Here is a 119,381-nt window from a genome sequence, read left to right as displayed (position 1 = left end):
ACAATAACAATAACAATAATAATAATAATAATAATAATAATAATAATAATAATAATAATAATAATAATAATAATAATAATAATAATGCCTTAACGGTCAAGTGACCGTTGAGGCAAAAAAAAAAAAAAAAAAAAAAAAAAAAAAAAAAAAAAAAACAAATAAAACAATCCTTAACGACTAGTCGTTTTGTTTTGTTTGTTTGTTTGTTTTTTTTTCACTAACTGGTGTGTACATGCACACATACACGTTATTGATGCATGCCTACACACACCGCGCACACAAAAAAAATTATTTTTCGAGTAAATACCACCTATGGTCCCTCGAGTTTGGTGGCATCGCCATCAATGGTCCCTAACTTTCGTAATTACCGGGCGTCATCCTCCGAGTTGCGAAAAGTGGCCTTCAAGGGTCCTACCGTTAATTGTTCCCGTCTGAGACGTCAAAATGGAGGGCAAAAGAGTCATTTGACTTTATGCAAACGTTTTAATGCCTTTTACAATTATTTAACCGAGCTCTCATCTGTTTCCAAGCTCTCATCATCCGAACGACCGAACCCTAATCTTCAGAGCAGTTCATCTTCTTCATCTTCTTCATCGCCTTTTTCAAGTAAGTTCATGAGCAACAATGTCATCTTCTTCAAGTACTTCAAGGAGGAGATATAATTTTGGAGATTCCATACACAGTCATGAGTGTCAGTGCGGGAATCAAGTGGTGCTTCGGACGTCTTGGACAGATCGCAATCCGGGTAGGAGGTTTTGGCAATGCTCTGAATCTGGTCAGGTAATCTTAGAATTTGTAATATTTTCCAGATTTGAATTTTATAAATTCAATTTTGTTTTGTTTTTGTTTGTTTTGTTTTGTTTTTTTTTTTTTGTTTTTTGTGGTTTTAGGGAGGCAACGGTTGTGGTTTCTTTGATTGGGCAGATCCTCCAATGTGTTCACGGGCAATCAGTATAATACCCGGACTTTTGAAGAGGATAAATAGAGACAAAGAAGAGATGGAGAAGTTAAAGGCTATGCTAGAAGTTGCTACTAAGACAAATGTATTCCTGTCTATGAAATATAAATATTGCAAATTCCCAATTGTAATCATCTTTGCAATTGCATTCGTAGTTCATGTGTTTAGCAAATGTAGTTCTCAATTAATCGCAGTTGTCAAAATGCTTCCAGGCAATTAATGTTGTAACCTGATTTGGACCATTTAATGAAATGTGTTTGAAGTCTGTTTAGTTAAGCACCATGTTATTGTAGTGTCTTTGTTGTCTGTATAGGTAAGCACAATGGTATTGAAGTGTGTTTGGAGTGTGTTTAGTCAAGAAACCTTAACAATAAGTTAAGCACAATAGGACAATAAAAGCCAATTGAGCAACCATTTCATTTGTGCCAAAGTAACATACAATTGTGCCAAAATAAGAGTTTACTGCTCTAAGACTTAACTGCCAAAGTTACTGCTATACAAAAAAGAGTAACATACAACTGTCTTGTCTAACTGATTCAGCAGTTTTGGCTACCAAAAAAAAAAACATAACTTAAATAGTACTGTTAATCAATGCTTATAGGATCATCATTTGTGTTTTTGAATTTTGATTTCATCTTGCCACGAGTGTTATATTTCCTTCCTTGACTTGCATTGGCTTGCAGCTTCTTCTTTGTTGGTTGACTCACTTGTTGGCTATCTTCTTCTTCTCCAAGAGTTGGTGGCTGACTTGTAATTGGTATTTTCTCAGCATTCACTTGTGGTTGCAATGTTTGGTTTTGAAGCACTTGAGACACCACTGCATCAATATCAATGTTTGCCAACCAATTATCATCTTCATCTTCAAGTGTTGCATCAGGCAATGTAGGAACCACCATTTAGCTTGTTTCTTGTGCAGTTTCAGACTGTGTAGCTTTAGTCTGTGTAGCATCAGTGTTTGTAGGTTTCTTAGCCTTTACCCTAACTCTTTTCTTTGGATTGGCCTATGAAAGAAATATCACAGCAGGATCATAACTAAATTTAAGCTATAAGAAAATTTAAAACAGGTTATAAGCTATAAGAAAATTGAAAGCCATAACACTTACCAATCTCTACGTAACAGCAGGATCTTCAGGTCATTTTCTTTTGTTGTGACCTTCCTTCTTGCATTTGGTACAATGCATCTTCACATGGCTCCTTTTCAAATGGATACCATCATTGGAGACCTCATCACCTGCCTTCTTTTTCCCAGATTTGGATACCTCAGCTGTAACACCCCGTGTTACGACCTTCAATCCCGAATTAATTATTTAATTAATCCTGTTAATAATAATTAAAAAAAAATTAATTTGATTAAGATTCCCTTTAATTAATTAATGTGGTCCACCATGGATTGTGGACCCTTGCCTAAACTAGAGTTTTAAGCCCATTAGAAATAAAGAGGGTAAACCTTTTACTAGTCAGATTCTAATTAGGAATCCTAGACCTATATATCTATTAGGAATAAAGAAAGTAGGCCTATATTATTCAGATTATGATTAGGATTCCTGATTCTATAAATAGGGGATTAGAAAGCAATTAGAAACCTTACCACCCATAGTTATATTACACGAAAATATTCCCGGGAGATTCCCCACCACCGAGCCTAGGGAGATCAAGCAGATGGAAATCTTAGAGAAGAACCTTAATAGCCAAAGGGGGATTAATTAAGGCTAAGAGGTAACCCATGTCTCAACAAAACCTATTTTCCTTGCTATAATCTCCTTCTTTGGCTCCCTCTATATACTTGTGTCTTGATGAATTTCTTTATGATATTTGTGATATAATCTGGATTGATTGATGTGATGATTTTATGAGTGATCTTGAGGATTAAAAAGAGGTTCTTGATATTTATGTGATGATTCTTGATAAATCTTGATGGTTCTTGATAATGAAAATAAAATATGATTTTGATGATTTGGTTGGGATTAGAGCCTTAGGTTGGATTGGGAATTGATATGTGATGTTCTTGATTTATATTTGGGTGGGAATTTGCATGTTCGGGTGTTGCTCGTGTCTAGAAGTCGTGTTAGGATGTGTTCAATGTGATTCTTGCTTTTGATCCATTAATTGCCTATGTGGTGTCGTTAATTGCGTTTAAAAGTGTCTAAGCATGGTTTCGGGTTCCACGAAGGATCCCGGGACACATATTTGATAAAAGAGTCAGTGGGGGGTAGGTGGGGGTAGGGGTACCCGCCACCTACCCGCTGCCCGAAAATCACCGCCTGGCAGTGGGCAGGCGCCGGGCAGGCGTTCGCCCGCCGGCAACCCGCTGCCCGGGCGATGATCTCCGGCGGGCAGCCGGCGGGTGACCCCCACCCACCGGCTACCCGCTGGTCCGTACCCACCCCGGGTCTTCGGCTTCCTCGTTTGATGTTCCCCATTCCCCGTGGTGTCCCAACGGACCCCGTTTGTCGTGCTTGAGTCTAGTTTGATGTTTCGGGTACCGTTCGTAGGATAAAAGAGTCTAGGAATTGCATGCTAGTTGAATCGGTAACCCGTTGGCCTAGGTGGAAGTCGTATGAACCCCTTAGGACTATTCTTAGTATGTGAATGATCACACGTAAGCTCATTTATGTGTCTCCCCCTTCCCAATGTGCTATTATGTGTTATGTGATGCATGATTCCCCAATTTGGTTGCGATCAAATTGGCTATACGGGCAGTTGGATGGGTTGAGAACCATCCTAACTGTTAACCAGGTCGGTTGCGATCGGTCAGGTATATAAATATTATATAGGGTTGGGGTCCACTGTTTGGTTGTACATGAGCTGCGGTTCATTCTCCTGGCTGCGATCAGTGATTCACTTCTTGGGCTACAGCCCATGGGCCTCGTGTGCGGATGGTCCACCGACTGGACGCGCCAGCGGTGTGTAGGGCCACCAGCCTAAGGAAGGCCATAGCCCTCCGACCGAGTGATCGGCGGTGTGTAAGGTTATGGTCGACTGCGACCCACCGACTGAGGGCCAGCGGTGTGTAGGGTCGTAGTCTCCGAGGATCATCGCCCACCGACTAAGATCCTCAGCGGTGTGTAGGGCTTGATTCACTACGATCCACCGACTGTGCTGATCAGCGGTGTGTAGGGTCGTAGTCCCCGTAAGAGGATCACAGTCCACCGATTGAGCGCGTCAGCGGTGTGTAGGGCTGTGATCCGCCGTCAAACTATTGGCGGTTTGTACGGTTGGTTGTGATCAACCCTTTCATGCTGCGGTATGAGGTAGGGTGCTGCGGGGCCATGTTAGTGCTATACGCGCTAACCCGCATGTTCGGGGCATGTGTTTGGTCCCGTGGCGCCACCAAAAGTGTGCTTATGTGATTTGAATGATGATTGAATGATGATGTGGATGACTTGAAAGTAAACTATGACCTTGGATACATGTTCTTTATGATGTTGTCTTTATATAACTGTTTATCTTGACTGAATGTGCTTACCCCTATTTGCTGAGTCTATCCCTGATTTTAAAGCTAGAGTTCCCTAAGTATATATCTTCCTGCTTCAAAATGATTTTCGTATATCTATGTATATATATCTACCTATATTGTATTTCAACGCGTTGGAGTGGGTTACCAGCATCATTCGCTGAACAGATATATTTGGCTTTCAGGCACAGATGAGTAGACACCGGAGCGCGCTAGAGATTCGGAGCGTATAGATTAGTTAGTTTCCTTTTCGGCCTGCGTGCCATGATTATGTAATTGACATTGCTTTGAGGTTGTTTAGTTAGTTTAGCATGTGCATCTGAGTTTTCCAGCTCAGATGTGGCATAGCACCCCGCACTCTTATGTTGATTTTTGGATTTAATGAGAATTCACCTTTATTATATAAGCTTTAAAAGTTTCAAAATTTCGGGGAGTTACATCAGCAACCCCCTTCTTTTTCCCAGATGTGGATATCTCATCAATTCCCTTGTTTCTTGATTTTTTGGGTCTTCTTGGCTTGGCAGTGTATACAGGTGAGGTGGAAGAGGTGGCTTTCTATCAGTTTCAAGCCACTCAGTAGGACCTGCCATAGGCTTGATGCTTCCTCCATAGGACCTCAAGTATGTTTGTGTGAAATAACATTGGTGGACATAGTCATTGACTGGACCCTTACCATGCTTCATCCAAATGGCACTTATAGCATGTCTACAAGGAATACCAGTCAAGTCCCAACTCCTACAAGTACATGTCATTCTACCCAAGTCTACTTCATGCTGCTCAAATTCACTATAAATCACCCCACGTGTCTCAAACAAGTTGTCATCACTCTGTATGACTATATACCCATTGACTTGTTTTTCATACTGAGCTATTTTCTTCACAATCCTAGGGCATATAGGGCCAGTCCATTTCCATGCCTCTTTCCTACACTGATACAGCCTATGCATAATTTTCTTCCTCAATGTTTCAAGGCAGCTAATTAAAGGCTTCTCTCTAGCATCTAAAATAACATAATTATAACACTCACAAATGTTATTTACCAAGATATCACAATGTGCATTTGTATTAAAATGTGACCTGGACCACTCTGAAGTGTGTTTTTCAACTAGCCATTCATATGCCTTGGAGTCAATGGTCTTCATCTTCTTCATTGCAGCTGTGAAGGTGTTAACTGTTGTGGCCCTAGCAGCATCCCATAAACCATATTTAATTGCATTTCCAGTGAAGCCAACTAGTTTCATGTTCCCATGTAAATGTCTCACACAGAATCTGTGAGTCATAGCTCGAAGAACTTCATCAAATGCAGGGAGTAAACCCTTTTGCTTATCTGCAAGACAAATGGTAAACAGTTAGAAATAAATGAATGCAAAACAAATGGTAAGCTTTTAAAACTATAAGATATGAATGTTAATTCCAGTTCACATACCTGAAATAAATGTTAATTCCAGTTCATCAGCAGGAGTTATTGCAAGATCTGACTTAAGATGTTGTAAAAACCAAATCCAACTTTCCTTATTCTCTCCTTCAACATGTGCATACGCAAGAGGAAACACACTATCATTTACATCCACTCCAATAGCTAACAACAACTGACCCCCATGCAATCCCTTCAAATGACACCCATCCACTCCAATAATAGGCCTACAGTACTTATAGCCTATTTTACATGCTTCCCAGCATATGTAAAATCTTTTGAACCTTCTATTGCCATCATCTAGTTTATCACCCAACTTCACATGGTATTTGCTACCTGGATTAGTCCCGTCAATCTCCAAGCAGTAACTCCATAGTTTATTAAAGCATTTTTCTTCTTCACCATAAATGCCAGCCCTTGCTTTCCTCATTGCCCTCCATGCTTGTCTTCTCGATATTGAGATTCCATCAGTAGTTGACACCTTTTTAAAGAATTCAGATGTTGTCCAGTTGGAGTTTGATGCAACCTCATTCTTCCACCTTTTTGCAATAGTAGTTGAGTTAGCCATGTAGTTTATGTTATTCCAAAAACAGCCATCATGCTTGTCATTGATTGCTGTAATCCTCCAGTCATTTTCTAATGCTTGTTTCCTTAGTGTAATCCTCCAAGGACATTCAGTTTCATTGCACTCAACAATGCACCTAACCTTATCATTTTTTATGTACATAATTTCCTTTCCTTTATTCATTGCATAATTATAAATTGCCTCCTTAAATTCTGCCTTAGAACCAAATGTTAATCCAAGACAGAATGTAGGTGTTGTCATCTCAATTTTCCCTTTAAACATTGGCAGTTGATATTCTTTTTCCTCTTCATTATCACTATCTTTCTCACTGCCCTTATCTGAAAATTTTATCTCCAAATCTTCATTAACTTGAACTGCCAAAGCAGTTCCAGCATCATCTAAGCCACCAAACTCAGCAGTTGGATAAACAAATTGCTCAAACTCTATGTCATCTAAATCCACAGAACTTTGATCAGAATCAGCATCCTCCCCACTTTCCCATTCACAATCACTTTCAGGATCAGCATCCTCAACACCCTCAGCACCATCAGCACCCTCATCACTTTCAGCACACTCAGCATCCTCATCACCCTCATGCACAACCCAAATCTCTATTTCATTATGCACCTCTATTACTTTGACTAAATCCCATACTTCACAATCTGAAACTAACTCTATCAACCCATTTGATAGATTCACAAACATCTTCATGTTATCTATTATTTCATAACCCAAACCCTTAACCTTATCTCTAAGTGTGAACAATCCCCACTCATTCACATCAATGTTAGAGAAACTACTAATCTGCCTTCCAACATAACTTGCTTTATGAGTTTTATTTATCCGACCAACATGCCTTAAATTCAAAACAAAACCACCACCAGGAACATTACTTGTACAGCAAAGTAGCCACAAATAGGCTCATTACACACTATTATATAAGCAGGCAGAAATCTGGATTTCAAATGGTTTACTATCCCAAACAAAATGGTCCCTAGATAGAATATAATACACACAGGCCCGGCCCTGGGCAAGGGCGGGCTGGGCTCGTGCCCAGGGCCCATGCTTGGAGGGGGGCCCTTAGTGCCTACACATTTCATATATAGTATATGTGTATATGTAAATATTATACATCTAATTTACACAAAATTGAAGTTGTTCGATTGGTAGATATTTGGATTATAACCTACAGGTCTCAGGGTTGATTCCTTCTGATTACAAATTTTGTGAAACTAAATATATAAGAATGTTGAATACTAATTAGTAAATGGATGTTTTTTTTCCAAGTTAATGGAATAATTATTCCTAAAACACACACACACATGTGTGTGTGTATATATATAACATTTGTGATTTATAATATGTTTTCTATTTAAATTATTTTATCCAAACAATCATTAACTATTCTAAAATCATATGCTTTTTATTCAAATTTTTAGTCATCAAAACCCCCCAAATTTGTAAGACTAGATATAAAAATGTTGAAAACTAAAAAGTAAATTACATTTTTATTTTTAGAATGGAATACTTATTCATAAAAACATATAATTAAATAACATTTGTGATTTATAATATGCTTTATTTTTAAATTATTTTATCCAAACAATCATTAACTATTCTAAAATCTTTTGCTTTTTATTCAAATTTTTTTAATCATCAAAACCCCCTGATTGATGAGATTAGATAAAATAATGCATTTTGAAAATAATACCATAATTTTGAAAAGAAGAAGACTTTTTTTTTTAATAAATATCTCGTTAATGGAAATATATATATATATATATATATATATATATATATATATATAATCAGATTATGATATAATATGCTTTTGATTTAAATTATTTTATCTAAACAATCTTAACTATTTTAAAATAATATATTTTTATTTATACTAGCTTTTAGCTTCACATCTATTTGTAAGTGTTGTTTATAAATTTTTAATAATAATAATAATTTATTTATTTATTATGATAAAAATATTATTGTTTATAATTTTTTTAGTAGTATTGACTTTATTAGTTTATTACAAACAGTAATATATATTATTGTATATAAGCTTTTTTTTTTTTTTTGAATGCTACTAGCTCTATTACATTGTAGTATCTGTTCATATACTATCTCAACCTACTGAAACACAAAGAGCCAATAACGCCTCCACCACTGAGGCTCGAACTCACAACCTTCCAAATGAAAGTCCAATCCGAATACCATTAGACCATATAGTCCTGGTATTGTTTATAAGCTTATTTGAGTTTTAAATTGTTTATTCATTTTTATAAATTATTTCTTCGTAAAAGTACCGAATATTTTCATGATTATTAGTGTGTTATTGCGTATGTAAAATTGCTAATAACTTGTTAATATTATGTCATGTTACTTGATATTAGTTTTTTTTTTTCTTTATGTAATTTAAATTTTAAGTAAGAAATATATATTAACATCCGGTAGGGCCTATTTCTTTTGTCTTGCCCCGGGCCTATAAAATAATAGGACCGACCCTGATTGACTCGAAGGCGGTTGCGCCGCTCTGCACTTCCCCACTAATTTACGCTCCTTACCTCTTCCATATTTACGTAGATACACACACACACTCCTCTCCTGTAGATGTCGGCGTCGCAGAGGATCATTTTCTGTTTCAACGTCGCACGCTTTTCTCGCTATCCTTCTTTTTCTTCTTCTTCTTCTTCACCTGCTTCTCTCCCTTCCAGAACTTTCATCTTCATCCACTCTCGCTCTCTCACTTTCTCCACTTCACTCTTCCGTCCACCGCCTATGTCGCAGAAGCAAGTAATCTTCTTCCGTCTGTATGTTTATTGCGTTGTCTTCATATGTCGTATGAATGTTGCAGAGAATGTTAACCATTATTTGCTCCGATTTGGAAGCTGGTGTGCTCTCTTGAGCTGAAAATTTCTCTATCGGATGGAAATTGAATGATCATATATGTAATTCTGGATGGAATTGACATAGTTATATACGGATTACTGTATTCCTTAATTTAATCATTATGTTTATATTTTGTTTTATCCGATTTAAGTTTATCTGTGTTATGATGATTTAAACGCAGAGTTGCTAACTGTGCTTGATCACTGTGTGTTTTGAACGAGTGAAGCATAACGGCAACTTTTCCAGATTTTCCCTCTCAAATGAATGGGAAGTGTGAGGAAACTGGTGGAAACTTGAGAGAGAAAAATCTCTCTTGTTTTAAATGTGCACTCAGTTTAATAGTAGATATCTTATAGAAGTTTCAAAGCATTATTACTATTTGAGGCTCCTAATTTCTAACAGCCTCCTTTTAGTATGCACTTAGGGTTCATATTCAGAGCTTGCTTTTATTTGGATCTCTACACTGTGAGATCATCGGATGTTTTTTTTTTTTTTTTTGCATATTCTTCAATTCTATAATTTTGAATCTGGTAGATTCTTAAGGGCTCTCTATAATTGAGTATGTCCAATTTCTTTCAGTCATTTTCTTTTGCTTGCAGCGTCCCGGAAAGGGATGGTAATTGGTTTTTATTTACAAATGCAGAAAAGGAGTGGTTTTAGGGAACAAAGATGGCAAGAAAAGCCAAGTTCCAATAGGATACCCAGTTCATCCTAAAAAATGGAACCTGCTACGGCTGCTGCTGTTGAGGATTTCACCAGTGGAATCAATTTGCTGGATATTGCCGACAAAAATGTGCACTCTAGTGTTCCATTGCCACATTTGTTGTTTGGAGGCATTGGAACGATGAATCAGATACCAGCTCATAATCAAAAGGTTGTTTGCGGTGGATAGATCTCGAAAAAATACGCGATTTGAAAAAAAAAAAATTGTCCAAATCGGACAACCGAGTCAAAAGTTATGCCTTCCGAAACTTTTCCGTCATTTTAAAAAAAAAAAACGCCGAACCGCCGAACCTGCCGGTTAGGCGGTCTAGGCGGCCGGCCACGGAGGAGGCCGCCGAGGCCATTCCTTGCGGCGGCCTCCTACCGCCTAGCGCCTAGGCGCCGATTAATCGACGCCTAGGCGCGATTTTTGCAACACTGATGGTAAGTATTAAATTTTTTTTAATTTCTTTAATTTATTTTTTTTAAAATAGTACTCCGTAATTATTAAATATAGTACGGAGTAATTTTTATACTAAATTAATTCAAAAAAATTTAAAAATAAAAATAAAATAAAAGTGGTGAACTAACACGTGAGCACGTTGAGTCAGTCTCACCAGTAACGTAAGCAAACAAAGACCGGGCCTTTCTACTTTCTCCTTTTGGAACCGATTGACTCGAAGGCGGTTGCGCCGCTCTGCACTTCCCCGCTAATGGTAATGGGAATATGAGAAAAAGAATAAATCCGAACAAATGGGGATACGAACTAATAGTCGAACCACCCTGTTATTCATGCATTAACACTTACGTAGAAAAAAAAACAATTAAACTGTTAAAAAAATTTAAAAAGATAAACAAAATTTACCTGTGCGGGGAATTTAGACAGTAAAATTGTCTACGCCAGTCACCTGACCTTTGACACCGTCACCAAAGGAAACTTCACCTTTACTGGTATTTACGTTGTTCAGGAATGTGACATTTCCTGTCATGTGACGGGAACACCCGCTGTCAAAATACCAATTTTCTTCTCGTCCTGCACTTTTAGTATGAAATGAAACAAAAGATATATAATCAGCCTTTTTGACCCAAATCTGTTTTGTGAACGGTTGAATGTTCTTGTGTCTGAACTTTTCAATCCTTTGATCCTTGTAGAAATAGTAGCATTCAGGTCTGGTATGTCCGTGTAGCCTGCAATAGTGGCAAACAGGATTATATAGCTTATAATTCATTTTGTTTACGTTTACTTTACCATAGGAGCGTTTCACAGTGCTGCATTCAGGGATGTCGTTTGGATCAGGTCCAGATGCTTTGACAAATACAGTCTTATCTTTGGAGTTACTGCCAGTGAAGCCCAAACCAAATTTTGCAGCGGTTTCCTGCCGGGATCAAGAATCTTATCTAGTGTTGAAGTGGTATCCATCATTTGGATTTTTCGTTTGTAGGTGCTGAGCTCTTGTTTCAAATTCTGAACTTCTTGTTTCAAATTCTGAACTTCTTGTTGGAGTTTTGCTTCTCGGTCAGCTGCTTCCTTAAGAAGTACATTTCCGGTTTGTACTTCATTTTGTAGTCTTTCCTCTCGACCTGCTGCTTCCTTAAGTAAAACATTCCTATCAGCTACTTGATTTTGATATACTTTATTTGCATTTGTTACAATCTCTATTTCACTAGCTAGTTTGCAGTTCATTTTTCTTAATGCTTCCCATTTGGGATACAACTTGTTAAATTCAGCTTCAAAAGATAAAGCATTTTGTTCCACATCTTCTGCAGAGACATAATCACCACCTTCTGAGTCTTCAACAGGTTCTGAACTGTCAGTAAATCGTGCCGTAAATGCAACAAAATTACCCGAAATTTCTTCGACATCTGACCCAGTTGGTTCAACGTCGGGTTCGTCATCGCTCCAGGTAATGGCTGACATAGACTTTTTGCGTCGAAGATAGGTGGCGCGCTCAGCTTGTACATGTCCAAATTCCTCGCATTCATAACACTTGATGCCTTTGTTGTTGGTCCTTTCTTTGGACTGTCCTGGATGTGAGATAGACTGTTTGGCGTTTGACGTCCCTGTTTTAGGTGCAGTTTTGAACGGCGTTGCTCCCTTTTGTGAATTTTTGTTGCGTGTGTTTTTGGATACATGTTTCAAAATTTTGGAAAACTGTTTAGTTAAGAACGCAACTGTATCATCACAAGTTTCATCTGAATCGGATACAACATTATTTTCTTCAGCGGCAAAAGCTATATTTTTTTGTTTTTTCGTTTTTGTGTGATCAGTTAAAATTTCCATTTCATATGTTTTAAGATTTCCCATTAGCTGAGTAACAGATTTTTTCTCCCAGCCATTATGCTCTTGGATGGCAGTGACTTTCATTCGGAACCTGGGCGGTAAAGATCTCAGTATCTTCTTAACAAGTTTTTCCTGCGAGAATGGTTCACCAAGGACCATTGCGCGATTTGCCAGTTCCTGTATGCGTGTATGAAAGTCGATGACTGTCTCATCCTCGTTCATGCGCAGTTCTTCGAATTCTGATTGGACCAATTGCAGCTTTGACTGTTTTACCGAGGGAGTTCCTTCGTATGTAGACTCAAGAGCCTCCCAAGCACCTTTAGCTGAAGGAATACATTGGTTATTTCTGTTTGAGTCCACTCGGTCTCTGGCTTAGTGACTTCTGTTCCATCAGTGCTGGAACTGGGTTTAGTGGGATGTGTCCAACCTGACACCACAGACCGCCATACGGCTTCACCTTTAGCTTTTAGATGCGTACGGGTGCGAGCCTTCCAATATGCGTAGTTGTCGCCGGTCAACTGGGGAAGGACTTTAGTTCGCTCCATTCTGTAACACTTAACACCCCGTGAGATCAAACAAATAAGTAATAAACAGATAAATAATAAAAGCCGTAGAAGATATGAATTCAAGAGGCACGGAATCGCCAGATCGATAGACTAATAAATAAAGTCTACAGGCTTTGATACCAAATGAAAATGCACCGTGACACTTGAAATATAAACGCTATGTGTTTTTATATGTTAATTAAGTTATGCAACAATTTAGTTAATTAATTAAACTCGTTTATGCAAGTATAAATAATAACTGCAGAAAGCATAAAGTAAATTAAAAACACAAGGAAATTGTTACGCAGTTCGGAGCTCCTTCTCCTACGTCTGCGGGGCAACCCACGTCTGCCCAATCCACTATAGATGTTCACCAAAAGGAGTATTACAAGAGGTAAATGAAGATGGCCTCCAGCCTTTACCACTACCACTCTTTCTAACACCTATCCAGGACTGACACACGAATACCCGAACAATCTTCACAAGTTGCTTCAGCAGTACCACGTACTGATCATGCAGTACAATATAAATATTCTTACGAATTTAATTAGAAATTACAATTAAAATTGAAATTGCTTTGTAAAATCAGGAGAGCTCTCGCAATGTATAATTCTCAAATTGGCAACTTTCTTCTTTGAGTGACTTCCTTTTATAGCACTTCATGAGCTCCCTTTATGATCCCCAAATGTAGCCCTTTTTTCTAGCTCTTCCTTGTTCAAATAAGCCACAACCACACATTCTATATCTTTGAAATCTTCACCTGTAGACTTTATTCACCCATGCATGCTAGCCACTTATTTTGTAATCACATGCTAGCCAATTAATTTGTAATCACATGGTCCATAAAAGAAATAAATCTAACAACACTAATTTAATTTAAAGCTAATGAGACTAATAAATAAAATAGCCAATATTGTGTAAATCATTTTACACTTACAATCTCCCCCTTTGGCATTTTATTTGGGAAAACTTGAGTATCAAATACTTTGGGCAAGAATCAATTTAATTTTATTTATAGCCCTTAGTATAGGTACTTAACAAGACACAAAGATATAAAACCAAAAATAACAACTTAAGTTCTTTTTGGACCATTTGTGAATAAAGTACCTGATTGGAAATCTTCAAGTCTTGGATCACACACAGAAGCATTGAATTCATAGCATGCCACATCATATAATAACTTGTTCATATGAGAGTAGCATAACCCAAAACATCCATTCAACTTGTTTAGATGCACCAAACAAAACTACTACTCCCCCTAACACATATAGTTCTATTATATCCATAATGAAATCCAAAAAACAACCAAACAAATGTAACCACTGCCAAACTACCAAAAATTTCATCATAGTCCTTACCAAAAATTCCATACTGATCCAATACGTCCAAAAGATACCATAATAATCCAAAAGATTCCAAGTCTTGGATCACACACAGAAGCATTCCAAATACTCCAAAGTTACCGTAATACTCCCTCCAAAGTTACCGTAATACTCCCCCTTACTCCTAAACTCCCCATTTTTGCCAAATAAATGACAAAGGAAGGTGAACATCATAATAGTGGATTAAATTTTACCGTGCAGACGGGGTGCCCGATAAGGAGTCGTCATCAGCATCATCAGTAACAGATATCATACACCAAGAAAAGCAATCCCATCCAAAATATTCTTAAGAAATAATCTCATCAAGTAGATAATCCAAGAAGAATCCAAATAAGGTGATAATTATAAAATGAGACCCCAGAGATTATGATAAGCCAAAGAAAACGATAACCCAACGAGATAATCCAAAAACTGATAGAGTCTAGTAAGAAAATCCATATATACCCAAGAAGTCCAATATAACCGAAAATACCCAATAAATACACAACTTGAATTTTTTCATAAGAGATTAAGAAGAACTCCCCCTCAAAATGTACATCGTGATTGTTTCCTTTGCCAAGAATTTCACATTAGCTTGAAGCTATAATTGGGACTCCATAATAAGTTATTTGCTTTGTTTGAACCTGCATAAGATTTTAAAAAAAAAACGAGAGCCCTAGAGCCATGCACATGCAACTTGCAAACAACTCAGCAAAACACATAAAAAAAAAATTCAGAAATTTTCAATTCTCAATTCGAGTCAAACAAATTATCAAATAAAACAGTAAGCACATTCATGTAAAGTAACCCAAAGATTCAAAATAAAACAAATTCAGACAAAGACACATATGAACCAAATTTAGGCACGATTCAGATCGGATATCACGGAAAACACACAAATAAACAATTTAGGCACAGATAACACTGGAAACACATAAATAAACCCAAATAAGGTCATGACCGGACCAAACAAACCACAATCACATAAACATAAAGTAACACAAGAGAATAAACACATTAATCAAATTGCACCAAATTTCACGAACAAAAAGGGACACTTTAATCCATGCAAATTAAACGAGCACTTTAAAGAGTAACCCAGGCAAATTAAATGTAACAAGAACATGTAGTGAAAAAACAGAAACAACTAATAACCAAACATAAAGAGTAACCCAGGCAAATTAAACGAACATTTTAAAGATAAAAATTAAACGAACAAGTAAAGAGAATGAATCCAGAATGATCAAATGTACCTGATGTGTAAATAAATTCAGAGATACACATATGTAGAAGTTGGAATGAATAATTCATGTTCAATTTTAAAGCCACTCACATAAAATAAAATACAAAATTCATCTTAGGCACATTTAAAACAGAGAAAAGAAAAAAAAAATATAAATGGCAAACGAAGACTGCGAAAGAAGGTTGCCAGTAAAAAAATGTAACACATTAGGATTTTCAAACTCAGGTATTGAGGGAATACCAATTAAAGGAGTAGGGTTAGAGTGTGTACCAACTTCCAGAGTGTTTGAAGCATTTAAAGTACTAAGGAATCGTTCTTCGTTAAAGTCTTCTTCCTTCATAAGTTTTGCGGAACCCCTTTGTTTTTTTTTATCCGGATGGGACTGGTACAATTGAAGATTCTGTAAGTGTTCGTGACCGAGTACCGTTGATGTTTACGGTCAGATTGAATTTCTACATCATCCAAATGAGGCAAACTCCTCTTTTCTGCAGTACCTGAAACAAACATTTTCTCCTTTCCCTTTCGGGAAGTTTTAAATGTGCACTCAGTTTAATAGTAGATATCTTATAGAAGTTTCAAAGCATTATTACTATTTGAGGCTCCTAATTTCTAACAGCCTCCTTTTAGTATGCACTTAGGGTTCATATTCAGAGCTTGCTTTTATTTGGATCTCTACACTGTGAGATCATCGGATGTTTTTTTTTTTTTTTTTTTTTTGCATATTCTTCAATTCTATAATTTTGAATCTGGTAGATTCTTAAGGGCTCTCTATAATTGAGTATGTCCAATTTCTTTCAGTCATTTTCTTTTGATGGCAGCATCCCGGAAAGGGATGGTAATTGGTTTTTATTTACAAATGCAGAAAAGGGGTGGTTTTAGGGAACAAAGATGGCAAGAAAAGCCAAGTTCCAATAGGATACCCAGTTCATCCTCAAAAATGGAACCTGCAACTGCTGCTGCTGTTGAAGATGTCACCAGTGGAATCAATTTGCTGGATATTGCCGACAAAAATGTGCACTCTAGTGTTCCATTGCCACATTTGCAGTTTGGAGGCATTGGAACTATGAATCAGATACCAGCTCATAATCAAAAGGTTGTTTGCGGTGGATAGATCTCGAAAAAATACGTGATTTGAAAAAAAAATTGTCCAAATCGGACAACCGAGTCAAAAGTTATGTCTTCCGAAACTTTTCCGTCATTTTCAAAAAAAAAAAATAGAAAAAAAATAACGCCGAACCGCCGAACTGGCCGGTTAGGCGGTCTAGGCGGCCGCCTAGACGGCCGCCTAGGCAGTCGGCCTATGCCGTTATGAATGTACAGTTATGTCGTTATGAATGTACAGTTATGCAATTATGAAATTATGAACACAGAGCTCTAACATTATGAACTTACAATTATGAACATATAGTGATAAAATTATGACCATGGAGCTTTAAAATTGTGAATATAGAGCTTCGAAGATTATGAATGTACAGTTATGGAGTTTTGAATGTACAGTTATGGAGTTATGAATCTACAGTTATGGAGTTATGAATCTACAGTTATGAGATTATGAATCTACAGTTATGGAATTATGAATGTACAGTTATTGATCGAATTATGAACAAAGAGCTATGACATTATGAACTTATAATTATGAACATATAGTGATAAAATTATGAACATAGAGCTCTAAAATTGTGAACATAGAGCTTCGAAAATTTCGAATGTACAATTATGGAGTTATGAATGTACAGTTATGGAGTTATGAATGTACAGTTATGGAGTTATGAACATACAGTTATGGAGTTATGAATGTACAGTTATTAACATATAGTAATAAAATTATGAACATATACTCTTATAACGAAGCGGTGTGAAATTAAAAAAGAAAAAAAAAAAGAAAAAAAGAAAAAAAAAAAAAAAAAGAGGAGATAACAGTGTCTAACGGCACTGTTACCCATGTCCAGCATGCATGTTGGACACGGGTCCATAGCATAACGATTGCCGGTTTATGACCTATAATAGTAGGTCATTAGGGTTCCGGTGACCCTCCGACCAACTCCGGCGAATTTCTGACCAAACTCGGACAACAACCGACAAAATTCCGGCAAACCAGCGAGATGTCGACGACCAGAAGGAGACCACGCCTGGGGTTGCCTTCTCCGGCGGAGCAGAAGGCCACCAAAAATGGCCGCCTTCTGGTCTGCCTGAGAAGGCGACGATTTCTCTGATGCAGCAGCTTCGTTTTCGATTTCCTCACCTCAAATTAATTCCGACGGAGGCAGCTTCTCTTTGGGCAGCAACTAAATAAGATTTTCTGATTCGAAACGCTCAAGTGCAACAACCGATTATGGGTGGCTGTAATTAATTTGTTCGGCGTCGACGTCGGCGAAGTTCCACGACAGCAGCAAACATCTCACGACAACATCCTTTCCTTTAGTGTTTATTATTGTTAGTTTAGTTTACTTTGAAGGATAGTGCTTTCACTGCTTTCTGGTCTTTTGGTCACAATTTTTGAAGACCATTTTTGAAGTTCCAAAAATGGTCGCCTTCATCAGAATTTGGTCGGTTGTAGTAGGAAAATCGGAATTTGGTCGGTTGTAGTCAGAAAATCGCCGGAGTTGGTCTAAGGATCAAACCCCAATGACCTGCTATTATAGGACATAAACTGATTTATGGGCTTCAATGCACTAAAATGACTTGTTTATGGGTTTAATTGTCACTTCTAAAAGTTTAATGACTTAATTGACTTCTTGAGTAAAGTTTAAGGGCCTATTTGACCCTTTTCCCTAAAAAAAATTACATAATTGTATAAAATAATGTACATAATTGTATACCAGAATGTACATAATTATATAACATAATGTACAGAATTATATAACATAATACACATACACTCTGTCGCGTTGACTCCCCATACAACTTAACAAAACAACGTCGTTTTGGGAGGTGCAGGGTATAACGATTGCAGCCAAGCAAATTTTACTATGAACCATGGTCCATATAATAGCATGAAGCATGAAATTAAGCAATGTCGTTTGATATTAATTTTTTTTAAAAAAATTGTTAATGATTTCTTAATTCGTTATCTTTGTTTTTTAGTTTCATTTTTCACACAAACTAGTTTATTATACTAACACTGAAACAACACCCATTGAACCACAGTAATTATAGTGTGGACCGCGGTCCAAAAAGCGGTGTCATTTCGATCTTTAAGTAAAGAAACGGTGCACCGTTATAGTTAACGGAGCGTGCATTTTTTGGTGTGTTAATTACCAACTGAAACTACAGTGTATCTAAACTGATTTATATTATCAAATGAAACTGCAATTGAATTGAAATGAAACTGTAGTTGTGTTGAAATGAAACTGCCGTATATACAAAATGAAATTGAATAACAATTTCACATATTTGAGTGAATATTGTCCAGCGAAACTGTAATTATATCAGAATGATATATGCAATTGTATTGAAATGAAACTGCAGTGTATATAAAAGGAAACTGAATAACATTTCACATATTTGAGTGTATATTGTGCAATGAACCTGTAGTTATACCAAAATGATAATGTAGTTATTTTTTAATGAAACTATAGTATATATAAAATGAAACTATATAACATTTTCACATATTCGAGTGTATAATATCAAATGAAACTGTAGTTATATCAAAATGAAACTGTAATTGTGTCGAAATGAAACTGCAATGTAAAAAAAAAAAAAAAAAAAAAAAAAAAAAAAAAAAAGAATAACAAAGTTACTTTTTTTGCGAAACGACGCCAATGAACCATTGTCCACACAATACCAATTGTCACAACCATAAGCCCAAACTAGCAAAGCCTAATGATTATATCCTGAAGTAGGGTCCACGATATAATTTGCCAATAAAGCATGTATAATTACAGGAAGAGTTCTACTACATAGATTCCCAAATTGTACTCCCTCATTTGTATTTTCTGAGGTGGCAAATCAGGATTGGTTATTTTCAACATGTGGATCCACAGAAAAATGTCTACATCAAGAACATGTGAGATAGATTACAACTTGGGAGTATAAAATGGGAGTAAACCAAGTATTTTCCTTACAGGAATGAAGCCCAATAATAGAAAAAGACTTGTTGAGTAATACTATCCGTACTTAATTGTATTTTGTATTTTATATTCAATTGCTTATTCATAACTTACATGACACGTTTTATTCATCTCTAAGAAGAAACGAACTACATTTTTGTTTTCTTTACTTGTGTTCTTCAATCAATAGTATCATGATACTTAACTGAAGTTTTATTCTATAAGTGTTCATACATCATTTTTCTTTAGGAAATTGTTAGTATGTCCTACTCCATTAATTAAGTATGAAGTTAAAGGAATATTCAGTATTGTATAGGTTGGAGTTGAATTGAATAGGCTGACTTTATAAAAAGTTGTATATTAACTTTCTTGGTTTGAATCACATTAGTTATAAATAATCTAGACTGATTTATCTTTTTATGATCCATCGGTTAGTATCACAAAATAAACTTCACCCAATTTTCACGTACATTCAAATAATAACTATGAGCCTTCTCTTAAATCAAAGGAGTACATTGAACCGGCTGGCCAACTTTGGGGTAACAAATTATTGTGTGGACCATGATCCACACAGTGTTGTGTGGACCATAACAAAAAATACATTTTTAATATACTAAAAGTATATTATTTTTGTACTGATTAATATACATTATCCAAAATAATGTACTTTCTGTACTCAAATAATGCACTTTCTCTTAATACAATGTGATAACGCAAAATACAGTATGAAGTACGTATTATTAATGTTAATACGAGCAGTGGTTACATGATCCGATACGTCTAGACTCCGTCGTATATGCCTTTTGGGAAGGGAGAGAGCTCGGCGAGCCTTGAAAGTGGGTCATAGGTCCCACGGGCTCTTTAGACTGTCTTTTTTTCCTTAATAGCCAAAAAGTCCCTTTCTGCCGCATTTAATGCTGTATTTATAGAGATCATGGGGGACAACGCTCGGTCCTTCGGCATGTTGGCCGCGTGACATACATGCATAGGTTACCAGCTTGGCCTGATCAGAGGGTGCCACGGGGCATTGTGTGCCAGAGCTACCCCTTCACCAATCTTGTCACGACCGCCCGGTACCGTTTACTGCTGATCGGGAAGGACGGTGACACCCTAAGAGATCGACCGTTCTGCCTCAAAGGTCACCGCTATAGGCCGGGTAAAGGATCCAGTCTATCTCACTGACCGGTCAAAGTCATGGAAAACCGGTCGATACCGCCCCAGAGAGCGGTCTGGAGACCACTGGGGTTAATCCCCATCACAATGTACATTTTTAATATATTAAAAATACATTATTTGTGTACTAAATGTAAATTATTTGATAGTATAGTCCACATAGTTGTGTGGACCATAATGACTGCTTTGGGGTAGCGAGACATGGTCTTAATAAGAGCAGGTGCAGTGTCGGCAGCCGTCGTGGATTCCCCTCCGACATCTTCTGCCGAGTACGCCGTGTTCGATCTCCATTTGTGTTTGAGGCAGCCGAACATGAATCTTTCTTTATGCTTCTTAGCTAATAAGAATAAGCAACGGGGATAGTGGATTTTATTGAGTTTGAAAATCGGATTGTAACAATGTTTATGAAAAGATGTTTGATATTATTAACTATTTAAATTAGTGTAAAATAATCTATAAAGGTATACATATATATATTGAAGGAGTATATAGTTACGCCTTAGGGTATCTAGATTGCGTTACGCCCGTTCGGCGATATGCGAGGTCGGACCTCATACCGCCCCTAAGACGTTTTAGCGATTCTTGGGATGGAGTCTCATGACTTGCGTCCCGAACCCTTCCGTTCGGCGATATTAGACTAGTTGATACTTTATTGATTCACGATAAAGATAACCATTTTTTAATTAATTAAAAGAAATGGTGCGGTATTAGACTAGTTGTTATATCATAGGGGCGGTAAAAAACGGCGCCGTTTCTTTAAGTAAAGAAACGGCCCGTCGTTATAGTTAACGGAGTCCGCTTGTTTGGTGTATTAAATACCAACTGACACTACAGTGTATCTAAACCGACACTGCAGATATATCAAAATGATACTGTAGTTATAGTGAAATAAAACTGCAGTGTATATAAAATGAAACTGAATAACATTTCACATATTTGAGTGTATATTATACAATGGAGCTGTAATTATATCAAAATAATCATGTAGTTGTGTTTTAATGAAACTATAGTGTATATAAAATAAAATTAAATAACATTTTCACATATTTGAGTCTATAAATATCGAATGAAACTATAGTTATATCGAAATGAAACTATAGTTGTGTTGAACTGAAACTGCAGTGTATACAAAATGACACTGAATAACAGAGTTACTTTTTGCAAAAGGGTGCGAAACGGCGGAAAACAAACACCATTTCTTTTCATTTAAAAAAATGACGCGCACTGCATGATTGATCAGGCACCGTGGTGCATGATATAATTTGCCGTATTAGACATTGTCTACATAACTCTGTGGATCATGATTTAGCGTATACCAATTTTCACAATCATAAGCCCAAACAAAGTAAAGCCTAATGATTATATCCTGAAGTAGGGCCCACCATATAATTTGCCAATAAAGCTACAATTACAGGAATTAAGCCTAATAATAGAAAAGGGCAAATTATATCGTGCACCATGGTGTATAATTGATTATGCACTGCGCATCAAAACGACACCGTTTTATTTAATAGAAAAGAAACGGAATTCGCAAAAAAATAACTCTGTTCTTTAGTTTCATTTTGTATACACTGTAGTTTCAGTTCAACACAACTACAGTTTCATTTCGATATAATTATAGTTTCATTCAATATTTATACACTCAAATGTGTGAAAATGTTATTTAATTTTATTTTATATACATTATATTTTCATTAAAACACAACTACATGACCATTTCGATATAATTACAGCTTCATTGTACAATATACACTCAAATATGTGAAATGTTATTCAGTTTCATTTTATATATACTGCAGTTTCATTTCACCACAACTACAGTATCATTTTGATATAACTGCAGTTTCATTTGATAAAAATAAAAATAATATGTGAGACAGTGTCAGTTTAAATACAATATAATATCACTATGTTAACACTGCGCGGTGCATAATCGATTATGCACCGCAGTGCACAATATAACTAAAAAGACTAGTTTTAAGCATTTAGTAAAGATTAATACTATCCGTACTTAATTGTAATTTATATTCAATTGGTTGTTCATTACTTGACATGTTTTGTTCATCTCTAAGAAGAAATGAACTCCAATGTTTTATTTTTTTTACTTGTTCTTCAATCAATAATATCATGATACCTAACTGAAGTTTTACTTTATAAGTGTTCATACATCATTTTTCTTTAGCAAATTGTTAGTATGCCCTACTCCATTAAGTATGAAGTTAAAAGGAATATTCAATATTATATAGGTTGGAGTTGAATTGAATAGGCTGACTCCATATTCAATTCGTAAAAGTTGTATATTGAGTTTGACAAAGTAATAACAAATTAAAATTTGACACTAGACTAGGTGAACATTTTACCACCATGCCTATGCTAAATCTTTGGGATTATCTCATATACCTAGTGGGATGTACAACTATTAATCAGTACCCCATTCAGCAAGTTGAAGTAGTTTTGGGGGTCTTGAAGTGAACTATATTGAGCTTGAAGAGAATTATTGAAGGTTAGATCAATGCGCAAAATTTTCTGTCTTTGTGTTGTGTTCCATTCAGCATGTCACTCCTATTTATACTTAGATTCACATTTATTAAAAAAAAAAAGTAAATAAAATATACAACTAATAATATAATATTATATTTTACCTTGATTCAACACGACGCTCGTAAATTTTTAGCCCATCGTTGTTTATAATGATAAGGAAGAAAAGCAAATTGAGGAAACAAAATATTTCATAGGAAGAAGGGAAACAAATATCACTACATAAAATCAAGGAAATATTGAAATGAATCATTATGATATCTTGCCTTTTTAATTCTCTCTTCTCCTGGTATATAAGTCTGTCCTATCTTATGAAATATGCAGAATCATATACAATAATATTAAGTTTATAAGAGTTTTTCATGTTTTCAGAGCCTTGAAACTCGCAAGCATTAAGAGCCCGGTTCCTCCATTTTCTTATTATTCAGTCATGGAAGAACCCAAGCTTACATTACAATCATTCCATCAGTGTGCCAGTTTGATTTCAATCAGACTAGGCTCCAATAACTATCTCATGTGGCGATCACAAATCATTCATCTGGCTCGTAGTCTTGGCGTGCTTCTGTTGGGTAATATGGTTGGAAATTCCCCAAAAATAATAATCCTACGAAAAGATTAATATTATATGGGAAAGCAGGAAAAATTGGGAAGGAAAAGGTTGAGTGTTTGGGTATAGGTTTAGCACGAGTTCGAACACGGAGTTCTTTTCCTTAAAACCTTATTTGCTACCTCCCACAAGTGCTAGGAGCGTTGTAGTCTAGGTTTCCCAGGATAAAACGTGCTACGATTCCTTGTTTAAGCACCTAAACAAGGAACCCGGCAAACAAAGCAAAGCAATGAACACTAGTTGGTAAAGAAGAGAGTAGAAGCAGAGTTTTGAGAAGCTGAAAGCTACCGGAATTCCTTTCGTTTTGTACTGTGTAAAAACTTCTGTCCTACCTCTCTTTATATAGGGCTGTTGGAAGGGATAGCATTCAACATGGCCATTAAATTGGTGTTAAAACCAATTGTGTAACACCTGTAACGGTCACCCACTAAGTAGGATTAAACTCAGATTTAAAATTGGAATTAAAACAGTATTAATTCCGTAAGGTTAATCTTCTGAACTTTCAGGTTTCAGACCGGTGGGGTGCACGAGAGTATACCGAAGTTTGACATAACTTAGCCCGCAAGGCCTCGGGCCTAGTTGGATTTTGATTTGCAACAGCTTGACATAAGCTAATTTTCCAACAACTTCATCATTTGGAAAATAATGATGACAAACCTGAACGTTTGCTAAAAGATGGGGTTGTGAATCCAACATATACCTTGTGGTTAACAAATGATGGTCTTCTTATTTCATGGTTGCTTGGCACAATAAAAGAAGAAGCTCAACCATCCATTGTAGAAGATGCTACTGCTTATGATTTGTGGAGTTCTTTAGAAGAACAATTGCTGCCAATCACAATTGAAAAGGAAGGTATTTTGAAAAATATGTTGATGACCATCAAGAAAGGATCGCGATCCGTAGATGACTACAAAAGAATTTAAATCGATCTGCGACAACCTAGCAGCTATCAAGAAACATGTGGATGATCTTGATAAAGTTTTTCAATTTGCACGTGGACTAGGAGAAAAATATGAAAGCTTCCACCTAGCTATGGTAACTAAACCTCCTTATCCTAAATTTAATCAATTTTTACTTGCTCTTCAGTGGTATGAGCAGACCCTAGCCTCTCAAAAAGAAGAAGAGAAAAATTATATTGAATATAATCAAGCACTCTTTAGCCAACGTGGACGTGGACGTGGACGTCGCGGGAGTTTTAATTCAAGAGGTAGAGGATTTACTCCGGCAGGACGTTACAACAATACTGGTTCCAATAGCTTCAATTCAAAAGGATCGAACAAATGAAATTGTTCAGCAATCAAAAGGTGACAAACCAACATGTCAAATATGTGGTAAGCTGAATCACATTGCTCTTGATTGTTGGTATAGATTTGACTATTCCTATCAATCAGAAGATCTACCACAAGCATTGGTAGCACTCACCTTAAACAACAATGATCATTCTTTTTACATGGACTCGGGAGCTACAGCTCACATGACCAACAACGCAGGTATGTTGTCTTATACAAAACCATATAAAGGAAATGATGTTATCTATGTTGGAAACGGAAACAAACTTGATATAACACATACTGGAAATGCATGTGTTGGGGAATTAAATTTAAAAGATGTTCTTGTTGTTCCGGAACTGAAAAAGAATTTAATTTCAGTAAGCAAAATCACTAGTGATAATTTTTGTACTGTTGAATTCACACCATCTGATTTTGTTATTAAGGATCAAAACAAGAGAACAATCGGGAAGGGGCATAGACAAGCACAAGTCTATGCTTTGGAACCTGGTTTTCAAGAAGCTTTATTTGCAATAAAAGGGTACAACTCTTTTTCTTTGTGGCACCAACGCCTTGGACATCGAAGTGAAAAGATTTTATCTATGTTAAAAGGAAAGAAAGTCATTGATGTCACTAATTGGCAAACTAAGTCATCTATTTGTGCTAGTTGCCAATCTGGAAAGAGTTGTAAATTACTTTTTAATTTGAATAATGATATATCTAGTTATCCTTTACAGAAAGTTCATTGTGATCATTGGGGACCAGCTCCTACTGTTTCAAATCAAGGATTTCGGTTTTATGTTATATTTATAGATTTATAGATGATTTTTCAAGGTTTTCTTGGTTGTATCCTTTAAAGAAAAAGTCAGATTTTTTTTCTTTGTTTTCAAAAATTTCAAAAATTAGTAGAAAATCAATTTGATATATAGAAAAATAAAAAAATTTCAATGTGATGGTGGTGGAGAATTTAACTCCTTTGATTTTCTCAGTCATATTAGTAATTGTGGTATTCAGCTCCAGGTTTCATGCCCTAGAACACCTGAGCAAAACGGAGTGGCCGAGAGAAAGCATCGGCACATTGTTGAGACAGGTTTAACTATGTTATTTCATGCTAACTTACCTTTATTTTTATGGGTTGAAGCTTTTATTGCAGCTGTCTATTTAATCAACAGAATGCCAACTTCAGTTTTACACAATCAATCTCCATACTCTAAACTATATCACAAAGAACCAAATTACAAAAGTTTGCGAATGTTTGGATTCTTATGCTTTCCTTCTCTAAGACATCAAGGAGGTAATAAATTTGTTAAGAAAACTTATCGTTGTGTATTTATTGGTTATAGTCCTATTCACAAGGGTTATAGGTGATATGAACCTCGAACAAAAGAGTATATATATCCAGACGCATTGTCTTCGATGAAGGTAAATTCATCTATAAACCCTCTCCTCAAGAAGCAATTCCTGTGCCATTATATTTTGTTGAATTTCCAGCACATGATGAATGGTTTAAAGTCACTCTTGAAGCTGAACCTCCAAAGGTGGGAACAAATGCAGAGTCAGCAACTCAAACATCTATTATAACTACTACTGATTGTTGTGATGAAAATAATGATCATGACAGATATTATAATGATAATAATGTTGAATCTCCTGACAATGATGGAGTTTTGCCTGATGTTAATGTGTGTTATGCAGATGAAACCTTAGTTGCAGCTGAACCGGTAGATACACAAACTCTCACTTTGCTAAATGACTTGCCTGGGCATATTGTTGATACACATATTGGCAATAATGAAAGTGAAAATTATGTTCATCCTCAACGCCATAGGCAACCTCCAAAACATCTACAAGATTATGAATGCTATCTATCTCAAGTCGAGTTACCTGTTGAACCTCGTAATTATCATGTTGCTCCTAAAGATCCTCGATGGGTTATGGCTATGGAAGAGGAACTACATGCCCTTCACTCTAACCAAACCTGGTCACTAGTTCCTCGACCCAAAAATGTAAATGTGGTTGGGTCAAAATGGATTTATCGTATAAAGCAACGAGAGGATGGATCTATTGAGCGCTTCAAGGCTTGTCTGGTTGCCCGTGGTTTTACACAAGTCTCAGGTATTGATTTTGATGAGACTTACGGTCCAGTTATTCGTCATACTACTATTCGTCTTGTGATAGCACTTTCAACTTCTCTAAATTGGCACATGAAACAACTGGATGTGAAGAACGCCTTTTTGCATGGAAATTTAAAGGAGATTGTGTATATCGAACAACCCCCTGGTTTTGTGGATCCACACAAACCTAATCATGTGTGCCTTCTTCACAAGTCCCTTTATGGGCGAAAGCAAGCTCCTCGAGCTTAATTGGTTTGATCGCTTATCTCGATTTCTTCTTCATCTTGGGTTTTATTGTAGTAAGGCTGATTCTTCTTTATTTATTTATCGTCAAAATTCTGTTACAATATTGCTTCTCATCTATGTAGATGACATATTGGTGACTAGAAATAATGACTCCTTCATCTCTAACTTAATTCATCAATTAAGTGAAGAATTTGCTATACAGGATCTTGGATGTCTAACATTTTTTTTTAGGTGTGGAAATTAAATACTTCAATGGAGGAGTCATTCTCTCTCAAGGCAAATATATCAAGGATCTTCTCAACCATACAAGGATGACAAATTGTACTCCTAATGCTACTCCTATGGTTCTCAAAGAAAAAGAAAATATGTCAAAACAAAATGGTGTAGATGCTACTTATTATAGAAATATTATTGGTGCTCTTCAATACCTCACATTCACTTGGCCAGACATTCAACATGCTGTCAATAAAGTTTGTCAATTCTTCAACTCCCCCACAGAACTACATCTTAAAGCAGTCAAGCGAATTCTTCGCTACCTTAAAGGTACACAAGACTATGACTTACGATTCATTTCTAAAAGTCCTCTCTCTTTGTATCCCTTTCAATTCACATGAGACGGTCTCGCACAAGTTTTTGCCTTAATGTTTAACCCTTTCTTTAGCATTATTACTAGTGTTTTACCGGAAAAATTATGTTATTATGAATTTTTTAAAAAAAATGAAAAGATGTTAAAATGTACAATATAATAATATAGTTGGACTTCCCATATATTTGGTCAACTATCTATTTTCATATCATACAAAATTAAAATAAAAATAATTTTGTATGGTTAATACTTAATATAGTTCCTGATCATGAACAAATTTAGATAAATTTATAAACAAAGTTTACCTAATTAAATTGATTTATTCGTAATTGTAATTTCATATATATTATAATTCCAACAATAGAAATAGGAATTAAAAATAAAAATGATGTGAAAATAAAAAATAAAAAAAAAAAAAAACAAATTAGCTATAATTGTTTTTTTTTTTAATTTTTAATTTTTTTTTATAGAAATTAGCTATAATTGTAGAAACCTAATATAATTTTGGTATATGTAGTTTCGTATAATTATTTTGTAGTAAAAGAAATTCGAATAAAAATAAATCAATAATTAATTATTAATTAATAAGTATAATAAAAGCATATATGTGAGGATAATTTTTTCCCAGTAAAGTTGTGGAACAAGTTAAATTGACTAAGGAGTAAAATTATTGGCCACACTAAAGCATATGATATAAGGTAATCAGACTAGAACAAGAATTAAAGTATATGTGATTATAATAACCTAATCAGACTACAACACGAATTACAGGATTCCTACTACAATATGTTATATGTGTAATTGTAATAACCTAATCAGACTACAACAATAATTACTACAATATGTCTACTGAATCTTAATACTATAAATACACCCCCAACCTGCCTTCTAGCTCATTCATACTTCCCTCCACTGCACATACAATTGTAGCTACAATTCATTTTTTCTTTGTTTTCAAAGATGGCGAGATTGTTGTTACTGTTATTGGTGCTTAGCACTGTAAGTAGTTTAGTTGAATGCAACAGCAGTGGGCTGAGCAGAAAGAGCTTTCCGCAGGGGTTTGTTTTCGGCACCGCCACCTCGGCTTACCAAGTGGAAGGTGCCACTGACGTTCATAAGTGTGGTCGTGGACCTAGTATTTGGGACAGCTTCATTAAAACTCCTGCTAATAAATACACTACATTCTTTAATTTGTTCTCTCATCTGATATGTTTTTATTAATGCAATTTATTGATTTCTGATTAGATTGTAGTAATTTCAATGAAACTGAAGCATGTGATTTGATTTTGTACAGGACTTGAGCCTAATAATGCCACTGGAGATGTGGCTGTGGACCAGTACCATCACTACAAAGTACTTATGACATATAATAAGTTTTATTTTTGAATGTTTTGTGGTTAATGTTTATAGGCAAATTCAGACTGGCTGTACATGGTGCCATGGGGATTGTACAAGCTAGGCAGTAACCTATGTAAAAGAACAATACGGCAATCCTCGTATGTTTATTGCTGAAAATGGTAAGATTCAAACTCTGAATGCAAACCTATATATATATATATATATATATATATATATATATATATATATATATATATCATGGTTTTGGAGTTAGCATTTAAAGAAATTTCTGGGTTTACTGTAGGGATGGATTATGTTGGCAATCTCAGCTTAGCTGAATCATTGAACGACACAAAAAGAATCAGTTACTACAAGAGCTATTTAGGTGAAGTGAAGAGGACAGTAGATGAAGGAGCCAACTTGTTTGCGTACTTTGCATGGTCATTGGTCGACAACTTTGAATGGAGATTGGGATACACTTCAAGGTTCGGAATTGTGTATATTGATTTCAACACACTCGAGAGAAAGAGATATCCTAAGATGTCGGCTCACTGGTTCCAACATTTCCTTCGTCGTTGAGACAAGTATTGAGTTTTATTCATATGACCATCACAATTCACAAATGTAAATTTATAATATATTTAGAATTATAGATATATGTATTAGTATTATAGATTTAGTTTGTATTAGTGTTAGAATCATATATAATTATTTATGTTTACACATTATCACTCGTGTAATTAAGAATGTTATTGAATTATAGATTAATCATTCTTATTATCTCTGTCCTTTCTTCTTTCTTAATTTTTCTACCTTCGTATGATCTCAATACTTTGTAGTTTTTTTTCTTCTTTAATTTTTTTATAGAGTTTACACCTACTTGAAATGTTACATAACCTTTTTAATATCTAGTAAGATTAATTTTGAGGGAGTAATTAGATACAATTGATATGTGGAATTTATTCTAATTAGCTACAATTAAAAAATAAAATATATTAAAAATAGGAAAAAAATATACATATACAATATAGTAATACAATTAGATTTTTTTAAAATATATTTGAATAATAATTATAAGAGAATTATAATCTAAAATTTTGTATGAGCAGATTTAGACCATTGTTAATCACAATTATTCATAATTTTTGAACTTTATATTCACAGTTATTGAATCTCTATATTCATAATTGCAGAACTATATGTTCATAATTATGTTCACAACTCTATATTCATAATTATAGAACTATATGTTCATAATTTTTGAACTATATTCAAAATTATGAACAGTTTTGTAATTGTGTTCACCTTACAAGGTGGACACGGTTCCACAACATAATTTGGGGTGAGTAGTTATGCTGTTCATGGTGCACACGGTTGTAAAAATGACGTCGTTTTGACGTCCAACTTTAAAAAAAAAAAATCAGTTTCGATTGCTGTTAACGGCGTTATGTTATGCATAATTTGAACTATACATCCATAACTTCATAACTATACATTCAGAATTGCATAACTAAACATCCATAACTTCATAACTATACATTCAGAATTGCATAACTACACATCCATTAACTTCATAACTATACATTCAGAATTGCATATATACACACACATCCATAACTTCATTACTATACATTCAGAATTGCATAACTAAGCATCCATAACTTCATAACTATACATTCGAAATTGCATAACTACACATCCATTAACTTCATAACTATACATTCAGAATTGCATAACTACACATCCATAACTTCATTACTATACATTCAGAATTGCATAACTATACATCCATAACTTCATAACTATACATTCAGAATTGCATGCATAACTACACATCCATAACTTCATAACTATATATTCAGAATTGCATAATTACAATCCATAACTTCATAACTATATATTCAGAATTACATGCATAACTACACATCCATAACTATACATCCAGAATTGCATAACTACATATTCATAACTTCATAACTATACATTCATAATTAGTACAGAAATTATGAATCTACAGTAGAGAAATTATGAATGTGCAGTATAGAAATTATGAATCTACAGTACATAAATTATGAATGTGCAGTATAGAAATTATGAATCTACATTATAAATTTTATGAATCTACAGTATAGAAATTATGAATCTACAGTATCATAAAATTTATAATGTAGATTCATACAATGCAGAAATTATGAATGTGCAGTATAGAAATTATGAATCTACAGTATAGATTTTATAAATCTACAGTATAGAAATTATGGATCTACAATTTAAAAATTATAAATCTACAATATAAAAATTATGAATCTACAGTATAAAAATTATGAATGTACAATGTGTTCACCATGCACATGATAAACACGGGACCATAGCATGATTTGTCAATTTTAGAACCATGTCCACCTTACAATAATTTGCCCCAATAATCCACTAAGCTCAATGAAGTTAAAATATCCAAAGAATGAACCCCCACTTTCAAAACAGCCATCCTTTTGAGCCCAAGCCTGCAATTAAACTCAGCCCAACATCAATTCTCAAACCCACCTCCCAGAACTATAAGACCCAACTAGTAAAGCCCATTCTTATATCATGAACCCTAGTCCATGATATAATTTGCGAGTTGTTATACAATGCACTATGGTACACCTTGCCCAGTGGATCCTAATTCTAAATGATGTATAAATTGTGTTTTTTAAGTATTGGAGTTATGAATTTTTAGAATATAAATTATGTTTTATAAGTCAAAACACATAACAGTTAGGAATGACAACGGGGCGTGGACGGTGAGTATACTACCCGTCCCCATCCCCACTAGAAAATTAAAAATAGTCCACATCCCTATCCTTGCGGAGAATTAGGTGGGAACAGGGAATCCCATTCTCGGTCAATTCTAATTAGACAAAATCTTTAAAAAAAAATAGTATAATTTTTAATTTTAAAAATTAAAAACCTAATTCTTAACTTTTTTTAAAAAAAATTCTGATTGGTGCAGAAAAACAATGCCACTAACCACATCGTTACTGTAAAATTACCAAACAACATCGTATTGGAACCATGTCCACCTTGCAAGATAGACATGATTTCACGGCATAACAATTGCATTGACCATTGTCCACACAACTCTATACACCATAGTCGACCACAATCATTAGCCCAAACTAGTAAAGCGTAATGATTATATATATCTTCAACTAGGGTCCACGATATAATTTGCCAATAAAGCATGCACAATTGCAGGAATGAAGCCCAATAATAGAAAAAGCAATCGTGCACTACGATACATATAGCACTGTGCGTCCCGCGCCTCCCAAAATGATGTTGTTTTGTTAAGTTGTTAAAAAAAGTCTTATGTTTCGAATGCACATAAACTCACAACAGAATACACATAATCTAACATAATACATAATACACATAAACTTTTAACTGAATACACATAATGGGGTTTGGTTAACATAATACACATAAACTCTTAACTGAATACACATAACTTCATAACACAGTACACATAAACTTTTAACTGAATACACATAATGGGGTTTGGTTAACATAATACACATAAACTCTTAACTGAATACACATAAACTCATAATACAATACACATGAAATTTTAACTGAATACATATAATGGGATTTGGTCTGTTCGGACGGACATAGTGACATCAGCAAAAAACGCGCACGTTTTGTGTCTGGACGCACATTGCGATGTGCGCCGTGATGCACGATATAAATTGCCTAGAAAAAGACTAGTTTTATGCATTTAGTAAAGATTAATATTATCCGTACCTAATTGTAATTTATATTCAATTGTTAATTCATTTTACTTGTTCTTCAATCAATAATATCATGATACCTAACTCAAGTTCTATTCTATAAGTGTTCATACATCATTTTTCTTCAGGAAATTGTTAGTATGTCCTACTACATTAAGTATGAAGTTAAAGGAATATTCAGCTAGTATTGTATATATAGGTTGGAGTTGAGTATGAACAGGCTGACTTCATGTTCTTAAAAGTTATCTATTAATTTTTTTTTTAATTTGAATCAATTAACTATAAATAATCTAGACTAATTTATCTTTTTATGATCATTTATCATTTAGACTTACAATGTAAACTTTACCCAATTTTTACTTTCAAATAATGACGACTATGAGCTTTCTCTTAAATCAAACGAGTTGAACCGGCTGGCCAAACTTTGGGATAGCGAGAAATGGTCTTAATAAGAGCAGATGCAGTGTCGGCAGCCGTCGTGGATTCCCGTCCGACATCTTCTGCCGATCGAGTACGCTGTGTTCGATCTCCATTTGTTTCACATTGTGTTTGAGGTAGCCGAACATGAATCTTTCTTAGCTAATAAGAATAAGCAAAATCTGTATTAATTATTTGGTCAAACCTTCATCTCCTTACCTAATTTTAATTAATAATTTGTGGACTTTTCATTGGGATTGATTTGGTGTACATGTTGAGAGTATTCTACGAGATAATGTGTACATGTTATAATTAATAAGGGAAGTTGGTGAGGGTCTAGTCAAGTGTTTCAGCAAGGTGGGGGCGTGGGCTGAAGAAATGGCGGCGGCCGGCGGTGGTTGACAGATTGGATGGTGAATTTTTAGTTGCATGCCTTGCTTAGGATGAAGATGGAGAAGGGTAGAATTGGGACAAGAAAGTGATGAAATGTGGTGAATTTGACTTGGAGCATTGAATTGTAGGTGCGTGGAATAGTACTCCGTACATTTTAACTTTTTAATTCATGTACATAGTGTCAAATAAATTCAATGAAAGGAGATTTTCATAAAACTCAACATATTTGTATTAAGAGGTTGAATCTCCATCCCCAAAGGCAGTTGAAGATCAATAGAAGCTTAATTCACTTTTTGATCCAATGTCTTCTTTCATGGTATTCGGTTGCCGCCTACCATACGTTCGACTCTCAGCAATAACATATGAACTAAAATTCCAGAATCGATAAACTATAATTCCATAATCGATGAACTATAATTCCATAATCGATGAACTATAATTCCAGAATCTAATCTATGAACTAAAAATTTCAGAATGAATGAACTAAAATTCCAGAATCTATGAATTAAAATTTCAGAATCGATGAATTACAATTCAAGAATCGATGAACTATAATTCCAGAATCAATGAACTAAAATTCCATAATCTATGAACAACATAATGCTGTTGCGGGGAATCGAACCTGAATTTTTTTTTTTTTTTTAAAGGGAGACGCGCGTTTTTAATAAAACGACGTCGTTTTTTATGGTGCATACGGATGCACAGCATAACGACTCGAGGCTTTATTACATATTTCTGAGCTTGATTATACTATCTATGTGGACAACCGGATACCAGTGGACCATAAGCTTGAGGCTTTATTACAAGGTAGTATCTGCTGTATACTTTCTCTAACTAATGCAGCTATCCTACCACCGGAGTTCGATCCTGTGACCTTTTCTCAAGGGGAGCCACAGAGATGCCATCTAAGCACAAGGTAATTGGTCTAATACTATTTTTTTTTCTTTTCTAATACTTAATACTCTACAATCATCCCGAATTAAGCCTCAAAGTGCTACAAATTAAAGTTGTATATTAATACGCCCAATTCTCACTATAAAGTCAATAATCCACCTCCCTTCATTTAAAATCCATCACTTTAAAAGTGTTTGAAAGTTTATAAAAGTCTTAATTGAATACCCAACTTAATTTAGAACTACTTCTCCACACTAGTCATTCTTAATTAGACTCTTATCTTTTCCTCCTATTGATATTGAGTTTCAGGTTTTATACACTAATAGACTAATATATGAGTCCAACTAATCCGCCTCAGAATTAGTCCACGATGATGACTTTCTTAGCAAATTTGGTCCTTCCGATGTATTTTTCGTTCATTTTTGTCGGAAAATTTTACTCTCCATTTTAACATTGGTAATATTGTCTTTTCCATCTCACAAACTAATGCCATAAATAAATAAATAAATAAATAATTAATTAAACACAACCAGTAGTATGGTGATTGAAATTAAAAGTCACCTAATTCCAATTCCACTTTCAGTTTCACCCTCCTCGCTAAACGCTAAAATTTTTTAGCTGTTTATTTATTTATTTATTTATGTCATTAGTTTATGAGATGGAAAAGACAATTGATGGTTTTTGGGTTTTCGGGCCCAAGGAGGTCCAACACAACCTTTGGCTGGAGGATACACCTTTCAATAAAATGTATGTCTATATTGGAAATAATGCTAATGCTCGGAATCTCTTTGGTATTCTCCCCTCTCCGGGTATTCAATCGCCTGTCCTTCCACAAGAGTGGAGGAGCCTTTATATAGCGACTCCTCCTCTACCGACTTGAAGGCCCTTAATGGCCGTCTTCAAGACTAATTAAGGTATGGAGCCGTTGGACGCCATTACTAGGTCGGCCAACGGCTCTTCCAGGCTTGTAACAGCCTGACCGAGTCCTGCTTTCAATGCCCTAATGGCTCCCTTTTAAACGAGCCTCTTCAATGCTCTCAACGACTCCTTGAACCGAGTCCTTTCCTGGGCTTGGGCCTCGGTCGACTCCTCGTCTCGGCCTAAAGCTCTTACTGGGCTCCTCTTAGCAGCTCTGAACTGGACCCCGTACTTGGGCCTGGGCCGACTCCAGGACTCGGCCCAATTGCTCTTCGGGCTCCTCTCGGCGCTGGCCCACTTCTCCTATCTCGAACCATTTTCTTTGGGCTCCTATCTCTTGGGCCGGGGTCCGTACCCCATCAACTAGTCCCTCACTTTTCCATACCCGGTCCGCTAGCCTGGGTTTGGAAAAGTAGTAACTGTCCATCTCCTTCAATCACCGTGTCCATGCCTTTAATAGCCTTTGGAAATGTCAGGATCATCAGCCATTCTCTCCGGATCCCGCGGGGCCGTTTGGATTCTCCTGTCTAGACTTGGCACCTATAAATGGCTTCCTCCCTTCTTTCTTTCTTTCACAAGTCCATCATGGGTCGTTCTCCTCTGAAAGGAAAACGAATTGACTTTGGGTCTCCTTGGCGTCCGCTTCCTTCCAAGCGGACTCGGCCTTAAAGGGAACACAAAAAGAAGACTCCTCGCCCGGCTTCTCAGAGGTCTCCTGTCGGCGCTACTCCTTCAGCTCCTCAGCCGCCGACTCCTCCTCGTCGTGAGGTCGCTCCATCCTCACACCATCCGCCTACTCCCACAACTGCCCGAGTGACTTCTCAAGACGGGTCCTTTGTTGAAGTGGCGGTTCCAGAGCAACTTACTTTCAGAATGACCTTCTCAATCCCGCTGGACGACCTGGACGGGCCAGTTACGGGCCTAATGAATGATGAGGATTACGCCCGCTACCTGGAGGCGTATCCGGATGATGAGGAACCAATTGCGCCACCGCTCATGCCAGCTTTCTGGGACTCGTTCTGTCCATCCCCACCTGGACCATCGGGGGGATTCTTTGGGAGCGACTCTTCCTCGCCCGGCGAGTGATCATATGTACCGGAGTCGGCCATAGTTCGGAGGAATCTTTTTTAGGAGCTTTTTCATATTCCTTATTGTAATAAGCTCTTTGCTACTTGTACCCTCCTTTTTTATAATAAAAAATGCTATTTTCGCCTTGCCTTATGTTTTGTCGTGTACCTCTCCGGATGACTGGTCAAGGAATCGGTCACATCATCAGGCCTTTTTCAGTCTGACCCCTGCAAGATTCCCCGTATCTCGGGCGAATCTAATCTTCTCTGCGTGACGTGCGAATCTTGTTCTTCCTGGGTGGATTCGATGGAACTAATCTCTGACAGAGATTCGCGTCATCCGTCTAATCTGGCTCAGTTATGTCAGTTATAATCTCCTCCGTAATTATTGCCTAGATATTCGCCTTCACTGGGCTATATAAGGACCCTTCATAGTTGATGCAAATCGCAACCCTCTTCATTTTGCGAAAGCACGGCGCTATGAGTTACAGAGATGGTGATCGCCGCTGGTCCATTCGCAACAAGGAGCATGCTCGACTGGAGCAGTTGAGGCAGAAGAGGCTGGCTAATGGGGGTCGTTTGGTGGGCAACTCGGCTTCAGACCCCATTGTGGTGCCCCCAAACATGCTGGACCTGATGTGTAAGGAGCCTATCGATGTGGAGATGGAGCCTGTGGTGGAAGATCCAGAACCAATGGTGGAAGAGAAATGGGAAGCTCCTCCCCTCTTTGGCGTCGCCATGTCGCCGAGCGCTCTGGAGAGGCCCTTGCAAATGATCGATGACGGGAAGCCAGCCGTGTATCTGGACGAAATGCCGGAGCCTGAGCCGAGTCCGTTGCCTTTCCGCTCTCAGTACTTCCTGGAAGGCCCTCCGACTGCTCGCCCATCGACAGAGAAAGAAGCCAAGCCTTAACTCGTTTTTCTCTTGTAACTTGTATCGGCCGAGTTCTGGGCCTTGTAATCTTCGTGCTTATTAAATAAACTGTGTGGTTCTTGGCTTGTCTTCTGCTTTTTATTCGTTCTTTGACCGACTCCTAGCTCAGTCTTGCGAGACTTGTTCTCACCAAGGGATCGTTAAATCCGGCTGCCCGACCTCGTTCTGAGAATGCCTGTTGACCGACTTCTGGTCCCTGTGACCGATTCCTGTTCTTTTCTCGGCGAGACCTCCATGGCAAGGGAGTCGCCGAGTCCGGCTGCCGACCTCATGGCTAAAGTCTCTTCACGAACTTGTCTAACATAGTCTGTTGGGCCGGGTTCTACCGGGTCTTTCTAGAAGCTTCTGGTTCATACCCGGTGGGCCCAGAGGCCGTGGCCTACGATGGGCTTCCGGCTTAGCAGGCCGGGTCACTGACGCCCGACCCTAACTTACGGCAGACGCGCCGTTCACAGGCTAACCCTAGGCCTGAACCGTCGCCCCGCCTTTTGAGGCATTAAATGCGACGTCCCTTCACATCCCGTCACCTCCACTTCCTCCAACGAGAAGGTGGCACGTGGCCGTCCTTTGGAATTCCTCCCCCTTTAAATAGCCACTTCGTCTCTCTTTCCCTTCTCTTCTCCAGTCTTTCCTTTCAACCTCAACTTCGAGCTTCTCTGGCCACTCTGCATTTTCTCCGATCTCTCATCTGACTTAGGTAATGTCTTCCTCTTCTCATTCTTCTTCTTCTCGTTGTCGCTCGGTCGATAACCCAGCGGCGACCTCCCCGTCTTCTTCTTCTCCTTCTTCGTCTTCTTCTTCTCCTCCCCGTCGCATGGAACTTCCGGCAGACGTTCCATCGACGTCTTCTCTTCCTCCGACCCCCTCTTCCTCGGGGGCGGTTACTCCGATGAGCCCCACTCCTCTAACGACGATGGCAGCTCTGTCGAGCGGCGCCGGACGGCCGCGAGGCAAGTTCGATTTGATTGTCCGGCCTTCCGGGTCACCGTCCGTCGTTACTGCGACGGACCTGGAAATGGCCCAATTTCTCCTTGGGCCTTCGGCCGTAGTTCTCGCTCCTGAAGGCCGGCAAATTTACGACCCGCCTGAGGGTTGCGTGGGCATTCATTTGCACTCGGTTGCCTTTGCCTTCCGAGTTCCTCCGTTTCCTTTCCTCTCCCTTTTCTATCGTCATTACAACGTAGTTCCGGGCCAACTGGTGCCCAATTCTCACCGACTTCTCACCTGCTTCATAAACCTCTGCCACTGGTGGTTGTGTGAGCCGGATTTAGACCTGTTCTGGTATCTTTTTACCGTGAACAAGGTCGGCTCGCACTCGCCGGGTTTCGTCCAAGTTGCCGCTCGTCCGGGGCGACAGCTTTTCGAGGGGTTGTCCGACTCCATCAAGGACTAGAAACTCCTCTATTTCTTCGTCCGACCTGCTTTCTCCTCTTTCACCTTTCCGACCCTGTGGCCGGCTGCTCTATTCAAGCCTTGCTCTCGGCGTGCCGTCTTTACTAACGATGCGGTCCAGGGCGGCAAGTTCTTGAAGGGCTTTGGACCGTACTCCGTCAAGTACTGGTCCCGAGTCAGGGCCATGGCCAAGCGTGGCTTGCTGCCGGAGGGTGCGGCCACCGTAGGTAGTTTTCATTGCCAGTGATGGTTTTTGGGTTTTCGGGCCCAAGGAGGTCCAACACAACCTTTGGCTGGAGGATACACCTTTCAATAAAATGTATGTCTATATTGGAAATAATGCTAATGCTCGGAATCTCTTTGGTATTCTCCCCTCTCCGGGTATTCAATCGCCTGTCCTTCCACAAGAGTGGAGGAGCCTTTATATAGCGGCTCCTCCTCTACCGACTTGAAGGCCCTTAATGGCCGTCTTCAAAACTAATTAAGGTATGGAGCCGTTGGACGCCATTACTAGGTCGGCCAACGGCTCTTCCAGGCTTGTAACAGCCTGACCGAGTCCTGCTTTCAATGCCCTAATGGCTCCCTTTTAAACGAGCCTCTTCAATGCTCTCAACGACTCCTTGAACCGAGTCCTTTCCTGGGCTTGGGCCTCGGTCGACTCCTCGTCTCGGCCTAAAGCTCTTACTGGGCTCCTCTTAGCAGCTCTGAACTGGACCCCGTACTTGGGCCTGGGCCGACTCCAGGACTCGGCCCAATTGCTCTTCGGGCTCCTCTCGGCGTTGGCCCACTTCTCCTATCTCGAACCATTTTCTTTGAGCCCCTATCTCTTGGGCCGGGGTCCCTACCCCATCAACAATATTACCCATGTCAAAATGGAGAGTAAAATTTTTCGACAAAAATTGAACGGAAAATACACCGGAAAAACCAAATTTGCTAAGAAATTCATAGTTATGGACTAATTCTATAAGTTTTAAAAGTCGTGGATCAAAATTGTTAATGACACTATAATAGTGAAACCAAAAGTGCAAAAAACTCTACATGCATAGACACAATGACTAATCCATTGAAAATATAATCCATTCATTATTATGTGCTGCTCTACAAATCTCTCGTAACTCCTTTAAGGCCATAACATGCATGTATACAAACTTGACGCCCCATAACGTCTTATCTTTAGAGGACGTTTGGTACTTTTCCATCAATTGAATTCTCAACAAAATGTTTTCAAGAAATATATTTGATGGGGATAACTTTACTAAAAAAATTAATTAGCATGTTTAGTGTTATCCTATAAACATAACAATTAAATTACTGGAAAATTAATTAACACGTTTGGTTCGTTTAAACTTTTCAAGAATTTTTTTTATAAGAGATTTTTAACATGACAATATGACACAAAAATAAATAAATTCGTTGATATCATGGAAAATGATTCTCAGAAAAGTACTATATTACAATGTAGTATCTATTCATAACTATTTTTTCAACCTACTGAAGCATAAAGAGTCAATAACACCTCCACGAGACTTGAACTCACAATCTCCCATTTAGGAGTCCAACTTAGATGTCATTAGACCACAAGGTCTTGGCATATTGATTATTTGTAAACAAATCAATTATTTCGATCACCACTAAAAATTACCTTTTCATCTTTTCTTCATTCACTAAATTTCCCAAAGATAGTATTTGCATAGGCCGGCTCCCGGCTATATAATCTTTGAAATTTAGTATGATATAATTATTATGTTACACTGTATTATGCAAAAGTCATTTTCCCAAAAGACAATTTTTACCTAGGCCGGTTATATAAGGTCTGATTATTTTACTGAGTAGTAGAATGGTACTTTTGTTCTAGAACACATTGAAATTAAAGATAATGAAAGTGACTAATTTCATTTCTCCAATATCCTTATATGGTTTGTTGGTATTAGCTTAACCACTTAAACCTTATGCAAGCCGGGCGGATCTAAATTTTTTTTTGAGTGAGGACAAAATTAAAATAATTTAAAACGTGATAAAAATATTTATGAAAAAATATGAAACGTTAGTAATTAAATAAAAATAATTTTAATACAAAATATAATGCCTACGACAAATTATGAGATAATATTTTTTTACGTTCTCAACTAAGTAGAAATACGAAATTTAAATATCAATTACAAATTAACCTTCATTATAAATCTCAAAATTTTATATCAATCATAAACTAATACATATTATAATTTTAACAAATGCACAATTCTTAATTCACAGTTCGATTGTCAATCAACTATATATGAATAAACCTCACAAAGTGATTCACAATTCATAATTACTATTAAACAATTAATCAATTATGAACAAATCTTACATATTAATTTTACAAATTTAACCGAGGGTATATGAAGTTTGTGATTGGTTTTATGATTTTGACGTTGAAAAGTGCATCTCATTTATCAGTTATTACACATGTGTGCTCTTACTCTCATTATCTCAAATCTTTGTAGCTAGCCCACCGTTCACATGGGACAAAACCAATGTGCCGACTATCTTGCTAACATGGGACAAAACAACCAGTGGGGAACATCGATTCTAACTCACCCTCCTGACGGCGTGAGAGACACTCTAAAGCTAGATGCTCTAAACATCACTACGAGAAGAGTTTATTAGTTTTTCCTGGGACCTTTCGGTCCCTTTGTGCACCAAAAAAAAATAGAATATTATTGGCATGAAGTTGTGATTTTTTGAAACGTGTGGGCACAATTGAAGGCAGGGGCAAAAGCAATGACAGATAATTGAAATTATTTGAGTGATAAATAAAAAATTTTATGAATATTATTAAAATTATGACCGTTTATTCTTATTTTAACATTTATGAGTTTTGACATTCAATCCATAAATATGATAAATTTAAGACCGAGTTAAAAAAAAAAAAAAAAAATATTATTATTCCTTGCTGTAAATATATACTCCGGCAGGTTTGAACTCAAAGGTACAATTATTATTCTCTTATATTTTAAAAGAAGAAGAGTAGTATATATAGATAGGAAACTTGTTCCACTTCCTTGATCCAACGTTTCCAAACCCTGTAATAATATAATCCTTTCTCCATTAATGATACTCAGAATGCTAGATCTCCACCATTCTCTCATCTTCCCTCTCTTCATCATTCTTCTGCTCTTCTCCCCTCCTTCATGTGCTGATATAGGGACTACAAGCCAGTATAGCCCACCTTACACTCGTAAGTTAATCGGATTATATTATTCTTTTTAGACATCTCCAAATATCAAAGTGTTCTTAGGGAATTCATCGCCGGTCATGTCGCCGGCGCCGTCATTTGAAGAAACTGCAGTGCTCATCAGATTAAAACATGCAAAGCATACATTAGCATGGAATAGTATCGGACTTCTGTCCAAAGTGGACAGATTCCTTGCAAGCACCGACATTTGGCATGTCTACGGAGTCATTAAGTTATCGTGATTTACATAATTCCAAATGTACTATTGAGCTGGAGTGTGCCCATTGAATCGTGATTTACATCCTTTTAAATACTCTGACAAGGCAGAGTGTACCTGGGAGATCCTTGAGGTTTGGAATTCAACCTTTTTGGTAGAAGTATTGGAATTCTGATCAAGTCAAGACAGCCACAGTGTAGGAGTTATACTAATGTAGTAGGCTCTGGCCTTCTGAGTACCAGACACTGATTTTCTATTTAACTAGCTGCTAAGTCATTGTAATTTATCACCTCCACAAATTTTGTGGAGTCTAAGTGTGGCCCTAGAAATAAAAGATTTTGCTTTTTGTGGATAAGTATTGGTCTGATTTTTTTTTTTTTCTGTTTTTTGATTAATGTGCAGCGACGGCTTGTTTTGGAAGCGGGGCGGCGCAGTTTCCGTCGAGCAACTATTTCGCGGCGGCCGGCGACGGCATTTGGGACAACGGGGCATCTTGTGGGAGGCAGTACTTGGTGAGCTGCATAAGCTCCGTTTTGCCCAAAGCTTGTAAGGCGGGTCAGACCATTCAGATTCGGATCGTGGATCGGGCGCAATCGTCGGTTTCCAAGTCAACTCGGCCGGGAACCACCATGGTTCTTTCTAACGCTGCCTTCGCCGCCATCGCCGACCCCTCGGCCCCGTCGTTAAATATAGAATTTCAACAGTAAGTGCTCCTCCCGTCGTCGATCTCATTGTTTGGTCAACGGCTCATTTCAGTTAGTTTAATTAGTTTATCTGTCGCCGAATTTTTACATTGTATTTTTTATTATTTATTTAAAGTGTTCAAATTTTAAGTTTTTAGTCAACTGGTGGATGGGGAATCTTCTTCTTATTATTATTATTATCCAAAATATTAAATATTTGAAGAAGGGGAAATGATATTTTTGATATGTTCATAACTACTTTCGTAACCTACCCCTTTCACTGGAGATCAATCTATAGCCACCTACTTTTTTAGTTAGAAATTGAAGTATAAAATATTTATGAAATAGAAAGATTCTTGAATTTTTTTAGCTGGGAATAAAGTGAATCAACAAAAACATTAAATTTCGCCAATTTAGGTTTACATATTTTAGCATTAATAGTTAACAATTTCAATTATGTGGAACTAAAAACACCCCTTAGGCGAAATATTGAGAGACTACTTTTACACTACTTCTTATAACTTAGGAATTTATTCTACCTCACAAGTATAACACTATAACTTATGATTCAAAATGTTATTTCCCCCTTCCAAGAATAATACCATATATGTTAACATTTATTTCTTAAAAGAGTAAATACCAATTTTAGTCCCACGAGTATTAGTCAAATGACGGTTTTAGTCCACATATTTAATTCCTACCAATATTCATCCACGACTATTGTTTTTGTACCGATTTTAATCCACGACTATTGTTTTTGTACCGATTTTAATCCACGACTATTATTTTAGTACCAAAATTCATCACGTTGATCACCCAGCTATTTAAAACATCCCGAAATCTAAAAATTTTAAGGGCATTTTCGTCCTTTTTAACTTAATATTCCAATTTGAGCATAAATAAATGAATTTAAGCCCAAAGATTGATCCCAATTCGCTGTTCTCCTCCTCATCCTACATTAATTTGAGGAGGAAAACTGCGAATTAGGATAGATCTTATGGCTTAAATCCCTTTATTCATGCTCAAATATGAATCCTAATTTGAAAAACACGAAACTACCCTTAATAATTTCATATTCCGGCATGTCTTAAACGAAGGGGTGACCGGCGTGATGAATTTTGGCACTAAAGCAATAGTTGTGGATGAAAATTGGTACTAAAACAATAGTCGTGGATGAAAATTGGTATGAATTAAACATGTGGACCAAAATTGTCATTTTGTTAATACTCGTGGGACCAAAATTGGTATTTGCTCTTTCTTAAAAATAGCATCACTATTTTGAATAATGTACATTATATATACTCACAAATTTACACGCACTAACATTATACCATTTAATTAATTATTAATGAATTCTACAAATTATAAACACTTGCATGACTAATGAATATAGAAAGTTGTGAAGTCATGTCTACAATATACATGTAAATAATATATTTTTGTTAAATATAAATATTTTATATTGAAACGGGCTGGGATTTGCTCAATACATGTTCTTGTATAGTTGCAGGGTTTTTTTTGTGATCCAAAATTAAAATGTCAACGTAATATTGAAGTTCTAGTAACATTTGCTTACATAATGGATAAGCAAAGCATGAAATCATGCATGATTAATGCATGGATGTAGAACCTATCAAACTTTGCCATTTTCTAATATGACTTAATTTCTTAGTTGACATTTTATCATTTTGATAATAACAAAGTTTATTATTTCCAGGGTGTAATAAGAGAGTGGACCTTCCATATGGACCATATGCCATGCTAGTCTCGGTCTCATCTGCCGCTCGCCACATTTGCAATTCATTGAAGAAATCGACTTTTGGCTTTATTCTTAATTTGTTTTTATTTTTGTACTTTACATATTATTATAATATATTTTTATACTTTGTTGTATCGCGTAAAATGGCCAAATGGGTAGAGTTGAATCAGTTGTGTAATTTTCTAGAATGGAAATTTTGAATTATGTGCCGTCATGCATGTGATAACTTCTTAATAGATTTTTTTTTTTAAACAACTTCTTAATAGATTAGTCATTGACTTATTATATAGATGCATGTGATAACTTCTTAATCAATACATAATTTTAAAACCGTTGTAATATGGCAAGAAATTGATTGGGTGAAGGATGAAGTAACTTGATTTGCTCCTAGTTATATATAGGTGTCAAAGTGGGCCTACAAATTAGCCCTAAATCATCTCGTGAAGGGACGGATGAGTATGGCAAATTATTGTGTGGACCATGGTTTACACAATGTTATGTAAACCATAAAAAAAGTATATTTTTAATATATTAAATGTACATTATTTTTGTACTGAATGTACATTATACAATATAATGTACACCCAGAACAAAAATAATGTGCATCCCCTGAATATAATGTACATTATTTTTATACTGAATGTACATTATTTTTGTACTAAATGTACATTATTTTATAGTAGACAAAATATGGTCCACACAACTTGTGTGGACCATGGTCTACACAATAATGATTGGATTAGTAGAGCTTATAATTTTTAAATTGCGGAGATGAAGGCTTTGTGAACTTGGTCCGCGCGGATTGGTGGACTACTATACGCGAGTTAGCCCGTGATCTGCGTGGATCACGAGGGATCCTGAGCCCGCATAAGATGGGCTAGAATTGCATAATCCTAGCTTACGACTTTCGAGGGTTAACCTGTCAAAAAAAGTCCTCGGTTGGGCTGGCCTAATGGGGTAGGCCGCCGACCCGCATTAACACCCCTACTCCTAGTGATTTGTGAGTTTAAATATATTCAGTATTAGAAATGAAAATAATACTTCGACTAGAAAGTTCTACTCCTTACTTTTACTCACTCACACAAAAATTTGATGTTAACACTTTACTTGTGACCCATGGAATGAAGATAACATATCATATCTTGCCACGTAGTGAGTAAAAGTGAGGGAGTAGAGAATGAGAATCCATGTAGTAAAACTCATTAGAAAATGTGAATCTCTTATATGCCGATAGTCATTATTCAAAAATGTATATTGAGAAATTTAATCATGTGTAATAGTTCTCAAATCACATAGAAAAAATAAATTATATTAGGAAGATTTTATGAAACGAGCTTGATCAAGAGGGGTGTTGACAAGGATAGTGATCTTGACCGAAAGTTTGAATTCGGATAAACTCAACACTATTGGATAACTAGAGGTACGTAATTCATCCTATATTTTAAAGAACCAAATGACTCAAATGTTGGAAGTGACGAATACTGAATGACATTTACAGGGCGTTTGGTTGGAAGGAAGGAATTAAAGAGAAAAAGAATTGTAATTCGGCAGGAAAAGAATAAGGTGGATGTGAATAAAGTATGAATTACTATACAATTACAGTATTTGGTAAGGAGAAATAATGGAAATGAGAGAAGTGATATAAAAACTAAAATACCCTTATGTAATAATACTAATAAGGAATAAGGGTCAAATAGGCCATCGAACTGCACTCAATAATGCAATTAGGCCACCGAACTTCAAAAAGTTACAATTGGGTCCCTGAACTAACGAATTCTATTCAATTAGTCTAATTTGTAGGTTTCCAAGTTGTTAGCAGGTTACCCCTTTTCAAAAAAAAAATAATTATTATTATTTAAAATAATTATTTAATATTAATAATTTAAAAAAAAAAAAAAACAGATTGACACGCCGGAGATGAAGAAGGTTTGTTCGTCTCCGGCCATGGAGACGGAGAAACCTTCTTCGTCTCTGGCTGGAGACGAAGAATATCTTCGTCTCCATAGCCGGAGACGAAGAATATCTTCGTCTCCATGGCCGGAGACGAAGAATATCTTCGTCTCCATGGCCGGAGACGAAGAATATCTTCGTCTCCATGGCCGGAGACGAAGAGACTCTTCGTCTCCGGCCATGGAGACGAAGAGTTTCTTCGTCTCCGGCCATGGAGACGGAGTTAACTTCTTCGTCTCTGGCCGGAGACGAGGGAACCTTCTTCGTCTCCGGCCAGAGACGAAGAAATTAACTCCGTCTCCATGGCCGGAGACGAAGAAGGTTTCTTCGTCTCCGGCAGATACGGTATCTTTTTTTTTTTTTTTTTTTTTTTAATAAATAATTATTTTAAATAATAATTTTTTTAAAAATATTATAAATTAGGGGTGACCTGCTAACAACCTCCAAAACCTACAAATTGGACTAATTGAATAGAATTAGTTAGTTCAGGGAGCTAATTGTTGCTTTTTAAAGTTTGATGGCCTAATTGCATTATTAGATGCAGTTCGATGGCCTATTTGACCCCTATTCCTATTAATAATAGCATTCAAAGGGCAAATATGTCATTTCCTTCCTTTTCCCTTTTCATTGTATGGATGAATTCATTGAATTACAATTTATAGGGGGACCTATGAATTGCAATTCAATGAATTGAGGGAATTGCAATTCCCTTCAACCAGACAATATACTTCATCATTTTATTGAATTACAATTCAATGCCAATGCAATTAATGCCAACCAAACATCCCATAATCTCTAATGATTGGATGTACCAAAATTTATTGGGTCATCATCAAATTTAATAAAACATGAGTATACTAACTTTAACAATTAGAATTCGTCCATAATATATTTTTCTAGAAAGGAAATTTTGAAAAAGTATATATAGCCATAATTATCCATTGACTTATTATAATGTCCGTAATAACTTCTTAACCAATACATAATATTAAAGTCGTAGACTAGTGGCAAAGGAAATTAAATCTCTGATATATGTTGTATGGATTCATTGATTAGTCTGGTGTAGACTCATCGTTATCACAATCTTACCATTCAACGGGGTGCTTAAAAAAAAAAAAACTGTAGTAGTCAGTTAGAGCTCACCTTTAATGCGTCCAACAGACATTGTTGGTGTACGAAACATGCATCAACTTAGGGAGAAGAGCCAAATAGGTCCATGTACTATTGTCAAGTGCTCAATTCTCCCAAACTAAAGTAAAGGCTAATTAACCACACTTACCTACTAAATGTGTTCAATTAACTTTTTTTTTTTGCAGGTAATTGACTTTTTTTTTGCAGGTTACCAATTCAATTATTAAAAAAATAATTTCAAAATAATTTAAAAATTATTAAAAAAAAAAAAAAAGAATAGCCACCGGCTGTATTTTTTTTTAATATTTTATTTTATTTTATTTTATTTATTTATTTTAATAATTAACTAGGTAACTTGTTATTAACCTGTAAAAAAAGTTAATTGAACAAATTTAACTCGTAGATGGATCTATTTGACACTTAATTTAGTTCGTGGTGAAAATTGAGCACTTCGAAGTAGTAGATGGGCCTATTTGACACTTGTACCTTTTTTTATTATTTTTATTTTATCAGTGAGATCTAAAAAACCTCAAACGGTAATTCTTTGTAAATACAACTAATAATTAAAATGAAGTTTATTTTTATTATTTACAAACCTATTTTAAAAAATTTAGTTGGTGGAGAAATAAAATCAAACTGTAATGCCAACTATCATGTAGTGTGATGGCATCTCGGTTACTATTATAAATAAATGATTGTTGGTTTGAACCCCAATACTACTTGTAAAAAAATTATGAGTATTTTTAAAAAAGTAATCGAATTTCAATTTCTTATTTTACCTCATAATGCACTTTTCACCTATTACTTGACTGTTGTTATAAATATTATACTTATTGGACATTATTATCAATGTTGTAACAGTTATGTTGTAACTGATGTACTAATTTCTATTTAGTACATATTTATGCTTACCTTGTATATATATATATCTTGCCATAAGAAACTTCACTCTCCATTCTCTGGTCTTCCTTCTTCTCCGATTCTTACTTGTCTTTTCTTGATTTAACACGTTATCAACACGAATATACATTATTGTTATCTCTATAACTTTCTTTGAGGGAGGTCGCAACATCGAATCCCCAATAATAGAATATTAATTCTTTGAGATAGAGAAAATATATTAAAATCGATATTAATAAAATTGATAGTACTAAAAAATAAAATATATATTATTATCATTTAAAAAAATTAGTGGATTTCTGAACTGAGAAATGGAAGGGGGAAAGAGAAAAGGCAAGGCTGTGGTGGTAGGGGGAAGCATAGCAGGGATATCCTGCGCGCACGCGCTCATCGGAGCAGGCTGGGACGTGGTGGTGCTAGAGAAAACCTCCGCGCCGCCGACCGGCAGTCCCACCGGCGCCGGACTCGGTCTCGACCCTCTGGCCCGGAAACTCATCCAATCTTGGCTCCCTCAGCCCGATCTTCTTCATCTCTCCACTCTGCCACTCACAATCGACCAAGTAAGTCCTGCAAAAACAAAGCTTAAAACTATCATCCGTTTGCTTTCGTTGCTCTTGTTTAACTCTTCTGTAATACCTTTTGGTAAATTGTGTGAATTTATGCATATTTTTTCTAATAAATTCATTTGCTGATTTTAATTTTTAGCACTGTAAATGATGTACTGGTCGAATGAATAAGATTATGGCATGTTTGGTAATATAGTTAGCGGCCAATTTTAGCTTATTTCACTGCTATTAACTGCTTGACTTGATTAAATAATCAATATTAGTGTTTGATTAATTAATTTTTTTGTAATAATTTATTGTTTTAAAATGCTAAAATTCAAAAAACTGCTTTTTCAACAAGCTTTTTGAGAAAGTCATTTTGCATGTAATAAGCTATCAGTTAACAACTAATTTACCAAACACGTTTCTACAATCAGCTAATGCCATCAACAAGTCAAACTCACTAACCCAATCAGCTAACAACTATTTACCAAACACCCCCTATGTGTTTGGACTAATGGTCAAAATGATGGATTATCCAAAATCTTGAACCAATCAGGGTAGAATTGGCCAGAGTCATTTATCCTGCATTCATCATTATAAAGATAAATGTAACTTTCTGGTAATGGTAGCAGTTTGGATGAGTTTATACTATAGGATAATTATTTTAACTAGATGCCAGTCAAACACATATTCTAAGTAGTTGATTACAAAGTATTGTATACAAGATGTGATCTGATTAACTTAGGGGGAAATATTCATTTTAACAATACATCAAAATCTACAATGGTGCCAATCAGGAAGACTAAGGACTTTCTCTTGAAATAATGGTCGCTGGACTAGGGGCATCGTAAGGACTTGACCGAACAAATTCCTCTTGAAATTGATGTTTTTTGACAGAACAAGGCAACAGATGCAGAAAAGAAAATCAGCTGGACATTAACAAGGGATGAAGATTTCAACTTTAGAGCAGCTTATTGGGCTGATCTCTATAGCCTTCTGTATAATGCTCTGCCCCAAAATATTGTCTTCTGGGGTCATTCATTTCTCTCCTTTTCAGTGTCGGATGACAAATCTTATGTCAGTGTCGAAACGAAAGTCCTTAATACTGGGGACACAATCTCCATAGTTGGTGATTTGCTCGTTGCTGCTGATGGCTGTTTATCGTCAATCAGGCGAAGTTTCCTTCCTGACTTCAAACTAAGGTTCGTGTAAGAATCAGAGATGAACTTTCCTTCCGAATTCAAGAAATACGAAACCTTGTGTTTGATAATGTAGTTTCCTGTTAGGTATTCAGGTTATTGTGCATGGAGAGGGGTTCTTGATTTTTCAAATAATGAGAGTTCAGAAGCCATAATCGGCATAAAGACTGCATATCCAGATCTTGGTAGGTGCCTTTACTTTGACATGGGGTCAGGAACTCATAGCGTGCTTTATGAGCTATTGGACAAAAGGATGAACTGGATTTGGTACATTAATCAGCCTGAACCAGAACTTAAGGTAATTTTCACCTCACAAACTTTACTATTAATATTACATGGTGAAGTTAGGATAGATTACTGGTTTGAATCTAACTGAAATTCATTGATCATAAACCGGCATCATCTCCAAATATCTAAATGCAGTCAAATGCTCGGTGATCTTGAGTCTGTTTCTTTTCTCAAGGTTATATAGCAACCTAAATTCTCAAAAATCATGCATTCCTTGTGATTTAAAAATTAGTACACTTGGGGGCAATCCCGTCCAAGTTGGTCAGGCTATTGGCTTGGTAACTATAAGGTTTCAAGTTCGACTCCTATGGGAGCGGCCTATTGGCCTTCTTGGTTTGAGCAGATCAGTTATGGGCAACCTAGGCTAGTTTACCTCTTTGTGGTCTTTTGCCGGCTAGGGTCACAAATTCGGGTTTACCTAGTACACACCGTCGGGTAGTAGCTGCGTGTTTTCCTGATCACCAAAAAAAAAAGTTAGTACACTTGTTTGTTTCTTCTCATTATGTTCTTCTGCACCCACTCCCTACTCCTCCCAAGGGATCGGGACCTGAATCTTTTGGTAAATGTTGGCTAATTTCAATGCTCTATCTTCTTGATTCTTACCACTCTTTGATGATCATATCCAGGGAACTTCAGTTACTATGAAAGTGAGTAATGACATGGTCAGGAACTTGCACAAAGAAGCAGAGAAGGTTTGGTCTCCTGAGTTGGCGAGGCTGATAAGAGAAACAAAGGATCCTTTCTTGAATGTAATATACGATGCTGATCCTTTACAGCAAATTTTCTGGGATAACGTAGTGTTGATTGGGGATGCAGCTCATCCCACGACTCCCCACGGGCTAAGAAGTACAAACATGTCGGTTTTGGATGCTGCAGTTTTAGGTAAATGCGTCGAGAAGTGGGGGTTGGAGAATCTGACTTCCGCGCTTGAGGAGTATCAGTCTATTCGGTTGCCAGTTGCATCGGAGCAAGTTCTACATTCAAGGCGACTAGGCCGCATCAAACAAGGTTTGCCCTTACCTGATCGCCGTACTTTTGATCCAAAAATTGCAACTGCAGATGAATGTGAAGAGCTTCAGCAGAAGATAATGCCTTATTTTAGTTATGTACCTTCACTACTGTCAATGTGAGGTAGCCTCAAGCAGGACTTATGGAGTTCCATGAAATGTTTACCTTAAATGGACATGAAGTATTGAAATGTTTACCTTCAACAATATTTACATTAAATGAACTAAATATTCATTTTAAATGACTTAATGTTACACTTTGCATCTTAGTGTTACTCATTAAGATTAATAAGTTATGGTTGTCAAGGCTTGATCATGTGTTCATGTCCACAATTTATCACTACGGAACAAATCGAGTTGTCCGTATGAGCAGTTATTATAATTATTTATGAAAAAATATGCAATTGTTACCTGAAAGTGCAAAAATCACAAGTAGGTAAACTAGTCTAGATTGTCTATAATTGACCGAATTTAAACTAAAAATGCCAATCCACATGGAATTAAACTCGGAACCTTGTTAGCAAACTAATTATTGTCTGATCTCAGCTAGGATTGCTTCTAATAAGTTAGAGCTAATAGCCTAACACCAATTTTGGTCCCACGAGTATTAGCAAAATGATGGTTTTGGTCCACATGTTTAATTTCTACCAATTTTCATCAACGATTATTGTGTTAGTACCAATTTTTATCCACGACTATTGTTTTAATACCAAAATTCATCATGTCGGTCATTCATTCGTTTTAAGACATGCCGAAATCTAACATTTTAAGTGTATTTTCGTCCTTTTCAACTTAAGATCCCAATTTGGGCATAAATAGTGAGATTTATGCCCTAAGATCGATCCCAATTCGCAGTTCTCATCATCATCTTACCTTAATTTAAGGAGGAGAACTGTGAATTGAGATCGATCTTGGGCTTAAATCCATTTATTCATGCTCAAATTAGGATTTTAATTTGAAAAAAGACGAAATACCCATAATAATTTCATATTTCGACATATCTTAAATGGATGAGTGACCGGTGTGATGAATTTTGGCACTAAAACAATAGTCGTGGATGAAAATTGGTAGTAAAACAATAGTCGTAGATGAAAATTAGTATGAGTTAAACATGTGGACCAAAATTGTCATTTTGCTTACTCGTGATACCAAAATTGGTATTTGCTCAATAAGTTATTACTATCTACTATCATAAGTGTCATTATGTTACTAGCTTCAAATTTTTAGATATATTTATTTGTTGTATAAACAAAATTTAAATGTCAAAGTAATATTGAAATTCTATTAACCTTAGCTTACATAATGAATAAGCTAAGCATGAAGTCATTCATGGTTAATGCATGGATGCAGAACCTATCAAACGTTGCCGCTGGTATGACTTCAATTTCTTAGTTGACATTTTATCATATATTGGATTATTGATAATAACCATGTTTCAAATTTCCAGGGTGTCAGAGAATTGCCCTTCGATTTGAGCCATATATTATATATTTGCTTCTTCTATATATTCTAGAAAGACAAGGAAATTAGGGTGGAGAATGAAGTAGTTTGAATTATTAAGGTGATTCGAGAGTTTAAATATATTAAATATTGATGAAATGTGAGTTAGGGAGTCTTGACAATAGTGAAAATGTGAGCAAATTATGATTTTTTGTTAAACAGAAAAAGACAGAGAGGAGAGAGAGAAAGATCAGGATCATCTTATTCCTTCTTCTTTATTATAGTACAATGATCTATATATACAAGATACGATGAAGAGATATAATAATAGAGAATAATTACATCCGTTACAGACGTTACAAAGTTATTATTAATGTCCACCATAAATCTTATTTACAACACTCCCCTTGGACATTATTTGACAATGATCTTGCCTCATTAAAAACTTGCTAGGAAAACCCTGTGGGAAAAACCTAGACAAGAAAAGAGTACAATAGAAAATATTCATGCCTCATTAAAAACTTCACTAGGAAAACCACGTGAGAAAAACCTAGTTGAAGAAAAGAATACGTGATATATGTAAAAAATATATTGTATTAGTCGCCTTATTAAAAACCTTTAACTTAAGAAAACCCTGTGGGAAAAACTTAGTTAAGGGAAAAAGAGTACAACCATAAGCCTTTCCGGGCGCAAACTGCATAATCTTCAAAATTTTGGGGTTTGTCCATTTAAGCACTTATTTTGCAATATTTTCCCATTTACATCATTATATCATACTCATGCCTCATTAAAAATCACACTAGAAAAACCCAATGGGAGAAAACTAGTGAGGAAAATAGTACATGATGTGTTGCAAATAGTGCGCAACTGTTAGTCTTTTATGACTTAATCTTTAGAATTTTACGTCCAATCTTCCGGATTGATTCGAGTAAATCTACTTCCTGTCTCCCCCTGAAGATAACGATCTTCAAGTTCTACACATATTTCATTGATGTTTACACCATAAAAATTGACTGAGATAATAAGTATGTCCATTATCAACTCTTTATTGAGCACATAATGATACATATTATTCCTTCTATGTGAGGATAATAACCCCATTCGCAACTCTTTAAAAAGTAAATAATGACACATAATGATATTTAAGTAAATCCTCATTTCGGAAATTATAAATCCATTAGGGATTTTTTAAGATAAATTAGAGGATATATTTAGGATATTTTCAAGAGGAAACGATATTTGAGTTTCCCAATCACATATAACATTACTAGGCATGTTTATGATAATATATTTTCATACTTTGTTATGGGGGAGAAAATACCTTTAGTCAATTTATTGACTATAAGAAAGATCATAGTTAGTAACTTACTAACTTTTATACTTCTTATTTTGTGATTTTCATTCATCACATTTTGAGAAAATTCATCAAGGATTTTAAATATAAGTAACAAGTTACCCATATAAATATGTGATAACTATAACTATTAGCTACATATCTAATTTATTTACTGCTAGTTTTAATTTATTGAATAGCGGAATATAAAGCCATGACTAATATTGGGTCTCTTCGAAAACCCTCAACTCGCATTTTATTAACGAGTTTTGATTTGTATGCCTAAATTGCTCTTTTCTATCAAAACAGTTAGCACGCTGCAGACATTATGCTACTGTTTTCATTTCTGGATCCAGATTTAAGCATTTATGAGCAATAGAGGCAAAAAAATGTTGTCGACAACTATAACAGCTTTGTAAATATCTTTTATACACATGGCAATTTTGTATCAACCAAATATATGACATTTCCCAAGATTATTTGAATTTGGTTGTTCCGCTTCCCCAATATTTTAGTTGTTTGGTGCACCTACAGTTTTACTGGGGGTTAAAATTTCTATATTTCTGGAGTGACGAAATTTCTTCACTAGATCTAGATTTGCAAATTCTTAAACCAATATATGCTTCTGGCATAATGGTAGAGATGTTTAGTCCTAGTTGGGGATTTCAACTCTTAAAATATTTTTTATGGACTTAGTCACTCATTGGGATTTCTAGCAGATAATTTGTTCAATGTCCGAACTTCTGGTTCTATAAGGCTAGTACATGGGTTTGAATATTTTTATCAATTTCTCGGCATTTAATTAATTAGAAATTTCAAATCTCCCCCTAATGCCGAGAAAATATCTTATAATGCAACCAACATCACGGTTGATTTCTCATAATAGGATATAGCTAGAAGGGTTGCATACTAAAAAAAATTGAACGCAGATTGGGAAATGCATCATGTACTAGCGTATGTGATATGTAGTGGATCAAGATATTGGTTATTCAATTTTTGAAGGTCCCCAAAAAACATATTTCCTCCAAAATTGCATAATTTGTTTTCCAAACAAAGCTCTATTAAGATTTAGAGCTATAGTTTAAAAAAATATGATATTGTGTATCTTAAATAAGTGTTTCATGACAATTAGAGAAACAAGTAGAGTACTCAACATACAATGGAGTGAACTCATCAAGATAACATATCATAATTTTCGTCTATTTTATCATGCTTTCTAAAAAACAATTAAGCATCAATTTGGATGCATGGCATGGGTGATACTAAACATGTTTTCTTGTGAATTAACAATATGCATACTTCACAGATAAATTATACGCATGCATTCAGATTGCAATTGTGAATCCACAAAATGCATACTTCACAGTTAAATTTCACACATGCATTCAGATTGCAAAATTTGTAGGAAAAAAAACCTTAACACATTTTTACACCAAATTTTGCAGATATGAAATTCAGCAAGTCTTGAAAGTACATAAAAAATTTTCATTTCAATCCAAGACGTGGAAGTATTTTTTCCAACATTGCTCCAGGCAGAAAAATAATTAGCAGCACATTGTCAAAACTTTACAAATTTTTTTGGAATAACCAAAACATATTTTTAAGAAAATATTTTCACAGACATCAAATACCACAAGTCTAGGTTCTCCAGAAAAAAATTTCATGCCAAAAGGAGTTCAACAAGTATTTTTCATGAATTTAGTTTTCAAACTGCACCGATCTGAATTTTCAGGCATGCAGTGATCAAAATTTTCATGCTCATATATAACTAAATGGTGATTTCAGTTTTGCATGGCTCAGATGTAACTATCAAATATTGAATAAACATCAATTTTCATTTCCAGACAAAATTACAATCAAAACCAGGAGCATCAGCTTCAATAACTGGTAAAGATGGTGTAGAAGAGTAGTATCATACTCTCACAAGCATAAAAAAAGAACACCACCATTTGTCCATCTGTGGGGACTCTAAGTGGGAATTACATTATGATGTATTCAATTGGAAAGCATCTTCACATGTTACCTTATCCAAGGAAACGCAAGCTGCAGAATCATGATTGCAGGGCATTGCACTAGAGTAATCCCCAAAAATATCCTTTCCAGTAGGAATTTTACCAGCTTTAGATGTCAAATTAGGCGAGAGGCTATCAGCATACTTAGCTATGACTTCAGACATAGCATCCTCTATTACCTTGGTCTCCAAATAAGAGATTAGATCCAACTGTTTTCTTGTTTGACAATCTAAATCACTTTCAGATTCAGACTCAATGGTGTTAAGGGCATCCACAAAATTGTTAGTTTCACTATCAATGTCATCAAATGGGACATTTGAAAATTTTGAACATTTAGCATCAAATTAGACCAGATAGCACTTGACCAGCATGTTGATCCTTAGTACTCAGTACATATAACCTTGACAACATTCAGCATTTCATAACAAAAGTCTCCCCTATTTCACACCTAAATTACATGTCTAATTTGTCTACTAATGGCTACATTTCAAGATGATTAATTCATTCATCTGAAGCATATCACTAATTACTCTCCTCAACAGGCTTCTTTTAGACTGCTTTGCCTCCAAAAAGTTCTTTACTGTAATTTTTATGTAATGCAGAAAAGCTAGGCATCAAGCTGGTGTTTGTATATACAATTAGAGCAATAAAAAAACTTTAAACACCATAAAGTCCATATATACCAAATTAGACTCGTTTTTACACAAGTGACTCAAACATGACAATTTTAGTCTATAAACAGATATTGCAATCCAGTTAAAAATAATCATATGTAATTGCCTTTAGACTTGCATGTATATGTGATAGATTTTCATTTTACAAAGATTATGATTTATAATGACAGATAACGCATTAAACATTAAACCACAACCTAACAGAACATGTATATATGATAGCTTTAACTTTCTTGTCAAAGAGTTAATGGAGATTCAACCCAAAAAAGTTATTAAGAAAGTTAAGGCACTTAATAAATACTTAGCTGTTGATGGAGTTGTTTTACTCATTTTCTGATCATTCGATTCCCTACTCTCTGCCGCAGGGATGATAGTTCGCAGCTCTTCCATGGGAGCCGCAAATGTTCTGGCGATTCCTTCGTCAATGGCGCCATCGCCGGTGATCCGACCGTCGGATCAGGGAGTGGGTGATGGCCCTGGGCTCGCCTCATCGTCGCGATCACCTTCCGCTTGTCTGATCGTTGATCAACCGGCTGGATTGCGAGAAGTCTCCACCGCGGCAGGCCTCAGGATTTCCGATCGGTGATGGCTGCGAAGATCGATTGGCGCGACGGCTGAGGCGACTGGATCGGAAACGGACAAAGAAGCACACAATTCGCTCCAATTCCTTGTGCTTATCTTATGGGTTTGCTTACGTTTGTTTTTTCTCTTCCGACGGTGTTTTTTTTTTATTTTTTTTTTATTTTTTTTTTAACGCAGCAGTTGCCGGATTCAGTATAGGCTGTTCACCGGGAATGTAGAGCGAAGTGAAGAAAAATCCTAATTCACGCAAACCACTCTTAGTAGAACACTCGTGCTGATAACGTGTTAAACAGTAGAACACTCGTGCTGATAACGTGTTAAACAGAAAAAGACAGAGAGGAGAGAGGGAAAGGTCAGGATTATCTTATTCCTTCTTCTTCGTCATAGTACAATGATCTATATATACAAGATACAATGAAGAGATATAATAATAGAGAATAATTACATCCGTTACAGACGTTACAAAGTTATTATTAATGTCCACCATAAATCTTATTTACAACAATTTTGATATAATGTTCATGAACTTATTCAATATACCTCCTCTTTAATAGTTTAATTTAAACTTTCTACATTATCTATCTATTATAATAAGAGCCAATAATGTATTGTTAGGCCCTTAACTGGAATAAAAAAGTGTCGGTACTACTTATTTCTTAAAATGAATGGTTCATAGTATTTTGATTTTAGTATTTTTAATGATTTTTCTTATTTACCCTTTATTATATTATTTTCTTTCCTTAAATAACCTTAAATTCCGTTAGTATAAACTTTATTAACGGAATATTCCGTTAACTATTTATTATTCTTAACTTACTCATTAATTTCTATAAGAAAGGTCTTAGGTTCGAACATCATTCCAATTAGAGTTAGCATAATTGTTAAACATATACTACGAATATGTTAAAATGTATTAAAAAATAAAATATAAAATTTAATATAAACTTTGGTCAAATAATTAGCCCGACTAAATACATAGTATTCAATGATTATAAATCAGGAACTTTGATAATCATTTGATTTTCTTTCATTAAAAAATAATAAATTTAAGTTTCATTTTTTTTTCATTTAATTAATCTTCTTTTGATTATTGAGAACAAAACTTAATATTTCAATTATGCTTTTATCAATGCAGGAAAACTTCTAAAGAAATTTGTAAGTTAATTTTTACTATATTATTATAACAATATCTATTGTAACCTTATATTTTGAATTATTTATTATCATAATCTATTGACAGCAATTGTCATTAACAAACTCTCAAAACAATTTGTCTCAACAATGAATGGAATTTTTTTTTTAAAAAAAATCAATGATTTCATTATTGTGAATGAAAAGTATGTACGCTACTTTATTCAATCATTATGCCGTGGAACTGTGTCCACCTTGCAATGTGGACATAGTTCTATGTTCATAATTACTGAACTATATGTTCATAATTATAAAGCTATATATTCATAATTTTTTAATTTCATATTCATAATTATTGAACTCTATATTCACAATTACAGAACTCTATGTTCATAATTATTGAACTATATGTTCATAATTATATAGCTATATATTCATAATTTTTTAATTTCATATTCACAATTATTGAATCTCTATATTCATAATTACAGAACTATATGTTCATAATTATGTTCACAACTTTATGTTCATAATTTTTAAACTATATATTCATAATTATGAACAATTTTGGAATCGTGTCCACCTTTGTCCACATCATAATTTTCTCACTTTATTGCTCTTATTACTTAAATTAAAAAATAAATTAGTAACTACAACAAAAAATAATATATATGTATTTAATTAATTTAGAATTAGATGTCTCACAACACATGAAACATGTAGGGAAAACTACCACTACCAAATATCAACATGTGCTTGTAAGATAAAGAGTTCATAGCACAACTAAGATCTCAGTCATATACACAACAAGACAAATCTAAAACTTCATACACCATAATCTCATTGCATGATGAATCCCTCTATGATACTACCAATAAACCAATTGCACATGACACAGTGACACACTACCAATAACAAAACAAAAAAAGAAAAAAAAAAACATGTACTGAAAATTAAAACAATAACAATGCTACCTAAAAGAGAATTAGAAACATTTAAACCAAAAATAGTATTTATTTAGACTATCACTTTTAGACTTAGTACTTAGATTAACGTTATTACAAAGTTGAAAACATTTATTAATCAATCTCTCATATATTATCTTGCATTTATATACTTTAAATTATCGATTTAAATAAACAAATTCAACATTTATTTACCTATGCATGAACATCTTCTATATAATATTGCGCTGATATACTTTGAAATACTTATTTAAAAGTAAGTATTGAGCATTATCCTATTCGCGCAAAGTGCGAAGAAAAACTAGTTTAATATATAAGTACAAATATAATATGTGTGGTATTAACTATAAAATATAAAATATTCAATAAAGAAAAATACAATTCACTATTTCACTTAAAAAGTAATGATGTTTTTCACACATTTAGATATTTAACTATTCGCCAAAGCTTCGATATGTAATACTTGAATTTTTCGGCCACGTGGGTTACACAATGTATTGTGCGCCTTGACCTAAAACGATATCATTTTTATAAATTGGTGAGGAGTTGATGCAATGGTGCGACGGACACTATTCCGTCCGTCCAATCTCGTTACTTTTTTTTTTTATGTGTATTATGTTAGGTTTATGTGTATTCTACTTTACAATTCTGTACATACGAAACAGAGAAATTTTTTAAGGCGCACAATGCATTATGCACCCTGATGCACGATACAACAATTGGTAATCAAGGCCATTGCATAGCGCAAATTATGCTGTGGACTCGTGTCCACAATGCATTGTGGACACGAGTCCAAAACGACATCGTTTTCAGGGAAAACGTGACATTCCAGTTAAAAAAAATTTGATTTTGTCTCGTCGTTAACGACGTTATTCGTTTGTGGCATTATGAATGTACGGTTATGGAATTATGAATGTAAGTTATTGAATTATGAACACAAAGCTCTGACATTATGAACATAGAGCTCTAAATTTGTGAACATAGAGTTTCGAAAATTATGAATTTACAGTTATTGAATTATGAATGTACAGTTACGGAATTATGAATATATAGTTATGCAATTATGAATGTATAGTTATGGAATTATGAACATAGAGCTCTGACATTATGAACATATAGTATCAAAATTATGAACATATGCTCCTATAACAAAGCGGTCTGAAATTTTTTAAAAAAATGGTGGAAGATAACTATGCCACTAACGGCACCGTTACCGTGTCCACAATGCATGCTGGACACGGGTCCATAGCATAACGATTGATTGCATAGGGCAGCCCATTTAACACACACATGACACACCCTTAATCTTCTGTTAGCAAATGTGTGAACGTGATATTAAATTGAAGGGTAAACTAAGGGTGTGTTTGGTTTGCACATGTGAATCAGAATCGGAATGAGTATCAAATACTTGGTAATGCTAATGAATTTTGGTGAAAGTATTTAACATGTTTGGTACTAGGGTAGAATGTGAATGATTACTAATAGTAGTGTTTGAGAATGAATAAGAGAATGAAATCTTTATTTTATTTGGGTATAGATTTTTCAATTGATGGGGTATTCGAAATCCATAGTAGTGTTCTAAAAACCTATCAACCAAACAATAACAATCACTTTCATACACATTCTTATGAGCAAAACCTATCAACCAAACACACCCTAAGTGTACCCAACTGTTAATACCACTTTCATGTCTTTACTAACGGAAAACCACATATGGGTGGTGTGGTCATGTTTTTATATTTTAGGAGGATATTTGCTGGTCACTTTTTGATACTAAAAGAACGTTTATTCGGAGAAAGTTTGATAATAATAGCACAATACTTCTTCTAAGAGGGAATCTGCCCATTTTAGATATAATTCCTACATTGCCGCCGTCGATGTTCGAACCTTGGCCTCTTCTCTCCAATACTGCCCACTAAACCATTGAGCTAAACTCGTGCGAGTATAATAGCACAATACTCGATGGACAATTGGAGGTATTAACTCATTTGTAAAAAGTAAAAATTAATAATTTGTGTTAGACTGACAAGTGAGAAATGGAAGAAGGAAAGAGAAAAGGCAAGGCCGTGGTGGTAGGGGGAAGCATAGCAGGGATATCCTGCGCGCACGCGCTCATCGGAGCTGGCTGGGAAGTGGTGGTGCTGGAGAAAACCTCCGCGCTGCCAACCGGCAGTCCCACCGGCGCCGGACTCGGACTCGACCCTTTGGCCCGGAAACTCATCGAGTCTTGGCTCCCTCAGCCCGACCTTCTTCATCAGTCCACCCTGCCACTCACAATCCACGAAGTAAGCTTAAAACTATCATCTTTTTGCTTTTGTTGCTCTTGTAAAATTTTTTTAAAGTAACTTTTGGTAGATTCTGTGAATTTATGTATATTCTTTCAAATAAAATCATTTACTGATTTTAGTTTTTACCTCTGTAATTGATGGTAATTAAGCTAAGATTATGTGTTTGGGCAAATGGTGAAAATGATGGATTATCCAGAATCTTGAACCAATCAGTATAGAGTTGGCCAAAGCCATTTGTCCTGTATGGTATTCATCATTATAAAGAAAATTTTAACTTTCTTGTAAAGGTTTCAATTTGGATGACTTTATTCTTCAGGATATTAGATGTTAACAAAAACCCAGAAAATATCCCAGGATCAAGAAACACGCTTAGGACTTTTATCAAACAGTTTATGGGCACATAGAAAGAAGAGATGGAGGCCAATGACCATGTAGGAGGTACAGAAAAATAGGACAACACATGACGACCATATATCCTAAGTAAAGTTCATAACATATTATAATGCTCTGAATTGAGCCCTCTTGAAATTGATTGTTTTGACAATTGACAGCACAAGGCAACAGATGCAGAAAAGAAAATCAGCTGGAAATTAACAAGGGATGAAGATTTCAACTTTAGAGCAGCTTATTGGGCTGATCTCTATACCCTTCTGTATAATGCTCTGCCCCAAAGTATTGTATTCTGGGCTCATTCATTTCTTTCCTTTTCTTTATCTGATGACAAATCTCGTGTCACTGTCAAAACGAAGGTCCTTACTACTGGGGACACGATCTCCATTGTTGGCGATTTGCTTGTTGCTGCTGACGGCTGTTTATCTTCAATCAGGCAAAGTTTCCTTCCTGACTTCAAACTAAGGTTCGTGTATGAATCAGGTGATGATGAACTTTCTTTCGTAAACTCTGAATTCAAGCAATATGAAGCCTTGTGTTTGAAATGTAGTTTCCTGTTAGGTATTCGGGTAATTGTGCATGGAGAGGGGTTCTTGATTTTTCAAATAATGAGAATTCAGAAGCCATAATTGGCATAAAGGCAGCATATCCAGATCTTGGTAGGTGCCTTTACTTTCACCTGGGATCAAGAACTCATAGTGCGCTTTATGAGCTATTGAACAAAAGGATAAACTGGATTTGGTACATTAATCATCCTGAACCAGAACTTAAGGTAATTTTCACCTCATAAACTTTAGCACTATTAATATTACACGGGAAAAAGGAAACAACCATTATCTACGGTGAAGTTAGGATAGCTTGGTTTGGATCTAACTCCAAATATCTAAACACAGTCTATGTATCTTTTCTCAACCTAAATCCTCAAAAATCATACATTTGTTATGAATTAAAAATCGGTACACTTGTTTTGGTTCTTCTCATTAGGCGGGATTGTTATGAATCTTTTGGTAACTTTAATGCTCTATCTTCTTGAATCTTGCTGCTCTCTGATGATTGTATATGCAGGGAACTTCAGTTACTATGAAAGTAAGCAATGAAATGGTCAAGAAAATGCACGAATTAGCAGAGAAGGTTTGGCCTCGTGAGTTCGCGAGGTTGATAAGAGAAACAAAGGATCCATTTATAAACGTAATATACGATGCTGATCCCTTGGAGAAACTTTGTTGGGATAATGTGGTGTTGGTTGGGGATGCAGCTCATCCCACGACTCCCCACGGGCTGAGAAGTACAAACATGTCAGTTTTGGATGCTGCGGTTTTAGGTAAATGCCTCGAGAAGTGGGGATTGGAGAATCTAACTTCTGCGCTCGAAGAGTATCAGTGTGTTCGGTTGCCAGTTGCATCAGAGCAAGTTCTACATTCAAGACGACTAGGCCGCATCAAACAAGGTTTGCCCTTACCTGATCGCCATGCTTTTGATCCAAAAAATGCTACTGCAGATGAATGTGAAGAGCTTCAGCTGAAGAAAATTCCTTATTTTAGTGATGCACCTTCACTATTGTCGATATGAGGTAGCCTCGAACATTATTTTTGTATATTTAATGTACATTATTTGATAGTATGGTTCATACAGCTGTGTGGACAATCGTTATATCCTACACCACGGCGCACATAGCACTGTGCGCCGCGCGCCTCCCAAAACGACGTCGTTTTGGGGTAGTGTTGGGAGGCGCGGTAGGAAGTTGCTGAGATTATGTGTATTTGTTCACAATGTTATGTGTATTTGTTCACAACGTTATGTGTATTGGTTCATACAGTTATGTGTATTTTTTATACAATTATGTACATTCTTTTTATACAATTATGTACATCCGAATCAGAAAATTTGTGTGTATTATGTTAAGAGTTGATGTGTATTATGTTAAAAGTTTATGTTTATTATGTATTATGTTAGATTATGTGTATTATCTTTTAAAAAGAGTATGTATATTTTGTTATATAATTATGTACATTCATGTATAACATTATGTGTATTCTAGTATAACATTATGTACATTCTTGAACAGCGGGTTTTTTTTTTAAAGAAAAAACTACTGCCATTCACTGGGACGGGAAATTTCAAAAAAAATAATAATTAAAACGACATCGTTTTGCATCTGGGCGCATAGTGCAACGTGCGCCGTGGTGTAGGATATAAATTGCCCTGTGTGGATCATTGTCCACACAATAATGATTGGTTTTTTGGATCGTTCTGCTGTGCATCCGTATTCACCATGCATGGTGCATACGGATGCAAAAATGACGTCTTTTTATTAAAAACGCGCATCCCACTTAAAAAAAAAAATTCAGTTTCGATTCTGGAATTTTAGTTCATAGATTCTGGAATTTTAGTTCATTGATTATGGATATTTAGACGTGAATCGAAACTGATTTTTTTTTCATTCATGCTGGATATTTAGTTCATTCATTATGGATATTTAGTTCATTCATTATGGATTTTTAGTTCATTCATTATGGAATTTTAGTTCATAGATTCTGGAGTTTTAGTTCATAGATTCTGGAATTTTAGTTCATCGATTCTGGAATTTTAGTTCATTGATTTTGGAAATATAGTTCAAATTATGCACAATATAATGTTGTTGGTGGGAATCGAAACTGATTTTTTTTTTTTTTTTTTTTTTTAAGTGAGACACGCGTTTTTAATAAAACGATGTCGTTTTTGCATCTGTATGCACCATGCATGGTGCATATAGATGCACAACATAATTTGCCTGGTTTTTTAGCATAACATATTGGGCCTACTCCTTAGATTATTGAACTAATTGAATTGCATTATAACCTTATTAAGTTCTTGACATAAATAAACAATCAATATTTACCAATAATAATCTAATTCGAGTCTCATCCCAATTAAATATGTTGACATTATTACGTTGAACAGATACTAAAGTTAGGGTTAAATTGTAGTCACAAAAAAAAAAAAAATCTAATTCAAGTATGTATAGTTTTTAATTTGTATAAAATATACTATTTCTATAAAGTGTGGTTAATTTATCGTATTAAAAGTTTAGAAAGTGATTATTATTATGTTACAAATTGATCAATTAGTTTTTTTTTTTTTTTTTTTTTTTTTTTTTTGGTGACAAAACAAAGACTTAATTTTCATTATCGGCATGCAAAACATCCAAAATAAACAATGGCGGAATAGAAAGCCAATAGCAATCCGCCTCTCTAGCTAGCAATCAAATGGGCAGCACTGTTCGCTGATCGCTTAACGGAATAGAAACACAGCTCATCAATAGAGGCTGCGACATCGTTAATATCATCTATAATCAAATCAAAACCCGAATCTCTAGCAGTACTTCCCCTGCAAAGCATAAAAAACCTCCTGGGCATCCATCTCCACATCCACGCTTGCCATCTCCATCTCCTTCAGCCAACTCAACGCCTTCCGGACACCCATCGCCTCCGCCTCTCTAGCCGATCCCGTATTAAAAGTTTAAAAAGTGATTATTATTGTGTTACATATTGATCAATTAGTTAATTGTTCTAAAAATAATAGTCATTCGATAATGGTCATGAAATTATATACATGCCAAAATATATAATACAAGATGTGCCACCTTTTATATGTTGTCCAATAGTAGCTCTTTAAAATGGAATTGCTCTCCAAGTGTTGATCATATATGCAAAATTGCCAACTCGTTAATGCTTAATGACACGTTCGACATCTCCACTAGATTGGTGGGGAGAAGTAGCAAAGTGATTGCCCAACTTATAGAGTGCACTTAAACTAACAACACTATATTTGATAACACAGGTTCTCAGTTTTGCCAGATTATATCCTGAACCAATGAACCCGCTCCCAAGTTCATGAGGAAGTAAATAGAATCTGATCGTTACTCAACTTAATTAATCTCATTTTTAGAAATGTAATACAATTGCAGTGTTAAAAACAAAATAAATCTAAAATAGTTGTAAGCTGTTGGGAGAACTACCCCCAAATGAGGTCTAATCGAAACTTGACATTGGAAAATGTAGACACTAGTGAAATATAAAGTAGCTAGTTTAATTAAATAATAAACTTAATTCCCCAAACATATATCACCAATGCATTTAAATTTCACCATGTTTTGTGCAAATATCACTTAAACCAAGGTTCCCATAGTGCAATATGGGGATAAATGTGACAACCCCAACTAAGTTAGTCAGGTTATTGGTTTGGTAACTTCAAAGTTAAGTTTGATTCCAGTAAAAGTGACTTATTTGACCTTTTTGATTTAAATCGATCGAGCAACCTTGATTAGTTTACTTCTTTGTGACTTTTTACTATTAAGATCACAAGACAGAGTTTATTTAGTTTACACTTTTAGTAGTGGCTACAAGTTTCAATTTTCTCGTCATTTAAAAAAAGGAGAATGAACAAAAATAATATATGTTGGTAGTGCAGCAAGCATTATGTTATGGTGCATTAAGGCCACGATGTATGTTGTGCATATGAGAAGATAACAATTTTTGCCGTCTCATCTGTTGCTTTGCCCAAATCCTACAACTTTTAGTGCTAAGGTAATCATATCTTTAATTACCACATTCAAGTCGTAAGCTATAAGCCATTATAACATTACCATTTTACTCGAATTGATTGGAGAAGCATTTTCTCCTTGTCTGTCTTTTTATATGTATGTATACATACACAACACACACCATAGTAACATATATAGTATATAATGAATTTGTAAGACTTTTAAAAAGTTATAGATGGTGGACTATAAAATTAAATTGTAAATGGAGAATCCTAGTCAAGTTGGTCAGACAGATATACGTTAGCTTGGTATTTATAATAATGTTGTTTCAAGTTCAACTCTCTTTGGGAGCTTTGTATTAGTTTTTTTGATATGAGTCAGTCAACTATAAACAACCTAAGCTGATATTTTTTTGACTTGGGTCAACAAAATTTATATTCTCTGAGTATTAATTATATATATAAGTAGTTTTAATATCTTTATATAAATCTTATGAATTAGGGAATATGATAACATATTCAGTTAGTTTAAGAAAATAACTATCAACACCATTATTGTTAAATTGCGGCCTAGGCACTAGGCGACCCTAGTCTGAGGCGATTTCAGTCTTAGGCGGCTTTTAGTCAGCCGATCGACTAACCAATCGACTAGGCGACCTAGGCGCCGAGTTGGACGTCTAACTCGGTCGAGTTGGACGCCTAACTCGACTGAGTCGGTGCCCAACTCACCCGAGTTGGCATTCAACTCGATCAAGTGGTTTTTTTGTCTGCTGGTCTACCCCTCTTTTATATTTCTCCAACTATGTACTCAACTAACCATCTAACATATGCATTTGACTAGTTTGGGATTATAACAGTCTAACAACTCCTAGTCCTGAATGGAAAAGTGAAAGACAACATACTCGAATTATTCAGCTGCCTAGGCGCTCTAGGTGCTAGGCGCCCCGGAGCCCCCGAGTAGGACCTGACACCTTCTGCATCATTCAATACTAATTAATTATGAATTCATAAGCCAGCCCTATTGCCCTAACCCAAAAACTAATGGGAAATGATATCCGATCCATAATCATCTCCACAGGCTACACACATATATATCAGCATGAGTATATATGTATATGTATCATCCTCAACTAAGCTTACCTACTCCACAAAGTCTGGTATATAAATACCTTCTTGAGCTCTCCATCAAAACACCTCTCATTACAAGAAGCCAAATTCATATTACATCAATACATACATATATATAATGGCTACACAATACAAGCTAGCATGTGCAGCAGTTCTTCTCTGCATGGTGGCGATTGCGCCCTACGCGGAGGCCGGCATCTCTTGCAGCACCGTGTACGGCAGCCTGATGCCCTGCCTGGGCTACATCATGGGGAGCGGCAAGCAGGTGCCGGCGGCCTGCTGCAGCGGCATCAATTCACTCTACAACGCCGCCGCCGCCACCGCCGACCGCCAGGCCGTCTGCTCCTGCATAAAATCGGCCGCCAAGGGTGTCAGTCTGGACGTCAACAGGGCGGCCGGCGTCCTCAGCAAGTGCGGCATTAGCGTGCCGTATAAGATCAGCGCCGACATGGACTGCTCCAAGGTGGAATAAGCCGCCATTGATGGTGCAGGGAGTACTTGCGTGGGCGTGTGTGTATGGGATCAATCAAAAAATAATAAATAATATGATGAGCTCCTCCCTATCGTTTGGGAGAATGGGAGCTCTATGCCTCTATGTTAAATGTTAATCCCTTGTTTATATATTAAAGTTCTATATATGAAAAGGTATTGAAGAAGCTTGCTCTTATATAATATTATTTTTAATATTAATTATCTACTTTAAAATTATTGGATGGCACCTTTAATTTTTAACTTTAAAAAAAAATTATAGAAGGATTATTTAATTTGCAGATAAATTAAAATTATAATACAGATCCAATTCTTATATTGTCATAGAGAGTCAAATTAAACTCAAACCTTTTATTTTTTTAAAGAAATATTAATCAAATCAATCTACTAGGATAGAATTACTTGTTTATTTTTTTTATTATTATTTTTAAAAGTTTTGATTATGATGAAAACCTACTATCACTATTTGAAAGTGTGTAACATTGAAATTATGCTCTTGTCTAATAATTTACAAGCCACACAAGAAAAGTAAACATCACTAGAAAAATCATATATGATGAACCCAATTGAGTATTGTTGCCATGAATCATGTTAGTACGATTCATATTATTATTATTATTATTATTATTATTATTATTATTGTTGTTGTTGTTGTTGTTGTTGTTGTTGTTGTTGTTGTTGTTGTTATGTCTATAGTATATTAGTTTGTGGTAGGAGATTAAGTCTAACTCTACTAGCATAATAGTTAGGAGTCTTTAGTGGTAGACTACTGATATACTATTCTGTAATCCTATCTGTTACGATTGATTAATCTAATCGCATTCATCTGGTATCAGCCTAACTAACAGTCCTCTCTCTCTCTCTCTAAATCTTCCGCAACCCACCATATCTTCCAACTCCTCGGAAAGAACCCCTTCCGCCGCCGGTGGCTCTTCCCCGGCCGGCATCAACCCCCTCGCCGGAGCTCACCATTTTATTTCAATGAAGCTTACGCAACGCAATTTTCTCTTCTGGCGTACCCAGCTGCTCCATTTCTTGCGTAGCCATGATCTTGTCGGATTCATTGACGGGAGCCACCCCTGTCCGGCGGCCATGATTGCTTCCTCCGTCGGCGAATCTAGTTCGGGAACCACCACAGTCGAGCCTACCCCGAATCCACACAAGGCATGGGTGCAACAGGATCAGTCGATCCTCTCCCTCCTAATCTCCTCAATGTCGGATGAGGTGTTCCATTTGGCGGTTGGCCGGAATACGGCGGCAGAGGTGTGGAAGTCCATCTCCACGGCACTCGGCTCCAATACTCAGGCGAGATGCCTGAATTTGCTTGGTCAATTCCAAGCGCTCCGGCAGGGCAACGCATCTCCGGCGGACTACCACGGGCGTGCGGAGATTCTAGTCGAAGCTCTTGCACAAGCCGGCTCACCACTCTCACTGGCCGAGCAGAACTTATACGTTCTGCGCGGTCTACGCTCGGAGTACAGGTCATATGTTGCATCGCTCACGGCCAACGCACCAGTTGGTCTGCCCACGCTCTCGGATTATCTGCAGGCGGCAGATTTTATCCTCGGCGAGGACTTTGCTCCTCCGGCAGATGCAGGCAGTGGCAGCAACCACACTGCCATGTACGCAGGTCGTGGGCGCGACAACGGGAATTCGCATGCAGATGGTGGCCGTCGTGGTCGTAATGGTGGCCGGAACAACAACCGTGGCGGACGCAATGGTGGCCAGGGATCTCCGAGATGTCAGATTTGTAGATCCCATGGCCACTAGGCGATTTATTGCTACAAGCGTTACAACACGCAGCCGCCCGCCCAGGCCAACGTAGGCGTCTCCGGTGACACTACGGCAGCCGCACCACCTCCGGATGCGTGGTACCCGACATTGAGGCCTAGGCACATGCGACTCCTGACGCGAGCATGCTGACAAACTCTGACGAATATGGTGGCCCCGACACCCTGCGCGTTGGAAATGGTACAGGTTTGGTTATCTCGCGGGTTGGCCATGTATCCATTCAATCCGTGTCAAAACCCTTGCATATGTCTAATGTCTTATATGTTCCGAAATTAACCGTACCATTATTGTCTGTTCAGAAATTTGCTAAGGAAAATCGAGTATTTTTTGAGTTTCATGACAATTGCTTTTTTGTGAAGGATTCCAAAACCAGGGTAGTTCTGCTTAAGGGTCCCACCTCGGGAGGTGTGTATGCACTTTCTGTTTCCCGGAGTCCGTTTGCTTTTGTCTCATCTTGAGCTACACCGGTCGTGTGGCACTGCAGGCTTGGTCATCCTCACAATGTGGTGCAAAATAAAATCCTGTCACATGTTTCGGTCACTCCAAATAGTCACGCAGTCGGGTCGTGTTCAGCTTGTCGCCTCGGCAAATCATCGCGTTTCAAGTTAGATAGAGTAAATAATAGTAGTGAAAATGTACTAGATCTATTATATACAGATATCTGGGGGCCTGCCCTGATAATCTCGTATAGTGGTTTTCGGTACTTTCTATTATTTGTTGATGATTTCTCCTGTTATTGCTGGTTTTATCCATTAAGGGTAAAATCTGACATTTATAAAACGTTTGATTCCTTTCGTGTCTTGGTAGAGCGGCAGTTTTCGCGCTCTATCAAATCTATACAGTCGGACCTAGGGGGTGAATACAGAAAATTGCATACCACGTTTCAAAACTTGGGAATTAATCACCGGCAGTCATGTGCCTACACGCTTGAACAAAACGGGAGAGTTGATGGCCGCAACAGACATATTGTTGAAATGGGCTTGGCTCTCCTCGCTCAAGGGTCCGTCCCACAACAATATTGAGACTACGCTTTTGAAGCTGCCACGTGTTTAATAAATTATCTCCCATCCTCAGTCCTAAATTATGAAAGTCCCTACTCTCGTCTCTATAAAAAGCCCCCTCCATATCAATTTCTTCGGGTGTTTGGGTGTGAATGTTTCCCCCATCTACGGCCATATAATCAGCATAAGATGGAATACCGCTCAACACCTTGTGTCTTCCTAGGTTACCCACCTTCTTATAGGGGATACATGTGCATGGACCTAACTAGCGGGAAAACCTATATCTGTCGCCATGTGCGGTTTAACGAATCTATTTTCCCTTTTGCTACAGGTTCTCAACAAACGGTTGCTACACCGATATCTATACCGTGGGCTTCTAGTCCCATTATACCTACAGGGTCTGTGTCCCCAGTAGCTGAGCCTATTCCCTTGGCTCGAGAAGCACCACTGTTAGCCATTGAGCCCGCAGCACCACCTGTCTGGCCTCGTAAACGAGCTAAACGGACACAACCTCAAGATAGGGGGCATGTCATGCGCCTTCGTCACATGACAAAAGGAACCACCGAAGAGTTCCAGGCCCTAACTGCAACGACTGATCCGACGTGCTACTCCCAAGCAGTTGGGCACCCACAGTGGCGTGACGCTATGGACCAAGAGTTCAATGCTCTGCTCACAACAGGACTTGGCGTCTAGTTCCACCGGATCCGACTATGAACATCATTGGGTGCAAGTGGGTCTTCCGCACTAAGCGGACTGCAGATGGCTTGGTCGAGCGCTACAAAGCTCGACTCGTAGCCAAAGGGTTCAATCAGGTAGCTGGTAAAGATTTTTTTGATACCTTCAGCCCGGTTGTCAAACCAACCACGGTTCGTATCCTTTTTTCTATGGCTGTAACGAACAACTGGACATTACGACAGCTGGATGTTCATAACGCCTTTCTAAACGGGCATCTAGCTAAAACAGTATATATGAAGCAGCCCCCAGGGTATGAAGATCTAGCACACCCAGGTCATGTTTGTCTCTTACAGCGCTCTCTATATAGCCTTAAACAGGCTCCGAGGGCTTGGTTTAAACGGCTGCATGACTACCTGATTTCGGCTGGTTTTTCTTCATCCAAGACCGATGTCTCGTTTTTCTGCTGCACCTCGGTTAAGTCACAGGTTTATCTGTTAGTGTATGTTGATGACATATTCATGATGGGAAGTGACGCTACCTTGGTCAACTCCTTACTCCAGCGTCTGGCCTCTACCTTCAAGATTCGGGACCTCGGAAGACCAGGTTTTTTCTTGGGGATTGAAACAGTACAGTCAGGCTCGGGCATGGTTTTGTCACAGCGGCACTATATGAATGACTTATTAAATCGCTCTGGGATGTTGGATTGCAAGCCACTAGCAACACCAGCTTCTGTGACACACGCTGTATCTTCGTCAGATCAACCGTTTGATAATCCGACACAGTATCGGCGTATAGTAGGGGCGCTACAGTATCTCACTATCACACGTCCTGATCTTTCTTATGCGGTAAACCGCCTCTGTCAGTTTATGCATTCACTCACTACGGATCACTGGACTATGGTCAAACGTGTGTTACGGTACATCAAGGGAACTATTGATTATGGGTTACGGCTATCACCGTCCTCGACTACAGCAATTCATGCTTATTCAGACTCGGATTGGGCCGGTTGCCCAATTGACAGGAAGAGTACAAGTGGGTTTGCTGTTTTTCTGGGGTCTAATCTTGTTTCCTGGCTCTCTCGGAAGCAACACACAGTGGCCCGCTCCTCTACTGAAGCCGAGTATAAAGCTCTAGCCGATGTTGCAGCTGAAGTCACGTGGATTGTATCTCTACTCCGTGAGCTATGGCTGCACTCTAGACAGCCGTCTACTTTGTGGTGTGATAACTTGGGGGCTACATATCTGTGTGCCAATCCGGTATTCCATGCTCAGACGAAACATGTGGAGATTGACTACCATTTCGTTCGTGACAAGGTAGCTTCTGGGGACTTCCTGGTTAACTTTATTTCTACCAAAGTTCAACTAGCGGACGTTCTCACCAAACCGCTACCTGGGCCGAGGTTCGCTCTACTACGGGACAAGCTCAATGTTGTGCTTCACCCACCTTGTGCTTGAGGGGTGTGTTAGTACGGTTCATATTATTATTATTATTATTATTATTATTATTATTATTATTATTATTATTATTATTATTATTATTATTATTATTGTTGTTGTTGTTGTTGTTGTTATTGTTGTTGTTGTTATTGTTGTTGTTGTTGTTGTTATTGTTGTTGTTGTTGTTGTTGTTGTTGTTGTTGTTATGTCTATAGTATATTAGTTTGTGGTAGGAGATTAAGTCTAACTCTACTAGCCTAATAGTTAGGAGTCTTTAGTGGTAGACTACTGATATATTATTCTGTAATCCTATCTGTTACGATTGATCAATTTAATTGCATTCATCAATCAAACTCATGACCTTAATACCAGAATCATGGATATATTCTTTGTTTGATTTGTTAATTTTCATGCATGTTATTGCAACAATTTCTAAACGAATGGGTAAAATAGCTACTTCTAGAGATCTATTAGGAATTTATTATTATTTTTCATTATCCTCTTGTTGTCGGACTTGAATTTTTTTTAGCACTACTGACTCTGTTACAAATGCTTCATAGACTCTGTTACAAATGCTTCATAGCTACTTTTTCAATCTATTGAAACACAAAAGTTAATAGGACTTTAATTAATTATTAACACTTAGCTTCTATAATTTCTCGTTTCTTTTTATGACATTAAAATCATTAGAACGATAAATTTTCATTCTTGCATATATTTTGAATAGTAAAAAAGGTTTTTATAATTTTTACGTTATGAGATAAGCTATCCATAAGTAATTATAACATAATACTTATTTAGATGATGGAATAATTGCATATGGACCCGGAACGGAATAATATGAAGCGGATAAAGCCAGAAGCATCGGACCCAGACCATGGTCGAGGTAGGCCATGGTGTAGTCGGCTACCCTGAGGTCGCCCACCCCGGGGTCGGCCACTTGGCCGAGCTCCGTGCTCGCCAAGCGGTTGGGTCTCCGCGTTGTCCGAGTCTCGCGGCGTGTGTTGCGGTCCAAGGCGGTTGAGATGACTTCCCACCATTTCCTCCAGGGTTGTTATGGCGAAGTTGGGTATAAAAACCTTCATCCTTGTCCTATTGAGACACAATCTGTCCTAATCCACAATTTGTCTTGTTATTACATTATCTGAATCTTTGTAATAGCATTTCATAGGCAATTAATACAATATTTGTCCCCGTGACTTATATTGGTACACATTTCGTCCCTTTATTTCGTTACATCATCTTCTATTCATTTAATCCGTACTTGTCATAATTCGTTCATTTAATCAGGTTAATTAACTCGGACCCCCGGGTTAATATAATCCATCATTGGTGCTCTCATTGACAGCTCGACGTCAGGCTCGAGCGTGCTATTTATCCCTAGCTACGACAAGATCGGATCAAACACCCACAATTCCCATGATTCACGCAACACCCGTAACCTCTCCCATACCAACAACCCCAATAGGGCCGCGGCTAGTCGACAAACCCTACCCATGGGGTCGGATGGGACCTCAGGAATCGAATCAACGGGAACCGGCAAGGGTCGGAGGACCTCAAGGATTGGATCAACAACAACCACCAGCTTTTTCTAATACGCACAAGAAAATCATTGCATCTCCAACTTTTTCTAATAGGCTTCTAACATCTAGCTTGGTTCTAGACAAATTAAAAGTTTAGAGAATAAAGGGGTAAATAGACTTATAAACTTTTTTCCCTCTAGTTTTTAATAAATTAGCACAAGAATGTGTAATAGAAGTATTTTGATTGTCTTGTTTGTGAAAAAAATAAAATTAGCTTAAGATTTAAAGATTTATAGAAAGTGTGTCCGTGTGTGATATGGTATGGATCGTAAGAATAATATAAACCCAAAATAAAGGAGTAGAAAGTAGTTTTCAAAAAAAAAAAAAAAAAAACGAGTAGAAAGTAGAGATTTTTATAATGATTTATTGGGTCGTATAATCCTCTAATAATAACTAGTTTTTTATATGTGCGATGCGCAAAAATATATGCCCAATATTTATATTTTTTAAAAATAACTAACAAATCCCTACTAATTAAAACTTATATGAAATCAAATTTATTTGTTATAATAATTCAATATATAATGTCTACAAATATTATTATCATTAAAAAATATAAGAGAATATATGGTGGATGCATGTGCATGGTAACAATGATGGAAAAGATAACGGAAGTTATAACGGTAGTGGTATTTTTCTCCAAAAAATTATATAGTACAACTCTAAAAGCACAATGTACAAAATGATTAGCATTAAAAATATGGACATAAATGAGGGATATAACTTTAATTGAGACTTATTATGTTTTTAGATTTACTCCTCTTTATTCCCTAAGATAAGATGAAACCACTAAGTATTTTTATTACAAAAATGCTGTGTAGTGGTACCGATTGTTATACTGTAAACCATGGTCCACAGAGCTTTTGTAGACCATGGTTCAAAAATGGTGCTGTTTGTTTAAGTAAAGAAATGATAATCATTACATTTTAACAGATCTCGTATTTTTTTGTGTGTTCATAACAAAATGAAAATACAGTGTATTTAAAATGAATGAAACGGTCTCGCATATTGTGTTTATATTATTAAATGAAACTGTAATTGAATTGAAATGAAATTTCAGTTGTGTTGAAATGAAACTGCAGTATGTATAAAATGAAAATGAATAATATGTCGCACATATTGAGTGTATATTGTCAAATAGAATTGTAGTTGAATAGAAATGATATTGTAGTTGTGTTGTAATGAAACTACAGTGTATATAAAATAAAACTGAATAACAGTTTCACATATTTGAGTGTATATTGTCCAATGAAACTGTAGTTATATCAAAATGAAACGGTAGTTGTGTTGTAAAGAAACTATAGTACAGTGTATATAATTAAAATGAAAGTGAATAACAGTTTCACATATTTGGAATTATACTGTCCAATGAAACTGTAGTTGAATTAGAACTATAATTTAATAGTGTTGTAATAAGACTACAATGTGTATAAAATGAAATTCAATAACATGTCTCATTGTAATAAGACTATTGTATGTATAATGTTGAATGAAAGTGTAGTTGTACTGAAATGAAACTACAATGTATATAGAATGAAACTAAATATGTTATACAAATAGAACTACTTACGCGGAACGGGTACCGTTATTTTTTTTATTTTTATTTTTATTTTTTTCAATAAAAAAGGGCACCGTTTTGGACCATGGTCCACAATACTCTGTGGACCATATATGTTTCACAGTATAATTTACCAAGTGGTACAGCAAAAAATTATGTTGTGGACCCATGTTCACCTTGCAAGGTGGACCCGTGTTATATTCACAATTTTTGAACTCTATATTCACAATATTAGAATTGAATATTCACAATTTTAGATCTCAATACACAAAATTCAAGAATTCAATATTCACAATTGCATAACTCTATTCACAATTTTTGAACTCTATATATTCACAATTTCATAATTCTATATTCACAATTTCATAACTCTATATCCACAATTACAGCACCTTTGGTTCACAGAATGAATTTTGAGGTAATAGGAATGCTATTCCAAAAGGAATAGAATAGGCAAGGAATAGAATAGGATTTGTATTCTATTGTTTGGTTCGCGGGAGGAATAGACTTTAGGAATTATATTACAGTGTTTGGTTGATTTAAGGAATAGAAATGAAATATGTTTTAAAAGACATAAATACCCTTATAAAAATATGTGATGGTGGCGATGGTGACGGTGGTGGTGGCGGTGGTGACGATGTGTGGTGGTTCTGGTGGCGGTGGTGGCGATGGTGACGATGGTGGTGGCGGCGGTTGCGGTGGTGGTAGTGGTGGTGGCGGCGGTGACAGTGGTGGGGGCGGTGACGGTGACTGTTGTGGCGATGGTGGTGGTGGCGGTGGTGACGATGTGTGGTGGTTCTGGTGGCGGCGGCGATGGTGGTGGTGGTGGTGGTGGTGGCGGCGGCGGCGATGGTGGTGGTGGCGGCGGCGGTGATGGTGGCGGCGGCGACGATGGTGGTAGTGGCGACGGCGACGATGGTGGTGGTGGCGGCGGCGGTGATGGTGGTGGCGGCGACGACGGTGGTGAAATAGGATAAATTTATATATATGATAAAAAAAATTAGGTTAAAGAAAGGGATAAAAAAGGAAATAAATTCTAAAATCTATTCCTGAGCGCTCAGTAATAGGCTAATACCAGGGGGGGCCCTAGTAATAGCTATTACCTTATTTGAGGTAATAGGCTATTACCAGGAATATTATTCCTGGTAATAGAAATGGTTACCAAACAACGGAATAGGCCTATTACTGGGAATGTTATGTCATTCTCGGCCTATTCCGTGAACCAAACGGGCCATTAAAGAACTCTATATGCATAATTATAGAACTGAATATCTACTCGCTGAATTGTTTTCAATAATATAATATTTTTGGTTGTGGTACCCGAGTTGGACTTCCATTTGGAAGATTGTGAGTTCGAGCGAGTAGCATTCAAAAAGATTTTTGGTTGTGAATATTCAGTTCTAAAATTGTGAATATAAAGTTCAAAGATTGTTAATATAACCTGAATCCACCTCTTAAGGTAGACCCCAATCCATGTCATAACTATCCAGGCACAGCCCTTTCACAAAACTTGATCAATGATCACAAAACTAGTTACTTCATTACTCATCCGTTCTCCTCTTCCCATAGTCCTTCACAACATAGTACTTAGCTTCCATCAAGTCCTTTTGTTCTTCATTGCTAACTTTTCTCTTCGATGATTTCCAACAGTGTTCGCTAAAAACATGCAAACCAAACTATATATAGATGCTCATATGTCATAATAGATAACTATCTAATGGACACATTAATTAGATAGATTCCCTGTATACAAATATATATAATAACCTTGCAATCCCTATCTTGATAAGGACTTTATGTTGGTACCGTTGGTAGAAAACACAAATAATAATTAAAAAATAAGATTATTATTTTTTGAAAAGAAGGAAAGAAAAGATGAAGAAAAGTGGCTAGTGTTTGGTGTTGGGTTTTTGCAAGAGTCAAGTGAGCACTCTTTCCTTAAAACCTTATTTGCCACCTCCCAAAGATGCTAGGATCGTTGTGGCCTAGGCTTCCCAGGATAAAACTTGCTAATGATTCAATGTTTGAGCACTCAAACAAGGAATCCGGCGAGCAAGACAATGGCTATGAACACAGTAGGCCAAGAAAGAGTAGAAGCAGAGAGGTTTTGAAGCTGAAAAAACGAACTTTCGTGTTCTATGTTTTCTGTGTGTGTAAAACTCTACTGCCTCTACCCTCTCTTATATAGGGTTGAAGGAGCCAATAGCCTTTATTATGGCAATTAAAAATGACATTAAAGCTGCCTTCCAACAGCTATAACAGCAGGCCACTACCTGGGAATTGAATTCAGAATTCAAAATTGGAATTAATAGACAATTAATTCCGTAACAGATGAATTCAGTCCCCTCAACAGTCAAAACTTTCGGGTTCCTGACCGTTTATAGCGTACAGGGTTCGGTCTCACCTCTCGTGGACTCTGTTGCACGAGAGTTGTCCCCGCAAGGCCAGCCAATTTCTGGACGACATTCGTGCCCCCAACCTCTCGTGGACTCTGTTGCACGAGAGTTGTCCCCGCAAGGCCAGCCAATTTCTGGACGACATTCGTGCCCCCAAGTGCCGGCGCTCGGGCTTGAATCAAGCCTTTTCCAATCTCTGCTAGTTGGAATTTGATTTGCACCCCCCATCCCCCCGCGCGAGAGAGCCTCTATGCTATACAATTCTACAAGCTTCAAAAGAGCTCTTGTATATAAGGGGGGAAAATCTTCATTCCAAAGCAATGTGGGACAAAAGCACACTTTTTCCCTTCATTTTCCAACTCAAATGGGTCTACTTTGAGAATCAATATCTCATTCACCCATTATCCGTTTTGAGCGTACAATATATCGATCTCTTCGTCTCACTACGAAGAATCCGAATCCACTTTAACCCGACCCAAATCGAAAGTGGACCCCACTTATAATTGTACCACAAAATAGCCACTTAACATGCCATTTTATGCCATTTTAAACTATTTTTTACAACACTTTAATCACATACAGAATAGTACACTTTAATTTGCCTTAATATATTATTATTATATAGATATTTATAGAAATATTAGGTGGTAGTGTGGCGTTTACTGTCGTAGATTTAGCCAAATCGATTAAAAAGGGTGTATTGGTTATACCGTGGGATATGCAGTGAACAAATTAAACAATAATAATAAGGTTCTCTTGCTGGAAGTGGAGGGGCCGAGGGAGAAGATCATTCTCCGTACGGCAAAGAATATAAGGTTCTCTTGCTATCTTCCTTTGCAAACAAAGTTAATTATTGGCAAAGATTTGTTATATTTGATAACATATAGCTGCATGATTCTAATTGCAGGTTTGAGACATTGTGCATAGATTCCGTAATAATATAATGATCAAATCCTGGATAGAAGTCATAGAACCCCACTATACCAATTGTTGTACCATGAACTAGGGTCAACGTTATATTATGTGTCTGCACTTAATATATTAATTATGTGTATTTAGTTAATAAATTATGTACTTAATATATTAATTATGTGTATTTAGTTAATAAATTTTTTTTTTTTTGTGATACTATCCTAATCAGCAAAGGATCACATGGAAGTAAACCAACCTAAGTTGTCTATTATTGATTTGAACTCATCATGACCTTGTGATTACAATTCTATATCCTTGAACATCTTGAGTGGAGTTACCACGACAGAATCCATATTGTAAGATGGATTCAGTGTCTATAATATTTTGCTCATCCATATAGTGCAGTGAAAAATTATATATATGGTCCCAAAGTATTGGTTTACTGAATGAGAAGTCCCATTCTTGATTCTTGCCACATGCATTGAAGGTTTAGTTTGAGTTTGGATTTAAATTTGGGTTAGACTCTTTAATTATACTTAAAAATGTACAATTTAATGTTGAATCTCGAATCAACAAAAATTAGATTTATGGATTATATATATATATATATATATATATATATATATATATATATATATATATATATATATATATATATATATAACATGGACAAACAGACAGACATGTATTAAACTGATGGAAAAAACAATACACACATGTATACGTGCACATACGGACAGAATGGCGAAGTATTATAAATAATTGGTAGCTTCACTGAAGAAAAACACCTACACAAACACACAAGTAGCCAATAATACACCGCCATGGCCATATCTGCAAAACTGTACCTAACCGTGTTGGTCCTCCTCTTCGTCGCCGGAGGAAGTGTGGAGGCGCAGGTCACGTGCGACACCGTGAACTCCGACCTGGGCCCATGCGTCCCCTACGTCATCGCCGGCATCGGCAATGGGCCGTCGTCCGACTGCTGCGACGGCCTGAATTCGCTGCTCAGCGCCGCCGCGACCCAGCCAGATCGCCAGACCGCCTGCTCCTGTTTGAAGTCCCTTGCCACCTTCATCAGCGACGAGCAACTCGCCCGCGCCGCCAGCATTCCCGACCAGTGCGGCGCCAACATTCCGTTCACCATCAGCCGTGATGTGGATTGTTCCGCTGTCCCGCGATTATTTCACTGAACTGCACACCCTCGAGTCGTGACGATAAACTTTCCTCGTCACTAAAAGACATGTTACATGTCCTTATGAATATACGATAAAAATATAATTCTCCTGATGTAACAATAAAAGTAGAACAAAAATAAGACATGTGTTGCTAACATGTCACTCCACTTGGCTTGAGGTACAAGGCATTTGATTATCCTCGATCTTATGGAGTTACATATATAGTATTTTATCCGATCCCTCATCTACAGACCAGAGGTCGGGTTCTTTCAATTTGAGGTTTCTTTTCTATTGTATCTTCTGGTTTATAAAAAATATAATTATAAGAATTTTTATTTTGTATTGACTACTAACATAGCACTTTTTCTGTTTATATCTAGTTAAATGAGGATTAATCTTGTGGCTTCGTATAAAAAGTTTGAGACTGAACCATTAAATTGAAAGGTTTTAAGTACTTATGATCGATCATGTATATTTGATACTTCTATCTAAACTATAAGTTTTGAGACGAATACACATTAATTTAGACTTATACTGTTATATATATATATTATATTATAAACACTTGTATGTAAAGTTATTAATATTATACTAGGTGTACCAGCAATAAAATTGTGGTATTTTATTATTATTTTGTTAAGCATCGGTTTGGTACGGTCAGGGCCGGATTTTAGACTGTGCAAGCTGGGCTACCGCACAGGGCCCCAAATTTTAGAGGGGCCCCAAATTGGCTGCGGTATTGATTTTAAAGATTGTGATTTTAGTGGGGCCTCATTTATTTACAAGAACAGGGCCACAAAAATTTAAACACCGGCCCTGGGTACGGTGTGCTGAGTCTAGCAATTCTAGCTAGCATCCAACCATGGTTGAAATTTGGCGTTGATTATTACGCAAGCATAAAAAAAAAATTTAAAATTGTGCCTTCATTACTAGTTATAAATTTTGACGTAGTGGTAAATATTTGATTTGACAATATGTACCAGATCAGGTCCTGGCATGCGTAGTAGGTGTTGGGAGGAGGACGGTTCGACATTGATAGAATCTAGCATCTTGCCATCAAAATGTGCTTTTGATATTAAAGTTACACATTCGCTACAAGTTATAATTTTTGATATAGTGGTAATTAATTAAGTGCTTGATTTGACAATTAATATTAAAGCATATCACAGGTAGTAGGTGTTGGGAGGGGAATGTTGAGCGTCGATCAAGTTCATCAGCATCTTGTTATTGAAACGTTACGCTCACTGCTTGTTAGTATAAGAAAATAAAGTTACAAATTCGCTACAAGCTAAAACGTTTGGCACAATATATTATTTTATTTAGAATTATGAATCACATACTGCTTTTTAGTATCCATTAATCTCTTTATTATGCTGTGAGAATCTAAAATCAAGTTGCCTTAAGATTCAACTGAAATGCAAAATAAGTTAATAAATACCAATGAAATACCATTTTTCATGCATAGATTTACGTTAATAACTAACCAAAAACTGAGCTCAACTAGGTTAATTGCCAGCTTATAACAAACGTGACGACATAGATACTACTTTACGTTCCGACAGCCGATTGAATCTTTCGAAAGACAAACGAATATAGGGAAGTAACAAACAGTCGACACAAATTCCATATAACAAAAATAATAATAATAATAATAATAATAATACCTCACAATGTTTGTCATAATCTCATATGTCTTAATAAGACAATAATAATTTATATTCTCGATAATAGATTCAACTTGTAACGTAAGTAGAACACAACATATAGTATACTATTGTCCAAATATTATACATAAGTAACCATTTGTAATTTTTGTAACTTGCGGTTTCTTGAATTAGCTTAGTGAAATTCAAATTGTCAAGAATAATGGTTTTGAAGTTAGGAATGTTGTATCACATATTATTATAATAGGTTGTATGTGATGGTATTACAAAATGTAAAGTAGAAGAGTAAACAATAATGAAACAAGTATCTGTTTATGTAGTTTGGAAATGAACCTCTTACAACGCCTACCGGACCCACAACCCAGTGATGCTCAATCTATTAGCCACCAACATTTTAAAAAGAGTATAAGATGATGATGATACTCACAAATCAAAAAAAAAAAAAAAGTAATCATGTTTTTCTAGTAACGACCCAATCTTGACCTAGCTCTGTGAATTGAGAACAAAAGCTCTACAAACATCTCAAGGATCCACCTTGACTTCATTGTTGCAATCGCCTTGCATGGATTGCTACAAATTAAACGCTCCAAAAAATTGTTGAAAACCATTTAGTTTAATTTTCTGAAGATCTTTAGAGACCGGGTATATATTATGGTCAAGATCTACTGGTTATACATTAATTAGGAAGTCTATGCATGCCTTGTTTTGACGGTTACGCATTAATCTAATAGAATAAGAATTACAATAGAATTTTGGGGTTCTAATGTCCCTAACTTAGCTTGTATATTATTGATGGCATTATCAAAATCTAAATTAAGTACATTATTTTTAATAGCTTTTTATTTTTTGGAAGAGATTAATAGCTTTCAGTGATTTGATGCGTTTATTAATTTGAGTTGATCAAACAAGTAAAGTTGGTATTTGATAACTAAATTTTTCTTAGCATTTTTGTTCATCCATGATGAAATTGAAAGCAGTGCGGTGAGTTGCATTTTTCAATCAAAGTTTTGGAATTCTGTTTTTTATTTTAAAGTTGTCAAGTCAAAACATTCTTATACATAATTTTTTTTTAAGGTTCAATGGCTTATCAGTAGTGATGAGAAAATCTTCTCTCTAGAATCCTCTCGATCGTTGCCCCTGTTTTGGTAAGTTGACGTGATCCGAGGTTCCCACTGTTTCCTTTTCCATGCAAAGCCCGACTGGGTAACTGCCGACGGCTGGCCGACCGCCGGAGGGAGAGTCCTCACGCACGTTCAAGAAGTTTTGTACCTCCAAACATTCATTCGCAAAAGCTATCTCGTCGGCTTCGTGCTTCTGCAAAGTCCGTATGGATGAGGTTGTAAGTGACGATTGGTTCAATAAAGAGATAAGGGTCGACTACGACAACTACGAAGGGATGATAGAGAACCCCCTACGGCTCCCCATCGTCATGTTTTCAAAAGAGCTTCATAAAAGGTTTGTGCAACCATATCCTTTGTATTAGATAGACCTTTTGATGTTTTTCATAGTTGGATTAATGTACCTTGTAATTGGATTGTAGATAGAACCTTGTAGCCTAAGCATTGTGTTTTGGTTGGCCCAAATGTGGCATAAAACCCCGTGCTGACGGTTTAGCTTCCGCATTTTTGAGAAATATTTTCCTTTACTCTCTAGTTTTCTGTAATTAGAATTTGGAGCGTTACAGTTGGTATCAAAGCCTTGTCGAGCCTAGGATGAATCTAGGTTGAGCTTGTGTCGAGCCTTGTTGAACCTAGGATGAGCTTAAGTTAGAATCCTAAGATTCTCTTTCTATTATTTTTTAGATGTAGCATTTGTTTAGATTGCTCATCCTTAAGTAACATATATTCAAAATGTGAAGCTGAAAATCAAAGGATCGCTACCTCATCTCTATGGAGGCTTAATCCTTTCTTAACCTTTGTTAATAATGTTATGTTATTAGTCATTTAATAATGTTATTATTTGGAGTTAATTTCACTTTTGGTCCTATGACTATTGGGGTATTGTCAATTTGAGTCCACAACTTTCAAAATTAACAATTTAGTACCCTAACTATTTAATTTTTATCAATTTTAGTTAGTCTTACGAAATTGTCGTCATAATCTTTTACTTGAGTGTTAAAATTGAAGCTAATTTGTGAACCATTGTTTGAATTAATACATAGACAAGTGGGATGTTGATAAAAATTGGTGACAATTAGTCAAAAATTAGTCGGCAATTTGACCGTAATGACTAAAATTGATAAAATTTGAATAGTTAGGATACTAAATTATTAATTTTGAAAGTTGCTGACTCAAATTGACAACACCCCTATAATCATAGGACCAAAACTGAAATTAACTCTTATTATTTGTATGGTTCTAGTTTAGTGGTTTAGTCAAGCCTAATAGTTAGGAGAGGTTTACGTTGTTTACACCTCTTTTAATATTGTAATAGTTATCTGATTAATTGAATTTTGAATCACTCTTCTCATCTGGTATCAGTTACGCCTTACGTTCGATCCTCCTATTTTCTCTATCCTCACCCCAAAAATGTCGACAAATTCGTCGGAAAGAACCATCACCACCTCCAACCCGAGTTCCACCACCACTTCGAATCCCTTGTCATCGGCACATCACTTTGTGTCGATTAAACTTACATCCCGCAATTTCTTGTTCTGGCGCACTCAATTGGTCCCATTTCTCCGGAGCCAGGAATTACTTGGATTTGTCACCGGAGAAACACCCTGTCCATCTCCGACAGTCGCAAGTCCGGCCGCCGCTGCCTCTTCCTCCGGCTGCCTCCTCCTCCAGCGTGGCCACTTCCACTGATGTGCCGAATCCAGACTACAAGAATTGGGTAAGACAAGATGCTTCGATTCTTTCCTTGCCGGTTTCCTCCATGGCTGACGAGGTCCTTCACCTCGCTGTCGGTCGGAACACGTCCAAAGAGGTTTGGGATTCAATCACTGCTGCTCTGGGTTCCAGCTCGCGAGCCCGGTGCTTAAATCTCCTCGGACAATTTCAATCCTTGCGACAAGGGAACCTGTCTCCGGCCGAGTACATCGGCCAGGCGCAAATCATCGTGGAAGCGCTCTCATTAGCCGGCCGGCCGCTATCGTTGGACGAGCAAAACCTATGGGTTTTTCGAGGCCTCCGCCCCGAGTTCAGAAGTATGGCGGCGTCGCTGACTGTTTCTGGAAATCCAGTGTCACTGCCCCAGCTCGCCGATTTCTTGCAGGCCCAGGAATTCATCGCTGCTGATGATCTATCGCCTGGCCTCAATGGAGTTGGTTTGCCCGCAGCACTCTATGTCGCACAAGGCAGCCACTAGTCAGGGGGTGGCTCCGGTGGACGGCGCGGCAACTCAGGGCGTGGCAACAGAGGGAACCGCGGTGGCCAGTGGCGTGGTGGACGCGGCGGTGGACGTGGAGGTGGGCAGATTAGGTGCCAAATTTGCAGAGCTCATGGACACTCTGCACTCACATGTAACAAACGCTATAACCCGCAGCCGGCGCCCCAGGCCAATCTGACGGTTTTCGGCGATGATGTAGCCTCGGCTGCCGGATCGTGGTTCCCGGACACCGGAGCATCCGCCTACGCAACACCGGATGCCTCCATGCTCTCGCAATCGTCGGAGTATAACGGAGGAGATGTCCTGCGCGTCGGTAACGGCACAGGTTTGCTTATTTCACGAGTTGGGTCCGCGTCTATTCCTTTTGTGTCAAAACCATTAAATATGTCCAATGTGTTACATGTACCCAATTTGTCCGTTCCATTATTGTCAGTTCAAAGATTTACTAATGAAAATGATGTTTTCTTTGAATTTCATAAACACTGTTTCGTTGTGAAGGATTCGATAACTCAGGAAATCCTACTTAAAGGACCCACCTCGGGCGGACTCTACAGGCTTCCATTGTCCCGGTCTCATTTCGCGTTCCTTAGTTCCCGGACCACTCCAGTGATGTGGCACCGTCGGTTGGGCCATCCTCACAGTCAAGTCCTGAATAAAGTGTTGCAAGCTTGTCCTGTCATTTGCAATAAATCCGAGTCATTGGGGTCGTGCACTGCTTGTCATATGGGAAATGTATCACGATTTCCTTTAGATAGGGTAGAAAATTCTAGCCAAAATGTACTCGATTTATTATATACGGATATTTGGGGACCAGCCCCGGTCCTCTCGAGTAGTGGTTTTAAATATTTCGTACTCTTTGTAGATGATTGTACTCGGTTTTGCTGGTTTTATCTCTTACGGGTAAAATCAGACATTTATACAATATTTGAGTCGTTTCGAGTCATGGTAGAACGCCAATTCATGCGTTCTATCAAGTCCACTCAGTCAGACTTAGGTGGGGAATATCAAAAACTATACAAAACGTTTCAAACTCTCGGTATTAATCACAGACAGTCATGCGCCTACACGCATGAACAAAATGGCAAAGTTGAGCGCTGGAATAGGCATATTGTCGAAACTGGATTAGCTCTACTAGCCGAAGGTTCTGTACCCATTCAATATTGGGATTATGCCTTCGAAACAACTACATGTCTCATAAATTACCTCCCCTCATCAGCCTTAAATTTTGAGAGTCCTTATTATCGTCTACACAAAGCGTCTCCCCTATACACGTTTCTACGAGTCTTTGGATGTCGGTGTTACCCGTATCTTCGCCCGTATAACAGGCACAAGATAGAGTACCGCTCAAGTCCCTGTGTTTTCCTAGGTTATCCACCCAGCTATAGGGGTTATAGATGTCTGGACCTAACAAGTGGAAAAGTATACATCTGTCGTCATGTCCGATTTGACGAAACTACCTTTCCCTTTGCAGATTCTACACTGCAGGATAAAGTGGATCTAACTGTTCCAACAGCTCCGTGGGCAACCGGACCTATAGTCACACAAACATCACCGGCACTGCCCATAGCAGTTGCCCCGCCCGCGTCAAGGCCCTTGGCCCCTACTTCGGACACAGCGCCCTTAGCTATTGAGGGTCCTTCCAGGACTGCCCCAGCTAAATCACGAAAGTCTAAACGTCAGGCTACTCCAGTTCAGGAGCATGTGATGCGCCTACGGCACATGACTCGGGGCACAAATGAGCAGTTTCAGGCGCTGACTACGACAACTGACCCGACATGTTATTCACAGGCCGTAGGGCATCCTCAATGGCGGGATGCTATGGACCAGGAGTTTAATGCTTTACTGCATAATGGTACCTGGCGGCTTGTACCACCTAAAGCTGACATGAATATCATAGGGTGCAAATGGGTGTTTCGCACCAAACGCACTGCAGATGGCTCGGTAGAGCGCTACAAAGCTCGCCTAGTTGCCAAGGGTTTCAACCAGGTGGCCGGTGAAGATTTCTTCGACACCTTCAGCCCCGTAGTCAAGCCGACCACGGTGCGACTGCTCCTATCTCTAGCGGTGTCCAACAGTTGGACTCTTTGACAGTTAGATGTGCACAACGCATTTCTAAATGGTCATCTAGCTGAGACTGTGTACATGAAACAGCCACCAGGGTACGAGGATTCCTCACATCCCGACTATGTCTTCCATCTTCAGCGCTCATTATATGGTCTCAAACAAGCTCCTCGGGCTTGGTTCAAGAGACTGCATGATTTTTTGGTTTCTACAGGTTTTCAGCCATCCAAAACTGACGTATCACTCTTTCACTATACGGTCGGAGCGTCACGGATTTTTCTGCTCGTCTACGTCGACGACATTATTATGATGGGGAATGATACACCACTACTCGACATGATGCTACGTTGTCTCTCCACCGCCTTCAAAATTAGGGATCTCGGGACTCCGGGGTTCTTCCTTGGCATCGAAACATTGGCTCTAGACGGTGGGTACCTTCTCTCACAGAAGCGATACATGGTTGATATCCTAAACCGGCCCGGAATGTCAGATTGAAAACCGCTCACAACACCAGCTGCGGTTTCCCATGCTACCAGTTCCACTGCGAAACCGTATGACAACCCGACTCAGTACCGGCGCATTGTAGGGGCCCTACAGTATCTTACTATCACACGTCCCGATCTGTCATTTGCTGTTAACCGGCTTTGTCAGTTTATGCACTCTACTACAGACGATCACTGGGGTCTTGTGAAGCGGGTCCTGCGGTATGTCAAGGGGACTCTGCACTATGGCTTACGTCTGGCTTCGTCTTCGTCTTCGGCAATTCATGCGTTTTCCGACTCCGACTGGGCGGGCTGCCCACTTGATAGGAAAAGCACTAGCGGCTATGCTGTCTTCTTAGGTGGTAATCTTGTTTCCTGGCTCTCTCGGAAACAGCGTACATTTGCTCGCTCGTCAACTGAAGCGGAATATAAAGCGTTAGCCGATGTTTCAGCAGAGGTTACATGGGTCGTTTCTCTTCTTCGGGAGCTTGGGTTGCACTCTGGCCAGCCACCGACTCTATGGTGTGACAATCTCGGCGCCACCTACCTCTGTGCCAACCCAGTCTTTCACGCCAGAACCAAACACGTCGAGATCGATTTTCACTTTGTTCGGGACAAGGTTGCTTCTGGTGAGTTTATTGTCAACTTTGTGTCCACCAAGGACCAGCTTGCAGATATTTTCACCAAACCACTTCCGGGGCCACGTTTTACAGCTCTGCGTACCAAGCTCAATGTAGTTGCACGCCCACCTTGAGCTTGAGGGTGTGTGTTAATAATGTTATGTTATTAGTCATTTAATAATGTTATTATTTGTATGGTTCTAGTTTAGTGGTTTAGTCAAGCCTAATAGTTAGGAGAGGTTTACGTTGTTTACACCTCTTTTAATATTGTAATAGTTATCTGATTAATTGAATTTTGAATCACTCTTCTCATCGTCCTCTCTCAACACACAACTATAGAAAAGAGCTACGAAGGCGGTTATTTTTACACATACACGGCAGTTTTTGAAGCGCAGTGTAAGTGACTGTAGTTGTATATAAATACTTTCTACGGCGGTTTTTAGAACCGTCGTGTATACTATATATATACGGCGGTTTTTAACCGCCGTCTAATCTTAAAATATATGTCATATAATCTTAAAAAATAAAATGTATAGACGGCGGTTTTCATGTGGAGCCGCCGTCTATACATGTATTTCAACGTTAAAAAGATATATATAGACGACGTTTCTTTCATATAGAACCGGCGTTTATACATATAATTTTAACGTTTAAAATATACGTTATACGGTGGTTTACTCATGAACCACCGTATAAAGTATACTTTAAAGGTTCAAATTACATGTATAGACGGCGGTTCCACGAAAGAACCGCTGTCTATACATATATGTTTACATTTTAAAGTCTAATATTACATGTATAGACGGCGGTTCTATAAACCACCGTCGTCGATACATATATTTAACGTTAAAATACATGTATAGACGTCGGTTTCACATGAAAACCGTCGTCTATACATGTATATTTTAATATTTAATTTTTTAAAATTTTCAATTTGTAAATTTTCAATTCAAATATAATAAAAAGCTGCTCAATTGCATCAAAATGCATACAATAAATCAAGTTCTACAAATTTGTAAATCTCAAATATCAAATTCAATAAAAAATTGTTCAATTGCATCAAAATGCATACAATACATCAAAATGATATAATCCATCACAACCATATATCAAATACAATATGGGACCAATACTAATAATTAAATAATAATTCATTGTCATAATGTAGATGAAATCCAAAAATCAACAAAACTTTTGCACTATAAATTTCTCATTATATCAATTTCTTCTTGTGAATAGCTTTGAGTATTATCGAACATCTACAAATTTAAACTCAAGTTAGAAAGTTAGTATAATGAAAATAATTAAATCTAATAAATTGAAAAAATATATATTGAAGTGATCATTACTTACCTTGTCTAATCTATCATCCAATTTCATTTGTAAAATATCAAACATATATTTCATCACATAATATCCACACTCAAACGATCCGGGTTGTTTAGGGCAATACAACAAATTTAGAATATTAAATTAATACAATATTATAAACTATACTAAACATGCATTTTTTATAAAATATCAAGTACTTACTTTGCATGAATCCATGTCAACGATTTGACTCTATTTGCCTTCAGTTTATGTTTGACAACGGGTAATTCTTTTACTGCACTATCAAAATAAAAAAACATATATTTAAATAAATGACATATCATAACATACTAATTTACAACATATAAATACATATGATTTATACACTTGTCAATTACTTTCTTAATATCTGCACGTTATTTATTCCCTTAAATATAATCAAAGGAATACACTTTCAATTTTTCAGGACAAATAACATACAACATCCAATGATCACTGCATACAAATTTATTATTTCATTTAAATTCAAAACAACAATATTGTATAAACTAAAAAAATATGTATAACATATATATATTTGTAAACATATGGTGCAAAAAAAATGTACACTTGGCATTAGAGCTCAATACTTGGTAATCAAAGTTCAATACTTGGTATCAGAGCCCAATACTTGGCTCTGATACCAAGTATTGGACTCTGATACCAAGCATTGGGCTCTGATACCAAGTATTAGCTTGTAAGATAAGACCGAGAGATGGAAGAGTTTAAGTCTGGAACTTTTGGACGAGGCAGAATTTATAGACGTAATCCCCAGTTTGTGCCCTTTCAAACAGATTCAGAAGAATTAGATTGTAATGGTCAACAAGAAATGGAAGGATTGACATGTAGTGATCAACGAGCATTACCACCTTTTCCTACTGTTAAAGGTCAAAGACACACTGAAGTCCAACATATGCCGCTTGAAGGAGTGAAGGTGTGTTCTTCATTCTATGATGTTTTTGTTTAATTTTATTCAAACTACTTTCAGTTTTATTAGTGTATAATTATAACACACATTAGGTTTTACCATCACCAACATAATATTTCATGTGCAAGCAAGTTAAGTTTCTATTTGACGCACATTATGTGATAATCGTATGCACATTTATTCTTACAACAGGAATACTGCACTGGTTATGCACAGTCTCTACAAAGGTTTTCTGATGAGATGGTAAACCTAATTGAGTACTCAAAAAAAATCACCAGCCATGGTTGAAAAAATGAGAATATAAAAAACTTGCGTTCAATGGCTATAAAAGCACTCAGTCATATAATTCAAGGCGTGCAATCATCTCTCTCCCAGGAAGAGCGAGAAGCATTTAGCAGCCAAGACTCCTTTTGGGGCGATCCACAAACATATATTGCAATTGACCTTGCAATACAAAGAGTAAATACCAGCCAAGGTCCCTCGAGTTTGGTGGTTTCACCACCTATAGTCCCTAACTTCCGTAATAATCATCCGTGGTCCTTCGAGTTACGAAAATTGACCTGCTACCATCCTTCTGTTAGTTTCTGTCGTCTAAGCCGTCAAAAGCGTGGGTAGAAAAGTCATTTGGCATATATAATTCTTTGGTGGTCATTTTCAGCCATGGGATCCCTCCCCTCGCCGTCTGATCAACGGAAAAACTTCGAAGGTTGTGTTACTAATATCTACCCTGAGTTTTTTTTTTTTTTTTTTTTTTTTTTTTTTTTTAATTCTGCAATCTTCCAATTCCATCCATATCAAGAACCCAAAAACAAGTCATGGAATCATACACAAATATAATAGAACTCCAACACAGTTTTCAAAGCCCACGACCATTGCGATGTCATCTGCATACCACTGCTCAAGCCCTCTTCTTATCCTTCAATGGCCCTCGAGGAATTTTACTCAAAATTTTTGCATCAAACACTGCATATTGCTTCTTGATCTCCACCATTGCTTTCTCAACAATTGGATCACTTTTGTCTTCATATTTCTCGTAAATGACTGGAACAATATGCAGTAGTACAAATATTATGTAAAACAATGTCAAAAAATTGCACCAACTGCCAACAATTGAGTGGACCCATATACCAAAAATTACAGCAAGAAACATCTTGAGATCTCTTCCAGATGCAATTTCTCACAGCAACGCCAAACCGCGGTTAATTCTCAATTCTCAGGGCAGCAGCAACCTGAAGGAAGGGATCCTCTGGAATGTGAACTTCTAGGATGCGGGGAGGAGACTTATTGATGAAGGATGATACATTGGACGACAAGAACGAGATTGCAAGAGCAATTATCAAAACATGGCAAACTAGTGTTAGTATGTGGTAATCGAGCAATTCAAACAGAACCCAGACAGCAGTAGCTCCACCAAGCACTCCCCCACATATCTTCTTGTTCTTCCACAAAAAACACATCTGCAGGTTTGCCTCCACCGAAAACCTTGTGCACAGGTTGTTCTCGACCGAAAAGCCGCCAAATCTTAGCCTTTACAGACGACGGTGACACATCAGCCTTCGGATGCTCTTTCTCAGATTCAGAATCAGAGGAAGACGAGTTGTCGGCCTGGTGAATCTTCTCAGCTATCTTCTCCATCAAGGATTCTTCGTAAGGATCCAAATGTTCTGCGTGCTCCACCATTTCCGATTAGGAGCTCCGATCCGATTTGCAAAAAGCACCCAAAATCCGATTGAAAAATTAGCAGCAACGGGGAGTGTGAAAAAAGAATTATATAGGCCAAATGACCTTTCTGCCCCCTCTTTTGACGGCTTAGATGGAAGAAACTAACGGGAGGATGGTAGCAGGTCAGTTTTTGCAGCTCGGAGGACCACAGATGATAATTACGGAAGTTAGGGACTATAAATGGTGAAACCACCAAACTCGGGGGACCTTAGCTGGTATTTACTCCAATACAAAAAAGGAAAGAGTATTTGGAAGAACAAGTGTTTGAATTTCTCAGTTTTGACCTTATAAAAACCCCAATACCAAGCCCCATTTGCAGCAATGCTAATAGTGTTTCCTTTTTTGGGGTTGGGGTTTTTATAAGGTCGAAACTGAGAAATTCAAACACTTGTTCTTCACAGAGAGAAAGAAGTATTTCGGACGAGGTTTTAAATATTGCTGCTTGCTATGTTGTTGATGATCATCAGCAGACTACTTTGAATGAGAACAAGAATGACCAAGTTATGTCTCATGACGAAGAGTACCATGATGACGCACCATGATGACAGTACAAATAAAGTAGATGTTGAAAAACATACTCTTGCCACAGAAATTGAAACACATAAGGTTCAGAATACAAACAAAACAAATGTTGAAGAAGCTGCAAAAGAAACAGAAACACCTGCTGAGGGGAGACTACAGAGAGACTATATGGAAAGCAAAATGATATATGCAATGGACTCTCCATGCTTTACAAGAAAACTGAACTTCACTGCACCGCACACTCCGAATGAAATCACTCTCAACAACTGGGTTTATAACGCCAATGATACAAATATGTAAGTTACAGTTGAAATTCCTATCTACAAAATAAGTTATATAGCAAGTTAGTGTTTCCTGTGTGGTATTAGAGGCGACTAATGTGTGTGAGTCTTATACTCAGTGTGCCTGAGATTTCTGCTTAATGTGCGTGACTGCTTGACTTGATGTGTGTGAGTCTTGTGCCTAATGTGCGTGAGTTTTATGCTTAATGTGCATCAGTATCTACTTAATGTGAGTTTTTGTGTGAGTTGTTAAAACTTTAAAGTGCATGATTTGTGTGCTTAATGTGCGTGAGTTTTGTGCTTAAGGTGCGTGAGTCTTGTGCCTAATATGTGTGAGTTTTGTTCTTAATTTGCGTGAGTGTTTATTTAATGTGAGTTGTTGTTAAAAGAATTTTTTTTTTTTTTGGTGAGTACTAAATCACACATGTGTATGCATACACATAATTGACAATCCTTCTGCTAATGGTGCTAGTATTGCCAAATATGGTGATATACTATTTCTTTTGGTGAGTACTAAATCACACATTTTAAATCATTTTATGAAGCGTAGTTTATTTATTTATTTATTTTTTAATGCTTTTCTATTTAATTGCAGAGAGACTACTTTGTGAGATATTTGAACCAAAAGGATTTATACAGTGCTACAAACATACTTAAAAAGATTACACCCGAAAGAATGCTGATGGAGGGATAACGAGAACAAAGATGATTGTGGTGTATTTACAATGCGCCACATGGAAACATACATGGGGACTGGAGTGACTAGTTTTCAAAGTGACATCAGTAAAAAAAAAACCATCAGATCTTGCAAACCTCATGGTGAAATACATTACAACAATTTTAACTGCTGAAATTAATGAACTGTCTGAAAAAAAAACATGGAAAAGGGTGGTATTAAGACAAAAAATAATGAATATTTTTTAATCTTAATGGTTTTATTACATTACAGTAGTTCAGAATCTTGATATAAACTCCTTTGGTTTTGAAGCACATTAATATATATTTTCACGCCACCTTATATGTTGGATAAACGCATATTAAGAATCACCTTATTAGTTCATACAATTGATAATCATAATATGCGTCCACTTAACCTTGAACGTGCTTTTTAAAAAATTTATTGTGCGTTCATTTTCGTGCTAAATAAGTAATTGAAAGAAAAAAAAATAATCAAAAAAATCAAATGTGCGTCAATATACACTTACACATGCGTATTATTTAATACATCAAGTGCCTGAAAATAAGTCTTAGAGTGCATGAGTTTATTTATTAAAAAAAAATGAATCAAAATTTAAAACAATAAATATGCGTTGATATTCGGTATTACATACGACTAATTACAGTACAACTTGCGTGAGTGCATATCTTAATGTGCGTTCATTTGCATACTAAAATAACATGGAAAATAATAATTATTAAAAATAAACATAAAAAAAGAATACAAATTCAAACCAATTAATGTGCGTTCATATTCACAATTACGTGCGAGTTATTAAAGTACAACGTGCGTGAACACAATTCTTGATGTGCGTTCATTTGAGTACCAATTAAGATAAGTCAATTTACTCTCATATCTCTTTAATATGCGTCTCATATCTCTTTAATGTGCGTCCATCCGTCTAATACTTACTATGCATGCATGTATTACACAGTGTGTTTCAAAATATAACTTAATGTGCTCCATTTTCATAACCAAATAAACTGGATCAATTTTCTGAGATAAAAAAAAAAAACAAATGCAGATCCACGAGAAATAAATACTAGATAACGAGAGAGAACGAAAAGAGCTTTGAAAAACAAAAACAATGGCAACCGCAATGCCAAACGAACGAGTGACGATAGACAACTGAACGATTCTTTGAAAAACAAAAAAAAAAAAACGGCGACGGCAATGCGAACGACGAGAGAGAACAACGATGAAGGTTAATTTATTCAAAATTACTAATTTGTCTCTCAGTACGCGAATACGAGTTAAAATAAGCGAACTTCACTTTTTAAGATCAACGGTGAAGATATTTTAATGCATTAAAAACCAACGGCAACCATACAACCGCACACTCGCACCTAACAGTGCCAACCGCACCAGAACCCGCACCTATATATATATATATATATATATATATATATATATATATATAGGGTTCAGGTGCGGGTATAGCTTCCCGTGCGGTTAGTTCTAAGCCGTTGATCAAATCTAGATCAACAGCTCAAATGAATGAACCTCACATTAAGTACAAAACCCACGCACATTAAGCACAACCTCACGCACATTAAGCACAAAACCCATGCACTTTAAGTATTAACTCACAAACCTTAAGTTTCAACAACTACTGACATTAAGCACAAACTCATGCATATTAAGTACAAAATCCACGCACATTAAGCATAACCTCACGCACATTAAGCACAAAACTCATGCACTTTAAGTATTAACTCACAAACCTTAAGTTTCAACAACTACTGACATTAATCATTAACAACCTCACACACATTAAGCACAAACCTTACGCACATTAAACACAAACTCCACTCACATTAAGAACAAATCTCACGCACCTTAAGCACAAAAGCCCACACTTTAAGTTTTAACAACTACTCACATTAAGAACAACCTCACGCACATTAAGTACAAAACTAACGCACCTTACGCACAAGACTCACGCATCTTATATACAAAACTCACGCACATTAATCACAGAATCGCTCACCTTAATTTTGACCTAGATGCAAAACTTACAAAATTGCCACCGCGTTTTTTTTTTTTAAATTTTGGTAATCTTGAACGTTGGTTTAAGCGAGATGAATGACCCAGATTAAACTGCACAACTGCACCTGGACACCCTAACCGCACCAGAACCTAATTATATATATATATATATATATATATATATATATATATATATATATATATATATATATATATATAGGGAAGGGTTCAGGTGCGGGTATAGCTTCCCGTGCGGTTGTACGGTTAAATCTGAGCAGTTGATCAAATTTAGATCAACGACTCAAATCAATGAAAATTAAAAAAAAAAAACGCTTGCCAAAGCCCAGTGTGCGAATACCAGGAAGGCGAGGAGGAGACTCGTTCAACTCATCAACTCTATACCTTGAATTTGGATTTCTCCTTTTATCTTGCTTAGGAGTAGCGCAGCTTTGCTGGAGGATTTTGCCAAAGCCCAGGGCAAGTCGGAGGCTTGGTGCACCTTAAGTGTTAGATCTTAATCACAAACTCACGCACTTTAAGTACAAAACCCACACACATTAAGCACAACCTCACGCACATTAAGTACAAAACCCACGCACTTTAAATATTAACTCACAGACTTTAAGTTTCAACAACCAAGTACAAAACTCACGCACATTAAGTACAAAACCCACGCACATTAAGCACAAAACTCACGCACTTTAAGTATTCACTCACAGACTTTAACTTTTAACAACTATTCACGTTAAGCACATCCCCACGCACATTAAGCACAAACCTCACGCACATTAAACACAAAACACACGCACATTAAGCACAAAATTCACGCACATTAATCACAGATCTGCTCACCTTAATTTTGACCTAGATGAAAAAATTATAAAATTGCCACTGCGTTTTTTTTTTAAACTTTGATAATCCTGGACGTTGATTAAAGCGAGATGGATGGCTCAGATTAAACCGCACAACCGCACCTGAAGCCCTCACTCGCACGAGAACCTATTTAATTTACACACACACACACACACACATATTTAATTTAATTACAATATAAATTACAATTCTTGGCTTCAACATAATTACCCATGCAGTCATGAATGATAATTCCATAGCTGGCATGGCCAGAGGCCGGAAATACCGTAGCATCCACGTACACCGCAACTCCATCGTTTGGAATAATAGTCATAACTTCTGGAGTAGCCATATGTTGAGTATCACTGGGCGCCACTGTCTCATCTAGATCGTGCCATTCATTAAGGAGCCTGTACACTTCCATGAGGATAACTGATGAATGCTAAGGCTTATGATTCCACACTATTGCATTTCTTTCACACCAAATACATCAAATTCTGGCGGCACATTGAATCACCATCGACTTGTCACTATCCAACAGACGATTTGAGAGCCAACAACCAAATTCTTCATCGACACCTGGTAAGGGACAATTCAACATATTCTGCCAGAGATTAATAACACGGCGAACATTCATACATGATATGTTTCAAGGACTCCGGATATTGTCGACAGAGAGGACAAACAGTATCTACCTCCACCCGACGTTTAGGTAACCCTACTAACGTAGGTACAACACCATGAAGATATCGCCACAAGAAATTCCGAATATTTGGAGGGATTTTCAATCGCCATATGGCCTGCCATGCTCCATTACGATTTCCTCCAGCGACTTCCCCGGACAAAAGACGATATCCTCGACTGACAAAGTATAAACCACGTAGGTCTCCCTTCCAACACCAATGATCTTCAAAGTTGCAAGAAACCGGAATCTTCATAATGAGTTCAACATCACGGTTGTCAAACAAACTGTTGAGCAACTCCACGTTATAGTCATGTGTATCATTTAGAATCAGATCATTGACATTCATATTCTCACCGTGATTCTGGATAGGGGTTTGGATGAATGAGTTCTCATCATTTGGTAACCATGGCTGATTCCAAACATTCATATCAGCTCCATTCCCTATCCTTTTAAAGTAACCGCACTGGAAAACTTCCTGTCCTGCAAGGATAGAACGCCACAGTAACTAGGATTCGGTCCGAGTTTAGCGTTCATAAAATCAGACTGTAGGAAATCTATCACTTTGAACAATCGAGCAACCAGGGAATGAGGATTCGTAAGAAAGCGCCAGCCCTGTTTGACAAGTCGCGCTACATTGAATCTGCTTAACTTCTTGAAACCCAGCCCGCCGTTCATCTTTCGCTCGCACATGCGACTCCAAGACATCCACCTTATACCCCCTTCGCGCCTGCCACGGGAAGTGATTATTTTTTTAAATTTATATATACCATTAGTCTTATATTAATTAAATTAAAAGATAATATTTGCTTAAAACACTATAACAGATTTAATTTTGTATTAGATAGACCTTTTGATGTTTTTCATTGTTGGATTAATATACCTTGTAATTGGATTGTAGATAGAAACTTGTAGCATTAGCATTTGTGTTTTGGTTGGCCCAAATGTGGCATAACACCCCGTGCTGACGGTTTAGCTTCCGCATTTTTGAGAAATATTTTCCTTTACTCTCTAGTTTTCTGTAATTAGAATTTGAGGGTGTTACAGTTGGTATCAGAGCCTTGTGGCATTTGTTTAGATTGCTCATCCGTAAGTAAGACATCTTTGAATATATTGAAATTGTGAAGCTAAACAAATCAAAGGATCGTTACCTCACCTCTGCGGAGGCTTTATCCTTCCTTAACATTTCTCCTCTCTCAACACTTGGCATCAAAGCTCAATACTTGGTATCAGAGCCCAATACTTGGTATCAAAGCCAAACGATAGTGATGAGTCTCACCCCAGCCAGACAGCCCCTAACAGCTGGAGTGGTCACTAGATGAGATACCTTCCTTCAAAGAACTACTACAACTGAATTTCTCTCCTCGGTGAACTTCCAGAACTATTTTCCTTTGAACTTTCACCAGCACTACTAGGATTGGGTTTTCCTCTAAACTTCCAGAACTATTCTCCTTTGAAGAACTTTCGCCAGAATTAGTATTTGTAAAACTACTAGAGCAGGATTTTTCCTTTGGAATTTCACCTTCATCAAGAAACGTACTAATAGTCACTTAAAACACTATAACTGATTTAATTTTGTAAAATATTTTAATAGTTTTCATTGCTGAGCATATAATATATATAAACATAAATGTGCAATTCAACTATCAGCTTAGGTTTTTAGTTGAGATAGAGCACATGCTTCAATTTGGTATCAGAGTCATGTCAAAGGTTATGGGTTCGAATCTCTATGTCACCCGATAATAAAGAGATTATAGTCTACGTGTTGCTTGGAGCCCATTTTTCTCTACTAACCTCTAAGGAGGCATACTTTAACAATAATTGACATCAGAGCCCATTACGTTTCTAGGAAATTTTTGTATAATCTTAAAGTATTGGACTCTGATACCAAGTATTAGCCTGTAATATAAGACCGAGAGATAGAAGAGTTTAAGTCTGGAACTTTTGGACGAGGCAGAATTCATAGACGTAATCCCCAGTTTGTGCCCTCTCAAACAGATTCAGAAGAATTAGATTGTAATGATCAACAAGAAATGGAAGGATTGACATGTAGTGATCAACGAGCATTACCACCTTTTCCTACTGTTAAAGGTCAAAGACACACTGAAGTCCAACATATGCCGCTTGAAGGAGTGAAGGTGTGTTCTTCATTCTATGATGTTTTTGTTTAATTTTATTCAGACTACTTTCAGTTTTATTAGTGTATAATTATAACGCACATTAGGTTTTACCATCACACACACAATATTTCATGTGCAAGCAAGTTAAGTTTCTATTTGACGCACTTTGAACAATCGAGCAACCAGGGAATGAGGATTGGTAAGAAAGCGCCAGCCCTGTTTGGCAAGTCGCGCTACATTGAATCTGCTTAACTTCTTGAAACCCAGCCCGCCGTTCATCTTTCGCTCGCACATGCGACTCCAAGACATCCACCTTATACCCCCTTCGCGCCTGCCACTGGCTTCCCACCAGAACTTGTTCATGGTTCTCTCTAACCACTCACATAAAGTAACCGGGTAAAAAGTATATGCTCATAGTATAGGTTGGTAGCGCTTGGGCAACGCTTTTAAGAAGAACTTCTTTCCCAGCACGAGAAAGAATCTTCTTACGCCATCCTCCTAAGTGTTGATTCAGCTTAGTTTCAATGATGGAAAACACCTCTCTTTTATTGCGTCTTATCCCAATTGGCAAACCAAGATATTTCCAGATATTACCAGCCTGCTCAACATTAGAAACAACCACTACATCATTTCTTCTTACCGTTTCAGTATTCTTGCTGTAAATAATACAAGATTTACCATAATTTACTACTTGGCACGAAATACGCTCGTAACACGTTAAGCAGCTCTTTATTGCATTTGTCTCCGCCACCGTAGCTTTAAAGCAGAGAAGACTGTTGTCAACGAAAAACAAATGTGAAATTCTGGGTGCCCTTCTTACTACAATATATGGCGAAATAACACCACGCTGCATTGCGCTGGATAATAAATGGGATAGGCCTTCTGCGCATAAAATGAACAAGTATGGGGACAAGGGATCCCCTTGTCTTAGACCACAGGATGGAACAATAAAGTCGGATAGTTCACCATTAACACTAACTCTGTATCTAACCGTGGTAACACACCAGAGAATGAGATCGATTCACTGTTGGTCAAAACCCATTCTTGTCATCATTTCTTCCAAAAAGGGCCACTCCGTCTAGTCATACGCTTTAGCAATGTCCAACTTGAGAGCGCACCATCCATCTCTACCTCCTCTCTTGCGATTCAAATAGTGAATAACCTCCGAGGCAACAAACACATTATCGGTAATAAGACTTCCCGATAAAAAAACACTCTGAGATGGTGATATAATTTTCTCTAGAATCTCCTTTAGTCTATTTGCCAACATTTTTGAAAGGATCTTATAAATAACGTTGCATAGTGCGATTGGACGCAACTCACCCATAGTAGTAGGCACTGTCCTCTTAAGAATTAAAGTGATTATTGCATCGTTCATCCCTTCTGGAAACTGACTCCCTTTCGTACAATCAATAATAAACCGGGCCACATCATCACCAATTTCACTCCAAAAATATTGGAAGAATGCTGGACTAAAACCATCAGGACCCGGTGATTTATCCGGGTCCATACTGAATAATGCATCCTTAACGTCACCAACAATAAAAGGCCATAGGAGATTGTTGTTATCCGCAACAGATATTTTAGGAACAAAGTCACGTAGCATATTATCCATGCAGACCCCTTTAGCTGTGAAAATAGAAGAAAAGTATCTCTTAGCCAACTGCAACAAATCAGAACCTCCGATTCATTGTCTGGCTTCATCTTTAAGTTTTACAATCGTATTTTTCCTTTTTCGAGCCGTAGCATATAGATGAAAAAACCTTGTGTTACTATCCCCTTTCATTAACCAGTATGTTTTTGCCCTTTGACGCCAGAAAATATTTAGTTGGTCGTAAAGCTCATGCAATCTACCATAAACATCACGGAATAAATTAAGAGAGTTTGCATCACACTTTTCCCTCAAATCATTCAGTCGTGATTGAAGATGAGCAATCTCCTTTTCGGTCCTTTTTGTGAAGCTACCACCCCAACTCTTAAGAGAAGCCCCACAAATATTTAGACGGGAAGGAACAATATCACCAACAGATGCATTCCACGCTCCCAATACAATATCTTTGCACCCTGTTTCTTTCAACCATGCATTTTCAAACATGAACTTGCGACGCTGTCTCGCAATACTTGGTCCTTTGATTTCGATGTGTATAGCCGAATGGTCATACGTGATGACATCTTTATTAAAAATGGTAACTTGAGGAAACAAACTACACCAATCAGCCCCGGCAACAGCTCTATCTAGTCGTTCTTCAACCCAATTCTCCGTTCCTCTACCGCATTCCCATGTAAATTTTCATCCTGTCATACCAAGATCAATAAAGCCACAATCCTCTAACATATAATTAAACCCACTAATAAGTGACGTAGGTTGGGGGTGCTGACCACGCTTCTCATTGGGGGTTGCAATATCATTAAAATCATCGGCCACTTGCCACGGCAAATCAGATTTAGATTGAAGAGATCTCAATAGGTCCCAAGATTGTTGACGGCGGCTTCTTTCCGGGAATCCATAAAAGCATGTTAATTTCCATGGGTCGCTGCCAGGCAGCGGCACATGGACATCAATGTGATTTTTGGAATAGCTTATAAGACTTGCAACTCCCATTTCGCGCCAAAATAATGCTAAACCACCTCCCAGACCACCTACATCCACATAGAAGAGCCCATCAAAATTAAGTTTCATTCTCAATCTTTCTGCAGGATCACGACGCACCTTAGTTTCCATTAAAAATATGAACATCGGCTTGACCTTCATTTCTAAGGCCAAAACTTCACGAACTGTCTGTGGGTCACCAAGTCCACGGAAGTTCCAGCAAATTGAACTCATTGGGACGGGCAGGATTGGGTAGCATCAATTCCCGCCATCAACAAGTTTTTTGAAACAACTAAGGGACTCGTTGTTTGGTTCAAATCTCTCTTTTATCTATTGTCTTTTAATTCATTTACTTGTTATCATTATTGATTATTTGAACATGCAATACTCAAATATCTATTCGTTAGCTTTCAAACACTATATGAACGGGTTCTTAACCCCTTATTACTTAAATTCCTTTTAAGCCATTCCTTGAGGACGATACTCTTATTTTTCCATCACCACTAAAACCAACTTTCAAAAGTCATGTCACTATTTTGTGTTATGAAACCCAAGAATTAGTTATCATACACTGTGCTCTTATCAAAAGTTTTTAAAAGCTCACTTCAGGTTGTAGCTATTTATTTATAAGATGTGAGATAAATCTCAACATCTATGACTTATAGCGAATAACTAATTGCTAACAACAAGAATACAACAAATTCTCATTTATGAGTTATCTAAGTTAAGAAAATGTTTATGCTCAGCTTAGTACAATAAGAAGAAACAAAATTTTCAATTTGGTTTCGCTGGGAATAATAGAGCAAGATATTTCATAGGAAGGAAATGGCGCACATGATACAAACACTTAGGATTATGCATTATATTTGTCTTTAATTTCCGGTCTCAAAACTAAACTCATTTGAGTCATGCACGCACATACATTATAAATAAGGAGTACGTAGCATGTACGATACTCAAAATGCAACAAGACAAGGTATATCTCATTAAACCATAAATTATAATAGAATATGAGAAAAAAGTATCGTTATCCTTTAACGAGCAAATGTTCACCGGCCACAATGGTGTTTATTTGTGAATGGTAATATCCTTCTTCTCCGGGTTTTCCATCCAGATGGAAGACCTATTGACCCAGTGGCTGAAAGTTAGCACTATATGATCTTTAGCCTCTCCACTAGCAATATGTTGTGCACGCAATTCCTCAATTTCTTGTTGCTGTTTCTTCTCTTTTTGAGAACCATTGTTTATATTAAACCATCAAAGAAACGCGAAATACAACTCGGTGGGTTAACAACCCAAACCCGAAGATCAGAAGAAGAACCAGTTGCCCGTGCTAGCACATGAGCTACGTGGTTTGCTGTTTCTTCTCTAATATTTCATGTTCAGCGCAATTCCACAATTTAAGCCATCACAATTATTCTAAACTATGTTCAGCTCAAATTAATCATGTTTTTCTTATGAATTCAAAAACTATAATTTACCCCGCATGCAATTCAATCATCTGACTGTTCCTAAATTGAATTAAGTAAGCACATGCTTATAATGCAAAATTCATACTTAAATATCACAGAAAATAAAATACAATTTGATGATTTTATTGTACCAAAATCATCATATAAATGTATAATCATATAAATTGAAGCAGGACAATTAACTGAATATAGTTTATAATAATTTTTCTTTTGTGCATCTAGGATTTTCATCGTCGGATACAGTGACTAATCATCTTGTTAAATTGTAATCACCTCTAATATAATATAGATTGATTAGTTGGCCTGAAGATTTAAAGTTGCTCCATACCCAAAATCAAGAATCAACCTATTGACGCTTGGTATAATTTACCTAATTATTAGTTATATTTTCAAATAATTTGTCCGTAGAACTCATATCTACTCGGAAATAATTTTAGATTATAACCCGTTAGAATGTAAAAATTATTATTTTTAGCATCACCGTGTTTTAGTATCCATTAATCACATTGTGCTGCGATGAATCTAAGATCAATTTATCCTAGCTAAGATCAAACTGGAATACAAAAATAGTTGGCTGGCTTCAAATAAAATACCATTTTCCAATTTCCATGCATAGATTTACGTTAATAACTAACTAAACTGATGAACTTAACTAGGTTTCCAGCTTATAACAAACGTGACAACATAATTCCGACAGCCGATTGAATCTTCTAAAGACAAACGAAAACAATGAAGTATAAAAACGGTCGACACAAAGTCCATATAACCAAAAAAAAAAAAAAAAAAATACCTCACAATATTTGTCATGATCTCATATGTCTCAATAAGACAATAATAATTTATATTCTCGATAATTCATTCAATGTGTGTATATATTGGGGTTGCAAGGTATACTTAATTAGCTCATCCTATATACTCACATACAATCAAAACATTATTAGTGATCTAAGCACTAAAAATCAATTAAGGCAATGGTTATCACCGGAAAACAAAAACTCGCTCTCTTGCTGCTCTTTTGCACGGTGGCACCCGCGGCCATCATGCCTCGTGCTGGTGCGGTGATCACATGCGGCGAGATGTACTCTATCTTGTACCCATGTGTGGACTATATAATGAACGGCGGGAAGGTGCCCGGAGAATGTTGTAGCGGGCTGGCATCGCTGGTGACCAGTCTCAAGACCAGGCCGGACCGGCGAGCAGCTTGCACGTGTGCAAAAGCAGCGGCGGGGAGTGCTAACCCAGAGCAACTCGGCCGTGCGATGGGCCTCCCCGGCAAGTGTGGTGTCCATATGCCGTTCAAGATTAGCCCCAACGTTGACTGCTCCAAGATCAAGTAACTAAAAGATTATGCTAACAAAAAGAAGAAAAAAAATAGTTGCTTATGGAATAATGTTACTAGCTAGTTACTACATACGATGCATGGTAGTTTTCATGTTATAAAAATAAAAGTTTCTAGTGGCCTGGAGATTGGAGTAGAAACAAATCATGAGATATGTTTCAATTAGTCTACAAACCTCTAAATACTTGTATACTATCCAAATATTATACTCCTTACATTTTATGTAATAAGCAAACATTTGTAATATTTGTACCTCGAGGTTTCTTGAATTAGCTTAGTGAAATTCAAATTGTCAGGAATAATGGTTTTGAAGTTAGGAATGTTACGTTGTATCACATACTATTATAATAGGTATAGTAGTATGATGGATTGATGGTATTACAAAATGTAAAGCAGAAAAGTTGTAAATAATAATGAAACAAGTAGTTGTTTATGTAGTTTGGAAATAAACTTTCTACAATGCCTACTGATACGCCATGAAATAGCTTTATATTTGTGCTCATTTATGTTTGTGTTTTTGGCTCAATGTTAGGTAAAAGAAGGCGGAATATGTTGTGCAGAGATTGTTTTTGGTTGTGTTTATGGGTATGATATTAAGAGAAGGTTATTTGTTTTGTTTCTATGACGTGTGTGTAGACACTGCCTTAAAAGCTATTGCCGGAGAGCGTGCAAGTCTTCCGGGGCTTTCGACCAGCTAACACAGAATAACTCACGTATAGCTTTGCACTAAGTATACGTATTTGCACAGGAATTATTCTTGTGAATGCGGTATGGAAGGCAGGGTATTTATATGGGTTTGTACCAACTGCCTTCCCCACTACATCCACAAAGATAAGCGAGAAGTAAGGAGAAGCTGCGCACAAAGGTAGCCATACGCAGCTCGCGTTTCTCCTGGCCACAATATCGCTTCAGAAGCGGAAAATTCGGACAAGAAAGACTAATTCAAAAGCAAAAATATCGAACCACACCGCATCCGAGCCGGGCGGCGACGCATGCGAGACTCCCCCTTTCCTCTCTCTTTAAAACATTTCAAAGGACCCATTTGGAGTGGTATTTAAAAGGTGGGATATTTCCTCTTATGAATTGAAACCAATGTGGGACAAGTCTCTCTATTAAATCACACTCTTTTGAATGTCTTTTTCCAACAGAATAATGCTTAAATTGGTTTACTTTTGATTGAAGGGAGAAAAGATCAAGTAATGGAGCAAGCAAGAATGAAATTAAAGAATGTTAATCATGGAGAAAAAGAGGCATTTGGGCACAAGGAAAGCATCCGAGGGCACATCAGGGAACTGATTGCACAACGAGGCATTTAACCCCAACGTTGACTGCTCTAAGATCAAGTAACTAAAAGATTAAGCCAACAAAAAGAAAAAAAGTTGCTTATGGAATAATGGTACTAGTTACACTACCATGCATGATAGTTTTCATGTTATAAAAATAAAAGTTTCTAGTTGGTTGGGACATTTTTCATGTATAGTGCATGTATTGTACAAGGCATCATCAGTTAAAACAAATTAATGGACTAAAAGTACACATAACATTGTTGCCTTAATTCTTGGCGTGTGATTCGAGATGCCACAAAATTCAAACTCATAAATAAATCGGTATTTTTAGTAGTGCAAACACAATGTAGAACAAAAGCTATATAAAACTTTTCTCAAATTCTATTTTTCTCAATAAGATAAGTAGAGTTTGACAATCAATTCTGCATTAGTCATTATCTATATATTTTGATTATTAGTCAGTACCAAGCTAGCTACTCCGGGCAGTGGCAGTGGCGTCAAATTTATAGAAGAAATTTATCATGTTAGTCGACGCATTAGTACCAACCATACAATATCATTATAAATACCATGCATGATTGTGTCGATTATTATTGGTACTTATTTTTATTTATACTATGTGCAATAATATATGAAATATATAATTATATGAGTACGATTGTTAAGGTTATCAAACATTAATTTCAAATTTTTACAAAAATAACAATATATATATATATATATATATATATATATATATATATATATATATATATATATATATATATATATATATATAAAATAGTAAAAAGTAAGGAAAATTATAATTTTTATCACTAAGTTATAGAGTAATTGTAGAATTCGTCTCTAATTGTTGGTCGTTCTCACTTTTCGTCCTTAAGATATACTCCATAATTGATGTTGCAAATTTTGTTCATTTACTAACAAAACATTAGGGACGAAATTTGCAATGTTAGTATAGGTTAGGGACGAAGATTGAGCACAACCTGTTATTAAAAGGATGAAATTTGCAACGTAAATTATAACATAGGAACAAAAAGTGAGCACGACCAATAATTATGGACGAATTCTACAATTACCATTTAACTTAGGGACGAAAATTGTATTTTTTTTTAAATATTTACATTTATTTAAATATACATTGTCACTCTTTTATCAAATAAAAATTGAAGTTGTCAATTTTTGGTCAACAACAACTTTTTTTGATAATAAATTGATATTTATTTTACTAATTAATTGAATATATATTTCAAAATTTAAGGGATGAAGACCAAAACCAAAATCACGAAATAAAGAATCATTATTAATTTTTGTAAATTTTCAAGCTAATCATTTAACCTAGCAAATTTACATCCTAAAACTGTAAATAAATAATAAAAACGCAAAATAAGTTATTAATTAATTAATCAACTAATGTCAAAGACCTTGTGATCAAGCAGTAAGTGACTCTTCTAGATGAGAGGTCATTGGGTAGAGTCTCAGTGAAGAGGTCATTGGTTAGAGCCTCCAGGTTAGAGCCTCAGTGGAGTCTATATTGACTGTTGGGCTTCAGTTGGTTGAGAAAAGATAACAATCGTTATGCCATGGAAACGTGTTCACCATCCATGGTGAACACGGTCCCAACGGTGTTAGTGCACCGGTTTTTTTTTTTTTTTTTTTTTTTTTTTTTTTTTTTTTAAATCGCGTGACTTTTCTTATTCATTTTCACATTTCGCGGTTTCACTTTAATTTGAGGTGAGCAATGATTTCGGACATTCATAAATTATGAATCCATGCCTGCACATTCACTTTGGACCCGTGCCTACACATTCCCGTCCGAAACCATGACTGCTCCTCTGTAGCGCAAGCTTCTTCAACATTCATAAATTATGAATTTTCTGTTATGAAATTATGAATTTTCTGTTATGAGATTGTGAATTTTTTGTTATGAGATTATGAATTTTCTGTTATGAGATTATGAATTTACAGTAAATTCATAATCTCATAACAGAAAATTCATATAATTTAATGAATGTTTTTCTTTTATGCGATTATGAATTTTCTGTTATGAGATTATGAATTTACAGTACATTCATAATCTCATAACAGAAAATTCATAATCTGACCAAACGCGCGCCGTTAACACCACATCCGCGAATTTTTTTTTTTTTTTTTTTACGTAAAAACGGCGCCGGGCATAATTTTCCGAAAAGATAATAGGGTCAATAGTATTCAAAAAAAAAAATTAATCAATCAATTAATAAAACTAAAACATATATATATATATATATATATATATATATATATATATATATATATATATCAAATTTAAAGAGTAATGAAATTAAATTAGATATGTAATGCCCTCCATTATTGAAATATTGACAAAAGAAATCAACTAATTAATAAAGACAAATGGTAAATTTGATTATTTGATTTATTTACTTTCACTTAATGAATTTGAACTTTAATATATATTTTTCGAGTTTATTTAATATATACATAATAGATTTTTAAAAAATTAGGAGGGATCAAAATTATAATTTATCCATATTATAATTAAAATTATATATATAATTAATGTGCGTGAGTTTTGTAATTAATGTGCGTGAGTCTTGTGCTTAAGGTGCGTGAGGTATGTGCTTAATGTGTGTGAGTGTGTAGTGCTTAATATGCGTGAGTTTTGTACTTAAGGTGCATGAGTCTTGTGACTAAGGTGCGTGAGTTGTGTGCTTAATGTGCGTGAGTGTGTACTTAATGTGACTATTGTTTAATCTACTTTTCTCGGAAACTGCTTCACCATTTGAGTAGCTGGTGGCGGCGGCGGCAGCAGCAGCTCAATTATCATCAAACACAGACCCATCAAATGTTTCAAGCACAGGAACCTATACAAATGTCGCCAAAAACATCAAAATTTGTGAATGAAAATTCATTTTTCCAACAGGGGATGGATACTGAGTTGCCTGGTAAGTTTTGAAATAAGAGAAGATTGTTTCTGAATGCGTTCCCTCCTGTGTTTTACATTATGATCCTCCTGGAGCAGCTCTTCAAGTACTTCACGGAAGTTGTTCATTAGTTGAGTCTGAAGGGTGTTCTTCATCGGTGATTAATGTGCATCACGCACATTAAGCACAAACCTCACGCACATTAAGCAAAATACTCACACACACTAAGTACAAAATCCACACACATTAATCACCTGCACAACCGCACGGGAAGCTATACCAGCACCTGAACCCTTCCATATATATATATATATATATATATATATATATATATATATATATATATATATATATATATAATACAATATAATGGGGGTGGGGGCAGGTGTGACAACCCAAAATATTAATTCCAAATTTTTATTTTATAAAGTTTCAAAATAAAATTATTTTATTCAGACGATGATTTATTTCCTAAAATTTTGAGCCAGCAGTCCATTCGAGACGAGCTCGTAATTACTCTTATCAGTTTTCTATCCTAAGTGATTTAATTCTTGAGCCCAAGTGTGTTTAATCTAGTCCAAATGTATTTTTTTTAGCCCAAATGATTTGATTAAGCCCAAATGATTTGATTAAGCCCAAATTCATCTCAAGCCCAACTAGGGCTGTGCAATACCCGAAGGATCCAAACAACCCGCCCGACCCGATCTCTGAATCACCGAATGTTGAGGGAATCCGAAAACTTCGGATTATATCCGAACCGGCGAGTAATGGGTTATATATAAAGGACGAACGGGTAGGGTTAGGATTTATCCCAACCGAACCCGTCCGAGATCCGAAGTATATGCTTAGTATAAAACCCTTCTTAGACCTAGGGTTTGCCAGTTGCCACTTTGCCATTTCCATTCTCCTCCACTCCTCACCTCAGACTCTCTCTGAGCTTCTTCTCGATTTCTCCTTGACTCCTTCCCATCTGATCTTCCCATCTGATCTTTAGTCCTTCTCATGATCTGATCTAATCTTCTTCCATAAGTTTCGTTTTCCGTAGTCCCGTGAATCGGCGAGTAATGGGTTAAATTTGTAATTTCAAAATGTATGTTGGTGGTGGAAGCCTATTGAAATTTTAATTTATATTATGAATTTATGATGTCCAATTGTCCTTGTTGAATGCTGAATTGTTGATGGTTGACTGTTGGAAATTGGAATGAATCTGTTATATGACTTATTCACTTATATCAGTTATATGTATGTTGTTAAGCACTTATGGTGCCATTGCGGAAGTACTAAGTATGGCTGTATGGTTAATTGGTTATGTTAGTTGTTGGATGACTGTGGAACTGTAAAAGTGTTAAGCTTTAATTTGTGGGCATTTCCATAAAATGATGAGTTCATGATTCATGATTCATGACTCGTGATTATGGAATGAATTTATTAATGTGTTATATGTAATTATGTATGTCAATAGTCAGTATTGAGTAGTGAGTACTTACTACTTACTGAGTGTGGCTATATGGTTAAATGGTTAATTGGTTAAATTTTGATCCCTTGATGGTTGAATGTGGTCTGTGGAAGTGTTCAGCCCTAATTTGTGGGCATTTCCATAAAATGATGAGTTCATGAATCATGAATTCTGATTATGGAATATGTATCAGTGTATGTCCTTATGTGTGCTTATGTGAAATGTGAATCACTGATTCCTAAGTTTGTAAGTTTTGTGAACCCAATTTGCTCATCCTTAATTCCTTATAGATGGAGAGCAATCAAAATATAAGTGGAAGTGGAACTGGACCTCTTCCATCTTCAACAGTGGATGAACAAGGAGTACAAACCCCAGGGCCAGGCATTGAGACAAATGCTCAACAGCCTAATACCACTCCTAATGTTCCTGCTGTTAAGAAGAGGAAGAAATTAGATTCTAGATCCATAGTGTGGGAGCACTTTGAAAAGATCAAAGATGCTGATAATAAAGTGATTAAAGGCAAATGCCTTTACTGTGCAAAACAGTATTTTTGTGAAACTAAAAAACATGGCACATCATCATTAAGAAATCATATGGTGAGTTTTCTTAAAAATGCCCATGCAAAGGATACAAGGCAGTTTCTGCTCACATTCAACACTCTGTCCACTTCTGAGGGTGGAACAGAGGCTCCAGATGGTGTTTTGGGGACATGGGTATTTAATCAAGATGCCATTAGGAGGACCCTTTGTGAGATGATAATCATAGATGAGCTCCCTTTTAGGTTTGTAGAGGGCCAAGGGTTCAAGAGGTTTATTCTGGTTGCTTGTCATGTGTTTCTTATCCCTTCTAGGTGGACCATTTCTAGGGACATCTACCAAATTTTCCTTGATGAGAGGCTAAACCTTAAGAAATTGTTTAGAGTGGGCACTCAAAGGGTTAGTCTAAGCACTGATAGATGGACTTCTGTCCAGAGAATCAATTGTATGTGTATTACTGCACATTTTTTAGATAACCAGTGGAAGCTTCATAATAAAATTATATCATTTGTCCCAGTTTCTTCTCATAAGGGGGAGTACATTGCAAAGGCCCTAGAGAGTTGTTTATTAGAGTGGGGAATTAAGAATGTGTTTACTGTAACAGTGGACAATGCTTCCTCTAATGACACAGCTATGGGGTTTTTTAAGAGTAAACTATTATCTTGGTGTTCTTCTTCTGTTAAGGTCCAGTACATGCACATGAGGTGCATAGCCCATATCCTGAATTTAGTGGTCCAAGATGGGTTGAAGTTTGCAGATGAGTCGGTCAAGAGGGTGAGGGATACAGTGAGATGTGTTAGGAACTCACCAGCTAGGCTGGCAAAGTTCAGAGAGTTTGCTGAACTATTTGGTGTGGAAGCTAAATCAGCTTTGCATCTTGATGTTCCTACGAGGTGGAACATCACCTACATTATGCTCAACACTGCAGTTCAATATCAAGTAGTGTTTGATGCATATGAGAGAAATGACCCCTCTTATTCTACTGACTTGGGAAGTGCTCCTTCCTTCTTGGATTGGTGTTCTGTGGAAAGCTTAGTGAAGCTGTTGAAAGCATTTTATGATATGACAGTGAGGATCTCTGGTTCACTTTATGTCACATCCAACACATTCTTCTCTGTGATCTCTGATCTCAGTTACATGCTTGAAGCTATGGTGAACTCTGATCATGAGACTGAAAAGGTATTGGCCCTGTTTGGTAAAATGGTTGTTAGCTGATTGTGTTAATTAGAGGGTATAAATAGTTGATAACATTAGGTGATTGTAGAAAGTGTTTGGTAAATTAGTTGTTAGCTGATAGTTGTTCGGTATAATTTCTTTTCTCAAAAAGCTAATTGAAAAAGTTGCTAGGAGTAGCTTTTTTAATTTTAGCCTTTTGTAGTTGCAAAAAGATAATTAACCAAACATTTATATTGATATTTTAACTAAATCAAACAATTAATAGTGGTCAAATAAGCCAAAATTGGCATATAGGCCAATTTTTTACCAAACAGGGCCATTATCATTTATCTTTAAATTTGTTTGCTTTATTACTTTTCGTAAGTTGTAAACTTGTAACTTGTTTATTTTTTTTTTTCTGATTTAGGCAATGGGGACACAAATGAGGAACAAGTTTGACAAATATTGGGGGGATCCAGAAAAAAATGAACTCTATCATTTTTTTTGTCAATATTCTGGACCCTAGAGATAAGGAGGAGTACATGCCTCATCAATTTGCCCAGTTGTATGGAGAAGTGGAAGGCAAAACTTGTTTTACCAAGGTCCAATCTGCAATGGCTGCTTTGTATGATGACTATGATGACTATGCAGCTACATACTCTGTCAGTTCTACCCAGACTGCATCCTCTACTCAACCAATCCAGTCTGAGGCTAACCAGGCTACTACTTGTACAGTTGGCAGGCCTCAGGCATCTTTGAAGAGCCAACTTAAAAAAAAAAAGATTGGAAAGTAGTGGAAACAGTAAGCAAACTGAGCTGCAAGTGTACTTAAGTGAAAGTCTTATGGAGGATGATGAGTCTGTTGCTTTTGATGTGTTAAAGTGGTGGAAGAGCCATAGTGAGAGATTTCCTATTCTCTCCAAAATGGCTAGAGATGTGCTTGCAGTTCCTATCTCCACAGTTGCATCTGAGAGCTGTTTTAGTACATCTGGAAGAGTACTTGATCCATTTAGGAGTTTATTAACTCCTAAAATAGTGGAAGCACTACTATGTACACAAGATTGGTTGAGGGAACCTAATCAGCCAATCCAAGTTGAGGAGAACCTGGAGGATGTTGAAAGATTAGAGAAATGTAAGACTTATTACTTTCTTAGTTACTTTTTTTATTCTTTATTTCTTAGTTTACTAACTTATTCTGTTTTTCACTTTTACAGAATTTCCCACTGGAGCTTCATCTACTATACCATCAATGTTGCCAACAATTACTGTAATGTGTTTAATATTTGTTTACACTGTGTTCATTTCTTTAATCTGTTTGATATTTTGTTATGTTGTTGCAAGTGGTGTTTAGCCTCTAAATGACTTGGCAACTTTCTGTTAGTGAAATGTTGCTGCCATTAGATGAGTTGAGCCCAATTTGTCCATTTCTCTGGAGTCTGGAATTCTGGTATAACTCTTCTTTGCTCACTTTTCAGTTTGAATGTGTTTGTTTTATTTCCTGGCTATGATGAAGCTTCCACTTTTGTCTGAATAAATGGAATGGAGTTGGTATGTTGCCAATGTGCTAATATAACACATTCTGAGCAATTTGCCCACATTCTTACTTGATATGGAAAATTGCACTCTGAGCCAGTTAGCCTAATGAATAATTGCCTAGTATTGTTAGTGTAACTATCTAATAGTCTGTTCTTTTTTTCTCTAAACTCTAAACACTAATATTGTTTTAAGTTTGAATACTATCAGGAAGAAGAATAGATTACTATATTAGTGTTGATTTTGCCGACTGTTGATAGTCTGATTTTGCTGACTGCTAAGCGCTGAACTGATGATTTTGGTAATGTTTATATTTTACTATGTGTATCCATCTGTCCCTTTTTCATGGCAATGATGAAACTTCCATCTTTAATCTGAAAAGGATTCAGTTGATAAGTTGCTCTAAACTTATTGTTTATTGTAGCAATTTGCCCTTAATCCAAAATTGATATGGAAAAATGCTTACTGAGCCAACTATATAAATATATATTAATCCATTTTTCTGTGTTTAATTTAGAATTCTAATCTATTCACTAACTTGTTACTTATCACAATTCACAGGAAGAAGAGTAGCTGAATGCTGATCTGCTTGACACTTCACACTTCATTATTTCACTGTTGTAGTGTTGTGTATTTTGTAATAGACTAATGACTATTGACTAATCTGTATTTTGTGTAATCCATCCTTTTGCTGATAGATTACTTGGTAATACTAATTACTAAGTTAGTATTACAATCTTAGTCTATTAGAGATTTAGAGGCTTAGAGCTTTAGAGTTTAGAGTTTAGACTATCAGTTCTTACTTATTAATTGCTATTTTACTTTTAGTTTTGGTTTATTTATTTATTTATTGTTTTTTTAAAACCGAATTACAGTCCGATATCCGACCGGTCCGAACCGATCCGATTAGCATATTAACCGAACGGATAAATATCATTAATACAACGGGTAAGGTATTCAAAACATCAATCCATATCCGTTCGGATTTGCTCATCCGCAATTCGATTTGATCCGAACCGTCCGCTGCACAGCCCTAGTTGTTATACCATTGACCAGGATCCACCTTGTAAAGTGGACTTTGATATTAAATTTTGTACTTTTAGTGTTGAAATTATGAATATCTAAAATATAAGTTGTGTTTCTAAATTTTGAGAATTTGTGAATACAATATAGAGTCATCACAAATTGTGAATTTTTAAAAGGTAAATTGTGAACATTTAGCTCACTTGAACTTCACGGTCTATTAGAGAAAATCAGCCCAGCTCCAATCAGTTGTTATATCGTGGACCACAGTGCATAATTGATTATGCACCGCGCATCAAAACAGCGTCGTTTGTTTAAGTAAAGAAACGGCGCGCTGTTAGTGTTAATGGAGTGACACTACAATGTATCTAAACCGACACTGCCTCACGTATTATTTTTATATTATCAAATGAAACTGCAGTTATATCAAAATGATACTGTAGTTGTGGTGAAATGAAACTGCAGTATATATAAAATGAAACTGAATAACATTTCACATATTTGAATGTATATTGTACAATGAATCTGTAATTATATCGAAATGATCATGTAGTTGTGTTTTAATGAAACTAAAAGTGTATATAAAATAAAATTAAATAACATTTTCACATATTTGAGTGTATAAATATTGAATGAAACTGTAGTTATATCGAAATGAAACTGTAGTTGTGTTGAACTGAAAGTGCAATGTATACAAAACGAAATTGAAGAACAGTGTTATTTTTTACGGAACGGTGTGAAACAAATTTCGTTTCTTTTCATTAAATAAAACGATGTCGTTTCGATGCGCGGTGCACGATATAATTTGCCAGCTCCAATAAACCAAGCCCAAGAAAAATAATTTTATCCCAAGCAGCCTAAATCTCAAAGCCCAAAACTAGAATGGAGCCCAACTTGAATCTCATCGCAAATTATGCCCTGGAAACGTGTTCACCGTGAATGGTGAACACAAGTCCAAACGACGTCGTTTTTACGCAAAAAAAAAAAAAAAAAAAAAAAATCGCGGATGTGGAGTTAACGACGCGCGTTTAATCAAATTATGAATTTTCTGTTATGAGATTATGAATGTAATGAAAATTCATAATCTCATAACAGAAAATTCATAATCGCATAAAAGTAAAATATTTATTAAATTATGAATTTTCTGTTATGAGATTATGAATTTTCTGTTATGAGAATGAGATTATGAATGTAATGTAGATTCATAATCTCATAATAGAAAATTCATAATTTCATAACAGAAAATTCATAATTTCATAACAGAAAATTCATAATCTCATAACAGAAAATTCATAATCTCATAACTGAAAATTCATAATCTTATAACAGAAAATTCATAATCTCATGGTTCCAAAGTGAATGTGTAGGCATGGTTCCAAAGTGAATGTGTAGGCATGGTTCCAAAGTGAATGTGCAGGCATGGATTCAAAATTTATGAATGTCCGTGATTTCGGACGGGAATGTGTAGGCATGGTTCCAAAGTGAATGTGCAGGCATGAATTCATAATTTATAAATGTCCGAAATCATTGCTCACCTCAAATTAAAGTGAAACCGCGAAATGTGAAAATGAAGAAGAAAAGTCATGCAATTAATTAAGAAAAAAAAAAGATAACGGCGTACTAACATCGTTGGCATAACGACTGAAGTTGGTATATTATGCTGTGGAAACGTGCCCACCTTGCAAGGTGGGCACAATTCAAAATTCATAATCTCTATACTGCACATTCGTAATATTTCTAATTTAAAAAAAATTGTTTTTCACTTGTCGTTAACGGCGTTTTTCTCTTCGCATCGCATTGTTTCGTCTTCAGTATGAATCTACAGTGTAGAAATTATGAATATACAGTATAAAAATTACGAATCTACAGTATTAGGTTTATGAACATGTGATACAGCTATATGTTCATAATTTTATAAATATATATTCATAATTATAGAGCTATATGTTCATAATTTTTTATATTACCTGATGGGGTGAGGACCCCGGCCTAAGAAAGATTGGCCCAAAGGAGAGAGCCCAAGACAGGAAAGGTGGGCTAGCGCCAGGAGAAGCCCGGTGGGTGCTTGGGCTAAGTCCAGGAATCGGCCCAGGCCCAAGTACGGGGACCTAGCTCAGGATTGCTAAGAAGGGCCCAGCAGGAGCTTGGGTCGAGGGCGAGGAGTCGGCCAGGCCCCAAGCCCAGAGAAGGACTCGGCTTAAGGAACCGTTGAGATCATCAAAGAGACTCTTAAACAGGGAACCGTTAGAGCATTAAAAGGCCGGACCTGGTCCGGCTGTTACAAGCTCGAGAGAGCCGTTGATCGACTCAGTAAAGGCGACCAACGGCTCGATACTTTAATTAGTCTTGAAGGCGGCTATTAAGGGCCTTCAAGTCAGTGGGGGAGGAGCCGCTATATAAAGGCTCCTGTACTCTTGAGAGAAAGGGGGGAGACAGAGAAGAGGACCCGGAAAGGGAATAGAAGAGATTCTTAACAAAGCATTTTCTTTCTTTCGAGACACATATTTTATTGAAAGGTGTATCCTCCAGCTAAAGGTTGTGTTGGACCTCCTTGGGCTCGAAAACCCAAAAACCATCACTGGCGCCATCTGTGGGGATTGAAACTAAGATTCGCGTGTCCTCCTGAGCGAGGCGAGTTCAAGAGACGACAAGAAGAATTTCGGTCATAAGACGTAAGGAATCAAGAAAAGCTCCTAACATGACCGGGAGTCAGGAACAGTTAAGGCGACATGATAGCGGACTAGGGGCGGACTTGAGAAATCAATTGAATCGGAGAAACACTCGGAGCCGGGAAAACGAGACAACGCCGTCGCCCACACCACCAATAAATCAACAGCCGCCTCAGGTACAGCTCACCCCGGAGCAACTACACGCGATCGGGCGTGCCTTCGCCGAGGCGAGTCGAGGAGTAAGAGAACAGTCTGCCACTCATTTGCCACAACGCAATCAGCAGCCGTCTCATGGGCCTGATGACCGACAACAGAACCGCCAAGCCGAGAGCCAGCCGGTATAGTCCGTTCATTCTCGGCTAGGTCCGAACGTCGGACGGCAGTCGGCGAGAGAACGACTAGGTCGGAGGGAACCCAGTCGTGCCCCGTTGGCTGCTCGCGATCGGCAGACTGCACTCGAGGAAAATCGTACCAGAAGAACTAGGACTGAGGCTCGCCGTATAGAGCAGCCCGTCCGCAACCGCGACGAATCGGCCGGGTCGGAGGTCGGTGAGAGCACAGAATCAACAGGAAATCATAC

At 36.8% G+C, this 119,381-nt stretch overlaps 10 protein-coding genes and 1 pseudogene across 11 annotated transcripts; 9 read left to right on the top strand and 2 right to left on the bottom strand.

The window, feature by feature from the left end:
- Nucleotides 1-29,408: 29,408 nt before the first annotated feature.
- LOC109170990 (beta-glucosidase 1-like) lies at nucleotides 29,409-29,910 on the top strand. Its single transcript, XM_019320123.1, has 2 exons — nucleotides 29,409-29,510; nucleotides 29,636-29,910. Exons 1-2 carry the CDS (start codon nucleotides 29,492-29,494, stop codon nucleotides 29,908-29,910), a joined length of 294 nt encoding a protein of 97 aa, XP_019175668.1. The 5' UTR covers nucleotides 29,409-29,491.
- Nucleotides 29,911-42,166: 12,256 nt separating this feature from the next.
- Nucleotides 42,167-45,115, top strand: LOC109170935 (EG45-like domain containing protein). Its single transcript, XM_019320068.1, has 3 exons — nucleotides 42,167-42,335; nucleotides 42,952-43,252; nucleotides 44,950-45,115. Exons 1-3 carry the CDS (start codon nucleotides 42,209-42,211, stop codon nucleotides 44,954-44,956), a joined length of 435 nt encoding a protein of 144 aa, XP_019175613.1. The 5' UTR covers nucleotides 42,167-42,208; the 3' UTR covers nucleotides 44,957-45,115.
- Nucleotides 45,116-49,266: 4,151 nt separating this feature from the next.
- Nucleotides 49,267-52,276, top strand: LOC109170934 (6-hydroxynicotinate 3-monooxygenase-like). Its single transcript, XM_019320067.1, has 4 exons — nucleotides 49,267-49,532; nucleotides 50,418-50,722; nucleotides 50,807-51,017; nucleotides 51,634-52,276. The coding sequence occupies exons 1-4, from the start codon at nucleotides 49,284-49,286 to the stop codon at nucleotides 52,135-52,137; spliced, it is 1,269 nt and encodes a 422-aa protein (XP_019175612.1). The 5' UTR covers nucleotides 49,267-49,283; the 3' UTR covers nucleotides 52,138-52,276.
- A 9,871-nt stretch (nucleotides 52,277-62,147) lies between these two features.
- LOC109170999 (6-hydroxynicotinate 3-monooxygenase-like) lies at nucleotides 62,148-64,473 on the top strand. Of its 2 annotated transcripts, XM_019320131.1 has the most exons (5): nucleotides 62,148-62,436; nucleotides 62,727-62,765; nucleotides 62,991-63,295; nucleotides 63,391-63,601; nucleotides 63,895-64,473. In XM_019320131.1, exons 1-5 carry the CDS (start codon nucleotides 62,188-62,190, stop codon nucleotides 64,396-64,398), a joined length of 1,308 nt encoding a protein of 435 aa, XP_019175676.1. In that variant the 5' UTR covers nucleotides 62,148-62,187; the 3' UTR covers nucleotides 64,399-64,473. The 2 variants fall into 2 exon arrangements, with proteins under 2 accessions (XP_019175676.1, XP_019175677.1); XM_019320132.1 differs by lacking the exon at nucleotides 62,727-62,765 and having other exon boundaries at nucleotides 62,150-62,436.
- A 4,040-nt stretch (nucleotides 64,474-68,513) lies between these two features.
- Nucleotides 68,514-69,150, top strand: LOC109170938 (non-specific lipid-transfer protein 2-like). Its single transcript, XM_019320070.1, has one exon. The coding sequence runs from the start codon at nucleotides 68,597-68,599 to the stop codon at nucleotides 68,948-68,950; it is 354 nt and encodes a 117-aa protein (XP_019175615.1). The 5' UTR covers nucleotides 68,514-68,596; the 3' UTR covers nucleotides 68,951-69,150.
- Nucleotides 69,151-69,948: 798 nt separating this feature from the next.
- LOC109170989 lies at nucleotides 69,949-70,737 on the top strand. Its single transcript, XM_019320122.1, has one exon. It carries the CDS (start codon nucleotides 69,949-69,951, stop codon nucleotides 70,735-70,737), a length of 789 nt encoding a protein of 262 aa, XP_019175667.1.
- A 1,732-nt stretch (nucleotides 70,738-72,469) lies between these two features.
- On the top strand, nucleotides 72,470-80,320 carry LOC109170988 (uncharacterized mitochondrial protein AtMg00810-like). Its single transcript, XM_019320121.1, has 2 exons — nucleotides 72,470-73,747; nucleotides 80,315-80,320. Exons 1-2 carry the CDS (start codon nucleotides 72,470-72,472, stop codon nucleotides 80,318-80,320), a joined length of 1,284 nt encoding a protein of 427 aa, XP_019175666.1.
- Nucleotides 80,321-81,111: 791 nt separating this feature from the next.
- On the top strand, nucleotides 81,112-81,788 carry LOC109170937 (non-specific lipid-transfer protein 2B-like). The gene has a single exon (XM_019320069.1). It carries the CDS (start codon nucleotides 81,144-81,146, stop codon nucleotides 81,510-81,512), a length of 369 nt encoding a protein of 122 aa, XP_019175614.1. The 5' UTR covers nucleotides 81,112-81,143; the 3' UTR covers nucleotides 81,513-81,788.
- Nucleotides 81,789-92,699: 10,911 nt separating this feature from the next.
- Nucleotides 92,700-93,627, bottom strand: LOC109170936 (annotated as a pseudogene).
- Nucleotides 93,628-98,203: 4,576 nt separating this feature from the next.
- LOC109170987 lies at nucleotides 98,204-103,642 on the bottom strand. The gene is made up of 8 exons (XM_019320120.1): nucleotides 103,123-103,642; nucleotides 102,592-102,990; nucleotides 101,907-102,447; nucleotides 101,212-101,804; nucleotides 100,026-100,220; nucleotides 98,703-99,181; nucleotides 98,534-98,595; nucleotides 98,204-98,426 (listed from the first exon to the last, which is right to left on the bottom strand). Exons 1-8 carry the CDS (start codon nucleotides 103,640-103,642, stop codon nucleotides 98,204-98,206), a joined length of 3,012 nt encoding a protein of 1,003 aa, XP_019175665.1.
- A 2,209-nt stretch (nucleotides 103,643-105,851) lies between these two features.
- Nucleotides 105,852-106,217, top strand: LOC109170986 (non-specific lipid-transfer protein 1-like). The gene has a single exon (XM_019320119.1). The coding sequence runs from the start codon at nucleotides 105,852-105,854 to the stop codon at nucleotides 106,215-106,217; it is 366 nt and encodes a 121-aa protein (XP_019175664.1).
- The last annotated feature ends 13,164 nt before the right edge of the window (nucleotides 106,218-119,381 follow it).

The sequence above is a fragment of the Ipomoea nil genome, unplaced genomic scaffold (genome assembly GCF_001879475.1).
Source record: "Ipomoea nil cultivar Tokyo-kokei standard unplaced genomic scaffold, Asagao_1.1 scaffold3384, whole genome shotgun sequence".
NCBI classification, from domain to species: Eukaryota; Viridiplantae; Streptophyta; class Magnoliopsida; order Solanales; family Convolvulaceae; genus Ipomoea; species Ipomoea nil.
The sequence above is the reverse complement of the archived record's forward strand: the minus strand, read 5'-3'. Positions and strand labels throughout refer to the sequence as shown.

Excerpts from the sequence above, each read along its gene's own strand:
- LOC109170935 (XM_019320068.1), top strand. The coding sequence starts at position 42,209 with ATGATACTCAGAATGCTAGATCTCCACCATTCTCTCATCTTCCCTCTC. Across the intron at positions 42,336-42,951 it reads GTATAGCCCACCTTACACTC|CGACGGCTTGTTTTGGAAGC; the intron begins GTAAGTTAATCG and ends ATTAATGTGCAG.
- LOC109170937 (XM_019320069.1), top strand. The coding sequence starts at position 81,144 with ATGGCCATATCTGCAAAACTGTACCTAACCGTGTTGGTCCTCCTCTTC.
- LOC109170934 (XM_019320067.1), top strand. The coding sequence starts at position 49,284 with ATGGAAGGGGGAAAGAGAAAAGGCAAGGCTGTGGTGGTAGGGGGAAGC. Across the intron at positions 50,723-50,806 it reads CTTCCTGACTTCAAACTAAG|GTATTCAGGTTATTGTGCAT; the intron begins GTTCGTGTAAGA and ends GTTTCCTGTTAG. Across the intron at positions 51,018-51,633 it reads AGCCTGAACCAGAACTTAAG|GGAACTTCAGTTACTATGAA; the intron begins GTAATTTTCACC and ends GATCATATCCAG.
- LOC109170999 (XM_019320131.1), top strand. The coding sequence starts at position 62,188 with ATGGAAGAAGGAAAGAGAAAAGGCAAGGCCGTGGTGGTAGGGGGAAGC. Across the intron at positions 62,766-62,990 it reads TATTCTTCAGGATATTAGAT|CACAAGGCAACAGATGCAGA; the intron begins GTTAACAAAAAC and ends GACAATTGACAG. Across the intron at positions 63,602-63,894 it reads ATCCTGAACCAGAACTTAAG|GGAACTTCAGTTACTATGAA; the intron begins GTAATTTTCACC and ends TTGTATATGCAG.
- LOC109170987 (XM_019320120.1), bottom strand. The coding sequence starts at position 103,642 with ATGAGTTCAATTTGCTGGAACTTCCGTGGACTTGGTGACCCACAGACA. Across the intron at positions 100,221-101,211 it reads GAGCATATACTTTTTACCCG|GTGAAATTCCAAAGGAAAAA; the intron begins GTTACTTTATGT and ends TTCTTGATGAAG. Across the intron at positions 99,182-100,025 it reads TAGTAGTTCTTTGAAGGAAG|GACAGGAAGTTTTCCAGTGC; the intron begins GTATCTCATCTA and ends CTATCCTTGCAG.
- LOC109170988 (XM_019320121.1), top strand. The coding sequence starts at position 72,470 with ATGAACATCATTGGGTGCAAGTGGGTCTTCCGCACTAAGCGGACTGCA.
- LOC109170938 (XM_019320070.1), top strand. The coding sequence starts at position 68,597 with ATGGCTACACAATACAAGCTAGCATGTGCAGCAGTTCTTCTCTGCATG.
- LOC109170986 (XM_019320119.1), top strand. The coding sequence starts at position 105,852 with ATGGTTATCACCGGAAAACAAAAACTCGCTCTCTTGCTGCTCTTTTGC.
- LOC109170989 (XM_019320122.1), top strand. The coding sequence starts at position 69,949 with ATGAAGCTTACGCAACGCAATTTTCTCTTCTGGCGTACCCAGCTGCTC.